The sequence below is a fragment of the Pteronotus mesoamericanus genome, unplaced genomic scaffold (genome assembly GCF_021234165.1).
Source record: "Pteronotus mesoamericanus isolate MK-2021 breed Mesoamerican mustached bat unplaced genomic scaffold, CSHL_Meso_final contig_263, whole genome shotgun sequence".
Classification (NCBI taxonomy): Eukaryota; Metazoa; Chordata; class Mammalia; order Chiroptera; family Mormoopidae; genus Pteronotus; species Pteronotus mesoamericanus.
Genome location: NW_026555112.1, coordinates 7,705,485 through 7,849,663, shown reverse-complemented (window position 1 = coordinate 7,849,663; position 144,179 = coordinate 7,705,485). Strand labels below are relative to the sequence as shown.

Below are 144,179 nucleotides of genomic sequence, written 5' to 3'. Positions count from 1 at the left end.
GCTTGGGGGCAAAAGGACTATACATAAGTTTTTCTCACTTACCACCTCTCTGACATTGTCCTGTAAGGAAGCAGGCAGACTTCCCTATTCAAGTCAACTCAACTGATGGGAGGACTGGTTCTAAGGTAATACTGTCATTTGTTCCCTATGTCCTCCCTCATTGTCAACTTTCCCCTCCCCTATACTGCCCCTATACATAGCCTCCCACTTAGGAAAGAAATGTTACATAGACTTAAAATCTTTTGTCTTCAAGAGAAAACTAACAAAGGACAGAGAAATCATGTTGCTCCGATGGGAATTCTCTACATTGCAGGCGCAGAGGAACTTTGGGCTTGGAGGTTCTGCAGCATCACCTGATCTCATCCTTTCATTGTGTATATGAGAGCATTGGGGTCCCCAGGCCATGCAGGGAGGTACCAGCCTGGTCCATGCCTGAACTTCTAGCTGCCTTCCCCTTGCAGTGACTTGCTCTGGAGCCCACTCCCAAGGCCCTAAGAGATGTTAGGAGCTCATCTCCACAGAGAGAAGACTCACAGCAACAGTCACATCTCACCCTGGCTGCATGATGTGTGGAGCATCTGGTTTTTGACAATCCCATTCTCACCCCATTAAGAAAGGTGGAGAAAATGGACTGTGAGTGGGGCCACTAGGCCAGCAAGCAGGGGAACCTCTCCCCCCTCTCCAAGCTGGGAAGAGCATGGAAGCGGGAAGTGAAGCAGCTTAAGCTCTTCGGAAGTTTCCAGTGCCTTAGGATTCTAGGAAGTGCTGAAACACAGAGTCGCAGAAGAAGAAAAGATTTCTGAGAAAAGATATCTGAGAAAAGAATGAAATGATTTTATAGGGGAGGGCAAAAGTAGGCTTACAGTTGTGAGTACATGAAGCAGTTTCTTCCTGTATTATTATTTATTATTGAATTATTTGTATTATGTAAACTTTTGTTCACCCCTGCATATTGAACTTTCCATATTATGGGGCATACTGTTTTTCAATTTCACACTCTCAGAGGTAGGCCTACTATGATCTTTTTATAGAGAGGGGAATGGATGATCAGAGCGGTTATGGAAATGGACCCAAATCACTGAACTAGTAAGCTAGGGTTTGAACTCAGACTGGTTTTAACTGAGAATTTGAACTCATATTTGTTTTGATTGCTTAAAACCATATACCTTTATTTTTTGTTCTTCTTTTGAAAAAAATATTTATTTATTTATTTTTAGGCAGAGGAGAAAGGAGGGAGAGAAACATCAATTGGCTGCCTCTTACACGCCTCCAACTAGGGACCTGGCCCACAACCCACACAGGTGCCCTGACTGGGAACCGAACAGACAGCCTTTCAGTTCACAGGCTGACGCTCAATCCACTGGCCTACACCAGCCAGGGCCATTACTTTTTGTTCCTACTTCCTGTTTTCTACTACAATGGTGCTCAAGCCATATCCTTCATGTGTGAAAGATTTTTTTCCTATACTTTCTTCAAATTTGCCAGGTAATACTCTACAACCGCAGTTGTGTCTGCCTTTCAAAATCGTTAGAGTAAGCAAGTTCTTCCTGGCATCTACCTTAAATCCCTCCAGATGCCACAGACCCTGCCCTCAGGGAAGGTGGGCAATGGCCATGCCACTGCAGTTAGCAGCAGCTTCCCAGCCCTGGTTCCCAACTGCTTCTGTTAAAAGAGTTGTCAATTCGAAACACATGCGCTGTCAGGAAGCCTCACACCGACTCCGACACTCCACTCTGGGCCCCTTCTTGGGGGAGCCTGAAATGTCCATCACTCAGAATTAAGCCCCATTCTCCATATTGCAGTCAAAATGGATCAAGGCTTTTCTTTTACCCCATTCCTGAGCTGAGGATCCCTTTTCCAAAGTATATTCTAGGGCTAATATTTTATGTGATCAAATACAGGGCCTATCTACATCTGATCTGCCAGGAACCAGAAAACAAGATTTCTTACATAGGGAAATTTGGGCATACTTCTTGATTCTTTACAAAGAGAAAAATGTAGCCTGGCAATTCTTTTGCAAATGTATGGGTGTAGGGCATGATAGAAAAATATTATAGAACACAGCAGTACACCAACTCGAATGTAAGACCAAGTGAAGCTTTTCAAAGTATGTAAAAAATTTGGAGCTAAAAGACCTGGGTGTGAGTCCTATCACAGTCCTTTATTAGGTATGTGATCTTTAGCACATTACTTAAACTCTCTCCCCCTACCTATTTTTTTTTAAGAGAGAGAGGAAGGGAGGGATAAAGGGAGGGAGAGGAACATCTATGTGCAAGAGAAACATAGATTGGTTGCCTCTCACGCACCCCCAACTGGGGACCTGGCCAGCAACCCAGGCGTGTGCCCTGACCAGCAATCGAACCAGTGACCTCTTGGTTCACAGGCCAGCACTCAGTCCACTGAGCCACACCAGCCAGGGCGTAACCTCTTTTTTTTAAGCTTCCATTCTCTTCTCTGTGGAATGCAAATATTAATCCATAACTCAGAGAGTAGTTGAAAAGGTTCTTGCAAAGTGCTCCATAAAAATGTAAAGATACTACTATTAGCACCATTGCTGTTCCTGCAGCACTAAACAAAAAGCCTGCCTCTGAGCTGAGAGAATAACCTTCAATCTTGCTCCTCTTGAGCACACTTTACAAAATTCAAGGTGTTTACTATGTGCCAGGCTTTACATATTTTGAGCTGTATGCATATAGCTCATTCCTCATCCTAGAAGGTTGATGCTACCTTTATTTCCCCCATTTTTCAGCTGAGTCAGAGAAGCGAAGCAAACTACTGATAGCTATGAGCTAATAAGTGATTGAACCTATGCAGTCTAATTGCAAAATCCATACTCGTAAGCACTAGATCAGTTAGGCCTCATTTTGGAGGTAACGTAAATTCGAAATAGCAATGGCTCAAACTAGGTAGAAGTTTATATCTCCTTTATGTAAAATTCCAGAGGTTGACAGTTCAAGACCTGACAAGAGGCATGGCTCCACACAGTGCTCAGAGCTCCAGGCTCCTCCCATTCTAGTGCTACTCACGTGTAGTCTCATCCCCAACAACCGGAAGAGATGCTAGAGCTTTAGCCATTGCATCTGTATAACACCCAGCAGGATGGAGGAAGGGACCGTACAGAAAGGGGATAAAACACATGCCCTTTATTTATTGTGAACTGCTCTTAGATGCGGCCATATGCTATTTGTGTCTACATCCCATTGATCATATACAGTACCGGGGCGGGGTGGGAAATATAGTTGTTATTCTGGATGGCTTTTTGGCCAGCTGAAGTTTAGAGGATTTTATTACCAAAGGAAGGGGAGAAGTAGTCAGGGACTAGGGGGAGGTATGGAGGAGGAGTGGGAGATGAAGCTGGAGAGGTGGGCAGGGCTGGGTGATGAAAACTTAACCAAGACACTGAAGTTCACCACTCTAATTTTTGGGTTCATCTTCCATTTCAGCAGGTACCAAGGGAAGGCAGAGCCGTTCCCTGAACACAAGCAGTTAGAGGCATTGACTGGCTCTCAGGAACCTTGTAATAGCCAGTCCCAGAATACAACACAGGTGTTCACCTTGGTGATAGACTTGAGGGTGGTTCCAGTCTGAGACCCATAATGTCATGTTAAAACTGGGGTTGGGAGGTGGCTTTTGAGTCATGTCCCTAGAGAGTCTGGAGAGAGGATGGGGGGAGGGAGGACACCAGGACAGACCATAGGCTCTGAGTGGCCCTTGGCTGGCTTCTCTGAATCTCCAGAGAGAGACCCTGGATGCCACACACTGGAAGGTAACTCCATGGTTTCCAAAGCCCTTTTCCATATGCTACTTTGCTTGAAATGACACACAGTGAGATAGTGGCAGGGGTTGCTCTGCTCCCTTTTTTGCCAAGAAGGAAAATGAAGTCAGTATGCCCCAGTGACACGCAGTAGAACGAGGCGAGGTTTCTGAAAATGTCTTTTCACAAGAGTGCCAGGTGATTCTTAGGTTGAATTTACTTTGAGAAACACCAAGCTCAGGGTGCTGAGTGATACGGGAGGGTCACATGTAGGGTTGCAGATGAGTCATGAGATTGTAATGCTGTGATGACTTAGAGTTATGTCTTTCATCATCACCGCTGTATCACTACTAGGCACATTGTAGATACTCAATAAATATTCAGTGAAACAGTGAATGAAGACTCAGGTGTCCAGCCTTCTTGGATCCTCCGTCCATAGTGCCATGAAATAAACTTAGAATGGGTTCACACTTCTATGTACTTAGTGCTGACAAGGTAGGACATGCATACTGTTAAAGCCTCCAGCTTAGAGACAGAAACAGGTTAAACGGATTGCTGAAGTTTACACCAATAGTAAGCACCTGAACCAGGATTCAAATTTAGGCTCTTAAAATATTATACTCTCCTGTTTTCTAATAGAGAATCATTATTCATTCCATGTAAGGAGCTTTACCATAGCTCAGATCATTCCTCATGAAACAGAAAAAGTTTATTCTGTAGATATTTAATATAATGATTAACTTAATACACAGGTATGAGTACAGTCACTCGAAGCCAGTGCTATAGAAAAGTTCCACTCTGCTTCGTAGATGATTTGCTCATAATGAAGTGCCAAACTAGATTGGCAGAGAGGAACATATATTGACCTTGAATGTTTACTTGTGAACACACATCTGTTTTTGTTAATGGAGATGAGGGCAATCAGAGTGAGCTCTTAGAAGCAGACATTCTTGACATAGAATTCTCCCCCGTCTGTGAAGTTTTATCATCCCTTAGGCTGGAGAGCAGGTTGTCAGTTTAGACAGTGGCTTGTTTGACCCAGAAGCTTCTGGACTCTTCTGTTCTTTCAAAAGATCCATTTTTTCTTCAGGGCCTTTCGCTGAAGTTGAACTTTAAGGAGATGAGAGATTGTGTGGTGGAGTGACTACATCAAAAGGACCACAAGTAGACTTGGAAGAGTAAAACAGCTCTGTGGGGGAGAGGAAAACCCCTCTCTCTTCCAGCAACAAATTCAAAGCACAAGAGCTGACCCCATTCTTGATCTGCCTTCTCAGAGGCCCCTGCTCCTCCGCTCACTTTGCATTCACTGCTCTGGCTCTGGCCTGTGTGCGGGAAGGGAATCGTTTCCATTTCCTTCTTTTGCTGACATTCTTTTATCATAATACACACAGAATGCATTGCAAATATTGCCTCATAACATGTTAGGCATTAGCAACCTTTGTGTGTTTTCTCACAGGTTCTTCCTTTGTCTTAGATGCACTGCTCACAGTTATACCAGGGAATATAGGCCTCTGGGTAGTCAGTTCATGGGTTTCATTAGGACTTGGCTTTTTCACTCAGCTATTTTACCTGAAAGGGGAGTTGAAGACACATATACATGTTCCTTGGGGATAAACAATTGTGACTGGATTTTGGGATCCACCCTGGAACCCCTAGTGATGGGAACAGTTGTTGATTCATCGACTGACTGAATGTACATCGCAAGACATTTGGAAGAAGTGAAACTTTTTCAAGAGCAGGGTATGGAAAAAAAAAATAGTGGAGGCAGGGGTTTGAATACAGAGAGTCTTGGTAGTAAGTGTCCATGAAGTGGTGTTCATGAGCTGCCTTTATATTTCTGTTCTAACTCAATACAAATATTGTGATTGTTTTCTTGGTTACAGAAGAAATATGATGACTTATGATTCAATATTTCCACGATTTCTTAGACTTTTTCCATTTTTAAATTATATTTTATTGATTTTACGCTATTACAGTTGTCCCAATTTTCTCCCCTTTCCCCCCTTTACCGTACCACCCTCCCACTCCCTCAGGTAATCCGCACACCATTGTTCATGTCCACGGGTCATGCGTGTAAGTTTTTTAGCTACTCCATTTCCTATACTGGACCCTACATCCCCATGGCTATTCTGTAACTACCTGTTTGTACTTCTTAATCCCCTCACCTCTTCACCCATTACCCCTTACCCTCCCCATATGGCAACATTCAAAATGCTCTCTGTGTCCATGATTCTGTCTCTTTTCTTCTTGTTTGCTCAGTTTGTTTTTTCAGTCATTGATAGATATGTATTTGTTGCCATTTTATTGTTTATAGTTTGATTTCTTTTTTTTTTTTAAGTCCCTTTAACATTTCGTACAATAATGATTTGGTGATGATGAACTCCTTTAGTTTATTTTTGTCTGGGAAGCTCTTTATCTGCCCTTTGATTCTAAATAATATCTTTGGTGGGTAGAGCAATCTTGGCTGTAGGTCTTTGCTTCTCATGACTTTGACTATTTCTTGCCAATCCCTCCTGGCCTGCAAAGCTTCTTTTGAGAAATCAGCTGACAGTCTTATGGGAACTTCCCTGTAGGTAACTAACTTCTTTTTTCTTCCTATTTTTAAGATTCCTTCTTTATCTTTAACCTTTGGAATTTTAATTATGATGTGTCTTGGAGTGGACCTCCTTACATGCATCTTATTTGGGACTCTCTCTGCTTTCTGGACTTGTATGTCTCTTACCTTCATTAAATTAGGAACATTTTCTTTCATTATTTTTTCAAATAGATTTTCAATTTCTTGTTCTTTCTCTTCTCCTTCTGGCACCCCTATCATGTGAATATTGGAATGCTTGAAGTTGTCCCAGAGGCTGCTTACACTATCCTCATTTTTTTGGTTTTTCTTTCTTCTTGTTGTTTTGATTGGTTATTTTTTGCTTCCTTATGTTCCATATCATTGGTTTGATTCTTGGCTTCATCCACTCTATTGCTGTTTCCCTGTAATTTGTTCTTTATTTCAATTAGTGTATCCTTCATTACTGAGTCTTTTTTTTAATGCCGCTGAGGTTTTTACTAAATTCCTTGAGCATCCTTAAAACCAGCGATTTGAACTCTGCATCTGATAGATTGCTTATCTCCATTTTATTTAGTTCTTTTTCTGGAGTTTTGACCTGTTTTTTCATTTGGGCCATGTTTATTTTTTTCCCTTACTTTGGAAACCTCTGTGTGTTTGTTTCTATATATTAGATAGAGTTGCTTTGACTCTGTGTCTTGGTAGCATAGCCTCATGTAGAAGGTATCCTGTAAGGTCCAGGGGCACAGCCTCCTCTATCACCCAAGCTAGGTTATTGAGGTGTGCCCTCCATGTGGGCTGAATACACCTTTCTCTTGTAGTTGAGGCTTTATTGCTGTTGGCAGGTCAATGGGAGGGATTTACCCAGGCTGGTCAACTGCAAGGACTGGCTGTGGCCACTGACAACCAACCTCCACCTTCTGTGGAGGCTCAGCTGTGCAGGGGCAGGGTGGTGGTCCTCTGACATGGTCTGTAAATGTCCACTTGATGCGCAGGCTCTGGGACTTCCCAGGTGATGCAAGTCAAGGTCAACCCCTACCTGTGTTCTGTTCTGGGCTACCCTGCCTGAACTATAAAGCAATCTGAGATAGCTGCTACTTGTGCTTGGCTTGTAGATTCCTAGGCAAAGCCAAGCTGTGAATCTAGACTGGGTGCTGCTAGTGCCAAAACTGGGGCCACTTAGTAAGAGGAATGGAAGCTGAGGGCTCACTGAGGCTGGCTGTTGCTTATTTGAAAGGATTTAGGAAGTTGTAAAGCATGAGCCAAGACAAGCCATTTATATGGAAAAGTCACTGGTAACAGCTTGGGTGAGACCATAAGTTGGGTGGGACCATCTTTGGGGACCTACAGGATGGGGCAAACAGTGTCGGGTTGAGGGAGTCTCAGATATGGCACCTGCTTGTCAGCTCTGTGGCTCTGCAGGGGAGGTTTCAGAAAAGAGACAATGGCTTCTGCCTGCCTTTCTGTCTTCTGGGAGAAAGCTGTCCCCCAGCTCTCACCCTGATACTTCAGTTCTTGAGTACTTCAGTGACCAGATACTTCAGTTCTTCCCTGTATGCCACTGGTGAATTTCAAGCTGCTACCCCATTGCTGCAGCTCAGAGGGAGTACATCTGAATAAGTCTGTGTGTGAGTTCTTTCAGAGGAACTGCTTGGGACTCTAGAAGTTTCTTCCGCAAAATCAATCTCTGCTGATTTTTGCATCAAAAGTTATGGTGACTTATCTTCCTGGCATGGGGGGCCTGGTGTGGGGCTTGGATTCTTTTGTTCCCAAGATATCCCTCCTGAATTTTTAAAAAATATTTTATTTATTTACTTTTAGAGAGATGGGAAAGGAGGGAGAAAAAGAGGGAGAGAAACATCAATGTGTGAGAGATACATCAATCATGTTGCCTTTCACAGGCACCCCACTAGAGACCTGGCCCACAATCCAGGCATGTGCTGTGACTGAGAATTGAACCAGTGACCTTTTGGTTTGCATGCTGTCACTCAGTCCACTGAGCTACACCAACCAGGGATCCCTTCTAAATTTTAATCCACCACACATGGTTGTGGGACCAGCCTATTCCATGTCTCCATGCCTCCAGTGTGGATAGATGTGGTTTCTTTAATTCTGTAGTTGTTAGATGTCCATTGAACTTGATTTATGATGGTTCTATAGTTTAGTTGTAATTTTGATGTGGTTATGCGAAGAGGTGAGCCGTGTTTACCTATGCCGCCATCTTGACCAGAAGTCGACTTTTGTCATTTATATCACACTTATAACAGTGACACTGCTTGTCTTCTGAGATATTTGCTCATACCACTGGGAAAAGCACTTTGCATTACACATAACCTCATCTTCCCTGTAGCACCCCTTCATACCCACATTCCCCAATTAAATTTTCCCAAGTTATAACTCTGCCAAGAAAAGGAAACTAAAGGTTTGCATCTTGCCTTCCTGTGATATCACACAACATGATAGTGCCAAGCAACAGAAGGTTAACGATATGAGCCAGAGGGCACCTGTGCCCACTCCAATGCCTCTGAGGTAGACTGATCTGAAGAAGGTATGTCTCTGTGTGAGAAGTGGACCTTCAAGGCTGAGAGAACCCAGCTGGACTTTCCTTTTCATCTAGTTTCCGCTGCGCCAAGCTTGGAGGGAGAGGAGGCACCGGTGCAGAGCCCCACGTTGTCACACTGCCCATCTACGGCTCCAGGCTTTCTCCTGTCTAAGAGAGGGAACAAGAACTGAGAAAGGTAGCTGGTCCTTAGTTTCCTGCCGATGTCCTGTGGGGCACTGGAGTTGGACTTAACTTTATATAGAAAAATATAAAAATAGTTTAATATATTATATTCAGTGATGTGTAAGAATTCGTACCTGTTAACATCTGAAAGACAAAAATCAATCTCATATTTGCAAATAAATTAAAATTTAAATGAAATTTTCCTGTTAGATAAACAAAAGAACTTTAAAAAGCTTACACTCATGGATGGTAAGTGAGAGTGCATAAAATGGGTAGTTATGTACTTTCATTAGGTATGCAAATTGGTACAATCCTTTTGGCTCAAATCTTGGTAATTATAAATAGGCTTAAATTTTGATCCAGTAATTCTTCTTCTACCAATCTATTATAATTAATTAACAGAAACTTGGATAAAAGTCCGTACACAAAGATGTTCATGGTAACAAATTAATCAAACCAGAGGAGGAGGTGGTTGGAACCTCTAATTTGTAGCTGATTGGTTAGAAGTCCAGGTGACAACCTGCACGTGTGACTGGCCTCTAAATCACAAGTGGTGATAGGGGTTGTCTTGTAGGGCTGAACCCTCATCTTGTGAAATCTAATATTATCCCTAGTTCAATGGTGTCAGAATTGCCTGATATGGTAACCCCCTTCCCACATCTGTTGTCAGAAGTGTGGGTGTGAGAGTGACATGAGAATAAAGGGGAGACACACAGGAGGGAGAGCGAGAGCTTCTTACTGATAGGGCCTGGTAGGAGTCACAGCCCACCGTAGCCTCCACAGAGCATGCAGGGGAAATCAGTCATTGCTCTTGTTGTAAGTCTCCAAAACTGGTGTTTGGTTTTTTTTTTTTTTTTGTCTGAGTTTTTTTTTCATTGTTGTTTTTTTGTTAATATAGCAAACTTCCCTAGGAAGAGTCCTTTTTCACTTTACTTCTTTACTGCAAAATATGGCCTTCATTGACTCATAAGTTGCCAAATGCTAAGTCCTGCTCATAACAGATACCGCTTTCTTCTTTATCCCACAGCAGTCTCTCTTTCTCACACCCTTTCACTTCTAAGGTGGAATGTTACAAAATCAGGTTGTCCTGATGGAAATCAGCTCACAGATCCAAATGCTGACCCAGTCCTTTCATAAAGGCCAAGTCCTCATTTTCTGGGGATGTTCCAAGGTTGTCATCAATTTAGACGTAAGCACAGGTGAAAAAAAGGGAGCTCATCTCTTCCTCACTAAGAGATAATTTTAGAACTGGTAGAGAGTATGGATGGTATGCTTCAGAAGTCACCATCCAGCATAGAATCCTTGTCATTCTGAATTAAAATAGAATTATTTCATCCAAAACCTGGCCAGGCAGGTTCATAAACCACAGATAGAGGGGGTTGATCATTTATAAACAATGTGCCTACTTCCTCAAAGAAAATGTATCTTTCTTTCTTATTTTTTATATATTACTTTATCTTCCTTATGAGCCCCACCCTTTTGAGTAACAAGGACACTTACATTTAAGTATCTCAGTATTCCCTCCATGCCTTAGCCTCCAGATGGCCTTTTAGTACTCGGCTTTGCTTATTGTGTCTCTGTGGAGGTGGGCAGGTGGAAACTAGGATGTATGTTCTAGTCCCATGCTGATCTTTGGGTCTCCTCCATCTTTGAAGAGATGATTTGTCTGTGTACTTGGTCACTCCTTGCTACTGGCACCTTGTGGACACCCGTGACTACAATACTTCAGGTTTTCTGTTTCTCAGCTCAGTAATGGTCAGGGTGCCTCTTAATAACCTTGCTCCATCTCAGCTCTCCAGGGCTGTATATTTCTTTAAAGGATGGGGGATATTTATTCGATGCCCAGCTCAGGTGGTCTCCGCTGTGGCCTCACCTGAGGTCTCCACCTCAGCAGCTTGCTGCTGTACCATCGACTACCTTCTGTGTCTTTCACTGGGTCCTTGGGGGACTTCTGGACACTCTCTGTGCCACATGGTAGCCATGGGCAGTTGAGTTTTCCCATACCCAATGTGGTAGCCCAGACTGGTAGAGGGGCTCTCGGTTTGATTCCAACTGCTGCCCTTGTGCATAAGAGAAAGTATGTGAGCTAGACTTCCTGCCCTTGGCTTTGGGTGAAGGTCACGAAAGGAAGTGGGCCACAGCCAAATAGTTGGAAGTGAGGGTTCTGTGGGCTCCTCGAACTGGAACGAGATTCTCTTCTGCTTCTCCCAGAGCCACATTTGGGAGCCTATTTTCCATCTGTTTTTCATTTTTCCAGCATGGAATGTGGGAGGTCAAGATCACACAACATTCCCTTCTTATTCCCAAGATGCCTCTGAACTCTCTTTTTTGAATTTTTGTTCCCATCCATGCTGAATTACTTGAATGGCTCCCAGCACACACCGTGCTATTTCATATTTCTGAGACTTTGCCTGTTCTTTTTTTTTTTGGTTTTTTTTTTTTGCCCAGACAGCCCTTCCAACACCTATTTCTCCTGAAAAACTTTTACCTTTTACCTTTTACTCATCTCCTAGGACACTACCCTGGGCTTTTCCTATAAGATACTCCCTCTTGGCTCTTTGCATGATGAAGCTCACCAAAGAGATTGTGTCTGCCTTCATCATGAGAACATAAGGTACTGAGGGGCCGGGGTGCCAACTGAGGCATCTTTGTTTTCCTGATGCCTGGCACAGAACAAGTGCTCAAAGGATGTTGTTTTAAAAAAATTAAACCTTGGATAAAGGGTATATGGTACCTTTTTGTATTATTTCTTTCAACTGTATGTGAATCTACACTGATCTCGAAATAAAAACATTTAATTAAAAAAACCTTAATGAACAGGGTCAGTTATTTTCTAAAGCTCCTTGGTTGCCCCTAGTACAAGATCAGAGTCCAAGGTAAGTTCAAGGCCTTTATGAAGTTATCAGTTCTAAACGGGGTGCGGGGGGGTTAGATACTTCAAACAGTAGTTGGGTACCCTGTACTCAACATGCCCTCAGAAATATCAAGTCCTGAAAAGCTTCGAGGGAAGTTGAGGTGTTGGGGGCTGTTTTGAGTGATATCAGGACTGTAGTCTTGCGCAAGCTGGGGCCTGGGAGAGGCCCCATAAGACTTGGCCGTAACACTGGTAATGCAGTTGATAGGCAAGACCTGATAATAGCTCTGAGGGCCCTCGGGGGGAAATCCAGCCTAGAAGTAAATTACGCTCCTTAAAGCCTGCTTTGTTTCTCCCTCAAACTCTGTCAATCTCCTACCAGATAACCAGCTCAAGGCTGGGAAGGAAATTTACAAAATTCCAGGACCCTGACCCAAATCCCATCTGGCCCATAATGTTTACTCATCTCGGACCCAAGCAATTCAGTGTGTTCCTGCCATTGTCTTCTTTAAACATCACCAGTTCTCTGTAAGCTTAAATTGCTGATGTAATTGGATTACCTATACATTCCTGTTACCAATCCCCCTGCTGGTAGCCCTCTCAATAAAAGCCATTGAGCACAGGGGCTCAGGGCATTCCCCACTAGAGGGAATCACCTTCCCCTTTCCTTGACGAGCAAACAGGGTCTGGAATGACTCTTCCATCCCTGGCGAATAGGGGGACTTTGTGGGCAGAGTCCCCCATATTGAGGCACCAGCTAGCACAAACAAATATCAATTATAAAAATGCATCCCTGTCCTGCCCCTGCCCCTGCCCCACCCCCCCAGGCAGATGAACTGGGAAAGTGGTCTCCACTAGGCTCTGTGGGTCAACAGTAACTGTATGAGGAAGAAAGCAGGACGTCTCTTCCTCAGGGTGCTTACACCCATGCACACCGGCTAAGCAAGGAGTGTAGGCCAGAGGTCAGTACCCTCTCGCTCATCAGCCCTGCATGCATGTAAAAGCCCAGGCCTCAGTTACTTCCCACGCATGCCCTGTTCCCTTCAGAGGCTCAGCGGTCATGCTTCCATCCACTCGCAGTATCTGCTTATGTGGAAACATTACTTGTGGAGGTAGCAAAAACTTAGCATTTTCTGTTAATTTTCATAAAGAAATCAATGTAGGTGTGGCTCATTCTCCACAAAAATTAGTTTTCCTTTAGTATATATCCCCTCCTTTGGGGTTTGCTCCTCATGGTGGTTCTTGTCAGATACAGTCATCTGTGGGGGCTTTCTTTTTCCTTGGAGAGGGAAAGTGAGGGTCCAGGAACAAGTGTAAGTCCCTTTTATTAGTGACATTACAGGACTTTGCCAACCAGGCAGAAGCATGCATCATAGTTAAGGCTATAACCTGGTGCCTGGAATGGGGTGCAGCAACAGCTTGTCAAAGTCTCTTCTTATCTTTAGTGCCTCTAAGTGTATTTGCATCTACTTCCGCCTTTGCTTTTTTTTTTTTTTTTTTTTTCCCCCCTCACAAGGCTGTGAGCTCCTTGTGGGTAGAGACCTTGAGTTCTTCACACCTGCACGCTGGCTAACTTCCTTGGGTCTGATGCTGTCACACCAAGACAGGGGAGACACACACCAGGAAGTAAACTATGATTTACAGGAGAAGTTTCCATGCAGAGAGGCAGCAGAATGCATGGGTGCCCTGGGCTGCTACCCTCCGACAGAGGGGCGTGTGTTTGACCAACTAGAGCTGGATACATGCCAGAGAGAGCACCAGGGGAAGAACCCTGTCCTGTACCGCTCTACAGATTTATAGGGAAAGATGGCGGGGAACATCTGGTACACTATAATATTGGAAATTTCCTGGTTGAGCACGTGGTCATGTTCAAAGATGAAATGAAACTTCAGAGATCAGCTTCTGGCATCAGCCTGTTCGTTTTCGAGTTAACACAGTTGTGCTAAGCTACCAAGAGGATGGCTGGGGTTTGTCTCCTCTCTGGCACCAAGGTAATTAGGCATTGAATGAGTGTTGGATGTATGGAACTACTAGTATCAGGAGGAAACTCATGTTTATTTCATTTAAGTTTTTCTCCTCCTACACGCAGCACTTAGAGGTAGATGAGCTGGGAGCAGGGTACTTTCTGTGCCTGCCCACTTTGTAGGGAAGGGAGTGGGCAGACATCCATGATGGGTTCTTTTTGCATCTAGATCCCTAGAGTGGAAACAAGGGAACTTTTTTCTCCTGCTGGGTTAAAGCAGTAGCTGCTGGAGAGGCATCGGTGCAAAGGATTGAGGTGGGCACAGCTCTCTGCCCTGCACCACAGTGTGATCAGAGTGGCCTCCACTATGCCCAGGAAAACCTCATGACCACTCTGGGAGAGGTCAGGTATGGTGATCATATTGTCTCCGCCAAATGTTAGGGCCCCCGGCAGCTTTGTGGTGACTGCTGAGTGCTCTTTTGGAGATAAATGTTTGAAATCAGGGCTCCCCCAAGAGGAACACCAATCCAAAATCCATCAGAAAGGTGGGTTTCTTATGAGTCCTGAAGGCCCCAGCATCCTTGAAATTCTAGGTCTGCTGTTCTGGGCTTAACATGGAGCGGGATGAGGCTCTGGCTACAATCGAAAAGGCATAATTTGGGGGAAGAGTCTGTACCATGGGATGGTGGCTTCCACAGCCACTAGTGGCAGGTCTCGGGGTAGGAGGAATGAGGGAGGTGGCATCTTTTGGAATTGGAGATGTCAGGGCTCAGGCAGTGTGAGGGACCCTCACCAGAGTGGGGCTGAAGGCTACACTGTTGGAGAGAAAGGAGCTGCATTTCCTTCCATGGGCAGTAGGAGGCTCTGCAGCTTTAGGAGGCAGAGGATGTGGTTCTGAGCACTGGGGAAACCTCTTTTTCCCCCTCCTTCAAATTGAAGACATTCCCAGGGTGGGAAGATCTGTGACTTCCCGGTGATGATTGGACCCAAGAACTTGCCATGCCAAGGATGAGGAAACAGCCTTCTCTGCCAAGGGTCAGTGTAGCCCATCAACTACTACCACCACTGCTACTACTACCGCTGCTAGCGGCTATTAACCAGGCAGTCTGCTAAAAACTGAACAAGGACTTTTTATACTTAACCCTCAAAATAACCCCACGAACTAAGTTCTGCAATTTGGAAATTTGAAGCTTTGGGAGGCTACATATATTGTTCAAGATGAAGCAGCTTGGAATTGGCATAGCCTTGATCAGAACACAGTTCAGTTGGAACTTTGAGCCCACACGTTTCACCATTACTCTGTTTTACATATGCCTCAAATGTCTCAATAGCAAGTAATCTCTTGCAGCTGAGATATCTTCCTTCAGAAAGTGCCACGTGGCAGGAACTGGGTTTATGCTGTTCATCACTGTGGTTCCAATGCCTAGGCCCGTGCTTGGTCCACAGTTGTTACTAGATACGTATTTGTAGAATAAAAACAGAGATATGTGTGTAGCAGATAACCAGCAGTTTGCACTGAGCCTCTTTCCTGAAGTGAGCCCTGAATCATCTTCCTAGACCAGGTCAGGGAAGGAAGCCACAAACCAGCAGGCTGTTTGTGTATTTTGAATTCAAAACAAGCTTTGTTTTATAATCAGAATGAATTATCCTGACATTCTATCACATCTTATCAGACTCTTCTTTATTCAAAATGTTGTTGGTACTATTACTTAATAAACTGGAGCAAGCCATAAATTCCACTGGTCTACAGAGACTGCGGTTGGGTTCCCAGTACCAAAATGATTTTGATTATTGAGTTGGCATATACCACTACACATTCCTAAATCAGTGGTTGGCAGCGGCAAGATTCTGAGAGAAAAAGAAAAAACAGCGCGCGCACACACACACAAACAAAAACACACACACACATCTAACCGCTTCAAAGCCTCTTACACATTAATGGATTCCTTATGGATTACATGTCTGTAATTGTGAAAGAGGACAAAGAACTAGAAAGAACCTTATTTCTTTAAACAAAAAGATTTTTAATATTCCTTTGAAAAGTCAATTTTTCAGAACAGAGGAGGAAAAAAACTAACATAATGAAACTCTTAAAAATGTGTTTCGGCAACACAATAGGAAACCAGAATAAATGTAGGCAAGGCAACCACATGAGGCCAATCACAGAGTGAGTTCATCTGCACTCTAACGGCAGACGAAGATGGAGAAAACAGCCAGCAGAGAGTAGTGAGAGGGAGAACGCCAGTTCATAGTAATAGGGCGGGGTGTGGGGGTGGGGTGCGGCAGGGGAGGAACATTCTAGAATTCAAAACAACAGACTATTCATATCATATTCCTAAAATCCGTATAATGAAACCTGTTTATATTATCCTTAAATTAATCGTTCAATGTTCAAATTTCAGTGTCCTGGCCAGTGACCCACCAACAATTTTCCTTGTTCATAACATGTTCTTTTCTTGGTCCCTTGAAAGAATAACAAAGGAGTTTCTCCATTTATAAAGCTGCTCTGAAATGTCTTCTTCCATCATGGAGGCTGGGAGGTCATCTTGGGATACTGGATGTAATGGGATGGGAGGGGGCTTGGGCCAGGGACCAGGAGGTTTTGCGATTGCAAGGCAAATTCTGATCGTATTAGCTGATGGTTGACTGGCATTTTGGAATAAGATTTTGCAAGAGACTGGGGAAAGGAAAAGAAGGATCATGGGAAGGAAGCACTTAAGAGGTTGAGAAGGCAGGAATGGGCTGAGTGCTTTCAGATTTGAGGAGGACTTTACTATTGGGCCCAGACCTGTGGTGAGCTTTCCACACAGATCTCAGAAGCCTGGCTTGAGGGGCCTAGGTTTTCTTATCAGCTTTGTGCTAACCTTACCAAGCAAACTGGCTCTGTCAGAGAATGTAAGTTAACTTCTCGCTTACAGATCAAGCAGCCATGTATACAGGCATAAGGGGCCAGTCCTCCTTGGGAGGTTAAAGGCGATATTTCAGGAAAAAATAAATAAATAAATAAGTAAATAAGTAAATAAAAGGAAGCTTTACATGCTTGGAAATGATTTCTCAGAGAAATGACATAAGCTAACTAACTAGTTTCATGTTCCCGGTGCTAGATTTGTAATAATTTATTACTGGGAGTGAAAGACTTTGGGAGATGTCCTTAAGTTTTTCTCAGTATTCCTATCAGAGGCACAATATTGGGTGGGTTGCTTAGGACCCGGATGAGTATGTAATTTCTCATTTAAAGCAGTCACTACAGTTAGAAAACTCTCAGGAAGCCCCTGTGTCCAAAATCCGTGGGAGAGTGAAAGAAAAATGGGCTCTACAGTCAGATAGCCCCCTTTGCAACCCACTTGTATTGCTTTCTGGCTGTGGGACCTTGGGTAAATTACTTAAACTCCCTGAACCTTTACTGAATACTGAGGATAAAAACACCATTTCTGTGTAAAGCAAGCATAATCGTATATGTAAAAACCCAGACTGGCCGCGGCACACAGTAAGTCTCCAATAAATATTAGTTTCATTCATTTTCAATACCCTCCTTTTCTCCCATGTACCTACCACCTCCTGCACTAGTTCTTGAGACTTTTTAATCAGTGACAGAGTCTTTTCTTGAGTGATTAAAAAAAGGATAATTAGCATAATATAGCATAAATAGCCATAACATCACTGAGCACTTACCATACTTTTCATTTCATTTGATCCTCAAAAGTATCTGATGAAATAGGAACATACCATTATGGACCCCATTTTACTGTAGAAGAAACCAAATTGAAGTTGGGTTAAATAGTACTTCAAATGTCTATTGTTGTATAACAAGCCACCCCAAAACTCAGTGGCTTGAAGCAACAAACACGTTACTTTATCTCATGATTCTGAGCTAATTGGGCTCAGCTGAGCAGTTCTTCTGTTCTTTGTGATGCGTCTGTGTCTGCATTCATCTGGAGGACCAACGGGGCTGAAGAAGATGGCTTGCCCCCATGGCTGGCAGTGGGTGCTGGATGTCGCCAGGAAGCACAGCTGGGACCATCCATCAGGGTACATCTGTGCTCCTCCATTGCCTTTTCTGGGATGGCAGCTGGATCCCACAAAGGAGTGTCCTCAGAGGGAAGAAGTGGAACTTTCCAGTTCTCTTAAGTTCTGGGCTCAGAAGTCTCAGAGCATCACTTCTGCCCATGACCTGTTGGTCAAAGCACTTATAGGCCCAGAAAGAGTTAAGAGAAGGAACACACGTTTCATGTCTGAGTGGAGAGAAGGAGTAGATGGCAGCCATGACTGGCCTATCTACCACCAATACTCTGCCCAAAGTCACAGAGCTCATGAGTGGCAGCGTCAAGATTCCAACACATCACTCTGATGTCAGCATCTGCATGCTCAGCCACTAGGTCATATATCTGCATATGACAATACACAATGAAATGCCAATGTCTATGAAAAATACAATAAGCACAATATAATTTCAGAGGAGTGATCAGTACAAAATAAAGAACTCTCGAGACTCTAAACAGAAATTATCCTTTTTTTTCTGCCCCTCCTTTCTATGTAATGTAGAATAAGTGCTATTTTTCTGAAATGTCACAAAGGTTACATATGCTAAGATTAAAACGAATTCTTTCTAGATTTTTCCATTTCAATATTCTGGATACATCCATTAAAGCTGTTTTTTTTTTCCTGTGTGTGTGTGTGTGTGTGTGGTGAGGCAGGGTGGGGGGATTGTGTGGGGTGAGACCCCTGACTTACAAGTGCTCTAAGCACACACTCAGCCTGCCTCTTGGGCAATTCATGCCTGTGTGGCAGAGGCCACAGAGCCTCTGGAGTCAGCAGAAGATGCAGGGAGAGGCAGAACTTAGCCTGGTTCTGAACTCTGATTAGGATTTAAATAAGAGAAAGAGAAGGAGAAAGAGGAGGAGGGAAAATATGAACAAGGCATGGAAGTGGAAATGAACAGAGACTAGTAGCTAAGGGGGTGGAAGAAGGGGTCAGGCTGAAGTAAAAGGGTCAGGATTTGGAAATGGGAGGGCTGCACAGTAACTTTCTTGATGACTGGAACTAAATTGCTTCCCCATCTTCAGAGGTATCCCAAAGTAGCACTGAGAACCAGATCGCAAAGAATGAAGATCCTCATGAAACCCAGGCCCAGCTGTGTAAACTCTGTTTTAGACTTGGCCTTGCTGAAGGCAGATGCCTGGAGAGCGCTGGTGGGGGCTGGGTGGGAAGGGTGCTGCTCCAGGGACCTCCAGGCTCACCCCACTGTCCTACCAGTTTCACTCGGAGGGGGACTGACGAACATAAAGCAAAGCCAGCCTTCATAACCCTTCTTATAACACTCTCCAGGGACTTTATTAACCCACATCTCTCTTATCTTGCCCACCTGTCAGGATTCCTGGTGAAGGCAAGGACGTGGGGACTCTTTGGAGCCGTTCTGAACCAACACCCTCTTCCGATTATTTTCCAAGTAAGGCGGCTTCCATCATTTTCATTTTCAAAACCTTTTCTCTTTCTTCACATTTGAAAGAACCCAGTGTGACAGTTGTAATTTTTTTCATGTAAATTACAAATATTTAGAGTCCCTGTCAAGGGAATGAAATAAAAGCAGATGTTTTCCCTTATGCTGGCCCCAAGTAATACCACATTAGAAAACAGAGAGTATTTTCAAGTCTCGTTAAAAATATTTCAAGGAAATAAACATTTGAAGGCAAACAAGAGCAGAATACGGCATTTTTAGTATTAATATAGAATTCAGAGCTAAGGTGCCTAAGGCCCAGAGAGACTTCGTGACTTGTGTAAGGTCACAGTGAGTTTGCCGCCAACATAGAATCTAAACTTGGTTTTCTCAAGTCCCAGACTGTGTGCTTTCTAGAGACTCTGTGGTAGATTGATTGCAAAGATGGCCACAACTCTCCACACTTCCTGTATCTACGTCCTTTGATATATGACTTAGTGTTTCCTCTCATATGAGGTAGACTATTTCCCTGACTTTTGAATCTGGGCTGCCTTTGTGACTTGCCTTGGTCAATAGAATGTGGTGGAAGGTGTGCCACTTCTAAGCCCTGGTCTCCAGAGGCCTTGTGCGCCACCTACTTGTTCTGTTGGAACCTTACCTCTGTTATGTGGAAAAGCCTAGAATAGCCTGCTAGAGAATGAAAAGTCATATGGGGAAGATCCCACTTCCTTCAGCTGAAGTCAGACTAGCTGACAACCAGTCAATTACCACATATGCCAGAGCCTAGCCCAGACTGTCAGAGTTCATAGTTGATCATGAATGAGCCTAGCTGAGACCAGAAAAACTGCCCAGCTGACTCATGAGCAATAATGTATACTTATTATCTTAAGCAGAATCCAGCAAACTTTTTTTAAAGGACAGATCCTGACTATTAGAGGCTCACAAGGAATATGCTTTGTCATAACTTCCCCATGCTGATTGTAGTGCAAAAAACAGATAGACAGACAATATGTAAATGAAAAGACACAGTTGTGTCCAAATAAAACAATATTTACAAAGACAGACATGTGGCCAACAGGCTGTAATTTGCTGATCTCTAGTTATAAGTCTTTCAGTCTGGGGGTGATTTGTTACACAACAAGAGCTAGCTGATACACCATATGATTCTGAATTGATATACTAAATAAAGAAAAACACCAAATAAAACTGCTAACCACCTAATTTGCAGAGATAAAAGGGAAGAACAGAGAAAAGTGTCTCCATTTTCTTGAAGTTCATGCCTTAACTGCCTTTAATGTTTGTCACAACATTTTCTCATTTGCAGACTGGGTGTCATTGTCCCAAAGCTGTTATTTCCATCCTTATAAATAGGATCTTTTAAGGATAGCTATACTATTAGGGGAAAAACGAACTTATTTTTGTTGCAGATTCAGTTTTTAAACTTCCAAATTTGGATTCCACCCCCCAGCTGAAACAGAATTCAGAGAGCCCTGGAGAACTTTTAAAGCCAAATTTTAAAGCACCTTCTGCTTAGTTCTCTTCATCCTCACTGTCTCTATAGTATTTGGTTCTTCTGACTATGTCCTCCTTGAAATTCTCTCATCCTTTGCTTCCCATAATGCCTCTAGCTCTTTTTCTTTCCATCTCTGTTCTATCAGCAGGAACATCCTATTCAGCATTGTTTTTCCTTTTTTGTTTCCGTCCCAAATAATTTTTTCTTTCTGTTGGAACTCCCCTCTGCTGATTGTAGTGCAAAAATAAAAAAAAAAAAACCCAGACAAACAGACAACATGTAAATGAACAGATAGAGCTATGGCCTTAGCCAGAATTCCTCATGGAACTTATTGAAAGCTTGGAAGCATAATAGCTATAATTTGAAAAATCTTCTTAGGTGACCATAACTTTGATGAACACTCCTTTTGCAGACACTATTTTCCAAATATAACCCCAAAATATTTCCCATTCCACACCCTCTTCTGAAATGTGTCTGGGCCATTTTCTCCCTCATGAGGTAGAGTCTATTTCTCAACCTCTTGAATGTGGTAAAACCCTGTGACATCTTTGACCGATGAAATGTAAAAAGAGTGATTAGATATGCTGAGACCACCATGCCATGAGAACCCCACACCATGTGGAACACCCCAAGAATAAGACCCCATGTGTAGAGCACTGGAGCACCATGTAGGAGTGAAAAGCCATCTTGGAAGCGGATCCTCCAGGCCTAGGCCCTACAGCTAACGACATGTGAAATAAAACTACCCAAGCTAGCCCTTTCCGTATTCCTGACCCAGAAAATCATGAGCAAAATAAATGGTTGTGTTAAACCATTATGTTTTGGGGTCATTTTTAATTCAACAAAAGGTAAACCAGGCCACCCCCACTCCATAAACACACGCAGCCCCTTTAAGAAATATTTCCCTATACCATTGACCTAGCCTATGTGGTTTGAGCCCTCATCCCTAGGCTGAGAGTTCAGACATTATCTCACATCTTTTCTGAGTCAGGGGCCAGAATCTGTAGATGTCTTGCTGGCACCTCAAATACTAAACTGAATATATCATCTCCTTTTTTTTAAATTTCTCTTCTCTTTTGCAATTAATTGCCCCGACTGTCTTCCAACTCAGCCTTGCAGTAATATTTCACTCCTCTCTCACCTGGAAGATCAGTAAGTCACAAAGTCCTTTTCGTTCTCTTCTTTTATCCACTGTGTCATTGACCTACTTAGGTCTTTATCATCTCTCAGATGCATTATGGTAATGGTACCCTTCTTTATTATTAATTCAGAAAAAAAAGAAATTTTCCATGATGGCCAGAATGATCTTCCTAAAACATGAGTTGGCTCACATTTTATCTGCTCTTCAAAAAAGAGAAATAACTCTTGAGTGTTTGCCAAAAAGAATTCACACTTCTCAGTGTGGTGATCAACAATCTTCATTATTGAACAACAAAGTAATTTCACCTTTCATCCACTACCTCCCTGTCTCAGCTCAGGTAACTGGTCCACCAGCTTGCCTTTCCAGGTCTCTGGGCTTCTCCATGGGTTCTTTCCTTAGTTTGGAATGTCTTTTCTCACCTTCTTCGCACGTGGAAATCCTTTGTGTATCTCGAAGTCCAGTTTAATTTTCATGATCTCCCGAATGCATTTTCTGGTTGCTCCTTTCCCAAGAGCTGCTACATACAGCTGAGCTGGCTGTGCACTACACAGTTCTTAGGAGAGCCATTCACACTGTGTACAATATAAACTGTAGCTCCTAGAGTTGTACAGTGCACAACTCATAATAATGCCCAATCATAAGTAATTATTGCATTCTCTGCACTCCTTCCACATGGTTCTTTATTTTGTTTACTTAAAAGAACACTTCTATAATATCTACTATATGCCAGGCACCAAATAAAGACCACAAACACAAAGATGTATTATCAGGTCTTGGTCTTGAAGGGCTTAAAGTGAGGGCAGATAAACATATAAACAAATGTGTGTTACCAAAGGCTTTCACCTTTATTTTATTCTTTTCCAGTTTTGAGTTGGAGCTCTATTTAATGCAAAATTCTTAGGGGAAAAGATAATGTCTTATTTATTATAGCCCACAATTAACACTTGGCTTAGCACCATATAGTTTTTCAGGTAATGGTTATTATACTGTGCTGTCTCATACATAACAATTGTACAAGAGCAATTACTTATTGGTGATTTACATGGAATACTGCTAACCTCATATTGCTGGGTGGGAAGTATACATTTAGAGCTGTGGCAGAGATTCTAGGTGTTCATTCTACCCATTTCCTTTTCTCAGTGGGCACTCAGCTAGACTACTTTTCCTAGTCTTCCTTGCAGTTAGACGTGGCCAGATGACTGAACTCTGGCCAAAGGAATGTGGGCAGGTAGTGATATGTATCTAGGCCTGGCATAAAAGAACTTTTTGCTTAATCTTCCACATTCTCTTTTCACCCTGCATCTTAATGAAGAGGACAATGAAGATCTAGAGTGGGTTGTAGCACTATAAGAAGGAAGGAGCTTGAGTCCTTGAGGTGCTTTTTGGGGGATCATTGGCTGGCCAGGAATACCCACATTGCACTATTGTATGAGTCTGAAATAAATATTTACTGTGTAAAGGTCCTGAAAATTTGAGACTACTTGCTACAGTTTTCAGTTTAACTTGCCTTATACAAGCCCTAAATTTAACACAACTGTCCTAGATTGATTGTAACGACCTATTTTTCAAAAGATTACCCAGTAAAGAAAATTCCAGAAATTGCATTGATTACCCCCATTTAAATGTGAACTCTCTTACATGCATGGTCAGAAATAATGACCTTGTTCAATTTCTCCTGTTTGTAGTCTTCAAAATATATGTGAGTGGTAATAACATTAAAGAACTGATCCACTTCTAAAATATTCTGTAATAGTCCCAGAGGAAATTCTTTGGTGCACAAAATGCGAGGGCCTAGTGATCCCTGATCCTGGTTGGACAGTGTCTGTGCCCTCCACAGCGAGCTGCTCTCTTCAGAAGCTGTGATAAGGTGGGGATACCGACATTCAGTCCCTCTGAATTTTGGGAAAGAAATACAGGAGACGAAGCTTTGACTTCCTTGATACCTTAAAGCCAGTGTGGCACTAGTCACAACTCCATTATTTGTATTCATGTGACTACCTTACCACTTCCTGTTTTGATCCAAAATAAATGAACTCTCAGAGAGAAATGAGGCCACAAAACTGAAGAAGGCCCAATGTTCCCCTTTTTGTCTTCTACTCACTCAAGATAAATTTAATGAACACCTACCCTGTTCACAACACTGCATGTGAATACAGGGAAGAGGGAGTTCAATTTTACACAACATTTATTATTCAGGGAAATGTTTAGATTGCTGAGGTTTGACAAGGCAAATAGCTGTTTGAAAGACAGCATAGTGTAGAAAGGCATTGGTTTTGATGAAACAGGCCTGGGTTCAAATTCTGGCTCCATCAGTTATTGTGGTTTAAATTTGATCACCTACTTAAGCACTTATATTCAGTTTCTTCATGTGTAATTTTTGAGGATTGTTGAAGGAATTAGAATATTCCCAAGATGGTACGTAGCCAAGTAGGTACTTAAGGAGTGATAGTTCTTATATAGGAAAACAAGGCATATACACACAGTTGACCAGCTGGGTGTGTAAGAAATGGCAAGTAATTGGCACAAACAAGTCTAAGACTATACAACTAAGAAACCCAAGTCCAGGCCTTGAATCTTAATCTTTTGATTTCTGGCCCAATGTTCTTACCAAAAACTTTTTTACAGTCCAAGCCTAAGGAGTTAGTTTATCACGCCACTAGATAGAGCTACTTGGGGGTTTTAGTTCCAGGAAATGAAGACTTCCCAAGATTAGAGACATAGGTCAAACTCTGTTAAAGGATTCCACAAAATAGTTTAAAATACTTAATATGGCCCTCATTTATTGAACACTTGCCATGTGCCAGGCACTGTACCAAATACTTCACATGTATATTTCATTTATTCATTCACTTAAAATATTATTCATACCTACTGCATGCCATGCATCTATGTTCTAGAATGCAATAGCAAAAAAGACATACATGGTTCTTGACCTCATGGGACCTCTGGCCTTCCCTATAATAGAAATTCCATAATGTTTGTTTGTTTACTGCGTTCATTTTACAGATGATAGGAAGGACTCAGGATAACAATGATAGCTGCTACCATAAATTGACTACCTGCCTCACACCAGGCACTTTCCCAAGCACTCCCTGAGTTAATTTGCACAACAGGCCACGAGATAGGAAATGAGGGCATGGGAAGCTGAAGAGATTGGTTCTTGGCCACATAGGTAGTAAGTGGCAGAGCGAGGACTGGAACCAAGATTTTAACCATTACATTATACTGACCAGTTGGATTCCTAATCTCATTATCCTCTCTAAATGGTGACGAATATTACGTTAAAAGTTTGGTAGTGAGAGATAAAACCCCAGGAAGCAAAAATTGCTTTGTTTACAGACAAATTCTGTGTTTTCAGCAGGTGTGTGTAGATAATAACAATTACTTGAGTGCTTATAGTATGAATACTGCAGCTGTACACCTGCTGGTCCCTAATAGGCCTTCAAGTGTACTAAGTAAATATTAAGCAGTAGAAATAAATATATGAGACAAGAAGGAATCTAGAAATTGAGAAGGAGGTACTGCTGGTAGCACTATTGCTAGATCTGTATTTGGACAAAAATATGTTTGTGTTTTGTGAGGCTGAGTTTGCTTTATTGAAATATAGAAATAACAAGTATCTACATAACCTTTACATACCTGTTGGAAAGAAGGCAATTTGCGCAGAATTATATTTCAGCCACACAATTTATTGTGTAATGTAATTCACCCATCTATTTAAGCCTTCTTGTTGCAAGGCATGGGCGTACTCCTTGGGAATAAAAAACAGACTTGAACAATTTTCAGTTTCACATAAATTCTATTAAATAAGAATAAAACAGTGCAATCGCAAAATTTCTCCCTTTTCTTCCACCATATGGGTTTCTTTGAGGTTTAATAATATTATAAATAAAGCAGCTTTGAGATGAAATACAAAACAGTGAACAACAATTTAGAAACATTTTGAAGAAATAAGTATTATATCCCAGTGTTGCCAGGCTTTCAACATAAAAGTAAGATAGAAAACAGAGGGAGAACTCTCATTTGTTCTCATTTGTTCTATCAAGAAGGCATAAATACTGGCTGTGTGTTAAGCCAACCTTTTGCAGCTGTACACCAGCTCTCAGCTATTAAAAAGATTCTTAAATTCCCAGGGAAACAAAAATCAATTTCAGCCATATAAGTCTGTACATAAATCTATTGTGCTTTATTCCAAATATTTTCTCATCAAGGAGTTTGGAACAAAAAAATTTATTGAAAGAGAATGTCTCCAGTTTACCCATTCCACTATTATAAATATTTGAATGACTTCCAGTACCTTTGCTTAGAAAATCTCTATGTCTATATAACACGCCAATGATAGCTCAGCAGTATGTCAATACATTTTATTATTTGGCAAGACAACCGCTCATAGCATTAGATTGGAATTCTGATTGCCACTTTCATAAATTATATTTTACTTTTGTCAAAGCACACTGATGGTTACTATTGACCTCTTTTCAAGATACTAATTTCTGGGCTTATATTAAAAATATATTTTATCTGTTACAGCTTAGAATGAGCTCTGTGATCACTGTTTTTGTCTCAAATCAGTGTGTATAGTCAGATCTTGAAAGAATTCCAATCACTGCAACCCTTGTTCATATTTTAAATGGATAATAAATGCTATTGGGTTGTTTTCCTTAAGTCTCATTTTATATACTCTGTTTGTTGGAAATTATGATTGCTGGTATGATAACTACTGTTCACATAGTAGTTCAAATAGAGAAATGGACTGATATTAATTTTCTGGGTTTGTAAAAATCTGCACTAGCCAAATGAAATATACATATTGGCTAAAGTTTGGAGATACAGGGTAGAATAAAGAGTTGGTTAAAGCAGATTCCTAGGTCCCACAACCAGACATTCTGACTCAGCAGGTCTGGGTGGGGATCTAGACTACGGTTTCCAACAAGTTCCCAGTGATGCTGATGTTGTCGGTTCAAGGACCATCTTTTGAGCAGCAGTGAAATAAAATGGAGTGGTCAACAGCAAAGGCTAAATAAAATCTTGCCTTTGCCACGTACAGACCTGTTGATTTGGGATGATTTAATCAGCCTATTTTTAAGCCTTAGTTTCCTCATCTGCTTAATGGGGGTTTTATAAGGATTAGATAAGTCTGTATAGTACTTGACATAGTGCTGGACAGGTATCTGGTACGTGCTCGATAAATGGTAGCCGTGATTATTAGAAATGATATATTCTCCTTTTCCAGGGTCCATCTGGTTGAACATGTCATGCTTTTTCTTCATATCTTAGTGTACTTAGCAAATTGTTAAGTATATCTAGATAAGGAGTTTTCTGATTAGTGCTCAGGTGGGCCCTAAAACACTTAAATATTTTGACCCTTGGGCTTTCCAACTAAACACCATACAAAGACTTTGATTCTCTGTCCTTTGGGTTATTTTTCATTTCAGTTGCTTTAGATTCACAACTCCACAGTTACATCTCTTTATGAGAGATCTTTTTAAGAACAACATCAGTTTAGTTTCAAACTCATACTCAAGTCTTTGGAGACTAATATCCTCCCTCTCCATATTTTAGTATTAAGAGGTCTGCTGTTCTGCCAAGGCAACATATTAATAAATTTAAGATTGAGATTTTCATTGTCATGCAAACGTTGAAATTGGCTCTCAGTTACACCAAGCAGCCAATTCAGCAGGATACGTGTATTGGATCCACAACGAACATGCCTGTGAAAAAATTACTTTAAAATCCCTAGTTTTGTGGTTTGTTTTTAATTTGTTAAAAAGGCATGATCCACCAGCTACAAGAATCTCAGCCAATTCAGGCTAAGTTAATTTTGAGAAATATATGATTTCATTTTAGTCAAATGTTAAATTAATTTGTCTTGCATTCAATCACTTATTCAGTTGTTCATTTAACACCAAGTCCCATTTCTGTGGTAGGTGATGGTCTAGACTCTGGGGAAAACACTCACCCTGACTTCCCAGACTTTACAGTCTAGTGAGAAAGGTAAAAACACAGTTATTAAAACCTCATTTTCACAGGCTGATAAATCTCCAGTCTTTACCAGTTAACAAGCTGTAGAAAGTAAGATCATTATTTGTGTTCATACCCAATTACTCATGAATCTGTCAACAATCACCCAAAGCTTAGACACATCCACAGCACGGGATGCTATCTTCTAGAAGTAGGATTGTTCAGAGCTTCTAACTAAAGGAACACTTTATCCTTTTTATGATTTTATGTGTAAAATGTACTTACAGAAAGCAAATCAAGTCAACTTTGTAGCTTACAACGAGGTAGTGCATAAACTCTAGAAAAAAATAAAATGACATGATTGAAGATAGAGTACCAATCTGTACATCAAACTTGATTTCTTGGGCTTTTCAGAAGATAGAAGGATTTAAATTCACACGACCTATTATGGACTGAATGTTTATGTCCCCACTTCCAATCCCCCTTACCTTCCCCAAATCATTGTGGAAAGGGTGTCCAACCTTTTGATGTCTCTGGGCCACACTGGGAGAAAGAGAGTTGTCTTAGGCTACACATTAAATACAAAACACTAATGAAAGCTGATGAGCAAAAAAAGCTTTTAAATACATTTACGATTTTGTGTTGGGCCACCTTCATAGCCCTCCTGGGCCGTGGGTTGGACACCCTGGAAACCCCAATGTGATGGCATTTGGAGATGGGGTCTTGGGAGGTGACTAGGGTTAGAAGAAGCCATTAAAGTCAGGCTTTATAACGGCATTAGTGTCCTTATAAGCAGTGACAATAGAGAGTTGTTTCTCTCTTCCCCCATGTGAAGATCCAGCAAGAAGGTGTCCGTCTGCAAGACAGGAAGCAGGCTCTCACAAGAAACTGAATCAGGTGCTATCTTGATCTTGGACTTCCAGACTCCAGAACTATGAGAATAAATTTCTGTTGTTTAAGCCATCCAGTATGGTATTTTGCTATGGCAGCCTGAGCAGACTAAGCCATGACCTTAGAAAAATGTCAGAGATTTGTATAAAACTGTGGAAATTTGTATAAAACTTATCTCGCTTATCTCTTATTATTCCCAAGCAGGGCCCCTTAGCCCCAGGCAGCCAACCTGGCTCTTTGCCATTGCCTGAACACGATTTGCTCTTTCTTACCCCCAGAACGCATTCCAATTTGTGCTATTTACTTTACCCAAAATGCCCTCCCCAAATCTTCCACTTCTGGCTCAGTGCCTCATCTCTAAGAAATCTTTGTGATTAGTCGCCAGTCCATTTCCCAAAAAATCCTTCATTGCAAAGTTTGTTTTACTATACACTTATGTCCATTTCACTCTATTGTGTCCTTTAGTTGGTTCAAGGATGGAGGTCACATCTCCTCAGCTAGACCTTAAGCATCTCCAAGACAAGCTCAGGGTACAGATTCTTCAAATTTCTTGTGTCCTCCATTGGTCCTTTTAGAGTATTGTTCAGATAAGGCGGGAATAAAACTTGTTGAATGAAAATCAGACTAGATGCTGAGAGCCAACAAATGTTCTGAGGCAAATGAATCAAGTGATGTAAGGAAGTACAATCAATCTGGCTGCAGAGCCTGTGGGCCGGGGTGAGAGGGAGTCGTTCTGGGTAAGTGAATTTAATAGATGGCTGAGGATTTATCCTTTTAAACACCAAGAGTTTTCATTGTCTTGGATGGAAACATTTACCATACATTAATTGTCCCTGCCTTCTAAAATAGCGCAGTATAAACCCAGTTCAGCTTGATGACTGGGGGTTGTCATTAAAAGCAGTATTGTGCTATAACACTGAGAAGTAGCAGAACTGTCTGTCCCTAGTCTAAATGGCTGCACAATGTTGCGTTTTTATTGTGGTTTTGTTTTATTTTGTTTTTTAGCTTTTTTCAGTCCTCCCTTGCTGTTGGACTCTCAGCCTCATGGCTGCCTGTGGGACTGACTATGTCATTTCTACTCCCTGTTCCTAAGTTTCTGCTTCTCCTCAGAAATGAGTTTGAAAGTCAAATGCCCAAGCTTACTGTGGTTGTTGTCATGATTATTACTGTTAGACATGTGTGTAAACTGAGAGCAAAGGGCTATGTATGAGGGCTTCCCGGGGTCTCCATGGCTAAAGTATGCAATAGACACACACACATATGTTGTGAGCTCCCAGATCAGCTGCTTTGAAGACTTTTTAATTGCCATAGTATGCTTACTGTTTGGAACTGAAAAATAAAAATTTCTGGAAATTTTTTTTTCAGGTGAGTTACGCATTCAGTCATGTGTTGTACCAATAACCATAGAGCGCTAACAAAGTACAAGACACATGCTAGGTGCTGTAGGATTACCCTCTGAAATCAATACTCTATGTCGGGCTTGCTCACTATTTTCAGCATTGCACTAGCACGTGGTAGGTACTCAATAAACATATGTTGAATCAGTGAAATGAACTTTATAATCTGAGCAGAGGTAAGTATTGACACACATATACACCCAAACAAGCTTACAGTGTAAACTATAGTAAGGGTTATAACAGAAATAAAGTATGTACAAAGACCAAAAATTATTTCCCCTGGAGAATCCAGAAGGACTTTGTGGAAGAGGTAGTAGTTTTGACTGGGACTTGAAAGATGGGGTTATATTTCTATCAGCAAGAAGTTAGGGATGTAAGAAGAGAGAAGAATGCCACAGACAAGGGCCATATGATATAATGGGCAGGGTGTATTGGGGAGACAATTAGTACATTTTGGCTGGAGTACATGTAGCAGAGCAGGAGGAAATCCCATTATAATGTTATATTGGGGTCAGAGCCTTGAATGTCAGGCTAAAGAATTTGGACTTCGTTAGATGATGGGGACGAACTGAGGGTTTCTGAGCTGGCAGGTGACATACTTAGAGCTTCATTTTAGGAATCTTCACAAATGAAGGAATTTAGGAGTTGAAGGGAAACAGAGCTGGAGGCAATCCCAAGAGTATGGCGGGAGGCAACCTGGGCCAGAACTCGAGTGTTGGCAGTGGGGGCGGCAGAAAGGGAATGGTTGTCAGAGACACCGCAGTGCTAGACTAAGGGGACCTGGCAACTTGCTTGTTGCCAGGAGTGATGGGGAAGGACATTCAGGGTATGACTCCAAGTGATGACCTTTGCAGAGCTCAGCACGTCCAGAAGAAGAGGTTTAAAGAGATGGTGAGTTGTTTGACTCGGGATTTGCTGAGGTGTGAGAGTGAGTTGTTGATAGCTCTGCTATAAAAAGCATGAATGGAAAACTGTCCTGAAAAACACCAAAAGGGATAAACAAATACAAAATGAGTGCTTATGCGGACTCAGCCACAAAAAGGAGTTAAAGGGTCCACGTCTTACTTGTAGTCCCTTCTTGACGTGACTATGTTAAATATTGTTCCGTTTTATTTTCAAATAGCCTTCAAGGACAACTTTTTAAAAAGGCTTTGACTTGTTTTCCCTGAGAGAATACTCTGGAGAAGGCTGGGGCATTGATGCTATGTGAAGGCTGAGCATTACTGGCATTGCTCATGGTCCCCTTTAAAACAGCACAGCGAGTGAGCAAGAAAATGAACAAACTAAGAAAACTTCCCCCAAACAAAAGATGGATCTCAACTTTTAACATCAGAAACAAATGTGTTTTCAGATTAGCAGCGTCCCCATAGAATAAAGTAGGGAAGCCAGGATATTAAGTTGGATTTTATAAAATGGATGAGTAGGTTTTTGACATGTAAACAAGAGAAAAAGGTACATTCTAGGAAAAGGAAACTGTGTATATAAATGTGGCATAAAAGAGTCATGTGGCAAGAAGCCGCTTGGCTGGAACACGGTGTGGAGAGAGTATGGGGAGGTGCGGTTTTGCCATGGGTGGGCGCCAGGAGGGATGGGCCTCAAATATGCAACAAGGGAGGGTTTATGCTTTCCTAGCAGTGGGGACCATCTCAGAGATCCTTCTGGAAAGCAGATCAATCAGATGTGTTTAAGCAAAGTCTCTGGTGGGTCTACGGAGAGTCACTTGAGGACCGGGGAGTAGAGGCAGAGAGGAGGATGCCACTCCAGTGCTGCTGAAAGCAAGTGAGGACCTGAGCAACTGAGGTTATAACTAAGGCTGTGCTTAGCCTAGACCAGGCACTGAACGTGTGCTGGTCGAGAGGATATTCGGGTTGACATAGGTTTTGGCCCATCAGAATTGCATGAACCTCAGCTTGGATTCAAACCAGTTTTTGCAGTAGGCTGCTGCGCCAGAGGCCTTGAAGTGTAAAGAGCTCTAGAAGATTAATACTGTAGTCAGAAGTCAAGATTCAATTTTGGCTTGGGGCACACTGTTAATACAATGGACACAGGGAAACAAAATACCACCAGGGTCTGGTGGACCTGCTTACTTAGAGCATGCAGAGCGCCCGAGGCATCATTTTGGAAAGAAATTCAAATTCAGTCAGGTCCTGGGGAACCAATGTAACTTCTAAAAAGTCCAAGGGAAACCTGTAGGAATTCATCACTGAAGAGGCTGCATTTCTTTTTCTCTTTCTCTCTTTTTTTTTAAAAAAAACAACACAGTAAACATATATATGACTCTCCAGGATTGCTCTGTCCACCATGGTAGACACTAGCCACATATGTCTACTGAACATTTGAAATGTGACTAGTAAATTTAGATTTTCCATGAGTGTAAAATATACACAAAATTTCAAAGCCTTAGTAAAGAAAAAGAATGTAAAATATTTCATTAATACTTTTTGTATTAGTTACATATTAAAATGATACCAGTTTAGATTTATTGGATTAAATTAAATGTATTGTTAAAATAAATTCGCTTTTAAAATTTGGCTACTGGAAAATATAAAATAATTTATGTAGCCTGTATTATTATTCTGTTGGACAGAACTACTATGAAAAAGTTTGGTGTTATTTTCTATTGCATAAATGAAATTGTTCTATCTCTTCTGATTTATCCTACATTTTCCTTGTAGGGAAGTTGCCAACATGTACACTAAGAACGAATTCAAAATGCAAAAAGCTGGTTAATGCATTCTTGTCTACTGTCCAGAATTGTTTATCTGCCTTTCAGTGTTTCCATGGAGATTAATGCAACTCTAAGCTTGTTCTGTACTGTTGGCATATTATAGAAATTATTTAAATAAAAAATTATAAATGGTTCATTATTTGGGGCCATTAAAAGATAAGAAAGATGGAAGAGCAAATGTTCTCATATTAATAACCTTCATATCAGGGCAAGTGGTAGCCTGACATGTTTAAATAGACTCAGCCCTTCTAAAGAAGAGGTTATTGCAAAATACTCCTCTCCTACAAGAGCTTGGAGCCAAATCCCTAGTAGGACATTGATTAACAATGGTGCAAAATCTAAAAAAACAGAGTACTGGAAGGATCAGTTTCCTTTCCTATTGATGAACAGCAAGTAGCTGTTTAGAAAGGACATTCCTGGATTCACCTACAGGGCTTCCTCTTTTTTTCCCTTATGGGCTAGTGGAAATTCACTGTAACACTTGATCCTACTACTACTGATCTTTAGATTAATTTGCTCTAATTTTGCAGAACCTTCCTGCTTCATACCAATAACCCCCTTTGAGTTGGCAAATTTGGTGCAATAGCATTTACCAGAATGTGAAAGCGCCCCAAGGATTCCCCACCAAATGGAACTGATCGTACAATGAAATGAACTTTGAAAGTATCTGAGAAATCAAGTATTTCACTCTGTTTTGCAAGGCTCTTTGCATTTGAAAGAGGTTTTTCTTTTTTAATAGAAGCGATCTCTTTACAAAGGAAAAATAAAAAGCAAAATCTTATCCACTGTCCTTTGAAGTGTAAGTGAGCAAATCATTTTTTTTTCCCCTAAAAGTTAAATGATGACTATGAAATCCAAAGGGAAAAATTACAACCTGAGGCGTGCGTGAGATGCACGGAGGGTCTGCTGTGCTTCAAAGCAGTTGGCAGCAATTTAACTACGTACATAGACAGTCTGATAGCACTCGGTAGACAGTGAACCTTTTGGATAGAACAGGCAGTTCTTAAATACCTGTCGCCAGCGTTATATAGCAGAGCAAGATGGACCTGAAAGATTCTCATGTCAAGCCTTTAATATCCGTACAACAAAAATGACTTCATCTGTGCAATTAGTGAACAAGCTGTTCCCACTTGTCTAATAGTTCCAGGAGGAGAAGCTTATTTTGACTTTCATTTGTCCCATTTTTCCTGCGTACTGAATGTTGCAATCCTCTGTCAACTAAAATCTCTTGGCCTAACACTTACAGCCAACATTGAAAAACTCTGCCCTGAAATTAATAGTACAAATAAAAGGAGGGAGAAATAAATTAAACTCAGCCCTCCTATTCCCATGTTACATCCCCTTCTTCACCTCAGAATGTCTGTGGTCAAAATGTTTCAGCACTTCGTCATCCATAAAATCAAACTAAGTTTCAGTTTAATAAATTAACTTTACAGAGTTGTGTTTTGTGACAACTATCAGTGCTTTATTTTCCTGTTTGAGCAGTGTATTCCACAAAGTTTAAAACCAATAATTTTACTTAAAGAAAAGAAACTCTAAGAGATCCCTTTCTTTCCCATTCAGTTTTAATTGTCTGAAGGGAGGTGGTCGAAGAAAGTCATGCGCTTGTAGAAATGTATGGATATTACGAGTCCAGTGTATATGAGAAACACATTGTGACTTGAGTATTTCATCTAGAAGAAATCTTCAATTATTAACATATTATGTCCCAGAAAAATCAGAAAATGGATTTTGCGTCTTAACTTTGACGCAATAGCGAGCCTAAATAGGCAGACCCATTGATCCTTTTCCATCAAAATCTGAAAAGAAATATCCCCAAATCTTTCCAAACATACGATTGTCCCAAGTCTCACCTCTCTTGCTAGTAATAAGCCCTAGGAATCTGGGGCTGTCAGCAAAGTTGCTTAAGTGATACTACTTCTCCTAGGACTTAAGGGTCTGGACTCATTATTCCAGAGTGAAAAATAGATGTAGAATTAGGGCAATAAGTGGGGAAATGCTCCTTCTAAAAGCAGGAGTAATAACAAACAAAATAAACTGATGAACAAAATAGAAACAGAGACATGGACACATGGAACAGACTGACTGCTCTCGGCGGCAGGGGCGGGGCGGGGGCGGTGGTGGTGAGCGGACGGAAGAAAGTGAAAGGATTAACCAAAAAAGCACAGACGCGGAACACACAGACACAGACAACAGTGGGGTGGTGGCCAGAGGGAAGGGAGGGCGGGGGTAGATGAGGTGGGCAAAACGGGGTGGGGGGCGGAAGGGGGCCAGAAAGAGACTTTGGGGAGGTGGGCAGAGTGTAGATGATGTTTTCTTGAGTTGTACACTTGAAACCGGTATGGTTTTGCAAACAAATGTTACCCCAATACATTCAATTAAAAATAAAATATAAACTAAAAGCAGCAGTAATAAGCCACTCATGCTGTGGCTTAGTAGGAGGCACTCTTGTCCTACATCATATTCCACTTTAATTGGGGAGACTACGTTACCCAACAAATCATTTTCACGTCAAAGTGTTTCCATTTAATTCCATATCTGATTTGTGAAAAACGAATAAAAGTTTTTTTGCCTCTTAATGCTGATATATGTAAATGGAATGTCATGTCATTCCGTTTTGCAAAAGGCAAACGTGCTGATAGGGATGAAAGAACACCCACTCTAGGGACGGCGGTAGAAACCCAAATGCCCACTGTGGGCTGACGCAGTTACTAGCTTTGAAATGTATTTACTTTTGAAACATATTTATCCTTCTAAAATGGGATCTAATTTAGGAGATGATTTCACTCCAGACATTTTTTAGCACTTAGCTTGGTAGCCTGGAAGTGACAAAATTAATTTCAATGTTAGCGATATCTTATTCTTTCTAGTCTCCAGGCCCTAAACGATAGAGCCAGGCCAGGGCCAGGTTAAACTATTTTGGCTAATGAGTCATACGAAGCCTTTCCTTGGAGGAAAATTTAGAGGATTAGAACACTGTTTGATGGGTACACAACTGGTTAGAGCTTCAGCTCCTGAAGTTATCTAGAGATTTAGTTAACCAGAGGCATCTTCAGTTTATGTAGGTCTTCTCTTAGGATCTTTTTTCCCCTAAATATGTTAGAAATAATATGGGTGAATGTTAATCACACCAAGATGGATACAGAGGACAATAGTCATACTAAAACCCTGGTCAAAATCTCTGAAGCTAATTTTCAGACATTGGAAAGCAGGGAGTGCAGGATCGAGATCTCTGAACAAAAGGGGGAACAACCCAACCAGATGAGCCTGATAAATGCCCTCATGTGCTGCCGGCTGAGTTTCTAGACCACTACACAGGGAAGGAGGACCAGAGTCTGGTGATCTTCTTGAGTTGAGGAGACAGAGTTCAGAGGACAGAGATTCCAAGGCAGCTAGACTTCATGGGGCAGAGCACTGGAGACAAGTGAGCTGCAACCAGTGAGAACTCCAGATATCCCCAGAGGGTCCACTTATTTTTTTATTTATTTCATTTTATTTATTAAAAAGATTTTATTTTTAGAGAGAGGGGAAAGGAGAGAGAAAGAGAAGCAGAGAAACATCGATGTGCAAGAGATATATCAATCAGTTTCTTCTTACATGCCCCGAGCTGGGCACCTGGCCTGCAACCCAGACATGTGCCATGACTGGGAATCGAACCAGAAACCTTTCAGTTCACAGGCTGGCACTCAATGTACTGAGCCACACCAGGCAGGGACAGCCCCCTGAAGTTTTTAGCTGAATAGGAGTCAGTGCATGGGTTTGAGGAAACTATCAAGACCAAAGAAGTAGCCACGGGAAAGGGGCCGGCGGATTAGTCCTTGGAGAACCAAAGGGCTGGGAACAGTTCATATTCCTACTTGCCAGAGCAGAAAGACTTCCTCACATATCAGGAACTGTGAGAGCCGTCAGAAGAGTACTGCTACAATAGTATGGGCCAAATTAGCCCTAGATTAAAGGCTGTTCTGCACCCACCAAAAAAAAAGTTTAAGAGCAAGCCTTGAAAACAGCAAACTGTTTCCAAGTGATTTAACTGCATCCTATTGCAAAACCCCAAATATTGAAAACATTACAAACATATCCGGGACCTCCCAAAATATTAAGCTTACAATGTTTGACAGTAAATTAAAAATTACCACTGAAACTAAGAAAAAATTATATTGAATGTAAACTGTAATTGAAAGGTAAAATTAAAAAAAATATATAGGGTCCAGCACAAATAATGCCCCTTTTTTATTACATAAAAATCTTTTATTACAAAATCATAAGCATGTAATTCTGTAACATAGCAATGTCACACTCAAGCACACCATATGACATTTTAGGCAAAATTTTCAGCTTGCTGTCCATCTTGTGCAAGACATTCACATATCCTACCAGTCACTCTCAATGGCATTATTTCTTCTGGACCCTGTATATTACTGGACATGCAAAGAAGCAGGAACGTAAGATCCAAAATGAGAAGAAAATGTATAGAAATAGGCTCATAAATGACATAGATGATGAAATTAATAACCAAAGACATTAAAACAGCTATTTTAAATATATCCCATATGTTCAAGGAGTTAGAGGAAAGCATGAGCGTGACAAGGAGGGAAATGGAACATATTTAAACAGACTCAAGTCAAACTTCTACAGTTTAAAAATGAGCTGAACAGGGCTGGGATTAACAGCAGATTAGACATGGCAAGAAGAAAAGATGAGTGAATTTGAAGACTACAATAGAAACTATCCAAAATTAAACACAAAAAATGAATAGCGAGCTATAAGATAACACTCAGCAGCCCAACATAAGGGTATTGGGAATTCCAGAAGGTGAGAAGAGACAAGTTGAGACAGAAAAACATGTTGAAAGAAACAATGGCTGAAATTTGTATTTATTCAACAAAATACATACTAAGTATTTGCTGTGTACCTGGAATTGGATGTAGGAATGTAAGAGTTATAAATGCCACCCCAGAGCTTAGGTCTGGCCGGAAAGTCAAATAAGTATGTAATAAGGCGTGAAAAATGCTACTTGGCCTTTGCTGATGATGGCTGCTCCCGCCCACTTGAACCACTCTGATGTTGGTTTCCACGACACCATCCTTTGCAGTCCTATTCTCCTCCTGATTCTGATCATGTCTTGATACCCTTAGTACTGGCCTGTTCTTCCTCCACCTGTGCCAGGAGTTGTGTGTGTTTCCCCTGGTTATCTCCTTGTCCTTCTTCCCAATCTATATCCCAAGTTTTCTTCATGAGCTCATCTATGTCCATGGTCCCATCTCTTGACTCACGGCTGATGTTTCCAAATCTATACCTTCAGCCCAGATTTTTCCCCCTAAATTTCAGACTTGCATTATCTCCTGAACAGCCTCACCTGGATGTCCACCAGTGCTCCAAAATAAACAGTCTCAAATGAAATTATGATTTACCCTAAATCTGTTCTCTTTCTGCACCTAATTTAGTAAATGGTACCTAGTCATCATTGCCTTAAACCTGGGCATCATCCTTGATGTCTCTCTCCTTCAAACCTCGCATCCAGTTGATCACCAAATCTTGTTGATCTATCTGCTCCTTGCCATTTCTCAGGCAGGTCTCCTTGTTATCCCTATTTGATCTTATCATTTCTTTCTGTGGATACATTAGTCATATCTGCCTGCTTCTAATATTGATTTCTTCTAATCCATATAGCAAAAAAGTGACCTTTCTGAAATAGAACCCAATTATGTTACTCTCATGTTTGTCTTTGATAGTTCTGCACAGACTTTCAGATAAAACTCAAGCTCACCGTCATGCTCCATAATGCCCCAACCTGCCAGCCTCATCTCTCTTTTCATATTGAATTACTCAGTTCCCCAGATGACCCCTCGCATCTCATACATCATAGTATTTGCACACGCTCCTCCTGAATCTTGCCCCCTCCTACTAATAACTCCTTGTGACATTCTTTAACACTCAGAGCAGACATTGCCATATCTACACAGCTTCCCTGACATTTGGCTTCACTAAGCTGAGATTAGATGCCCCTCCTTGGAACATCCATAAAATATTCCATACATATTCTTGTGAAACATTCAACTTGATTTTTTAAAAAGATTATATTTATTTATTTTTTTAGAGAGGGGAAGGGAGAGAGAAAAAGAGGGAGAGAAACATCAATGTGTGGTTGTATCTTGCGCGCCCCCTGCTGGGGACCTGGCCTGCAACCCAGACATGTGCTCTACACTGGGAACTGAACCGACGACCTTTTGCTTTGCAGGCCAGTGCTCAATCCACTGAGCCACACTAGCTAGGGCTCATCTTAATTTTTAAACAAGTGTTTGATTTTCCCTATCAGTAGGTTGTAAATACCTCCCAACCCTCTCTATTATCTGTCCTCCTTCCTTGCTTAATTTTTCTTCAAGCACTTATCACTGTCTGGTATACAATGTATTAAACTTGTCTGCTTAATTCTCTCCCACTAAGAATATAAGCTACTTGAAGGTATGCCTCTTCATTCTTTTGGGGTCTTTTTTCATTTTCTTGCTCTTTCTGGGAGCTTTTTTCTACCTTATCCTCCAGCTTGCTGATTTGATCCTTGGCTTCATCTAGCCTGTTTTTGATTCCTTCTACTGTGTTCTTCCATTCAGAAATTGTATTCTTCATTTCCTTGTGTGTCTTACTGATAGTTCCTATGTCCTTTTTCATGCTGATAGAGTTTGCAGTAAATTTCTCGTAGTTTCCCTGTAGTTTTTTGTAATTCTCTCTGAGCTCACTGACCCCATTGAGCTTCCTTAGAACCGTTGTTTGGAACTCTGTATCTGATAGTTTACCTGCCTCTATTTCATTTAGTTCTCTTTCTGGGGATTTACTCTTTCCCTTCGAGTAGGGGGTATTGCTTTGTCTTCCCATTATTTGTGAGGCTCTTCTCTTTGCTTCTTCTTCTTAAATTGATGTGCCTTGATTTCCTGACTTTGTGGTGCGAACTTCTATGGTAGGAAATTGCTGTTTTTACTTTCCGGATCTGCCTCTAATGATGTCAGATGTTGTCCCTGTCTGACCTTTGGCAGTCTGTTTGAGATTTCCAGAAATCTACTGTCTATGGCTGTCTCCTTCAACTGTTATCTAGTCACTCTGCACTCAGCAGGCCAGCTTAGACAGCTCAGGGCAGGATGGAATCCTTCCTGGAGGAAGGGTTATTGGGTCCCTTGTCTGTTTTATGCATTCCAATGTCCTTGACACCTATAAAAGTACCTGACACATAGTAAGCACTTAATAGTCATAGTCATCCATTATATAAACAAATAAATCTTTGTCCTCAGCATTTACAACAATCTAGCACATGGTATTTGTTGTTAAACTCTATTGTAACCTTGTTTACTCATCTGTCTCCCCTTTGAAGGAAGATCTTATGGGAATATTTTCCCCTAATTAAGTTCTCAGGTTCTGGCATGATTTTAATAATTTTGTTAATTGTGGTAAAATATACATAACATAAAATTTAAGTTTAACCATTTTAAAGTATGCAGTTTAGTGGCATTAGGTACATTCACATTGTTGTACAATCACCACCACTGTCCTTCTCCAGAACTTTTTCTTCTTCCTCAACTGAAACTCTACCCACTAAACACTAATTCCTTATTCCCCTCTCCTCCCAGACAGGGGTAACTACTGTTATACTTTCTGTGTCTATGAATTTGACTACTCCGGATATCTCATACAGGGAGAATGATACATTATTTTCCCTTTTGTGTCTGGCTTATCATAATATCTTCAAGGTTCATCCATGTTGTAGTGTTATCTGAATTTCCTTCCTTTTCTAAGGCTAATATTCCATTGTATATTTGTAAGACACTTTGCTTATCCATTCATCCATGGATGGACAACTGAGTTGTTTCCACCCTTGGGTTCTTGTGAATAATGCTATTTGAGGCTCTACTTTCATTCTTTTGGGCATATCCGCAGAAGCAGGTCTGCTGGATCATGTGGTAATTCTGTGCTTGATTTATTTTAGGAACTGTCGTACTAGTTCCACAGCAGCCACACAATTTTACATTCCCACCAGCAATGTACAAGGGTTCCAATTTCTCCACCTCCTTTGCTTTGTTTTATAATAGCCATCTTAATGAATATGAGGTAATACCTAATTGTGTTTTTGATTTCCATTTCACTAATGATTAGTGATATTGGATATTTTTCATGTGCTTATTGGCCATTTGTATGTCATCTTTGGGGAAATGCCCATTCAGTCCTGTGCCCATTTTTACATTCTATTTTTTTATTGAATTTATTGGAGTGATATTTGTTAATAAAATTACATAGGTTTTAGGTGCACAATTCTATAATGATAAATAATCTGTATATTGTATTGTGAGTTCACTACCCCAGGTCAAGTCTCTTTCTATTACTGCTGTGCCCGTTTTTAAATAGTGTTAGTTGTTTTGTTGAGATCTACGATAAATGATTTGATTATATGTTTATACTTGAAGTTTAGTTCAGCTGGATATAAAATATTTAGCACACATTTTCTTTCTTTAGATATCATAAATATGTTACACCATTGCCTTTCAGTATAAACTATTGCTACTAAAAAGTTTGATGACAATCTAATGTTACTTCATTTGGAAGTGACTTTTTTTCTTTTTGATTAGATGCCCAAAGGAGTTTTTTACTTATTGTCCAACAAGCTTAGTAAAATGTCTTGATATTAGCTGATCTGAGTTACTTTTAAGCTATATGTATAGCATGCCTTCATAATACATGTGGTCTGTCTAGAAGGTATCCAGCCATGCCATATGAAAAATAGAGACATTTATTAAAGAAGACACAAGAAACAAGGAACATTGTATATAGGACAAGGATGCCTCAGTCCCCTTCAAAGTAGGTATCTTGGGACCTCACACAGTTCTCCCAATCATCATCAGCTACCCTGTCATATTTTCCTGAATCTCATCGATGGTCTGGCATCTCTTCCCTTTCGAAGGTGATTTTAGTTTTGGGAAAAGCCAGAGATCACAAGGCACCAAACCTGGGCTGTAGGGTGGCTGAGTCACCTGGGTGATTTGATGTTTTGCTAAAAAACTCTGCATGAGACTTGATGTATGAGCGGGTGCATTTTCATGGTGAAGCTGCCAATCACCCGTTGCTCATAGCTGGGGGCTTCTGAATCATCCGAATAGTTTCTGTGGAGGAACGGTCAAGCTTAATGCAAAATTTGAAGCATATTTATTGCTCTACTCGCTCAGTCATTTTCATTGCTACGGCCACACAGTACACATGCTCACTCAATTGACGTCTACTGCTCCCACTGACTAGTACAGTGAAGTTGTCATTGTTCATGCATGTTCATTCCAGGCCACTTTCCTTGGCTGCCAGTTTACATCGATGTCGCACAAACTGTTCTCATTATATTAACAATGGATGGACTTTTTCCAAACAGACCTCATATATCAATGGAACAGAATGGAGAGTCCAGAGTTAAACCAACATATACGTGGTGCTAATTATCAACAAAAATGTAAAAGCAGTTTAGTGAAGAAAAGGCAGCATTTCAACAAATGATGATGGAACAATCAGATATTGATATACAAGGTCCAACATAAATAATGCTCCTTTTTTATGAGCTGGTAATCTATACCAATCTTTTATTACAAAAGCACAAGCATGTAATTCTGTAACATAACAATGTCACACTCAAGCACACCATATGACATTTTAGGTGAAGTATTCAAGTTGCTGTCCTTCTTGTGTGAGACATTCATTTAACCTACCAAACACACTCAATGATTCACATTATTTTTCACAGGACATGGCTGGATACCTTCCGGACAGACCTCTTATTTGGCTATTTTTCACTAATATTATAATTTAATCACTGTAGCTTCATAACTCTTGAAATCAAGTAGTATTAGTCCTTGAACTTTGTTCTTTTTCAAAGTAGTTGCTATTTGAGCTGGGTTCCTTGAATTTCCATATGAATTTTAGAATCAGTTGGTGAATTTCTATAAAGAAAAAGGCTTCTGGAATGTTATTGGATTCCATTTAATCTATATAAAAATTTGACAAGACTTGGCATCTTAAGAAGTTAGAGCCTCTCCCCACTGCCTTAAGAAGGATAACTAATGGCAAGTTTCAGCTGACAGAGAAAATATACTTCTTGATTCGGGAAGAAATAGCTTATTTACTGGAAGAATTTTAGAAACTGGCTAACAAGTAGGTGCCTTTAGTGGCCATCCTTTTGTTTATTGATCTTATCAACAAGAAAGGTAAAAGCAAATGTTTTTGAAAAGACATCTTGGCACTGTTGCAGAAGCTGTTAAAGAATTAAATTGTGGGAATTTAAATTCTCCATGGATCCTGGAAAACAAGCTTGGTTTTTGTGAAGCACTCAATCAGAAACAAAAGCTTTACTGAGCGTTACGCTGTCTGGTCACTCTTCAAGGACAGATGGACACAATTTATTCTCTAACAGGAGCCATGTTCTGGTTCAGATATAAAAGTTTCACAGAAAAACTCTGCAGGGTATGTGTAAAAGGAAACATTTAAAATTGCATTATAATTGCAACAGACTATAAAGATATAGATTTAGTCATTGTTTATCCTTTGGTCATTCTTGGAAGATTTAAAAAACTAAAAAATTTAAGGAAAGAGTTCTGGAAAACTTGAGTGTGGCTTACCATCCAATTTGTCTTTAGATCCAAGATACATTTTAAATCAAAGTAAGTTCAGGTCATTTTGGTACTTTGGAAGCAGCAGTGTCTGTGGCTGATGCCGTGGTTGGGCTTACAATCTATCCTCTGGGCCCACCTTGGACTTCAGCCACAGCTGAGAATTCCACTCAGTCTCAGACTCACCTATTGGTGACAGCAACCCATCTCAAGTAAGTTCCCCATTCCTCCACTTTGTGACAAAGTGTCCTTTCCAAGGCCACGGGAGCCCCCTGGGTCTATATGCACGTATATTGCATAAATGTAGAGGAGCAACACCTTCAACCACAGCGAGTGGACAGATGATTCAGCCGCTGGTCCTTCTGGTAGACAATTCTGGGAAGCACTTGCTCATTTCTGAGGTGGTGCTGGTCCTGGGATCAAGTCCCAAGCTCCCCACTGGCAATCTTGATCATATATCCTTATGTTGCATCTTCTTCCCTATCTCATTTTTCCTGCTCTCTCACTCCTGCTTCCTGGAATGAATTCACAAATAAACTGCTTGCTTCCAAGTATTTGTCTCAAGGTTTGTTTTACAGAGAATATAACAAAGGACTCTGGGATGAGAATGTCCCTGGAAAGCAGACCCTTAGGATGGGGTCCTGGAACCGGATCACTTACCTTACTGTGAGAATCAGCAGGATGGTGGTAATCCCTGCTGTGTCCCTAAGAATCTCTCTTGTGGTGGATTTGGACGAGAGACAATGGGTTATCCAGAAGCTGCGTCACTAGAATTGTTTGGGGTTAAAGGATTGTGGAACTGGCTAGCATCTGTTAATTGCCTTGGAAGACTTGAAAAATAAAGTAACAGACTCAGATCAGCCAACTGTCATCTTAGGGTACGCGGAAAGCCAAAAGGCTACCTTTGGCAATATTTAAAGAGACCATTATTTCCTCATCCATAACACAGCTCTGTGCCCAACAGAAACTGAAAATCTGACCACATATGACATCAAGTGATTAACTGGAGCTGCCCATAGTGAGCTGGGTGTTATCAGTTTCACCAAATCAAAAGGTCAGATCGTCATAGAAGCAATCCATCATCCACTGGAAATAATACATTTGGGGTCAAGCCTGAGCAAGTCCAGAGTGCACATGCAAGTTATAGGGACAAATGGCCTAGGTTCCAAATCACTTGCTTCTCTTGCACTAGTGCATCTTCATCAACATGTTTTTATGATTTCAGAGGGAAATTCCCTATGGTCAGTTCTTTCAGTTATTTATTGCTACACTAATGCTATACAATAAAAAACCAAAAAATCTTTAGGAGAATCAACAATGAACATTTATTACTCATACATCTAGGGCCAGCTGGAAATTTGCTAGACAGATTTTCTGGTCTTGGCTGGACCTGCTCATGTCTTGGGATTGGCTGCTGAGCGACTGAAACAACACGTCTCTCATTCTCCATCAGACTATTCCAATCATGTTCTGTTAGTGGTAGAGGCACAAGAGGAGGAAAGGCCAATCACCCAAGTATTTGCCAAGTCTCTGCTCAGATCACATTTGTTGACTTTCTATTGACCCAGAGCAAATCACATCTTGACTAAGCTCAGAGTCAAAAGGTGAGGCAGAATGTTGTACCCAGGATGGGAAGGCGATGCAAAATTGTATGACAAAGGGCATGGAAACAGGGAGAAGTGAATAACTGAAGGTATTTTTGCAATATTATCACACCAGATGACAGAGAAGGAAAAAAATGGTCCTTGTTCATTGGATGAACCAACTTGCTATATTGGATATGTTGATGTGGGCCAAACATGGCTGGTTTCTACATTATAGCCTCTCTCAGAGGCAGACCTAAGGATTAACAGTGAAGGAAAAACCTTTCTGATGGACAGAGCACTTGGTAAGGGCACACTGGTAAGGGCACACTGACGGAGAAAGAAGTGATCTAAGAATACATGCACTCTTCTCATCATGGCAAAGTGTGCCAACTTTTGTTATCATGGACTGTTGGTATGAGAAGTCACCTGAAGAGGGAAAGATTAGGTGGACAGGATGATCCTCAGATTTGAGCCAGGCTGTCCCTGTCTACTCTAGGCCTAAACAACATGCCCACGAATGGAGCAGTGGTGGTAGCAGAGATGTAGGCTATTTATGGGCCCAACAGTTTGCGCTTTCAGTAGACCTGATCTAGCTATTGCCACTGCTGAACACATGATCAATCAGGAGCAGAGACCAAAGGTTTGGTACCTTTCCTTCAGATTAACCAGCTACTTGGTAGCAAGTTGTTGGCATTACTTCCTTTCACCTTGGAGTAAGAAGCAATTCTTTCCTATTGTAACTAATGTGTACTCTTATGTGGGCTCGCCCTAGTACTCTGCCATCATTACTATCTGACAGTCTACAGAATGTCTATTACTGACATGGTGTCTGGCATTACATTGCCTCAGGTCAAGGAACTATTTTCTCACCAAGTGGAGAATGACATAAATTATTGGATCCATGGTCCCAACATATACAGAATTGTCCAGAAGCAGTCAGTCTAACAGAACAATGAAATGTCCTGTTACAGGGTCAGCTTAGGTACCAGCTCAGAGACAACATCTTGCAGGGCTGGGTTGCTGTTTTCCAGGATGTGATACATGCACTATACCAATGGCCACCATATCATGCCACGTCCCCAACTACTAGAATTTACGGGCCCAGGAACCAAGAGGCTACTGCGGCCAAAGTGTCCCATTGGGCTGTTCATGCCTGTGGGACAACAGGCAAAAAAAAGGCAGTTAATATGTTGGCTAACATGAGCTAGAATTGTGACTACAAAATAAAACATGAAGGATCTGTCTAGAATTCAAGTAATTTGTTCAGGCATGTCTGATGCTTCCATGCTTGGTGTGAACAGCAGACAATTGTGATAATCATAGCCTAAAAAGGGCCAAGTCACCAAGGTTCTAGATCCCTGAAGGGATGAAGGTCTGGGTCACTACACCAGGCAACCAAACTAGAATTTCTGGCAGAGAGCAAGGAAAATTTCAAATGGGTGGTGGCAGAGGTGATGAATATGAGTTCTGGCTTTGGGTTCAGTTGTAGCAACAGGAAATGTAGTTTGTCTCACTAATCCTCCTGTGCAGTTTTGTACACTGTGGCTGGCCATCACCTTAAGGACTTGGTGATGAAGTGGACTTAACATGGGACTCAAGCAATTCTGAATAGACAAGGGTAAACAGCAGCAAATACCTCTGGCTCCATATTACATCCCTTGTCAACTCCTGAGATTAGCCACAGCTGTACTCGACAGTCCTGCGCTCAGATTTTTCCTTCTTTTGCTGGTGAAATCCCTTAAGTGTGGGCCGTACATCTTTCTGTTTTCTGTTCCAAGCCCTTTTTCAACACCGGGGAAGCCTCCGCTTTCCCACACAAAAGCACAGTCTGCAAGTGCTGGGGTAGTTAATGCGTCTGGAGGTCACACTCAACTTAGGGGGCATGGACACTGGGTCAATAAATGACCCACCTCTATTAGATGGACGATGTTGAGAGCATTCTTTAAGCTTCACAGATCTTGAAGCTCTTCAGCCTCAAATGGCAAACTTGGTAATACACCTTTGTGTGGGTTTTCCCCCTTTCTCTCTGTTCTCTCACTTTTGCTTCCTGGGGTCATCTCACAAATGACCTACATCCATCCATGTCCTTTTCTCAGGGCCTACTTTCAGGTACCCTATATTAAAACGAGAACCATTAATCAAATGCATGTATATACCTTTCCATGTAAGTATAGTTGGCTCTCCACATCTGCAGATTCAGCATTTGTGAATTCAACCAACAGCAGACTGAAAATATTTTTAAAAATTATTACACCGTTGCTGAGGTATACTATATAGTTAGGCTTGATAGTTGTCTATAACTGAAGACTTTTTTCCTTGTAATTATTCCCTAAACAGCACAGCGTAACAACTATTTACCTAGCATTTATATTTTATTAGGTATTATAAGTAATTTAGAGATGATTTAAAGTACATGGGCTCTGTTAAATTACATTGAAACTGAAGATATACTTCCTGGAGATTATGTTACCTATGTATGTTATAATGGGGACCTGGTTACTTATCCAGCTCAGCTGAAACATTACCCTGTATCTTCTGGGTGGTGGGGGTGAAATCCCGTAAGTGGGGGTGACAAAAACGGTGTGTATTCTCTTTATCTACGAGTAAATGACTAGAATTGTATATTTTCTTATTATAGGGTTGATATTTTTAAAATTCACAGCCATGAATAACATGGGCTCATTTTTGACACATCTTTTGGGAATCATAATTAGGAGGTTTGAATCTCCTCCTTTATGTACAATCTTCTACTATAATGTTCTAGAGACTTGTTTTTTTCTTTATTGATTTAGGTAAAAAAAAATCATCCACTGGGCATACAAGAAAAAGAACCCCAAATAGTATATAAAAAGATGTGTATAGGTTATTTGCAAATATTATGCCATTTTATATAAAGGACTTGATCATCCATAGATTTTTGGTATCTGCGGGGGTTCCTGTTACCAAGAATCAACTGTACTTTAGAGATTTTCTAGACTGTGTGCAAATAATTATTCATGAAGAATTATTTGCAAGGTGAGGTGAGGACATTTTAAACCTGTGCAAATTGAATATATTTTTTTTATGTTCAGGCAATAAAAGAGCTAACGACAATGATGCTTCTTACTCTGAACTACATTAAAACTACCTTCTCTTCAATTTCTATCTGATAATAAATATCTAACTTTGATAGTATATGATCTAATGACCAAGTGGTAAAAAGCTCTATAAGCTAATAAATACTACCAGTAAGTTCCATATCCTTACTATATATGATATATAAACTTTAAGTTATCATAGAAAATGTCAATCCAATATTATTTTCTGCCAGAAATTTCTTTAACAACTTGTATGATACAAATGCAAATAATACTTTTCTTGCAAAAATTTTCACAAAAGCTGAATAATTCTCTTAGCCAAATTCTCTTTTTTCCCCATTTAGTCTATTTTTGATCACTAACCGCACGTTAACTTTATATTAAATACTCATTGCATCCCTACAATATACTATCTTCTTTAGACTATTTTATGTTTCAGTTCAGGGCTCTTTATTGTGATACAAGACATATTGCGAGGTTATAAATCATTTATTTTATTATTATTATTATTTTAACACAGAGAAAGTTTGGTGGTGAATATTTGGCCATTTGTTGTTCTTGAGAATAAGAGTTCAAGTTCAGGCTTTTTCCGATAGAATGTAAATTTATGCCTGTAAATGTAAATGTAATTGTTATTGTTATCAAAATTAAACTTAGTCACTAAAAGAAGATTCGCTATCTGAACTTTCTTCTGTATTTTTTTCACCTCCTCCATCAGGCACTGGAGCATCTGGCCTCCTGGAAGAGAAGGAAAAAAAATTTAAAGGTTTTTTCCAGCTGAAAAAAGCACTTACTAACTATAAATTAGGTTCATCCTAGAATATTGCTGCTCATGAATCTGCCAAGTCTACATCCTTCACTGAGAGAGACTCCCACTCTCCACCACGGCGTTCTCGCTGGCGTCTCCGGCACCATGGGGATTAAGTGCTATTCCGGTACAGGCCGTGGCACTGCCTTCTCCTGCCAGCCCTCACTCCGTGTGCTACTTCAGCACTTCATGGTTCCCATTACCATGGAGATCCAACTAGAGACAGGGATGCGACCTGGGGAGGCTGGCACGACCAGGGCTATACCCATGCAGCCTCCACGTGTCCTGGGGCACAGAGAAAGAAAAGCTAGCAAACAGCAATGGAAAGAAGAGGAAAATCTTCATGTTCAGGAAAGCTGCAGGGAAGAAATCTCTAATATGGAGGAGTGTCGGAGCGTCCAGGAATGGCTATTAAGAAATACAGGCAGTATGGAAATTTTGTGGGGACAAAGGTTCTTCGTATTTGTTTAATGTTTTCACTTATATGTTTTACCTTCAGAAAATAAATATAAAAAGCATGAGTTGGTAAAAACAGTGTCTCAAAGATTCACTAGGCACAACAAGGAAATATAAGAATGGTTAAACTTCAACTTTGCATGGCTGTGCTATAATTAACCAAAATAAAATTTTAATATTGTCATTAAAGCAGGCAACTAGATAGACACTTGTGAAGGGGTTCTGGATGTGAGTAGTTTGGCAGAAACAACAAATGTGGGAATAAGTGGAGATGAGATTCTGAGTAAAGGAGAAAAAATGGGAATAGTGTGATGCTACATGTGGAAACTCTAGAGTGTAAGGTATATTGTGGTAGAAAAGTAGATGAGATTAGATCACTTGGCAGGAGTAACATGAGAAGGATGGGGAAAAGTTATATAATATACAGTTTTCACTGAAACTGCAGAACTGAGTTAGGGATTCTTAAGTAGTTATTCATTTTACATTTACATTGTGAAGCAGTCACCACCACCATCTCCAGAGCTCTTTTCATCTTGCAAAACTGAAACTTTATACCCATTAAACAATAACTCCCCATCCCCCTTTCCCTCCAGCCTTTGGCAACCACTATTCTACTTTCTGTCTTTAAATTTTACTAAGTGGAATCATATAGTACTTGTCATTTTGTGACTGGCTTATTTATTATAATGAAGGCCTTCAAGGTTCATCTGACTTACATATATTAGAATTTTCTCCCCTTTTGAGGCTGAATAATATCCCATTGTGTGCATAGATTACATTTTATTTAATCGTTCATCTGTAGATGGGCATTTGGGTTGTTTCCACCTTGGGGCTACTGTGACTAATGCTGCTATGAACAAGGGCATATAAATACAGGCAGGGGCAACAGTAGGTTTACAGTTTTTCATATGGGAAATAATATAGTAATTCATAAATAATATACAAGAATAAACTGTTTTGCATACTCATTATTGTAAACCTACTGTAGCCCCCACCTGTACATGTCTGATCCTTGCTTTCACTTTTTTTAGGTATATGCTCAGAAGTGGAATTGCTGGATCACATGGCAGTCCTAGGATTAATGGTTTTGAGGAACTGCCATACAATTTTCCATAGTGGCTAAGTCATTTACGCACAGTACACAAGTGGTCCAATTTCTTCACATCCTTGCTAGTACTTGTTATTGCCTATCTTTATTCATTTTTTAAACCTGAGGTATAATTGACATAATATTGTATTAGTTTTAAACACACCACATGTTTTGGTATTTGTATATATTGTGAAATGATCACGCAATAAGTCTAACTGACATCTATCTATCACCATATACAGATTCAAAAGTTGTTTTCTCCTTGTTATGAGGACTTTTAAGTTCTACCTCTCTTGGCAACTTTCAATTATACACTAGAATATTGTTAACTATAATCACCATGCTATACACTACATTCCCATGATTTATTTGTTTTGTAGCTGGAGGTTTAGTTATTGGCAGACCACAAATGCTTTTTAACACCACTTTTTGATATTTTTATTGTCTCTGTCACTCTTGATGAAGGTTCTTCAACACTGAACCAATCACAAGTTTTTGACACTTTTTTTCCTTGTAGTATACTTTCTAGCAAGTATGCCAGCCAATGGTGGAGGATTGGCAACTAAATTGAATGGAAAATCAGCTCAGCAAGAACTAGAAGAATGGAACCAGTAAAACCCCTGCTTTTAGAATTGTTCAGTTGGGGAATTGAGGCTTATTTTATCCCCAGTCAGTCAAAACCCAACCTTTCATCCATCATGTTGTTGTGTAGCAGGAGGCAGACAAAGATCAGTGGCAGATAGGGAATTCCCTTACAGAGCAGGAAAATCTGCTGGGCATGCCTTGAGTATGATTAACAGAAAGTTTTCTTGCTTTCCAGTATCCTTTTAGTTAACACTAATAAATCCCCTCTTGTCTCAGTGATAAGTAGGCCGAGGTGGTTACTTTTATTTCTGAAAACCAAACGAATGGTTATTCCAGTCTGGGAGAAGGCTACAAAGCTTCTGAATAGATACTCTCAGGACAAATGCCAACTGAGCTGGTTCTGTTCAAAGTCTGCAGAGTAACTTGACCTCAATTACATGCTTTCTTAAGCCAAATCAATATGCTGCAAACTACTTTTCTATTAATATTGAGTGTGGCCAGTTGAATTTCAATCGTCTATTCTTTACTACAATGTTTAAAATATAGAGTTTCCAGTTTGAGAACACAACATAACTCAGAAGGATAACTACTCTGTGTATGTTACATATGTCTTTGTTGAAAACACAAGGGTACACATGAACTACAGGATTATAAACAAGTTGTGATCCAAAAGCCTGATAAATTCAATTGTTTGGAACTTGCTAGATCTTCTTCCATTAAAACATTCATAAATCTCAACTAACATTCACTGTTTGTCCAGAGCTTACGTTATTCTCTTATGTAGTCTGAACAACTCTATGACGGATGAACTCTTCAATTTTCATTATACTGATGAGGAAACTGATACATAGAGAAATTAGGTAATTAGTTCAAGGTCATATAGCTAGAAAGTTGCAGAGCAGAATCTGAACCCCAGCAAGCTGACCATTTCTAAAATATGCCTTAGCCTGAGCCTTAGCCATTATGGATTTCATCTCTTGCTGATGGGAGGCCCAGAGGCTCATCTCTATATCCTAGAGTAGTAAAAATATTAATCACTGTGTAATAATAGTAACCTTAGTTCTGGGACATAAATATAAGCACAGAAAAGGATATGAAAGAAACTTTTTTTTTCTTTCCCCTGGTAAGAAAATCTAGGCATTGATTGAAAGAATTTATAAGGCACAATTAATCTCTTCTATATTTCGGAATACAAAAGCAAAACAGATTAACCTTAAAATTTTCCATCTGCTTTCCCTTTATACTCTTTTGAGTATAATGGTGACAATGGTACTCTTTCACATATCACGTATCTTTTTATGTCAGTGGCACTGAAAACTAATTTTTACAAGCTAAACAGGACTAATTCTTGGTTATATAGAACTATTTTCAAAAACTTGGATTTTTAAAAAATAAATAATTACTTAGAAGTAGCAAACAAATACGATTTATTTGATAACCATCAAGCCATTTTCTTCAGTTTCACAGACTTCCTAAAATTCAATGATAGTCCTTTTTTATAGGAAAATAGCCAGGCTCTCTTCTCCTTTAGTATGTAAACTGTTTTAGTTTAAAACCATGTACTCTTAGCTACTAAAATTTTATATATAATCAAATTACAGTGTATTTTCTGATTAGTATTTACTTCTGTATTAATCGCAGCTTTGCTCTTTGCTCAGTACAGACAGATTTAGACTATTTTTTCTAACAGTTATATGAGCCTGTCTTACTATTTAAGACTAATAAAAAAAGTGTAGTTTATATTTTAAAAGAAAAAAGAAAACAGAACAATCTTTTACTGAAAGTTCTTGGCTGAGGCTTAATGTGTACCTAAGATTCTAAATAAAAGTACACTTTTCACTTGGGTGGCACATTTTCTTCTCCTTCATCAGCTGAGACCTTTCTCCCAAAGTGCAGCTCCTTAACTTTTAAGTAAACATGATTCCCCAGGTGCCAGAATCCCTCTTTAGCAAGGCAGTTGATACCACTCGTATCTTGCTAAATGCAGTTGGAGCTGGCCTGCTAGGGGTAGTGCTGACAGGTTACGGTGAGTCACCCCCACTCTAACCAGTGCCCCCTGTGACCAATGGCCTGGACTTATGAGGTCATGGAATGGGTCAGAATTCCGGCTCCAGGCTGTGGTTGAGGAGCAGGTTCGTGTAAGACAGTGTTTTTACTGTTACTGGAATTCTACCCTAAAACTTGGCACCGCCTTGGAACCAAATGTTTCTTAACATTTACAGACAATGACATACCCTCCAACTTGCTAAGTGAGATATATCAAGGAAGTACTGGGGGTGCAGGGAGTTCTCCCCTCGTAGTCATCCATGGACTTCTTAGGGTGGTGATACCTAAATGAAGTCTTGAGGAATATGCAATTAGCCAGGCCAATGAGGTAGAGGAAGGAAGCTCCATGCAGAAGAAAGAGAACATTCAAAGACACCAGAAGGGGATAGGAAAATGATCCATTCAGAGAAGTGCCAGCAGTTTGCGAAGCTGCACGGGAGAGGCGGTATGGGCGAGCGGCAGGGTGTGTGAAGCTTGACGACGTGGGTCTGGATGAGAAAAGCATTTCTGTGCGATTCTAATATGTTAGACTCCATGCAGAAGGTAGCGAAGAGTCACAGAAAGATTTAAAGCAAGAATGAGGTATGAACAGAAACACTCGGGCTTTAGCGACACAGTAAGAGAGAACAGGAACCCAATCAGGAGCTCATACTAATTCAGGTGAGAAATGATGAGAGTTTGAACTAAACAGCAATGAGCACGGAGGCGTGCGGTCAGATAGAAGGGATTTTAAAAATCAGACAATCACAGTGGCTGGCATAGTGGGAGGAAGGGAAGGGGCACAATCACGGGTGACTTCCGAGCTGCCAGCGTGGGTGGCTGGTTAAGTAAAGGGTCATGAAGTAGGTATAGTCTGGGGCCGGACACTCAGCATACGCTGTTGCTTATAGGGCTGCTAGTGTTCCATTTGTTACATTTTCTCTAGAGGAAAGAAAAAATCAGCATTTTAAAGGTCACTTTAGCTTTCTGTTATTTTAGAGGTCTACTGTGTATTTCCAGAAGCAAAAAAGACATGGTCAATGTTAAATATATTTATAACATATATTATTACAATGAGTACCAAAATGGATTGGGCCCATATGTTCAATTCACATTAAAATACACGTCACAGTTCATCTGCTTTTAAAGTTTGTGTCAGAAGAAATTTCCAGAACAAATGTCTAATATCCTAGAGGTGCTTTAGTTCAAATTACCAATCTATGCCATTGGACTTTAACTGTTTGCTACTTGGACATACCTCGAATACTAAATGTAGATACATGTTGGAAACCTGTTCTTGCAGAGTTTTGAAAAATTCTTAAATTTCATATTTTAGAAGATAACATATGAGAAAAAGACTGTTTGATGGTGTTTTACCTCCAAAACACACACATTTTCTTGAAGGGCTGAGAGCCAAGAAAAATTCCAAAGTAGTATACTGCTAGTAGAATATGAATGCCTGGATAACATAGCTAAATACATTGGGGTGAACTAAAACCCCAAAATGGAAAGACTCTTTACAAGTTTCTAGATACTTGCAAAACAGATGAATTCTGAATAATCCTTTATGATATATATTTATCCAAGATGAACTATGTAGGCAGGTTTGCTTGGATGGAATAAATTACTGTCAAATTTCTGAGCCACAAATTTTCAACATTTCTCAAAAAATATTTTATAAAACTCACAAAAACTGTTATCTAGCTCCATAATGACCATTAATGTGTACCTAGAGTGACTTTGCCCTATTTATTTCTTATTCTGGCTCAACTTAGATCTTGGTAAATTTCCTGTATACTAAGGTAGTAAACAAAAATCTGGTAGATAATTGAAAAAAAAAAGAAAGGAAAAAAGCCACTGCTTCTTGAGGACGCTACTGGTGTGCGACAAAACTACCATCAAATTCCATCTTTTTTACAGCCCAAGGGGACTGGGGGCGAGGGCTGGGAGGGCTGGGCAAAGGGGGAAAAATGGGGACAACTGTAATAGTGCCAACAATAAAAATAAAGTTAAAAACATTCAACCTCTTTGGGATATATGGGCTCATCCCTGACCTATTATAACTTCCCTTAAATGTGTAAAGGCTGGTTTTAGTAGCACAGGACAGACTGTTTTAGATTTTGTCATTTTTGTAACACAGCAGAGACACTGTTTATGAAGGTGGTTCACTCAGCTGTAAAACACTATATAGGAAAAACAGAGAGTACGAAATCTTTTTATACTGATCAATTCAACATCTTGGCAGTTATATTATTAGAATAATTACTTACTCAAGAAGATTTGGGTCTAGTCCTTCTGATATCATTTTGTTTCTTATTGCCATCAATGGAACACCCTAAGCAAAAACACAATATAATAATTCAATTATTAAAAGTGCCTTCTTCATAAAAATAGAAAAATAGATAAATGGAACAGAATAGATAGAGTGCCCCAAAATAAAACCCAAGCATACACTGTTGACTTATACTTGACAAGGGAGCCAAGAATACTCTTCAATAAATAGTGCTGGGAAAGTATTGAATATTAACATGTAAAAGAATGAAACTAGACCCTATCTTTCACCACTCACAAAAGTTACCTTGAAATGGATTAAAGACTAAAATGTAAGACATGAAACCATGAAACTCCTACAGAAAACACAGGAAAAAAGCTTCTTGACATGGATCTCAGGAATGATTTTATAGAAATCACACCTAAAGCACAAGCAACAAAATAGAAAACAAACAAGTGGGACTACATTAATCTTAAAAGGTTCTGCAAAGCAAAAGAATGCATCAACAAAGTGAAAGACAACCTACAGAATGGAAACAATATTTGTAAATCATATATCTGATAAAGGGTTACTATATTGTGTAAGGAACTCACGTAACTCAATAACAAGGAAACAAATAATCCAATTTAAAAAGGACAAAGGACCTGACAGACATTTTTCCAAAGAAGATATATAAATGGTCAGCAATTTATATGAAAAGATGCTTGCCCTCACTAGTCACCGGGAAATACAAATTAAAACCACAACAAGGTATCATCTAGCACCTTCCAGAATGGCCATCATCAAGAAGACAAGAAATAAGAAATGCTGGAGTAGAAGTGGAGAAAAGAGATGTCTTGTGCACTGTTGGTGAAACTGTAAATTGGTGTAGCCACTAGGGAGGGTTCCTCAAAGAATTAAAAATAGAATTATCATATGATCCAGTAATTCCACTTCTGGGAAAAGAAGCGAAAACACTAACTTGAACAGCTGTCTGCACCCCCACGTTCAAAGCTGCATTATTTGTAATAGCCAAGACATGAAAACAATCTAAGTGTCCCTTGATGCATGAATGAATAAAGAAGTTGTCATACGTATACATTTATAGATATAGATATATTATTCATCCATTAAAAAATGGTAAGACCCTACCATTTGTGACAATATGGATAGACCTTGAAGGCATTTATGCTAAGAGAAATAAGTCAAAATAAGATAAATACAGTGTGATCTAACTTATATATGAAATTAAACAAAACCAACCAACCATATCAAACTCACAGATTTGTGGTTATCAGAGGTGGTATGGGAACTGGAGGAAAGTTGTCAAAAGGTACAAACTTTCATTTACAAAAAACATATCGTCAGTACTAGAGATGTACCATACAGCATGATGATGATATTTAACACTGCTTTTGAAATACAGGAAAGTTGTTAAGAGAGGAGATCCTAAGCATTCTCACCACAAGGAGAAATTTTTGTCTTTCTACTGTATCTATATGAGATGATGGATGTTAACACAACCTACCGTGGTGATCATTTCACAGCGTGTGTAAATCAAGCCATCGTGCTGTACACTTTAAACTTATACAGCGATACATTTCATTTACTTCTCAATAAAACTGGAAAAAAATTTTAAAAAATGGAAGCTACAAAACACCTCCTTTATATGTCTCCACGCATCACCTGAAACAAGACCTTATTATTTAAAATAGCTCTTATTTTGTTTTTATATTACTATTTGCATAGCACTTTAGTAATCTAATAAGGTACATATCTTAATTGACTTAATGGAATCAGTGTTATCCAGTCCACAGAAGCCCAAATTAAATATTTGTGCTTATCTATTACTGCTGTACTTTGCTGTGTATCCTGTGCTCCCATGTGTAATGCGCACCCACATTTTTGTGCGTATTATACATGGGAGTATTATACCCATGATAGGTAATCATTATACCCGTGTATAATGTGCATCCCTATTTTTCTCTCAGAAATTTGGGCAAAAAAGTGGGCATTATACATGGCAAAATATGGTAACTGTGCTGTACATAAGCAACCAGGTATCATCTTCTTGCTCTTCTTATATCACCAAGAGAAAATATTGATAACTTAAATGATACTTAACAATATAAACTAACTTCAAATAAAGGTTTCAAAGCTTTCTACTCTTAAGTATAGCTATGTTTATGTTCTTTTCATAAGCAAATGGTCTAATTCCATGCACAAGATCAAAGAGAATTCAAAAACTGTACTACGCTAATACCAATACTGAATAATGATAACTTTAGAAGTGTATAGTCATAAAAAGGTTGAGAATATGCAAATTTTAAAGTTTAGGATAAGAACATCTAAACAGGAAGAATGGCTATGTCAGAAATAAATACAAATTTACTGGAATTTGGGAACGGATTTGATAAATAAAACATTTATTAAAAACTCATTTATAAAGTCCGAAAGGGAGAAGATGTATGCCAACTCCCTATTCACATCATCCCAAAAGTTGAGGAGACACTAATATGATGAGTTAAATTTGAGGACTTTGATTATATCACTTTCAAAAGTAAGTTGGGTCATTGTGCTTTTTTTTCTTAAAAAGAAAGATTTTATTTTTATTTATTTTTAGAGAGAAGGAATGGGAGGGAGAAAGGAAGAGAATCATTAATGTGTGAGAGAAATATCAATCTGTTGCCTCTTACGTTGCCCCCAAATGAGGAGCAGGCTTGCAACCCACGCTTGTGCCCTGATCAGGAATCGAACCAGCAGCCTTTTGATTCACTGGCCGGTGCTCAATCCACTGACCCAAACCAGTGAGGCTGGGTCACTGTGTTTTAAAAGGTTGCACAAGTGGTTGGGACCCTCTCCCTTTTATCTTTTTATTCCATGTGGTAGAAGGAAGGGGTAAGCTGAGCCTGGACTCACGTGGGAAAAAACTCAATCACCTCTCTACTGATGTTGCATGTTCTTTCTGTTGCTGGTGCATGGTCTTCCCATGCCACTAACTAGTTGTTACATTCAGTTTTGACCCTAAGATACAGAAGAGGCTTAGGAGCTCTGATGCTCCCGTCCAATTTCTCAGGAGCCTACCCTGACGTTTCTGGGCACCAGCCCAGCTAAGGTTCCCCTGCTTTCTTCTGCAGTTGTCTGTCCCTTGGTCTTAGGGATGTTAGTTTCCTGTTTCAGGGTTCTTAACAGGGTAGTGAGGAGTCAATTTACTGGCGTCAGCAGTAGGATTCTGATATGAAGATCCCACATATCTCAATGTTCAACAATACTATAGTAGCACAGTGCTTTATGCTGAGAAAACAGACATAGTCAGCCCCTGCCTTCAAGGGGTACAGTTTAATAGGTTAAATATGTGATCACAATACAACCATGAAATTTATAACAGAAGCTTGCATAATGGGCAACGTTAGACCCAGCAAAAGATTTGCTGAGGTGAGTCTTCAAGATGGGATAGGAGTTTAAAAACAAAGATTTAAAAAAGTCTTCAGTCATTTTTATATAGATATAGATAAAAGAAAAATGCATATAATTTATAATATCTTACCCCATTAGAGCTTGATACAAAAATAATTTGGCCTGTTAGAAAGGATGAATTCCAAATGGATTTGCTATGTTTCTGGTGATGTTGCTTAGAAAATTTGTTTTGCTGTATTCATCCTTAGAGGTTAAGGAGTAGTCTGGTTTGTTAAACATCAAAAAGAAGTGTCCACTTTCTGATCTCCAAGAAACAAGGCTACTGGTGGTCTAAGGAGGACACGAGAGGCCGCAAAACTAAAGTCTACTGAACTGTGGGATTATTTTTGGCAAGTGATAATGGCAGTTTGTCCAACATAAGTAATGAAGAAGAGAGAAGGCAGCCATAAGTTTGATGTTCCAAAAAATCATGTCTGTATTTGCGTCACTGGAGAAAGTGTGTAAAGAAGCCACAGTAATGAAATTATGATGGCAATACTAATAGTTAAATACTAGTTTCTCACATCACAAAAACTGAAGGTTACAGGACTGCCAATATTTACATTTATTTGTTATTGTGTTAATGAAATCCAAGCTACTAAATCCCTTTATAAACCATGTTGAAATTTTCCTAAAGTTTTAAATCAGAAGGAGGAAAATCCCTCTTAATCTAACAGAGATGATTTTCCTTTTTAAAAATAACAAAAAACTCCTTATATTTGAGTTTTTCCTCTCAGTTTATGAGCTTGAATCAGAACAGTTCAGTTGTGAAAAATGGAAAATAGGAAGTTTATGAAGTTTTTTTCCCACTAGGTCAACATAAAGAAAAGAACTACTGAATTGACAGGTGGATAGTACACTTTTTATTTTCAGGGAGACAGAATGAGTAAGAGTTGAAAAGATGCTATGGGTTGAAAAAAAGGCAGGCAGCCCTCTAATCAGCCGTTTACTTAAATTTTAATATAGTGAAATGGACTCAATCATTTCTTTGCTTTCTGATATTCAATAATGCTCTCTTTAAAATATTTATACTGCATTTTATGAAATATGTTAGTGGGGTGTTATATTTAGGAAAAAATTTCAGATAAGTATTCTATATAACAGAAAATACCTGTTTATTGAGCAAACCAGAACACAAAAGCAAGTGTAATGTTTAATAATTTTTTCTCCTTCTAGATGCTTTCTATGAAGGGATACAAAATTAATTTAAACAAATTTCTTAATCATTGTAGAATGAATATGGCCATGTAAAAAATGGAAGCTTTATTTCTAATGACCACAGATTTAAAAAATGATAGGTTCTAAAATTATCCCTGATACCGCCAAGGGTCATTAATTTGAAACTAAATATGTGGACACAAAGGCAGCTCACAAATCTTGACTGGTTCTATTCACAATGGCTTCTATGGAACTAACAATAAATTATTCTTTTTTCAATGATCATTTCAACGTATCAGTTCCATAGGGAGAAAGTATTCTTCACTGACTGCACATCAGATATCTTTAAAGACGAGAGAACAAATCATGTGATAAAATAGATAAAAATTATACCGGCCATGACCAGGGTCCCCAGGCAGTCACTGCTACTTATTCATAAAATAAGCACATGGTAGCGGCTCCCTTGTACCTTTTAGGCATGGGAACTAAGGCGGTTAACCTAAATGCCTAATGAGAAAACCTTTAAAAATTACTTCAAAAAGTTAAGGGACCTATTGTTATGAGACTTAAAATATACCTGCATCAGTTTCCCCATGTGATGTTTTTTCCCCTGGATATTCTTGTAACATGGTAAATATTACATGTTAATGACCAAAACAGTGCATGGTGCGTTCTTGGCATTTTGTATCTACTCAAGTTTTTTTAAAATTTCAGAGTAATTAGGTGCCTTTGAAGACCCATTTCCCTTCACTATAAAACAACATCTAAAATTTAAAGACTTGCTTTGATAGTCCAAGTCATGCTGTAACTCCATTATGAGTACTCCAACTACATTATAGCTTTGCTTAAGCCTCATTTCATTCCAGTGATTATTTGTTCTTGAAAACATGCATTGATTAGTATTTTCTAAATTTAATTACACATTTACTTTATAGAAATAAAAACTTTAAGAATTTTTACAGCAAATCATTTTGGAATCTGCTACTTGACTTAAAGGTGTAAGTTCAGATGGTCTCTTACTCAAGGTTTTGGAAACTCATTACTATATGTACTTATTCAAGAGGATTTAAAGAAGTATCTGAATATAGCAATAAAAGAATGGGATTCTTAGTAATTATAAAAATAATTCTACTGACTGAAACCAACAAATATTCACTTTCAAATTAATTTTTCAATAGAGGTAATATGTGTGAACTGGAGTATTATGAATTACTCATTCAATGTTCTTAGAGATCCATAGGTACCTATTTAAGGAGAGATAGCCAGAATTAGGTATTCCGTGTGGCTACAGAACCACAATGAAGGGCCCTGAATCTGATATTAATGTGTCATCAGTACATCATCTGACCAACTAACTGAATAAAAGTTGATTGTGAACTTGGACTAGGAAAAGAATATGTAAGGTTGAGATGCTGATTATTATATTATGAAAGCTCTGGTCAATTGTACTTAGGTCTGGAGATATTTATTTAAATTGCAGTATTAAGATAAATACAAAAAAAATGTAGATATCTTCTGGTAGAGTAATATATAATTTTCATTCATTTTTACCAATAAAATATTTTGAAATCTATTTTCTTTTAAAACATACAGTAAACATATTAGTGTTTTCTCCAAATTGTAAAATAATCCTTACCCCAAAAATTAACTTAAAAATGAATTATGTTTTATCTCACATTGCTGTAGTCAGTTTAAGGCACATTAGTGGCGCCCCATTCTGAATGCTTCTCCTACCTGAGACCCTTGTCCACAGTTGGTTCTAAAATGCCTTCCTCAAGCTGATGGGCTCTAAAACCTCTAAATATGGCTTTCCCACCTGAAGTTAAGTCCACTTCCTTTATTATAGCTCTCTGGTCTTCACATTTTCTTCCATTTATTAATCACAATCGTAGACAGACAAATTTATATTCAAGGTGAGATTCACAATATTTCTAATATGAGCAAATGTAACTACTTAATTTATATCACTATTATTTCCTTCTCACCAATTCAGAAAACTTCTATGTGACATTCCTTATATAAATGAGGCAGAGGCAGCCAGTAGGAGAGAAAGAACAGCACTGAGAAATCAAGGTTGGGTGACTAAAACATTGTAATAGAAGAGGATTACACCACACATTTCAGAAAAGTATAAAAACTCCCATTGTTAGTATGTATCTTCAAAAGCTTCCTTATGAACCTTAACAGTGATGTTCCATTTGTCACAACTTCTAAAGGGCTGAGTTGTTTAAAGGAGTTGGAGTGAAAAATGCAAGTCCAAAGTTAAAAATATTTTTTTGCTAAATGCCCGATTTTGTTGCTTCTCATTTTATATATTATTTAAAGGAAATTCCTATGAAATTTAAAACTACTGTCAGCTTATCCTCTAAAAGTTCCTTCTGTGTTTGCCTGTTTGTTTATATTCCTTTTTTTTTTCCTTTTGTGGGGAGAGATGAACAGAGATATGGTGTTACCGTGAATTTAAAGCAGATGAAGTAAATTTGACAAATATTTAACAAAACAAATAAACTGAAATAAAGAATCACATGTTTTGGCTTGATTGTTTCAGAGAAGCTGCCCTATATATATTATCTCAATTATTTTAATTACGCCAATGATGTACAAATGATATAGAGAATATATTCTGGGAGATATATATTCTCTTCACACATAAGGGCAAAAAAATTGTATTTAAAGTAATTTTTAATTATCTAACATATTATTTAAAAGCATAGAATTCGAGTGCACAGTAGCCAAGTATCCTTCTATAACTCAACACAGAAGACTGACATCTGTGTGTACACCATCTTGTTGGTATGTGACAATTCTTTTTTTAAAAATTTACTGGGATGATATTGGTTAATAAAATTATACAGGTTTCTGGTATACAATTGTATAATAAATCATCTGTATGATGAGGGGGGACCCCTGAAAAAAGGAATTATCTTTTGAGGGCGAGCCCCTTGTAGTACAGGCTTCCCTCTGCTAGGTGAGTGCTCTAGGAACCCATCTGTATCAGTGCACCAGCTGGCGATGTAAGAGGCTGTGTTCGGTCTCAGTGAGTTTTTTTTTGAAGACTCTTTCAACGTGTTTGCCAATTTTATGATGGGCGATTTACAAGTGCACCTGCCCACATCATGCTCAGTGTTCAGCAGTTTTTGACCAAAATGGCATGACCCCCATGCCCCAACCTCCTTATTCACTGGATCTCAATCTACCTAGAATGACTTTTTTTGTTTCCCTGGATGAAAAAAGTCCTCAAAGGGAAATGTTTTGCCGATGTGGAAGAGATGAAACAAAAAACAGCAGAAGCATCAAAATCAATGAATTCAAAATCTGTTTTGAACAGTGGAAAAAAGTCTTGATAGGTGTATTGCATCAAATAGAGAGTACTTTGAACGTGGCTGGACTTTAAACATGTAAGAATAAATAAATATACAATTTTTAATAAATAAGTTTAGTTTTGGGGGTCCCCCATGTACATTGTATTGTGATCACCACCCCAAGTCAAGTCTCCTTCCATCACCATTGATCCCCGCTATATCCTCTTCTACCTCCCCTACCCCTTTTTCCCTCTGGTAATCACCATACTGTTGTCTCTGTCTATGAGGGTTTTTTGGTGGTTGTTTTTTATTTTTACTTTTTGCTTAATCCCTTCACCTTTTCCACTCAGACCTGCACCCCACCCTCCTCTCTGACAGCTGTCAGTCTGTACTTTATGTATACAGAGTCTCTTTCTATTTTGTTCGTTAGATTCACATACGAGTGAAATCACATGGTACTTGTCTTTCTCTGACTGGCTTATTTCACTTAGCATAACACATTCCAGGTCCATCCATGCTGTTACAAAGGGTAAGAGTTCCTTCTTCCTTTATGGCTGAGTAGTATGCCACTGTATAAATGTACCACAGCTTTTTTATCCACTCATCTGCTGATGGATACTTGGGCGGCTTCAAATCTTGCCTATTGTAAATAACGCTGCAATGAATATAGGGGTGCATATATTTTTTTCAAATTAGTGTTTTGGGTTTCTTTGGATAAATTCCCAGAAGTGGAAACACTGGGTCATAAGGCAGTTCCATTTTTGGCCTTTTGAGGGAACTCCATACTGCTTTCCACAGTGGCTGCATCCCCACCAACGGCACACAGAGTTCCCTTTTTTTCACATTCCTCACCAGCACTTGTTTGTTGATTTATTGATGACAGCCATTCTGAGAGGTGTATGGTGTTAGCTCCTTGGTATCTCAATGAGCATCATTTCATAGGTGTATTGGCTATCTGCACATCCTCTTTGAAAAAGTGTCAATTCAGGTCCTTGGCCCATTGTTTAATTGGGTTGTTTGGGGATTTTTTTTGGTGTTGAGTTTTATAAGTTCTTTGTAAATTTTGGATATTAGGCCCTTATCAGATGTACCAGCAAATACGTTCTCCCATTCAGTGGGCTGTCTTTTCATTTTGTTGATGGTTTCCTTTGCTATGCAAAAACTTTTTAGTTTGATGTAGTCCTATTTGTTTATGTATTTTTTTTTTTTTTTGGTTTTCATTGCCTGAAGAGATATATCATAAAAAATATTTCTATGAGAAATATCTGAGATTTTACTGTCTATGTTTTCTTTTGGGATTTTTATGGTTTCAAGTCTAACATTTAAGTCTTTAATCCATTTTGAGTTTATTCTCATGTATGGTATAAGAAGGTAGTATAGTTTCATTTTTTTTGGACATATCGTGTCTAATATTCCCAACACCATTTATTAAATAGACTATCTTTATCCCATTGTGTGTTTCTGCCTCCCTTGTCAAGTATAAATTGACTTTAAAGGTGTGGGTTTATTTCTGGGATTTCTATTTTATTCCATTGATCTATGTGTCTGTTTTTATGCCAGTACCATGCTGTTTTGATTACGATGGCTTTGCAGTATAGTTTATATCAGGTAGCATGATTGCTCCAACCTTGTTCTTTTTTTCAAGATTCCTGTTGTTATTTGAGGTCTTTTGTGGTTCTATATAAATTTTTGGAATATTTGTTATAGTTCTGTGGAATATGCTATTGTTATCTTGATAGGAATTGCATACAATCTATGGATTGCTTTGGGTGGTATGGGCATTTTAATGATTTTAATTCTTCCTATCCATGAACATGGTATATGCTTCCACTTATTTGTACCTTCCTCAATTTCTTTCTTCAGTGTCTTATAATTTCCTGAGTACAAGGTCTTTTAAATTCTTGCTTAAATTTATTCCTAGGTATTTTATTATTTTTGAAGTAACTGTAAATTGAATTGTTTTCTTAGTTTCCCTTTCTGGTAGTTCAATATTGGTATATAAAAATGCAACTGATTTCTGGATACTTATTGTGTATCCTGCTACTTTACTGAATTTATCAGTTCTAGTAGCTTTTTGGTGGAATCTTTAGGGTTCTCTATATGCAGTATCATGGGTACGTGACAATTCTTCAACTAGGATTGAGAATTCCAAACCCTCTTGAGTGAGGTTCACCATTCAAAATATATTTTCCCAGGTACCATAAACACCATAAATAAATATGGTTATGGCTAAATAATTAGTTCCTGGAAATGGATTATTCACAAACCACACCTTTCATGGTAATTGAATGCCACCTGAGGATAACTGTAATGAAAAATATGTGATATTAGTATTAAATATTCTGAGCTGTATGATTATGGCAACAGTGGTAGGAATAGATAAGTCTCAAAGCAGGGACATACACTATCACCAAATGGATATTGATAACCATCTAACACAGTAGAACCTGCCCACCACATGTTTTTCCTTCAGTGTTCTAACTTCATCACACATCAGGAATTAAAACCTGAACTTAGCAATATCACTGTTTACTGGTCTCTAACAAACACAAGAAAAATAAAATAGTAAGAATAAACAGAAGGGCAAGTACATCATTTAAGAGCAATACTTGTCAACATTAAATGTGTACACAGTACTGGTTCTGAGCTCCCCAACTTTCAAGGCAACTTGGGAAGGGTTCAAAAGGCAACTAGAATATTGAAAGATCACAACCTGTAAAACTGTCATAATTCTTCACACACGGTTTTCTTAGAAGCTAGTTTATTATCTTTGGCAGAGATAAGTAGTTTTGGTAATTCTTTGCCAAGAACACTAGAAAAAGTCACCTGTTTCTAGATTCTTCTCCAGACACTTAGGTCATGGCAAAGCATAGGTAACACCTCAGGAGCACCCAACTGGTGGCTAACTGTCCCAGTTTTCTGTTGCAGGAGAAATCTCTATCTAATCCTTCTTGAATTTGATATAAGATAAAAATGTGGAAAAAAGAGGATAACTGTGGTCATCTGAGTTCCATTTAACGCAACTCAAAGTTACTACTCATATAGTATATCATTCTGCTAAGCTTTGCTTCTTTCTTTTAGTTGTGGTCACATGGACCTAACTGACCATTTAGTTGATAGGAATAAGAAAATATTTTCTTTTCAATTTTCAGAGTTGACTAAATTATGCAATTAATTAATCAGACAAGTGTTCATTTGCATCTTTTCTTTATCTACATTCATATTGGGGGGAAAGCAATCCTTTTACACACGGCTTTTATCTTGACTGTGAAACACCACAAAATGTTGTCCTCCATGACCAAACCTGTGTGTACTCAAAAAATACTGACCTTGATATCGATTAGTAAATCTATGGTATTACTGGAAACAAAACACGTATTAATACTATTATACCTACAGAGTTAAACAATACAAAAAGAAATGACATAGTTGTCAAACTAAATCCATACCAGTGTTTTCCAAAGCTATGACTGTAAATGAATCACTTTTGACTACACTATGGATCAGTCATGAGGGACTTACCGTGGAGCTCTCTAGACTATGGAAAGTCATGCTGGGGTCTTATCTCAAATAAGGTTTTAAACACTTTACTACTTTTACAAAAACTATACCTTATCTAAAGTGCACTCTACTTCATGCTTGATTAGTTTTACAAGGTCCAAGGTATATAACTTTTTGGTGAACACCTTTAATAATCAGTTGGAGGCTCTTCATCCTTAGGAAATGGAAGTCACATTTCCCCAGGCCAACATCCACTGCTGGCAACAGATGCATCAGAACCACCAGAACCAAGGAGATTATTCAATTCACATTTTAAGCCAGCCAAAGAAAATAGAGCTTTAAAAAAGCCCAAGTGTCCGAAGGGACTGTTTTGGCAAATTTGGTTACAAAAAATACAAGTCATTAGCTTCTTAATGTAGAAGTCGGACGTTCCCAATGCACAATTTATTACTGGCAAAGGATTCACCAAGCTCTGCCAGTAAAATGGGGAGAATTGTTGGAAAAGTGACCTATGTACACAATTCCAGTTAAGTTATAAAAGCAATATGTAATGTAGTAAAGGCTTGTGCTGCACTATTATGACAACAAACATTAAATCAGAATCAATTATCTGCCACATTTGGAACACAACAGTATTACTCACTGAAAAATCTTGTGTAAAACTTGCTTAAAAAGGAAAAAAAAAATCAGCAAATGCCAGCAGGTGTTCCAGGAACACTCATTAACAATGAGATCCAAATCTGGGGATCAATTAAATAGATCATAAATCTAGAGAGAACTTCAGATTTCATTTTATGTATGAAGAAACCGAAGCCTTAAAAGGTGACATGACCTGAGCACATACTGCTCACACAGGATAGTATGACAAAGCTCCGAAACTATATCAAGCTGTATCCCAGAATTACAGAGTAAAGATCTGGGTGTACTCTTAGGCATTCAGAAGTCTTACAAAAACAACTCCTTTCTGGAACTATAATCATTCTTATATTTCCCAGAGGGTAGGAATCCAGGAGTAGACAGAAAAAAGTATGGAGACCAAAAATCAAGGTGCTGCATATTTCTCTATGAACTGGTGGTACTTGTGACATTTGAAAAATTCTGCTGGCTTATGTTCAAATGAGTTTATATTTTAAGCAGTTTTAACTACCTAGGTTCTAAAACTGATTTGTAGGTTATGTGACAATGAGGCAAAGCAAATATAAAGGCAGTACATTCCAGGAAATAGCTAGCTCCAGGAAAAGGCAGTTTTGGGAGATCTTATATTAATAAAAATATTATTTGGGGGATCTTAGAGTAGATTTTTATACAGTTGGTATATAGTGATTTTTTTCAGAAATACAGTTTTTTGTGGCAGCTTAGGAAGCCAAAAAGGTTATAGTTCATTGATACTTAGGAAACCTGAAAGTTTTGAAAAATCTGTATTTATAATTTGTAGGACCTCCTATCTGAAGTGAGTGATCACTACATGGGTGGTCAGCAAACTTATATTAGGAGAAAAATTAAAATGGCTTGGGAAACATCTGTCTACTGTCTATCTTACTAGAGAGAATAAGACGGTTCTAAGCAATAACTCAGAAAGGAAGCAAGAGAAGTGATCACAAGAGGGCTGAAGGCCTAGTAAGTGTTAAGATGCTGAGTGAAGGAGTATTACATTTTGGTAAAAGATAAATTCAGTTAAGTGGAATTATAGATTTAAGAGTCTGGTTACGGAACAACAACTCATTTTTATTTATTTACTTAGATTTTACATTCTTTTCTTTAAAAAAAGATTTTATTCATTTTTAGGGAGAGGGAAAGGGAGGGAGAAAGAGAGGGAGAGAAACATCACTGTGTGTCTGCCTCTCGTGTGCCCCCAACTGGGGACCTGGCCTGCAACCAGGCATATACGCTGACTGGGAATCAAACAAACGGCCCTTTGGTTTGCAGGCCAGCACTCAGTCCACTGAGCCACACCAGCCAGGGCAACAACTCATTTTTAAATGATGAAAATATAAAGACAATGAAAAAAAATGAAAGAAATCCTATTATTGTCTTTAGGAGCTAAGAAGACTTCTGACACTGTTAATTCCCTTTTGAGGGTATAGAAATATTATTTTGGGGATCTTAGAGTAGATTTTTATACAGTTGGTATATAGTGATTTTTTTCAGAAATACAGTTTTTTGTTTGTTTTTCTGTTTTTGAGACCATGCTATCTTCCTTTTTTGTTAATACAAGCAATTCCCTATCTAGAATGTAGGCTTTTAAAACTCAGCTTTGGTAACACGCAGTAAAGTGTACAATGGGTGATAGACTACTCAAGACCATTCAATAGTCGGAGTACAACTAATTTGATGAATTATGCTGATACTGGTCTTTCTCTACATTAATAACTAAAACTAAATTTTGAGTAGCGGGTAAGCTACAAAATCCTTAGGTGCCTGCTGGGGTGAAGAAATATTGGGTATTTTAATAAAAATCTACATCTTATTAGGAGAGTGAAACACTTTCCAGGGTTGATAAGGCAATTTGTAATGAAGCTACCCTCTAGAACTAACTAGGATTAGGTTCCTCCTTACAGGAAGTGTTTAAACTTGTTTTTCTTTTCTTCTATATCTCTTTGAACCCTGTTTGTTCTCAGTCATACTCAAGGAACTGAACCACCCTATCAGAATCAACATCTGATTAGAACACTAATACAGAAAACAGCATTTTACCATCCTGAAGTATAGAGATACACAGCTATCTAGATTCTCCCCATGTCAATGGCAGAAATTGAAGGATTCAATGACACAGATTGTAATGGGTATCTATTGACTTTTCTGTGAGGCACTTTCTAAAACAGGGTGATATTGTCATCTGTTCTAGTTAGAGCTGTAGTTCTGTGAAGATATGGAGACAGAAAACACTACCAGCTATGCAGATGCTGCTGAAGAACAGTATTTTTGGTGATGTCTTATGACACTAAAAGGATTATACTCCTGAAAAAGCGCTAAATGATTCAGAAGAACCAACCGATTATGTTTAGCAAAACCCACAGGTATGATCAAGGGGCTTTAAACTGAGATCACAGGGTAGAAAAAGTCCTTGGGGCAGAAAATCTGAATAGACATTTTTCCAAGGAAGATATACAGATGACCAACAGGCACATGGAAATATGTTAAATATCACTAATTATTAGGGAAATGCAAATCCAAACCACAATGAGATATTGCCTCACAGCTGTTAGAATGGTTATTATCAAAAAGACAAGAATTAAGTGTTGGAGAGGATGGAGAAAGAAAACCTCATACACTGCTAGTGAGATTGTATACTGTGGAAAACAGTATGAAGGTTCTTCAAAAAATTAAGAATAGAACTACCATACGACCCAGATTTTCTTTTCTGGGTATTTATCTAGAAAAATATGAAAATACCAATTTGAAAATATATATGTTCTATGTTCAATGCAGGATTATTTACGATAGCCAACATATAGAAACAAGCTAAGTGTCTATCAACAGATGACTAAATAAAGATGTGATACATATGAGATGAAATACTATTCAGTCATAAAGAAAGGAAACGCTGCCATTTTTGACAACATGGAAAGATTTTGAGGGTATAATGCTAAGTGACATAAATTAGATGGAAAAGAACAAAAACCATATGATTTCACTTATATGTGGAATATATATCTAAAAAGTAACATGAACTAACATAACAAAAATAAACCCATAGATACAGACAAAAGAAAGGTGACTACCAGTGGCAAGGGCTGTGGGGGAAGGGCAAAGAATATATGGTAATGGATGGAAACTAGACTTTTGGGGTGAGCATGCAATAGAGTATAGATAGTGAACGATAATGTCGCATACCTGAAATGTATTAACCAATGTTACCTCAATAAAAAAATTAATTTTAAAAATCCTCAATGACAAGAGAAAAAAGATTAGTGAAAGAACTAGCAGGAAATTGAGAGGAGAGATATTTAATAAAAAATAGAGAACAAGTCCAGTAGCCTGAAATGAAAGTGTGTGTGTATGTGTGTGTGTATTTGCAGAGAGCAAACATGAAATTTCAAAGTAGTAAATCTCAGGAATCATTAACACTTAATTGGAAGAAATGAATGAGTGGGAACTGACATTTGAAAGGCATGTCTTATGTTTTACAATGGAAGAAGAGAGATACCTATAAGTCAACACATACACAGGTACATGGAAATTCTTGAACATGGAATAAGGGAACACCTAAGTGAAGCTAATAATAAAAGGCAACAGCTGTATTTTCAGATGGAGCATTCTTTTTGGCAACCTGACAAGATGCAGGATCTAGATGAGGTTTTCTATAACATGTTGCAAACAAGCACAAGGATTAAAATACAAACACGATGTAATGGCAGCTTAATTTTTCCCAAATCAGAGTATCTGATAAATTCCTATATGTTGAGAATTGTACCCTTCAACAGATAAAGGAAGCATTGAGGGGAACAGGTTTAACCCTTTCATACGTATATTTGAACAAAGAGAAGTGAATGATGATGCAGAAGTGATAGGAACTCTGGTAGTGACCATGCCCAGGAAAGACAATCAAGGACATTGTCAAACATGTAGCCTACACCAGTGGTTGGACATTTTCACAGTCACTCATAATATACTTAGGAAACAGGAGATATGTTGGATTTATAGATGGCTCAAGCAGAGTAATGACTAGCTGATTCATGTCAACCATGATAAAGTCTATTACTTGGTCTATTCCTGGTTTGGCTCTACAAAACATTTTAGATCAATAATTTGAAGAAATGGGAGCACTTCTATACATTTCCAGGTGACACAAAGCTAGGAAGGAGAGTTAAAAATCAGGGTAAAATAGTTCATTCAGTAAATACTGATTGAGCACCTTTATGGTCAAGGTGTTTAAGTGAATACAAAGATGAATTAAGACACAGCTCTTCCTCTCATGATTTCCTTTTCAATAGGGGAGACAAAATATGTATAAATAATCATTGAAGAAGGTATGAAGCTCTAAGTTTCATAAAAAAACACAGGTAATGTGGTCAGATAGGTCAATGACAAGAGAGACTACTTTAGTTTTATGTCTTGGTGGGTTCAGGGTCTGTGATGACTTAGTGGGAGTATTCATAGGAACTTGTCAGATGAGTAGAATCTGGGCACGCAGTAATTAAGAGAATGGGGATCTAGATTCAGAGATGGAAAAGCGTATCGGGAAGAATTTGTGGTTTGGTATGAAGAATGGAATTCAGGACAGGCAGCAGTAGGAAACAAAAGTTGGGTAATAAGATTCTGGGATCCAGGCTGGCACAATAAACTGAAAACAATAAAATTAAATTCAACTTGGATGAACTTGCAGTTTTAAGATGGCAGCGTAAAGATGTTGCTCCCCTTAAAATTACCTCCAAACAGTAAGGCCTAAACTCCAATTTTAATGACTAAGAGGCATATATGAACAACAATAACATGGAAATTAAAAGCAGATAAAAGAATGATTGATGACTTAGCACAGACAAGCCAAGTCCGTGTGCCTGACGAGGGACATACCACAAAGTAAGAGCACCTCCAGAACACTGGAAACACTGAGGAATTAGAAATACCCATACCAAAGGCAGAGGGAGGTAATGGACTGAAATCAGGAAAACTGGGCTAAAAGGAAGAAAAGCCTGAGGCAGAAGAAACTGAATCCCTGCTCATACCCAGTGATACCAAGCAAAAAGAATGGGCTGAAGCTCAAGTACTTCCACAGAATTAAAAAAATAATAATAATTTATTCTTTCTTAAATGTTTCTAAATAAAACTTCTTTTAATGATGTTATAATAGAGGTTGAAATATTTTTCAGCACTTTTTAATTGGAAGGGCTTTTTTTAAAAAAAAAATACATATCATCTAGCTCAAAGTTCCAACTTCAGAGATTTAAATTCAGTAGAGTAGGGACCAGGAACTTATATTTTGCCAGGGCTTATCAACCCAAAACCACTGAGTTAGTGTAAAAAATTCATTACCAAAACCCAGCAAAAGGTAAATGGCATAGAGAAAAATACAGGCATGTTCATTCATCGGCAAATACTATATGTCAGGCATTGTTCCAGGAACTGGGAATGCAACAGTGCCCAAAATAATCCTCTACCCTCACGGAGTTTCTATTCCAGTAGAGGGAGAGAAACACAGTATGTCAGGTAAGTAGCATTTTACACATTATGGAAGGTTATATGAAGATAAATAAAGCAGGTAAGGGGTAAAAGGAATGGGGCCAGAGAGCAGGTAATATTTGAGTAAAGATCTGAGGGAAGTGAAGGAGTATACCATGAAGATATCTGGGAGAAAGTGTTGGAGGCAAAAGAGAAGAGCTGATGCAAAGGCCTCGAGAGAGGAGACTGTCCATAAATTTATTCAAGGGACATCAAGAAGGCCAGCAGAGCCAAGCTGAGTGAGCAAAGATAGAAGATCAAAATGGTAATGGGGGGGAGCTAAATTGTACAGGATCTCATGGGCCTGTGAAGGACTTTGGCTTTTACTGTGGTGAGACAGAAAGCTGTACGAATAGAGGAATATTAAAAGGGTAATTCAAATATATGTGTATATATATATGTATACACACAAATGATGTATGTAATTCTGAAATACAATGGAATCATTCTAATTAATTAATAACAAAAATTAAGGTTTCCAGGTGGTGTCTGGAAACCTTAGCTGGCTAAATAGATCTAAACAATACCTAATATTAGTAACTTAAAGTAAGTGTTTAATAAGTATCTGTGGAATAAATGGACAATGGATTTATACAGAAAAGAAAAAAAATAAGAGTTTTTAAAGTTCTTGTAAAATCAGAGGTAATGAATACATCAAGAATGTAACAGTTATCCTAAGATACAGTCTTTTATCAAAGATGTCAGGGCATTCGTATATAAATCATTAAGTCAATTTTCCTATTTCATACATTATATATGTTAGGCAAGAAAAGACTAAATAAAAAGGATTCCAGAGTCTCTTTGAAACCCTTCTTCTTTTGTTTGAAAGAGTCAAGTACAGTTTTTAACAGCTCAAGCTTTCCTGGGCTCTGGCTTTAAAAACTTACTTACCATGATTCATATCAAACTAGCTCTACTTCATTCTTTTCAAAAGAGAACTTCATATAACTTCATCTCAAAGTCTGGTTCAGTTTTTTTCTACAGACTAAATAGAGCTCTGCATTTTGATTGTCCACAGGGAATTCTGGAAGTGACAAACCCACTGCTCTGACACCTTCGCCTCCCGCTGTCACTACTGCAGCTTCTAAATGAGCCAATGCATTCTTTCTGGTTGTCAGATACTTCTTGTTTAAATTACTTTGCTGGTAAAGAATGCATCGACAGCAAAATAGAACTGTTCTTCTTTAGTATTAGCACTTCCTTTGCCTGATAGTGGAATGGTACAAAAACATTACTTTTCTCATTAACAGAAACAGGATGGGCTGTTAGCTCCTTCAACCACTGCAACAGGACTTTTACAAGAATAGAAAGAAATTAGATTCTGCTGTTATATATAACTGCAGATATTTCTGGCATCATACCATGTAATGATTTCCTAGAAAAAACATAAATTCTAAAATCATATAATAAATTAAGATCATTACCCTACATGGCCAAGAAATTTATGCTTAGACATGCTTGTTGATTTTAGAGAGAGGGGAAGGGAGTGAGAGAAAGAAGGAGAGAAATAACGATGTGAGAGAAACATCAGTTGCCTCTTGCATATGCCCTGACCAGGAACTGAACCCTCAACCAAGGCATGTGCCCTGGCAGGGAATCAAACCTGTGACTTTTCAGTTTATGGGACAACACTCCAACCAACTGAGCCACACTGGCCATAAAGGGCAACTTACGCTCTTTTCTAAGAACCAAACCAATGACCAATAAAATTCATAGTAAAAATATACAAAAAGCTTTTTGCACTAGCATATGGGAATTAAGCTAAAGCCAAATGAATAGTTTACTTTCATTCCTCCATCACTACATCCAAGATTTGCAATAACTTTGTGTAAAGCAAAAAAAAAAAAAAAAAAAAATTATGTCAATCTATATTAAGTTGTTAGTCTGAAGTGTGAGATCAATTTTCATTAGAAAGATTTGACTTTTGGTTACTTTTTTCCAGGGCATTAAGTGAACATAGGAAAGAAGTAAGTAAGAGAGTAGAAAACTTGGTCACTCGGTTTAGCAGTTCTTCAGGTTGAAAAGTAACAACGAAATCTTCCAGAGTTAAGAATTTCAAATTAGGCTGCTAGACAGAGAAGACAGACCAAATTAGCTTACCACTTGAACCATTTTGAGATATCTGGCATATCTTGGATCCTTGGCTACAGTTAAGATATTTTCTGCTGTTACTTCACTTTCCTGTGGTCCAGAGTCTTGTAAACTGTTCTGCTGTAGAGAGTATTGCGTGTAAATCTTTAGACAATTCACAAAAGGGGTCCATCATGTTACTTAAAAGGGATGTTTCTTTTTATAATTCTAAAGCAATCAAATTCAGAAAAGAAGTCATATTTCTAAATTTAAGTACCAATAATTTAATTGTAAGATATAAGTTTTCAAATATTTACAAATATTTAAATATGATTTTAGAGAAAGCTACACTTAATAACACTATTTGGTTCCTTAAAAAAGCAAATATATTTATGGAATTAAAAAATGTTAGAATTCTGCTTTACTTTCCCTGGGGTACTTATAAAAAAAGATGAATTATAGGTGGACATATTATTTTAATAAAACTTCTAATAAAGCTAATAAAACTATTCCAATTTGTCTATTGTTTGACTGCAATGGACAATGAATTGATTTTCTAGGTATGTATCTTCTACACAATTGAATTCCTAATTTACTAAATAATCTTCTTCTAAATCAATATGGCCATTCTAATATTTCAGAAAGCAATGCCTAGAGAATCTGTGGAAGAAAATACTCATTTTTCAAACAAAATGATCTGGTTTTGTGTATTTCAGCTACTGATGAAACTATTAATAGTAGCATTCTCCACAGAGTGGTTAAGATTAAATACTAAATACTACTTACAGTGAAGAATACTGGGGAATGTTTTTTTAGTCAAAAATGCTTTTATCAGGCAGGCAGTTCTCATGGTACTGCATTAACTGAAACTTGTCCATACTGCAACTCTGTCTTCACTTAAGTGCAAAGTTAGGACTGTCTTTATATAGTTCTTGACTTTTCTATCAACCTAAACATTTAGAGTAAGTCTACTTTCGTGAATTCTCACTCATTACCTGTATATTAACATTAATTTCCTTAACATAATGAAATCAATTTCATGTCCACATGTCTTTGCTAAAATGTAAACAAATCAAGAAATATCTTTAAATATTCAGTTTTAAAAATATGAATGTGAATTATATATTACGGTTTTTCCTCATAATTCAATATAAATTAATTCAAATATAAATTAAATCTCTCAAAAACTCTGAAGCAAATAAAACATCTAAAAATCCTTCATGTTTCTACTGTCACATTAAATGCACAAAAAGGAATGTGTGTGTATGTGTGTATTTATTCATCTGTAAAATAAATACAAAAAATCCAAGACATTTAATTAAATAAAAAATGCAAACAAGATCCAAGTACGTTTTTTTAAAAAAGTATAATAAATTCATACAAAAGTAAATCAGACTAAATGATAATTACATACAGGCCCTCTGGATCTCAAAACTTAGCCATTAACTTTTACCTAATAATCAAGACCTCAACAAGTTTTAATTATGTCAGGTCTTACACCTTTGTTATTTGAATGACCCAATAAATTCCATATCATATCTCTCAACTGTCCTTCATTTTATTTCCAATCTGCACAATTGGAGGTTCTACTGTGAGTAATGATGAAATCTGAACCATGAAATTAAAGTTGCAGAAAAATCAGTATGCAAAGCTTGGACCTTTGACTCATATATAGAGACTGCAATGAACGGATGATTAAGAAAAAGTGCATGACTATCATTTATCTGATAAGTGAGTTGACTGTAATGCCAATGGAAATGCTGTATTAAGCAATACTTAAGTCCATATCAAAATATTTTACAAAAATGTACCAACTAATAACAATCAAGAAGAAGTAAGTTGATTTGAATATTAAGAACATGATAAAGTTATTTTATTAAACTAATCAATACACAACTTTACCACAAGTTTAAACTCAGGAAGCCAACAGAAATTCATAAATCTTCCAAATGAATTAATATACAATTTTAAAATAAAATTGCCAGAGATATATCAGGTTATTCTGAATTTTAGAAAATTTTGCTGTGATTACTTATAATCAATATTTTGAGACCTTAAATAGGCAGAACAAATACAACTGTGTAAGTTTTAAAAGGCATATTATAGATGGCATTCATAACACCTGGAAAAATTAATATTCAAAGTTATACAGATATATATAAAAATGTATAGAAACATATGACAGCTAGTATCCACTCTGCTAGGTAGAGTACAAACACTTTTTAAATATTTTTTACATGTCTTGTTTTAGAAAAAGGGTGGTCCATATTTAATGGAAATGACCTATAAAGTTAAACTCAACATCATCTGGATTTCCTCTTACACATCATATATATTCCAATGGCCATCATAATGGAATTTCCTATACTAATTAAACGGATGTTAAATTTTCTAGTATCTAATTGTGAAGTAAATGGTGATCTTATTCATTACAGAAATCTGTACTATATCTAAGTATATGGCTCCTCCTACAGTGCCTCATACCCCATGGGCTCAATACGTTGAACGAATTCAACACAGGTGACAGGGGGAGTGCAGTGCAGCAGGTAAGAGCTATGACTCTTGGAACCAGATTGCCCGAGTTAAAATTCTAGCTCTTATGCTTATTATTTGACCTTAGCAAGTTCCTCATCCTCTGTGTACCTTAACTGACACATCTGTAAAGTAGAAATGATGACAGTATTTACTTTGCAGGGCTGTAATGAGGATTAAATGAGTTAATTTATGGAAAGCACTTAGACGTGTGCCTGGTTCACATAAGCGCCCTTTACATGTTAAGTCATTCTCCCCATGGTCGCCACAATAATGATCTAAAAAATATCCTGTGAAAAGTACCTCCTGGTACAAATGCAGAATTCCATACAGATAGGAAGTCTACTTGTTCAGTATTACTTGGTAGAACCCTATTTCCGGGATGATTTCATTTTGAATTTTAATACCTCAGTGAGATGCACTAGAGATTATTCTGAATCAATTTTTATTTCTTGGAATATGAAGTAATATGTAATTTAAACGTACACAGAGAATAAGTGGATATTAAGGCGTAAGAACAAAAGGTGAAATCCAAAACCCACTTTCTAGACAACTGGTATTTCTGAGATCAGTATCTCTCAAAATTCAAGAACCTACAAATCACCTAGGGAACTTTAAAGTATAGATTCTGATTCAGTGAGCCTGGGGTGGAACCCGAGACTTCTAACAAGCCCCCAGTGATGATTGTGCTGCTGGTTTGGAACGCCCCTTGAGCAAAAAGAGGTTAGATTATACCAGGGAATTACTGTCAATTATATTATGCATGGCGGAGGTATTGTCGTTATGCAGGAAAAGGCCGGAACTTTTCAGATGCACCGTGAATTATACAGGCGTGAAATGACATGATGCCTGCGAGTCACTACAGCGAGTGATAAAATAGAGATGAAGACAATGGCCACGAAATCTTAACTGGTGAATCTGGGTAATGGGCACTTGGATATTCATTGTACTATTTTATTTTTGGGTATGTCTGGAAGTTTTTATAATAAAACATTTAAAAAGTACATTTCCTGTAAGAACTTAGAAAAAATTTCCATAGTGAACTTGAAAGGAAATAATAATATTTAAGATTTTTCCTAGTCCTGTATAAATCAAGTTGCTTTTTTATAGGCAAAGAAAGTATGAACACCTTCCAAATAACAAACAAAATAGCTAATTTTTTTCGAACTTCATTTTCTACCTTAAGGCTTTAAAATGTTACTATTCAAAGTTTTACATTTTTATTTAACTTCTTCCATCAAATATGCCACGTAGATCTACCTGGTGCTACCAGAAGATCTGCTCATATTTCTTGGAACTTAAATACTTACTTGTGACTGCTCTGAAGTGGTTTCAGAACGTGATTCATTTGTGACACTAGTGACACTTACGGGACACACTTCAAATGTGACCTCATCTAGGCCTGGGATAGATGACAACTGAGAAAATAAAATCAACATTGGTATATGAGGATAATATTAGGTATTTAAACACTGTATGTTTCCAGGTGTGTATTTTAAATAGCTCTCTTATGTTTTTAAGCCCGTAGAAACAAGTTTATAAAATCTCACTTTTGGTGTTTGAAATTCTCCATGCCACCAACTATTTAAAAAGGGAAAGTCATTCATAAATAAAACATTTTTGAACAATTTCTTACAAGTCTAATTTAGCTTATAACCTTTCTTTTACCAGGAATTACTTTGAAAATATAAGAAATCCTAGTGTAAGGTACAGGAGCGTGGGCTTTGGAGTCAAAGGGCCTGGGCTTATGTCACAAGCCATGTGACCTTGTGTAAATCTCCATATGCCTTGATTTTCTCACCTGTTGAGTGGGGATTAAAAAAACAAACAAACCTTACTTCACAAAGATGTAAAAAGATTATTACTAAACATACTCTGTAAAAAAGAAAGTGCTGTGTAGCACATTTTACGTTTCAATTACTGAGAAATGACAAAACTTTTGTCTTCACATTTTAATGTCTGACATAACTCACTCTTCTTTTTTTAAACATTTATCATCGAATATTACTAAAACATGTTATTTTTCATGCAAAAAAACAGGCGTGTTGTCAGTGCTCAAGCATTTCATGCTGGAGGTGCAAGATCCATGAAAACTCTCTTTTCTGATTTCATCTTGGTATCAATGGTAAACATTTGTCAAATATTTAGCTAATTTTGGAGATTAACTCTATGACCATGGAAATAATTAAGGTTAACTTAATTAAGGTCCATAATTAAGGTCCCTGTAGTCACTTTACTTGTGACCTTGGGCTCTGACTCAAGAATTCCTCAAACATGAAAACAAGACACATAACCATAATAAAGAATAATGAAAAAACCACTGGTCATAAGAACCGACGCAGTGGCTTTCATTGAGAACTGCTGACTGATGACAGGGCTTCGTGTAGTGGCTATGGCCCGAACAGTTTCAAGCAGGTATGGCAGCTAGAATTTCCTGAACATGGTCAAGGCCAGATACCCTAAATTTTCCTAGTTAGAGAAATGTTCTGAGAGAAATATACTGGCTGAAGTCTGCAAAAAATGTAAAAAGTACAAATTAGATATCTCGATCCTTATGCTAAAGATATTAGTCATTTTACTTCCTCATAAATATTAGTATCTTTTCAGGTTAATTTTTTTGATAAAGACAAGGTCACAAAAATATACTACCGTCTTTATTACTTTACAGACAAAAAAAAAAAAACCACCCCCATATCTGCAAGCTTTTAAATCAAAACAACTTTCTATTTTTACTAGCTATCTTTTGTAATTTCTGACATCAAAATGGGTACTTTTCATTAGTATTTAATGTATCTGCAAGTAGAAAATAGTGGATATTTTCTCCAAATTTTGCTCTGGAGACATATCAAGTTATATAATTTTTACTGTGTTATCAAGTGATTAAATTAACTGTAAATTTTCCATCAAATGAAGTAAACTATATAATAGCTCAATTTGTAAACATGTTACTCATATTATGTTTTTGACTAGTATAATGAAGGAAATCTCATCCCACTGTACATTTAAACAGACTCAGGTTCATAAGTAATGTTTCCTTTTCTAATTATAATGAATTTTTTAAAAAACAGGTAAAAAATACTGTATTATCTCAGGATATAGGAGCTGAGTTTATTTCATTCCCAAATGCAACTGAAGTATAACTGAGAAAGTTGATAAGCATACAGCAAAGTTGATATTCTAAATTATCCAAGATACAAACCTTTGCATCTAAAATATTGAGAGTTGTTTCAATTTGTTGGATACGAAGAGAAAGGTCTGCCAGTTTCTGGAAAAAAATAGAAACAGAATAAAGTCTGATTAAAATAAACTTATGGATAAAAAGTACAGATTTGAAAATAGTAAAAACTATGGTTTAAGTATTTGTCATTTTCTAATATACTACTTTCTTATTTATGTGAACAGGAATAGGAATTCAAATATTCTATTATTTTCATTAGCATGCTTCACACTTATTTTATAAAATTTAATTCACAGAAAGAAGTACATTTCCAGCCTTATCAAACTCATTATTACAGCCATAATCAATACTGGGATCAGAATGAAAACTTATCCCAGGACAGAGTTTCTGCTCACTGCTTTACCCCCGGTGCCCAGAACAGTACTTGATATTTAATAGGAGCCTAATAATTATTTGTTGATGAATGAAGAAATTCATCACAGAAAACAAGAATAAAAATTAACACATGATAGCCTAGAATAGTATCTGCCTTTATAAATTACATGAACACATAAGTATATATGATTAGTTCTAAACTCAAACTTTTCAAGTTTGAAAAGTAAAAGGAGATGAAACCGAAAAGTGAGCAGTTCATGTTGGAAAGAAATAAAACAAAGAAAAAGTCAGAGTTCTAATTAAGCAAAAGGAATCAATTTACCATCAAAATCTCAGACAAACTAGACCAAGGGCTTACTATGCTCTAGTTACTCAGTACAATGAAATTTATCTATCTATCTATGATTGCCACAGTAAAGTAACATCATAAAATATCATCCATGAGAATATTTATTTAAAGCTCCTAAATCCTAAACATTATATTTAGTGACACAGTGAAAGAGCAGTTGGCCAGTTTACTAACTGGCAGATAAGCAGCACTTTGACTGCTTTCTGGGATATTATCAAGATCCTGACTAACTCAGAAGTAGATTTTAACACGCCAAGAAATTATCATTTTGTCCAAATTTAGAAAGAAAAAAAAATTGGAAAGCTGGCACAGAGTAATTATTGCTTCTGCACAAAACACTTATTTTTAAGATATGCATCTTGATATCTACAAAGTTGTAATTTAGAAATAAAACATCAGAATCTAGTTTTAATAGCATTCAAAGCTAAGTTTAACTTTAATTTCTAGGGTTTGTTCATACAAGGCTCTTATATAAATGTAACACAGGTTTATAAAACATCACATAGATGAATTCCTCTCCAAACGATAGGTGTTTTCCTGAAAATCATGAAAATTAAAGTTTGCCCAGTCGAATCAATCTTTCAATTCACTAGAGGAGCTTATTAATTGGAGAAATCCTACCACGAATTTGTAAACTGAATAAACTTTCTAACTGATTTAAAAATGCATACATTGGTTTTAAGACTGTAAATGAACACGAAAAAAGAAACAAAAAGATGAATTACAAATTAATCTTTGTGTTCTAATGTATTTTATGTATTTGAAGCCATAATCATCATTGTAAACATTTGAGCATTTACTTTATATATCATTTGAAATCTCACACCAAATGTATGAAGTAGGAACTATTACTATGACAATTCTCAAGCTGAGAAAACTTAAGTCTTCAAACAAGTAAAATATTCTGACTCAAATACTGTAACTTCGGATCCTATTTTTGAGAGAATTTACGTTGTTTTGAAAGAATTTTGCACGGTTAAAACACGATGCTGTAGTTGATGATGTGTTCGTGTAGACTGTAACAAATCAATTTTAATAAATGCACCCTGCTGACGGCAGACGTTGGCAGCAGCAAAGGGGGTCAGGGGATGTAACGGGAACTCAGTGCTTTCTGCTCAGTGTTGCTGGAAACCTGAAACAGCTCTCTAAAACAAAGCTTATTAATGAAAAAAGATGGAAATTCCCAAGTATTTCATAGGTAACATTTTTGTTATTCAAAGCTAATAAATTATCGATCCCTTTCTATGATGAAGATGCTACTGTGCTAAACACAGGGAATCAAATTTTTCTGATCAAGTTTCCTAAAACATTTTCTGTTTTTCTGGTATTATTTAAAAATTGGTGTTACATTCTTTTCAGGGTTAGAACATAAAACTAAACTGTTCTTCAATGAGTAGTCAATGATTCATATTTAAAAATCGATATTAAATTTTTTTTAGGGTTAGATCATAAAACTAAATAGTCCTTCCTTCAATGAGTACTCAATGATTCATACAGGATAGGCTAAGGATTGAAATACAAGTCTTAGTAAATAGGAAATAAGAATGAAAATGTTTATTTGGAAAATTACTTGTTGATAAGGAAGATTAAAGAGGCTTGGGCAAAAATGTTATACAGTCGGCCTTCCATATCTGTTGGTTCTGCATCCTTACTTTCAAACAACCAACAATCAAAAATATTAAGGAAGAAAAAAGTTATGCTGTTGCTGACATTTACTAAGTATTAGGGCTACAATGGTTTTGTCTGTATTAAATATGTACCAATTGTCTTCTTGTCTTTATTCCCTAAAAAATACAGTATAACAACTACCTACATAGCATGTCCATTGTATTAGGTACTTAAACTAATCTAGAGATGATTTAAAGTATACAGGAAGATGTGTGCAGGTTACATGCAAATACAATACCATTTTATTATATAAGGGACTTGAGCATCCCCAGATATTGGTGTCTGTGCAGGCCCTGAAATGAATCCCCTGTGGATACTGAGAAATGACTGTACTTTCTGGAGGAATAATTCTCAAATTTTTTTGGATGCAGTTTCATGTAGTATGTCAATCTTTGGCTCTGGTACTCATTTTACCTACTCGCATCTACTTAATCAAAAACTCACCAAAATGAAATAACCTTTTTTAAAAAAATAGAACAAGATTATACAAATGATTTATTCATGCAAGATAATGGAAGACATTGATCTAAATGCCAATGTATTTTAATTTATAATAATTTATCTAAACGTCCTTGATATCTAACCTAATAACCACCGCAATTGTGAAGTACAGTAGCCCCTCCTTATCTGTGGTTTTAGTTACCCATGGTGAACTGTGGTCTGAAAATTTTAAATGGAAAATTCCAGAAACAAACAATTCATAAGTTTTAAACTGCACACCATTCTGAGTAGCATGATGAAACCTTGGGCTGTCCTTCTCAGGACGTGAATCATTCCTTTACCCAGCGTATCCATGCTGGATATGCTACCTGCCCACTATGCAATTAGTGGCCGTCTTGCTTATCATATTGACTGTCACAATATCTCAGTGCTTACGCTTGAGTCATCATTATTTTAGTTAAAATGGCTCCAAAAGGCAAGAGTAGTGCCCTTGGCTATTTGCATGTGAAGGAGGAGCTATAAACTGCTTCTTTTAAGTGCAAAAGTGTGCATGTACAGAGGAAAAAAAGTAAGGTTCAGCACTATTCATGATTTTAGATATCCACTGGGGTCTTAGAAGGTATTTTCCATGGTCAATGGGGGACCACTGTATAAACAAATCTGAAAAAAATTTAATAAAAAATTTGTAATTTCTCATAAAAATGGTCCACATCACTAATTAGGGAAATGAAAATCAAAACCACAATAAGATAACACCTCATACCTGTGAGAATGGACATCATCAAAAAGACAAATAACAAGTGTTGGAAAGGAGGGGGAGAAATGGGAATCTTCATACACTGTTGGTGGGAATGTAAACTAGTGCAACTTTGAAAAATTAAGACTAGAACTACTCATATGATCCAGCAATTAGACTTCTGGGTATTTATCCAAAGAATATGAAAACAGTAACTTGAAAAGATATATGCACCCCTCTGTTAACTGCAGTATTATTTAAAACAGCCCAGACATGGAAACAACCTATAGTCTATCAGTGGATAAATGGATAAAGACAGACAGACAGACAGACAGACACACACACACACACACACACACACACACACACACACACCCCAATCAGTGGATAAATGGATAAAGACACACACACACACACACACCCATCAGTGGATAAATGGATAAAGACACACACACACACACACACACACACACACCGCCCCCCCCCAATTAGTGGATAAATGGATAAAGACACACACACACACCGCCCCCCCCATCAGTGGATAAATGGATAAAGACAGACACACACACACACACACACACACACACACACACACACCCCATCAGTGGATAAATGGATAAAGACACACACACACAATACTACTCGGCCATAAAAAAGATGAAATATTGCCAAATGTAACAACAGGGATGGGCCTAGAAGCCAGAAAGGGAAGCAATTGCTTTTTTCATTAAGCTTCATCTGACATGAAAGCCCAGACATTGTAAAAGTGTAAAAGCAGCTGTAAACATGTGGCAGTAAATAGGATTTGAAGCAAAACATTATTTGAACATTAAACCCAATGGTGAGCTTAAATTTGGATATAGAAGATAAGCAATGTAAAGTTTTTTAGATTCTGTGAGAATTCTAAGCACTTTTTCCTGGACTTAAGATTTTAGAAATAAAGAAGCATTTTAGAATATTTAAAAAATTTATTAAAAACCCAATATTCTAGATCTGTTGCAAGTCTGAGTCAAAATAACACATCTGACTGCCCTGTTTGCGTACCTTTGACTTTAAAATTCACCATAAGGTTAAATTTCTGCTGAGTTTTCTCTGCAATACACATAGAACTTGTACTGTGCCCCTCTCCCCCATTTAAATTTGCAGTCTCAATAAGATTTTGCTGATTAGGGTCAGAAGAGAAATGCTTACTGTGGATTTGTGAAGGAAGAAGAGATGACCCTAAGTAACTCTGTAAGCTGGGTCTGATTCAACTGCTTTCCTTTCTGTGTTCTAAATTCTCTCCCATCCTGGTTCCAGTCATTAAAGTTACAAAGCAGCCTGGTATCCAGAAAGCTTTTAAAAAGTCAAATTCTTCATTTTTCTCTTTACTTTTAGAGTACTCTTGAGAGAATTCTAAAAACCAGTATTAGTGATGAAGAGAGCTCCAACAATTTGTTTGAAATTTAATGTCAGGTTGGGTTTAGCAGTGACTGAAGTTTTTACAGTTTCAGTTAAGTTCAAACCAGATTATGTGATAAACAAAAACAACAACAATAAAAAAAAGGACAGGTCCCCCTCCCTGCCCAGTTCACTTCCCCTTAAATATAACAGCATACTGATGCATATTTGCTTTTCCCAGTTAATAGATCAGAGTTAGAATCCTAGTTTTGCTACTTTCCAGCTGTGTATGGGAAAATTAGAGCAGCCACTGCAACTATAAATACTACGCACTCCAATATATGTTGAATGAATGAATGAATGACTAAGCAAATGATTTAAACCTCTCTACATCTTGGTTCTGTATTTCTAAAAGAGAGAAAACTGGACCTCTACCAAAAGGCTGGGCTGTGATGATTAAATACATGTAAAGCACTTAGAACAATGCCTAGCGCAGAAAAAGCACACAATAAATATTAGTTATTGCCGTTACACCAAGCAAACAGCCCACAGCTATATCTAAACTGCTGAAATATGGGTTGTAAAAAATGAGTTACAGTCAACCTAGATTATCATTAAGGAGAAAAAAGGCAGTAAATATTTAAATTTCATGACTTTTTGCTCCAGTTTTGTATCTATAGAGTTCAAGGAAGAACTAGGGAATTGTGAAACAATTAAAACAGTTGAGGGGGAAGTTGAAGAGGAACCAGAAGGAGAGACAAGAAATGAATCATGAGGCTTTGATAATTCATAGGCAATCATTAAATAAGAGATGATTATTGTAAATAGCACTCACTCCTCAGGCAGTGAAAACTGTCAGGCACTACAGTGGTGAGGGACTTTCCTTGGCCCAGAGGAGCTCAATTAAGTTGCTTTCATAGGTGTGTTTGCTGGTTGTTCTTGGTTTTATTTTTTAACTGGTAATGAGAAGTACAGGGATGGAGTATTTCCCTGCTCCTCTCTGCTAACAATCCTGGAATAGTCTCTCTCCAGATACTTTTCCACCCTAACCTGATATAAAAAATGAAGGACTCAATTCTTGGCTAACTGCTTTTTAGTCAGCCAGTGCCGAGTTCCCCTCAGAAAGGCAGCACTGCAAGGAAGGAAGCACCTAGAGTCTGGGCCTGTTAGATAAAAGATAATGAATTGAGCATCTCACTCCATCAATTACCATTTTACTTTTCTCTTAGAAGACAGAAGAGATTTGATAACTTGACAAAAACAGCAGCTGGAATCTCCAAGTGTAAATAGTTTTTCTTGTTTCCATGCAACTTTTATTAATAATAACACATTTAACAAATAACACATCTTAACACTTGCTAAGGTTATACTTATATTAAATACAAGGCAGAATGAACAGAATAATGTTTATTTAATTGGCTCACCTGTGAATTACCTAATCTTACCCCTTTCTCCTTTCTTAAATCCAATTTCAGCCCATTTTTCTCCCCATTCTCCTTTTGCCTTTATTTTTTAAAGACAGGGATCCCTGGATCTGGCACTTAATCCTTAATTGGGTGCTTAATCCTTAGTTCGCAAGTCATTTATTTGCAAATAGTATTTTTATTTCCATAGGGATATTTGATGCCAAAGTACTGTTTCTAGGCTATCTTCTTAACCATTTTTTTAAATCAAGGAATGCAAAATAATTTTAAGGTAAACGGAAATAATGTGTACCTAGAAATGTAAATCTATGCGGTAAGAGAAACAGCCCATTTGAAAATTTAAAAATGCTTTCCACTGTGATATTTTGGACTTCCTTTTGTTCTCTTTAATCACAATAAGGCTTCCTGAAGTACTTCACAAAGGCCTGTAGAAAATTCAGCAGAGGTGGGGTACAGGATTGATGGAACAGAATCAAGGAGGATTTAAAGTTTGTTAACATAATAACCGAGGGACGAGGTCAGGGTTGTGGGAGTAGACTGTAATTCTTATTTTACTATTTTGCTGCCTTCAAAAGTGCAGTGATTTCTAGGCTGCTCATTAAACCAATATCACAGGACCTACCTCCTCACAAACTGTAGAAAAGCGGTTGAGGAACTGTACAGTGTGCACCACAAACTGGTTTAGAAATGCCACCGTTCTTTTCTGTTGAATAGCTGGCACCTGTGTTACGTAAAAGAAATACATAATTCGTACAGAAGGAACATACACTGTGCAAGCCCTCTGATATTAATAACGACGGGTGTTTGCAGTGTGATATGAGTCCCTTGAAGTACTTTGAATGGCCCTTAACTTGTTTTCCTAAACCGTGCAGGTTGGGGGTCCGAAGGTGAGGGAGGTTGCAGAAGTTCCAGCATGGGCTCTGGATTCACAAGTCTGAACTTGCCGGGAAAGACAACGCACATAAACATACAAAAAACTTCCGGGCCGAATAAAAGAGGTAGTGTTAGAGAAAGCTACCGGCCCCTGTCGCCGGTGAGTCACCATTGAGAGGCAGATTCGTGACACGGGAAGCGAAGGCTGGGAGAGGCACACTGACCCCTTACACAGCTCGGGAGGGACCCATTTTTACGGTGAACTGTGAGGCGCTCCACCCACGGCCGGCAGAAGAGAAGCCCGGGGTCAAGGACAGGGTAGCGCATGGGAGATGGGGTCTCCCTGGGAATCGGGCGTCCCTTCACCATCCTCCTCCCATTTCACCGGAAGTCCAACTCCTCCTTTTACAAACCTTGGTCAGGTCTATGCCTGACCCCATGAGAGGAAGCCCGTCCTCATCCATCTCCTCAGCGGGCGGGGGACCCAAGGATCACCCACAAATCCCTCCCCAACGTAGCCCATCCAACTCCGTAACTACGTTTGACTGTCTCCCCAAGTCCCCGCCTCTTGGGCCTTCCTGCCGGAAGGAAACGCCTCCACTCGCCGATCACTCAGCGGTTATTGGAGAGCCGGTCCCGTCGCATAGCATTCTGGGGCTGGTAGTTCTAGGTCCAGATTGTAAGGTCCGACAAAGGGGCGCAAGGGGGAGCGGTGCTGCGGTTCTAGCAGTGAAATCTTTAAAATGTGGCGAAAAGGAAAAGTAAAAAACTGCGTCCGTTTCAGGTTATCCCTGCTTAGTCCTGTTATATAAATAGCTCATGTGTTAATCAAATAGGTCATTTGTTAATCAAATAGATAATATATTTTTCCTTACTGCTAAATACCAGATCCTCTGCTGGGCCCTGTGGGGAATACAAAGATTGAATCACGCTAAGCCTTCCGTGCTTTATGTCCTGAAGAAGAAAATAAGACTTGTTTCCAAAAGACTTTACCAGGGCAGATGTGGAGCCTGGAAGTGCTGCATCTAGGCAGACGTGCAAACAATACTGAGAAAATTGTGTAAGCGCGTACAAATGTGAGTGCACGCTCACGCAGATGCAAAGTGAACTAGCACTGTAGGTAAAAGGTGCTCCTAAATCTGATGAGAAAACCAGAGAAGGAAGCTTTTTAGCAGGCACTTGAGTGCAATTAGCCAGGCAGACAATTTCGGTGGAACTTTGTACAAAGGTACAGCGTTATGGGGGAGTATGGTAAGCTGGGGAAATGGTTAACCATTAGGTTCTGTTGAAGCAAAAAATCCTAGAATTGGTGAATGGTTGCAAAGGAGGCAGAAGTAGACAGAATAGCTCATTAAGGCCCTTTGATGCCAGATTTGATACTCTAAGTCCATATTTATCTAAAGTGTGGGAAATTATTTGGGAGTACAATGCACATTCCAGGAAATTACCCTTAGATCACCAATCAGGACCTGTGGGAATGAGTCTAGAAATCTGCATTTTAATTAATTTCCCCTCCCACTTCCAGTTATTCTGAAACAAAAGGTTAAAAATGTAATCCTATAGGTGATGGGAGCCATTAAAAAAATTCTGAGAAGAGTGACATGGTTCACATTTGTAAAAAGGCTAGCACATAGATGTGGAAACAGAAAAGTCGACAGTATTTGTACACGTAGAAATGGGAAGTAGGAGTAAAGAATGATAGGAATCCATTTAAACACACATCTCTTCATGTCTATAATTGTATCTATGTTATCTCTTCATATCTATAATTGAATATTTCATTTTTACTTTTATCTATTGAGCACCTTCCATGTTCTAAATACTGTATTAGTTCCACAACTATAAAAAAGATAAACACTGTGACAATTCCAGGCGACTGTATTTTATGTTTTATTTTTTTCCTCCTTAAATGGACCTGGATAAACTCCACATGAGGAGGGAATTTTCTATTAGGCTATAAATTCCTTGGGACAAGGATTATCTTCTTATGATTCCTCAGTTAGTACCAGCCACTCTGATTTTCAATGGATAATCATTAATAATTTTAATACACAGTTTGAGGGCTTATTATGATCTAAGATGGTGCCAGGCATTGAAGAGCTATGCATCCCTAGATATTCCCCGCTATCTGCCAAACACTGTCATATGAATCTGGGATACAGCAGTAAACAGAACAGACAAAAATTCTGCCTTCATTAAGGTAAACAGATAATTAGTGAGCAAACAGGTATTAAGTAGCTCACAGTCAGGGTAGGCAGGGAGAAAAATGAAAAGAGATTAATAGCTAAGATATAAAGAGACAAAGCCTAGGCTAAAGTTTGCCCCAAATAAGAGCACCTAGCTCAGATTGATGAGATTAGGCCTGGCTTCTTGGAGGAACCGATGTCTCAACTGAATTTTGAAGAGGAAAGGTGGCAAGGTGAAAAATGGGGAGGAGCACTTCACAAAGAGGAACAGCACGTACAAAGGTACTAGCATTTGCAGCCCAGAGATCTACAACATGCTCCAGACAAGAGCACCCTTTCCCTGGCCTACACGCCACCTATGGTGGGAGTGAGGGCTACCACTTGCTCTTTTGCAAACCTGCCTGCTTCTGTCCAGCTTCTCGCCTCCTCTCTACTACCACTCTGTGCCTTTAGACCTTCACAATTACTCCCAAACTCCCAAGTCACCCCTCATCCTTCAGGCTCCTTATGACTTACTACATCACCTTTTCTGACCACTCCCCAAATCCTAGACCCTTCGTCTAGGGGTCGAGAATTGGGTCATTAGCAAAAATCCTCATTTCTCAACCTCTTTGATCACTTTCCTCTTCCAACTGAAGTGTGACTGTTCCTTGAGGACATGGCATCCCATTCAGCCTGGGCTGCCTTTCTCTCCCACACTCCTACATTATTAGGCCAGGAGGAGGGGTAGGTGTTTTCTTTGCTTCTCCTTGCTTCCCGGTCGTTGTCCCTCCTTTTTCCATAAAAGCACCCCATACCTCTGAGTGTGTTACCTGTTATAAGATGATCTCTCGTAGCAGTCACCTCCAGCCTCCTGGGTTACTACTACTCATTCCTAGAAGTTCTTCGTTTTGAGCTTACTGCCACTGTTTCTAACACTACTATTATAATTCTTGGGATTTGGGTATGTAGAGATCATCTTTCCGGCACCCTGATCTCTCGATTCCTTCAACTCTTCTCCAGTGATCTAGTCCTCTACCCTCATTGTTTCAGGCTACTTTTTAATTGTTCTGATTTTTGGAACTTCACTCAGAAAGTTGGATTGTAGGCTTATATCCTCTAGGCTGGAAACTGGATTCATCTCTAGAAAGCTGACTGACTACTTCAAGAGAAGAAATTCAAAGGTATTTAGTTTGGGGGGCTCAACAAAACAGCAGGTAGCCTAAAGAGGGGCGTGGGAAAAGGCCTGTTGCATTTATACCCATGGGTTTTATTTTTTTTAATTTAAATTATATTTTATTGTTTATGCTATTACAGTTGTCCCAATTTTTCCCCCTTTGTCCCCCCTCCACTCAGAACCGCCCCCGCCCCCAGGCAATCCCCACGCCTTTGTCCATGGCCATGGGCCATGCATATGTATTCTTTGGCTACTGTATTCCCTACGTTGTCCTTCACATCCCTAGGACTACTCTGTACCAACCAACTTGTACTTCTTAATCCCTTCATCTTTTTCACCACTCCCCTCACCCTCCTCCCATCTGACAACCGTTGTACCCATGGGTTTTAATGTCTGCCAGTGACTAAGTGAGAACACAGAGAGGCTAATGCCATTGCAAGAATTTATTGCTTGTATTTCCCAAGAGAAGGGGGCAAGCCATGCCACACATGCCACACACACACGTAAGGGCACATAAGGGCACCACTAGACTTCGATTCAGAGGTAGACAGAAGCAGGAGCCATGAAGGCCTAGGCCAGAGTCTAATGGAATTTTTTGTGGGAAAGGCAAGGCGAGGCAGGGCCAGACAAACAGTTGAAGACTGGCTCGCATGAATGATTCTAGAGGTCTCTGGAGCATATGGGCTGTCCCTAGCTATCTGTACCTTGCTCTGGGTTTACTTAGGGCAAGGGGACATAGTCGCTTGGTGTATGAAGTTACATAAGCTAGTGGGGTTACAGATACCCCCGCTTTTCAGAAGTTCTTGTTATGCTACTTTACTAACCGAAAGAAATCCAAAGAAGATTTTAGCTTTTGTGGAAAAAGGCAAAAAAGGAAAATAGTGTTGTTTGTTTTGCAAGGAGCCAGTAGAGAGGCAATGTGCAACCCGGCACCCAAGAGTGGCCCCGCCAAGCTCCTTCTCTGGGGAACTACACTCGGCATCTCAGCATCAACCAGCCATAGCTTCGAGCTGTCTGTGCCCATTTGCGCTTTATCTCACGTATTCTGTGCATCCCTTAGCAGGAGATGTCCTAAGGTATCAAAAATAAACAAACACCAGAAAGACCTGAGAGAGCTCATAGGGTGTCACACAAAACTGGACATAATCAAGCATTTGGGCCAATGTAAACAAAATAAAGACATTGTGTGTGCATTGAACTTTGGGTCCGAGAATGCTCAAAAATTTTTCCATATAAATTAATGGTAATTACTTCTTCATTTCACACCATTTCAGCCTATGAAAGGTTTATAGGAATAGTCTTTCAGATAGAGGAGGAAACCTATAATGGGCTAGGGGCTGGCTGGTTTGCATATAAAAACGTGCTTACAAGGACGTTGTGTTATTATCTTTAGGAATTAGCTGGGAGAGGTAATCTCCCTCTCCCAGGCTCTACAAGGCCACACATGCCAGATATTCAAGAGTACAGAAAATTAAAAAATATAGTTAATATAATGGGTCCTGTAATGAATGGATGTTTAAAGGACAAATATAAAACCTAAGAAAACACACTTGCATATGTGAACTTTTAGGTAATGTATTCAGAAAGGCTCCTCTCTCCTGAGCCAAGGGTCTCATTCAATTTCTCAAGAAGTGATCACAAGGGAAGGAGTAGCTGGGGAACCTAATCATTCTTCATCCAGGCTCTCCATCAAATCTGTGTCAGTAACCCCTGAAACACTCCACCCTGTCTCTCTTCAGAGGAACTGATGCCCCAAGAAGTCCAAGTGTCTCAACTTTCCTGCCTTAGAAGGTGATGCCATCTCTTCTTTCAATCCTTACACCACTCCTTGCCTTCATCACTCATTTAATATCTGGCACATGTGTATCCTTACCTTTTTGTGACCATGTGGTATCGCCAAACTCTTTGTGGTCAGAGGTCAGTTTCCATTTCTTTAAATTCCCTTACAACATCATAGAGCTGTGCACATCATAGACAGTTAATAGCCACATATTTTTAAGTTAAGAATTTATTATAAAGGTAAAATATTTACCATGGAAAACAGAGTAAAGAAGAGGGAAAAAAATGTCACTCTTCTTAGAAGTAACCATTACCATCTTTATGGAGCCACATTATTTTATCTTAAATCCATGAAGTCAGATTTCTACCCCATTGGTGGGGGTATAAAGAGGTAGGTCTCAGTCATAAGCATTTGCTTAGCTTTGAATATACTCTATAGCACTCTGTCCTGCTCACAGAATAACCTTCTCCATTATTAAAAAAAAAAAAAATTGCAGCAAATGATGCCACTATCAGCTGCTTCTAATTAACCTCCTCTGGCTGTTTCAGTAAATGACTCAGCACCTGGACTTCTTAAAGCGGTCAGGTTTTTTTGAATCACAACCACATAAAACCACTTAACACTATTCTGAAAGTTCAACATCAACATTTGGTCCTGTAGCCTTGTTTCTAGAGTCCAAAATGATCATGTTAGAACCTTTGCTATTACCCTTTAAAAAAAATGGGCCAGGAGGTGTGAGCCAGTCAGTCTAGGAAAGTGATTCACAATATTTTCCAGTATGAGAAGCCCTTAGCAGAAAAAAATTTTGAGGATCCCCAGATGATTGTGGCTGGATATTGAATATTCATTGAACGAGCACATACACATTGCTGAGGATTTAAAATGGGAATATTAAATGGAAATGGTGAACTATATTGGGAAACCCATCTTAAAACCCCACATTTTTAATTCAAAGATTGTACTTCATACCCTTTTATTTTCCAGGCTGGGGTCTATTAGTTTTCCTGCATTAGATCCTGCCTTAGAACGTCTTGCCTTTTATATATCACATAGGCAGGAATGATTCAAGTATTCTGGTTTTCATCTGAACTTGAGCCAAACCTGGGGTCACGTAACAGATATCAAGATGACAGGCACACCTTGATATATCTGGGAACTTTTTAACCCTCTAAGGATTTATGAATGAGAGCTTCAAAATCCACTCCCTCTGAAGTGGAGGGAAGGGTTCTTTGGCAGATTCATTCTTCGTACCTGCTGATGGTATTCAGGGTGGGGAGGAAGAGACAGATGGCAGGACACCTGAGGTCAATGTCTGCTAGGATTTATGTGGGTAAATTTGATTTTGGAGCTGTCTATGTATATCTTAGGACTCCAGGAAGTAATGGCTTCAAAGGAAAAAAAGGATTTGGGTAGTGGGAAGACATATATAATATTCAGAAATCCTTGCAATAATCCCACATTCTCCCAGTTATTTGCCATGAATAGGTGGGACACAATGACCCTGGGTCTTGTAAAGATTATATCCACACATGTATACATCTTAGTTATTGTGGCAGGTGAGGGGAACGCTGGTCAAAAACAATGAAAGAATTCCAGAATGGCTCCATGGGCTTGGAGGTTAAAGTATTTGTGGGGTAAGACCTCTGATACAGCTGTATATATGACCAGGCCCTACACTTGCTCAAAATCAAGTGCCAGGGAAATCTTACTAGAGCTCCACAGATTTCAATGAGGGATACACACACAGATGTTCTCCTTGGTTCAGGCATTTTGGAGAGCAATGCATCATTAGCTGTTCGCAACACAGCTTGAGGCTCCAATGTCCAGCTCTCAGGAGAACCAGCCCTACAGAACATTTGGCAAAGTATTTAAAATTCCAGAGAATATAAATCTTAATTTAAAAAAATGTTGTAAGCTGGAAACCAAAGTGAGCTATTATATGATAACTATAATAAAATACATCTGAGTGATTTTATTTGTAATAAATACATATCTAGTTTTCATTAGTATTAGTAGATGAAGGAACTATCAATTAGCCAAGGAAACATTAAATTAAGAAAACAGGTAGAAAGTTCTTTAAAAAATAACATATTGGTCTGGTGTAAACTTAATATTAACTAAGAAAGTCATTTTTTTTACAGTTACAGTCTAAGTAAAAATGAACCAAAATGAACTAATTTGTTTAGACAGTCTATCTTCTTTTATCACTGTGGTGTAATTTGTCACTAGTTGCTTACTTCAGGGGTTACCTCTGGCTAACTTCAGGGGTTAGCTGTCTGGGGCTCATTTCCTTTATACACTGTCTCAAAAAGAGACTTCCTAAAACAATATTAGAAAGCTCTTATTTGAGATGGTTGCAGAAATTAACTTTCATTTCGGCCAGAGTCTAATCTTCTCTGAATTTAACTCAATGACAGGACAACAGTTGTGTTCATAAAAAAAGATCAAAGTTTCTTGTTTAACCACCATTAGGAGCAAAGATACCAGCAACACGTACTGCATTTTATTACAGAAGAAGGAAATAGGTACTCATCTCAATACAGCACTAAAAACGCAGTTGGTGGAAATGCTGATTTCATATATTTTTAAATAAGTTGGGCTACTCAAATTGCTTGCAAAGGCTGAGAGACCTGGTGGCGCCCCCTTTAACTTACCATTGTTTATATGAATTTTATAAGTTTATATAAGTGCTGTAAGCTCCTAGGTAGAGTATTCTGTCAAAAATTAGTTGAGAAGGCAAATAGCTCTATAACAAAGGCGTAAGTTAAACAGAAATAAGCTGATCCAAGGAAATTTCCAAGTAAATGAAACCTGATCCTACATAAGGGCCACAATTGTTTTTACTAAGGTAGTTCAAAGAACACTGAAAAGGGCAGAAAGTAGATTCAATGCTTTTGTATTTCCCATGAATACTGTGTCCACGCATGCAAAAAAAAATTGGTTACATTGAGTCTGAGTAATGGATATGTCATCCAATGTGTATTCATTTTTCCTTTTGTGAAGTAAGGTCATCAAAGCTGATATCCTAATTATTTGTTGTGTTACTGTGATTAGTTAATAAATAGTTGCTATACATTTCTTTTTAAAGATTTTATTTATTTTAGAGAGGAGGGAAGGAAGGGAGAAACTGAGGGAGAGAAACATCTATGTGCAAGAGATACATAGATTGGTTGCCTCTCACACACCCCCAACTGGGGGACTTGGCCCACAACCCAGGCATGTGCCCTGACCAGGAATCGAACCAGTGACCTCTTGGTTCACAGAGCAGCACTCAGTCCACTGAGCCACACGAGCCAGGGTGGTTGCTATACATTTTAAAGTCATGTTAATTATAACAACAAAAGGACCTATGTTTTAAAGGGCATATTTCTTTAAATGTATAATTAGAAACGCATGTTAGCTATTTTGAAAACTTTTTCCAATGCCTGTTAAAATAAATATTTTTAAATCAGCAAGGTGTTAGATTAAAGAAACAGAGTGTTCTCTCTTGTCCCTGTTACTGAGCATACTGACAACTTGCAAACAATACACTGGAAGAAAATGTTGTTTCTGAGGACTTGACCAGCTTCTCATGAGGAATATGTGGAAATGGACCATCATAATGGTAACTTTTACTTCGAAAATTTTATTTGGGTTCAGAACTAAGGCTATTACTGGTATGGCATAAAGTTGGATTAAACTGAGTTTAACTTTTTGAGCTACAGAAAAACATGGGGAATAATCTGGAGCAAATACATACTTTTTCTCTCCTCAGAAATTAGTCCTGGGCACAGTACTGTCTCATAACTTCCCAATCAGCATTTCTGGGATAATGTCAGATTTTGGACAATTACAAAAAACCAGACACAAATGTGCAAACCAGATTTCAATTTCTTCTCCACTGACATGAGATTTAAAACAGCAACAGGAACATTTCTAAGTCAGTGTCAATATGTAGTCACAAATTACCAAAGTAAGAAACAAATTGGAGTGCATGGGTGTGCGATTTTGTGTTTTGGCCTGGGACAGACAGCGAAATATTCGCAATGTACAAGCCCAGTCATAAAAATAAAATGGGACTTATGATCCCATCATTTTGAAAAAGTAGGATTTAGTTCTGACATCTTGCAGATTTGTGATATCCTGACTTTTGTTTCAACAGTCCTAAATAATACAAGTTTTAGAACATAAGTACAACTTATTCTTTTCACAATGTTTGTGAGTGAAGCAATCCTGAGGAAAACTTAATTTCAACAAAAGAGAAACCATCTCAGACATATTTATAAACATGGAAAAACTAAAACTTACTGGGACACACACACACATACAGATCTCATGTTATTTATCAGGAAGATGTGATGAACAATAACTAATTGCCAATCAAACATTTCTTACTGACCTAGTCTAACTTAAATGTAGTTTGCTGAGAACAATACTAAGGAAAAGGAATATCATTACACCATTTAAAGAAACTGAATATACTAAAGTTTTACAACAAAGTAGAAATTGGAAAATTGTTGCAGAGCCTGTATGTTACAGATGTTACATATGTCAATAGAGGTTACAGATGTCAATGCTTACTCGGATACAATGTATACCATTTCTGAAACTAAGAGGTAAAGATATTTTTCTCATTTCTTAAGAATGTCTTACCTCAGAGTCACTGTGTTAGTTTACAAATGGAACACTGCCTACCTCTCTTTGGCATACTATGTCTATTAAACGACCACCATGAGTTATTTTTCCTCTCACAGTGAGCTGTCCAACTGGGTGATTTCATCAGAAAACTTTTATATTTAGGTAAACTCTTATGCTGGATAATCCATACCCTAGATAACTAAGCCCAACATACTCATATCTCCAATCTCCATCCCTGAATACAACCCACAGAATTCCTAAGTCAACTTTTCTAAGTATAAGGCAATTTTCAAATAGATTGGCCAAAGTTGTCATTTCAAGATGTGTCCCTTATTTTTGAAATATATCCTGAAATGACAAATTCTTACAGATTCTTTGGCGTATCCTGAGGCTAGGGCTCTCTGTCCCATGGGCTCTCTGTCCCATGCGCTCTCTGTCCCATCACAGAGACTGTTGCTGGGAATTAGGTCAAAATTCTCTGCCCTGTGCCTTTTTAAGTTCAAAGTCCGCTTAGGAAGGGGTAAATGAAACAATTTCTTATTATTTGGTAGTAATATTTTATTGTATCAAATAATTGATATGGAAATTGCTGTGCTATATAATTTTTCATTTGTACTTTAGGGCATATAACAGCTGATACCAAACATAAATGATTATAAAACTTTACTAAAATTTTTTAAATACCTGTAACATTTCCCTATATCTTCAAGATAATTTTCTTGATTTTGTAAGATACTTATTATAAGACATCTTATGAATATAGAACTTGAGTAAAAATATTTATTTGCATTATTAATTAGAATAAAATTCCAATTCCTCAAAAATGAGAACTATATATTCCTGTAATGTAACTTAATACCTAAAAATCCCTGCACTGTGTGGCAGACACTTGTTAGGTATTTTTATTCACCTTTACTTGATTCTCAGAGTAACTCCATGAGACCCTGATTACTATCTCTATTTTAGAGGAGGAAATGCAGCTTTGGTGAGGGCATTAACCCACAAGTATGCAGAGTTTGTAAGAATTTATTTAATTCTCTACCTGACAAGCAGAACCCTAAACTTCCACTCTTCTGATTATATCACATGTCACAAAAACATGGTAACTGCCTTATATAATATTGATTTCAATGAGCTTTGAGATGGTGAATACAGTTCTTTTGCCACTAGATGTCATCTCAAAAACATTTAAATTTCTTGATAAGAATGGAGAAAATTCATAAAAGGCAAAGGCTGTTAAAAGGTATTACATGATAAGTCATTTTCAAGTTAAGCTTTATCCCATAAACCAGGTGTTTTAAGAATGTGGAGAAGTATAGTCAAAAGTAATTTGCATGTAGTAAATAGGGTTGAGTAAAATAATCAGTCATTTTTAAGAAATTAAAAATTTCTTTATATTAAATTGAATAACCTTTAATAATTCCTGAAAAAGTTCTAAAATCCCTGCATGTAATAGATTTGTTAAAAAAATGCGCACACACACACACACACACATTCAACAACTTCCAGAGTAACACTAAAAGGCCTTTTCATTCTTTGGTAAATATTCATCCCTGAGAATTAAGAAAACAGCATATATTTAAAGCACAGAGGACAGGATATACTTTGGATAATCCTGTGATAAAATCAAGAGCATTATGTTTCCCTAGTCATCTCTTTTCTGGAGCTGCTGAGTCAATTATAGTCTTAAAAGACAATTAAAAAACGTACATACACACACATATGCACATTTAAACAAAGTAGAAAAATAACTTTTCAAACCATCAACATTTTATTTAACAAAAACAACTGGGACACGTCTAGAGCTTATAGTGTATTTGATATAAAAATATGGAATTCTCCAGAATATATGCTAAAAATACAAAACTTACGGATCTAAACTAGACAGAAAATTTATTTTACATTTCAGTTACCCAAAACGACAGCTTATGGTCTCCTCCAACTACACATAGTGGGAGAGTTCTATGCCAGGAAAGGCCGGATCCAACAGCTACAGAACCAATGAGGATGGGCTATAAAATAAGTAAAAAATTAAAGACACTCAATAAATCACCAAAGTTAATAAACAAAAACTACCCTTCAAAAATAAAAAAAGGCGTTAATACACTGTCTTTATTTATGGTGGAATTAGAAAATATGCTCCCTCATAGGTAAAATATGCATTATTTGTTTGCAGCTGGCTGGAGTGAAGGATACAAATAATCCATGAATAATTGCTGCAGCCCAGACTCAAATATTTTTGCAGCCTAAATGAACCAAGCAAGCAAAATTATTATATTTAAGTGAAGGAGAAAATACAACAGGAGAAATAAAATGTTTCTTATATGAGTATTGACAAAAAGTCTATTGCCACTGGTGATATAAACATCGAAAAATGCCTTCTCTTTCCAATTTGATCAAGTAACAGAAATTCATAAATATCTCTAGTTACACATTACAACTTTGGGGGCTATCAGCAGAAAAGTAAAAAATACAAATTTAAAAACATATGCCACAAAACATCTCCCTGTTACCTGAGGGTGTCCTAAATGATGGATTTGGAACTGGCTTGCCATTTTGCCAGGATAACCAGTAGTTGCAAACAAGTATTCGTTAATTGTGGACCACCTACAAAAAAAATGGGTAAAAATAAGTATAGTATCTTACAGATAACTGCAAACTTTTCTGAAACAGGTTACCTTTTTTTTTTTTTTGCACAAAACAATACTTTTCTAACCCTAAATTTGTTAATATGGCTTTAAAGTTGGACTGGGAATTCCAGGGAAGTTAACTATATTTTTTCATTCTGTGACTATTTATTGAGTGCTTATTGCGTGCCACTTAGTTAAGTTCCAAAGTTACCCAAGCTTAGCAGTTCCTTTTTTATAACCAAAGGGTTGACAGCAGGGTAGGATATACAAACAAGCCATCAGATATGAAATATCTCACAGTACACTACGCTAAGAAAACACATTTACTGTGGGATGAGGCTATGATGCCTGGAGCGCTGGAAGTCATCTTGTCACTGTGAAGCAACAAGCCCAAAGCCTCGCCACTGACCATGGCAGAGGGCAAGGTCTGAGCCCTTGATGACACTGGGGAGCTACTAAACCATCCCTGAGACTGCCTCCTCCAGACCTCTTGTTGAGTGCCACAGTTCATTGATTTTAAAATGTATATTTGCTCACATCTCTGAAATCAGGACGCATCTGACATTCTATGGCATTCTTACATTTAATTGAATATAATATTAGGTTTGAGGTATTATAGCATATAATAAATGTTCTACTGGTTTTCGTCTCTATTAGTAAGTTTTCCTGTTATGTGAAGCTGAAAGCACCCTCAGACTATACTGTACAATGGAATATTATGCAAAAATGAATGAAAAACAAGGTAGACAGGTATGTTAATTTAAGCGAAAAAAAGAACAAGTTGCAGGAATATAATATCTAGCATGTTCTCACTTAGCACAAAAAAGTTTATATGTATAAATATGGGTCCACCTACATTTTATATCTTGATCAGGACAGCAATAAGAAAGCATATGCTCCAGATTGTGGGGGTGGTATTCATACAGTGGCAACATATTTTGTGTTTTTAAAAAACCATTGAAAAACAAATCACTCCCTTGCCTAAGCCAAAAGACAAAAGCAAAAACGTAGGGAAGCAAAATAGCTATTTATAAAAATATCAGAGAAAAAAAGACAACTCCCAAACATTCAAACAAACAAAATCCCAGAGCAAAGAAGAGGTTTGGGAAAGTATTCCAGGTGGTGGCACAGCATGAACAAAGTAACCAGACTTAAAATATCAAGTTGCAACTCCAACATTACCTAAAAACGCAGGCTCGATCCATGTGGGCAGGTCTCTTAACTTGAGGGTAACTAAAAGATAATATTTTGGATTTTAGGAATTGTGTGCTAATCTCAAGTAGAAGAACTTAAATTAAGGTTTAAAAGGTATTTTCTTTTTAAAGGACACAATATCCAATATACATAAACTGTGACAAAAATTCCAAATAAGCACTGGATTAAAACAGATGAAATATGATAAAGACACAAGCATGATGGAGAACCACTATAAAACATGATCATTTAACAGGGTCAGTGTTTTTCTTCTTTTTTTTAACATTAGTAAACACTGCTCAGATCAAAGACTTCCTCTGCATTGCTCTTTCTGGGTTATACTCAAAGTAAAGCTGCAAAGCACAGATACCCATCTCTGTTATATAAAAACCATAGCTCTGGCCCTTCTACAGGAGAAGCTTGCTTTGCCCTACAGTGAGGGCCCAGTATACAAGAGTGGCTCAATGAGTCATTCAACAGTGACTGATGTTTGGTAAGCAATAAATGTACTATGAAAGTACCTGGATCGAGTAATATCCCAAATTAACCAGTCATTTCCTGCAACAGCTCCAACTTTGAAGGTGTTTTTTAAGCACCAGTGTGCTGACATTAAGGGCATCTGTTCTGATTCAAGAGATAAAATAGCCTGTTGGGCCGTAAGATCATAAAATCGGATTGTTCCATTCTTCTCTGCAACCATCAGCTGTAAGACAGAAAAATAAAGAAACTTCAACCACCTAATTCACCTAATTTGAGAAGTAGCAGAGATCCAATTTACATAGTAAAGTTTAAACATTTGCATACATTATAAATGGAAGATCAAATGCAGAGGAAGTAAAAAAGATTATGTAAAACTTTTTATCAAATATATAAAAAGAACCTTACAGAAAATTGGCAAAAGAAAGACTCAAGAAAATTTGGTACAGTTTTAAATTATGCATGGTCCTCAGAAATAAGTCAGTCTAAGCATTCATTCTGGGGAAAGTTACCCTTAGGTTATATTGTCTAGAAAGGATAGAGCAGTGTGTGTCCAGCAAAAGAGCTCTATCTACATGTTACATATTGTTATGCATCATAAGTTTATTTCCAGAATGGAAGGCAGCATGGCCCAGTTAAAGAGCAGAGACAGGCCAAGTGAGCAAGACTATCTCCTCCATTTAAAAGGTGAATGACCTGGCCAAGTTATAAGGCTTGACTGGAGGCCTCCTCATTTCTAAAGCGGGTATGTGAGGATGAGAAGAGCTACAGCATTGCTGTGGTGATTCAATGAGTAATGTACTTAAAGCATCCAGTACAATCCTTGACACATAGCAGCCACTCAATCAATAGTAGTTGCTATTACTTCCATATTCCCTTCACTTTAAAATACTGATTTAAGACTTCCAATAAATTAATCAGTTTCTTTTCTCTTTCCCTCTCCTTATTTAAGAAATACTTTATCAAATGCACAAAATAATTATTAGGTGTTATGAATTAATACATTTCATTTAGAACTGTTTTGGCACGGAGCAGGTACTCAAAACACACGAGCTATTATTACAGGTTGAAGTCAGAGTGAAAACAGCTCTAGCAAAAAAACAATTTTTTTTTTTGTTATTTACTATTTCTAAAACCGTGCTCGATTGTGATAACAGAATTTTGTTGTTGTTAGAACAGACAGATTTGAAAAGTTAAGCTTGGAAACTGCTGGATTTGCAAATGTTATGGGGAGTTTTTTCCGTTAGGACTTCTCAGAACCATAAACAATAATACACACTGAATTTCATGGGTGAAGTACCTTAACTAGTACAAAACCAGACTGAGGTCAAATCTGTGTGATCTTGTGGAAATTATTTAAAAACCTGTTGGTGTTTCAGTTTTCTTATCTGCATAATGGATAGGATACTATTACCAACTTCAGAGTGTTTTGTGATAATTACATGAGAGAACACATGTGAAGTACTCAGCACAGTTCCTGGCACTGAGAAAGCATTCAACAACTGTTGATCGTTACGCCTCATTTCATTTAGTGGCTCTCTAACCTCTTTTCTCTTAAGGTCAGAAACTGAAAGGTCCTCAGTCCCAATTCTCTAATCCCATGACATCCTAAACTCCTGGTTCTCTATCACTGCCTCCTGAAATCCAAGCTCCAACTGTGGTTTATTGACTTTAAATGCTTAGTTTCTGGAGGTCTTTTGATTTTTGTATCTTTTAAATGCCTGCATGTGCTTTGTGTTTTCCAGAGTACATGACTCTTTTATATCTCATAGGATTTTCATAAGAATTCTATGAGATAGGTAATCACAGACCTGTCTCTTTCTTCTTTAGCTGCCTCGTTTTCATCAAGACCAAGCATAACAGAACACAAATTCTGGTGAAACAGAACACTGAGAACCACTAGATCATATTAGTAGTAATGAGAACATCAACAATGACAGGCAGCTAAAATTGATTGCTTATTATGTGACAGGTTCTTTTAAAGATTTGAGAAATGTTCACTCATTCATCTTCATGAGCTTCCTTCCATTTTACGAGATGAGAAAGTGAAAGCAGTGATTGAGAGAACTTTCGTAACTTTGCAGAGGTCACAGAGCTAGTAAGTGGTGAACTGGAGCTTGACGCCAGGCAGCTACCTCAAGAGTCCATACTCAACCACTTCTGTGTCATCTTCCTATATTTTAGGTTTTTGAATTTAGTCGTGATGTGCGACACTGGTATTTTAAGATTAGTCTAACTATAGGAGGCAAGAAGAATCAACAGTGGAGAGCCAAAGACTTTAGAAACAAGCTAAGGCTTAGCAAGAGGTACTTGTGAGAACAGAAAGGTGAAGAATGCACTTTAATGCCAGAGGAATGTATTCTAGTGACATGAAGGAAAAATTAACAGACCTAAAATGTTTGTGTGATAGAGAAGAAAGATATCAAAAGTAATTTATGGATATTTATTACTGATTTAGAGAAGGAGCTTCCAAACATTCTGAAGTCATGGAAACAGTTAAAAAGAGATGGGTGGGTGGAATTTTAATGCTATACAGGGGTGGGCAAACATAGGTTTACAGTTCAGAGTACACAAAACACAGAGTTCATTATTGCATTATTATTAATTATTGTTATTTTCCATATGAGCAGCTGTAAACCTACTTTTGCCCATATAGAAGAAAAACAGAAATTAACTTTAAAGCATATAGAAAAAATGGATCTGAAATAATCATAAATTAAGCATTAAAATATGTTTTGGGATAGAGGTAATAAACATTCTCATTTGTCATCTAGGTCACAGTTTTTTTTTAAAGTAGCCTATTTTATTTGAAAATGGTGATATGAGCATTTTGGTAGAATCACTGATTATCTTTCAAGGAGACTCACTCCTACCAGGGAGAAATCTAGGTATAAAATTTAGGACCTGGATTCAGAAGTTATACATAGAAATAACTCCTACATATGTAAAGTGAATAAATTAAAAAATTTCACTCATGCACACAGAGCATAATTCGACTGATGAAAGATCCAACAGGCCTGAAATAAGTGTTCATGGAATCCCAGGGCTCAGAGAACACATTTCCATAGTCTGCTGCATCTGAGCTCAGGATTACCTCCTCTGCGGAGGCTGTGAGCAGATCTGATTAATCCTTATGTTATCATTGCACTTACTAGATTTTTTTTTTATTCCAAAACTTAAAATCTGTGTTGCTATATTTAAATATTTTTCTTCCTCTAAGTCACTGTGTAACTTAAGGGCTAGGACTTTATTCATTCCTTTAGCCTCAATTACAATTAAAGGTACAGCGTTCATGAGAACTAACCCTTGCGACAACTCACAAATACAGGGTGAAAGAAGAACTGGCAGAGGAGAAAGAAAAAGGGAAGATACATGGAAACATGCTCAAGAGAATTAGAATAATGAAGCTTAAAGATAAGTGAGTGGGTTTCAGGACATAAGTCAGTAACAGTGTGAAAAGCTGCCTTGAGATTCAGAAAGGGAAGCTCGCTGGATTTGTTAAAAACATCACTGATGACTTCTAAGAGAGTAGTGGAGACTGAATGAGATTATAGAACTAGACAAAAAAAATGGGGAAAGGGGAATTGAAGTTAAGGGTTCAGACATTTAGAAATAAAATGTGTGAAGTAGACAGACTGAAATCAAATGCGGAGACAGAAAATTGTAATGGTTAAGAGTAGGAACTATAGAGCAGGCTGCTTGGGTTCAAATACCAGTTCTTCCAGTTAGTAGCTGTGTGACCTTGGCCAAGCTACTTAACATCTGTGAGCTTTGATTTCTCTAGCTCTCATCACAATACCTATCTCATAAGGTTGCCATGAGGATTAAATGAGCTGCTAACATACATGAAATGTTACAAAGGGCCAAACATATGTATTACGTATTTGTTATGACCAACCAAGCCTATCATTTGATGCAAGTATGAGGAAAGGGTCAATGAAGAGAAAATACATTAGAGAGCTATGAATGCAGGGTGTTTAGAACTAGAATCAGCTCTAAACAACTGAAGGATAAACTTTAAGAAGATGAACAATCCTAGGAAAAGATAAAATAAAGTGATGCCCAAGGAAAGATACTGGCAAATGAGAGAACTCTTGTTGAATGGCTCCCATCTTCTCAATGAAATAAGGGTTAAGGCCAAGTGATATTTTTAGAATTTAGAAAGCTCTACTTTGAACAGGAACTGAATATGACTGTAGTTAGGTCAAATTTGCCCTTATGCCATTGATGCTTTCTGTTTATACACCATGGCTCATGAGCAAGAGTTTAACTTTTTTTTTTTAAAGAAATACTGCTATACAACTTCGTAAGTTTGAAAATTTCCTTACTATTAATTTTGAAAAGAAAAAATTAAAACAATAAAACTCAACTATTACTAGAAATGACGAAATGATATCAATAAATGTAATGATATATATATTGTTTAGTTGTATCCTATAGTTTAGCTTCCTGAAAATACCATTTTCCAAAAATTAAAGAATATATATTCATAAAAAAAGAGAAATATTTCTACTAGATAGTCTGGGCATCAGTTTTTAGGCTGTAATTTACCAAAGAGCGAGAAGTATACTCTGAGTAAATGTCATTTACAGATAATGGTTGTCAAAAATTATATAGAACTTTCAAGGTACAGTTTCTACAGTAAATGCATTTGCAACAATTAGAATCTCTGAGGTGGAAAAAAGTCATTGGTTTTTCTCCTATACATATGGCATGTATTACACATGTGTATCCTTTCAGCTTCATAAAGAAAGCTAAGTTATAAACAATAACCTTAAAAGTTTCCTCAGGATGCCAGCACACACTCATTCCAGGGGAATTAAGAACAAAATGAGATGTCTGCATTCCTTCCAAGTTCCAAATCCTAAGAAAAGAAAAGAAATATAATTTTAAATATTTTTGATATATCACTACTAAAAAAATAAAATTTCCATAAATTTATTCAAAGCTATAACTAAAGATTTTAAGGTAGACATTTGTATTTAAAGTACATTTTTTAAAAATTATTATTATTTTAGAAATTGTGAAAGTAGTATGAACAATTTAACTTTTGCCATACTGAATGATGGACTATATACTGTACTAGTCACACTGTATGACTTCACACTGTACTAGTCAGTGGGGACGGTAGATGCCATTGAGCATGTGTACTGTGTGGCCATCACATTCAAAATGACTGAGTAGATCAATGAATCTGCATCAAATTTTGCATTAAGCTTGAACATTCCTTCACAGAAACTATTTGAATGATTCGGAAGGTCGCAGCTGTGGGCAACTGGTGATTGGCAGCTTAATCATGACAACGCACCTGCTTACTCATCACATCTCATGCAGAAATTTTTGGCAAAACATCAAATCACCCAGGCGACTCAGCCTGTCCAGAGCTCACATTTGGCGCCCTGCGACTTCTGACTTTTGATGAGATTAAGGAAAATACAATGGGGCAGCTGATGGCAATTGGGAGAACTGTGTGAGGTTACAACGTGCCTACTTTGAAGGGGACTGAGGTGTCATTGTCCTCCTACGTACAATGTTTCTTGCATCCTGTATGTTTTTTGATAGATGTCTCTATAGTTCATAGTGCATGGCTGGATACTTTCTGGACAGACCTCGTATCTTTTTAGTCTAGGCAAAAATTTATTTCAATGAAACTAGACATAATTATTGAACAATGCTACTATTTTGTACCAAAGCAGTGTATTGCAAATATTTTTCCTTCCTTGGAGAAATTATAGAGTCTCCAATCTTGAAATATTATAGTAACATACAAACATAAATGTTTTGCAAAATGATTATTTACTTAATTTGATAATTTAGAAGCATACTTTTCTCTTGCCAAATCAACACTTTTTATCTGCATGTACTACACAAGGGAGAGAATTACAATTTGATTGAAGAGGTAAATCACATTTACCAACAGTTTACGCAATTGTATTTTACGTCCCACAATGAAGAAGAAAATTAATTAGGTCAATTGAATATTTCTTTCTTCTCCATTGCCTTTTGTATAATAAAGGGCTGGGCTAGCATGTATTTTACCATGATTTAAATAGTAGGAATTTGTCTTTCAAATTTAGTGAGTCCCATGAGGGAATGGTTGAAAGGCTCCATTCTTTTGATCTTATTCTAATATGTACTTGATTTTCGTTTGCAATTATATAAATTGAATAAATACATACCAGAGTACTTTCATATTTTTTCCTTTCGAATGAAGGAAACCAAAGAGGTAGAAAATATTAATACAGATATTCTATAAAAACAGGTCAATTAATGAAGTGTACTCCTGTCCAATGAACCATTTTTGTTCCACAGTGTTTTATCCTGAATAGAACCTGATACTTTTAAAATAAAAACCAACTTAAAATGAGGAGGGTGATCCAGATTACTTTACAGGACTAGGATAAAATGATTTATGGTTTATAATTATATGCTTGTTAAATAATTCTCACCGGTTGCATAATCCAAGTACCAAGAATGCAAAATACAACAAATCAGTCTGAAATGAGTTGATAACTAAATTGGCTACAGGTGGTACACTTTAAGATGTTAAGCCCTATTTCCTTTTTTGATAAATTCCATAATTAAGCTCTTCTCAAACCTTTTTGTGGAGTTCAACTCATTTTTCTGTGTCTTTAGTACACAGCTCATCTAGTTAATACTCGTTCTATCAGTCACATCTTTTATTAAATAATTTTTTACAGTACAGCATATATAATAAAAATATACAAATCTTAAGCATAACACTCAAAGAGAACAGTACCCAATTTAAGAAACAGTATTACCATAACTCCAAAAGTTGTCTTGTGCTTCCTTCCAGTCATACTTTCTTGCCCTCTAACAAAAGGGACCCGCTATTCTGACATCTAACACTGTAGCTTACTTATGCCTGTTTCTAAGACCATAAAGATAGAATCCTACGGTACATACTTTCTTGGTCTGGTTATCTTTCACTCATCATTAGGCTTTGTGAGATTTAACAACATTGCTGCATGTTGCCGTATTTTGTTCATTCTCATTGCTGTACGCAGTACTCCATTAGTTAAGTAAACTGCAATGTATTTATCCATACTACTGTTGATAAACATTTAAGTTCTTTCCAATTTGGGGTCATTGCCTACAATGCTTTGATGAACCTTCTTGCACACCTTGTAGTGAATAGACAACCACACCCCCTCTTACACACACACACACACAGATACCCATTTACCTCCTGGGTATATACTTAGGTGTGGAATTGCTGGAGAGTAGCTTTCAAATACGTTCATCTTTAGCAGGTATTGTCAAATAGGTTTCCAAATTGATTGTACCTCATTTTTTCCCCTTTCATATTTAAATTACTGATTAAAAACAGTTTAAACTTTAAGATATTTTCTGATAAAAAACAATCTTAAAACAATCATTTGCCCGACTGGTAAAAGGTATAGCTTTTTAGTTGGTCTTATTTGTAAGGTACATTTCTCAAATCATCCATTTTTTTCTTGCATTTTATGTTATTTTAATGTATCTATATGTGTGGATAAATTTGCATCAGCATTAAAATATACTGAACACAATTTCCATAGTAGAGACTCTCTTAATTTAACTCCTGACATTCTTCTTTTGTCCCTCGGTAGAACTGGTAAGAAAAAGAAGGCCATTTTCTAATATTCTTACACATGCATTTTGTAGGTTTACCAAGAGGGAATATGGGTTCTTTGCTGGCAAACCGCTGTTTGTAAGTGATGTAAATCCATGCTTATTAATGTAATTAAATAATATTATATGGATGTGAAATGGTTGTTTAACTTTTTAAAATCTTCACCCAAAGATATGTATATTGATTTTAGGGAGGAAGGAAGGAAGGAAAAGTGGGGGGAGAGAGGGAGAGAGAGAGAGAAAGAAACATCGATGTGAGAGAGAAACATTGATCAGTTGCCTCCTGTATGTGCTCCAACCTGGGATCAAGTCTGCAACATAGGTATATGCCCTGACCAGAATTCCAACCCACAACCTTTTGGTGTACGGGATGATGCTCCAACCAAGAGCTACCTGGCCAGGGCTGAAAAAGCTGTTTATTTGTTTATTTATTAATATATTTTATTGATAATGCTATTACAGCTGTCGCTTTTTTTTCTCTTTTACTCCCCTCTGCCCTGCATTCCCATCCCACCAGCATTCCCAGCCCCCTTAGTTCATGTCCATGAGTCGTACATGTTAAGTTCTTTGGCTTCTCTATTTCCTATACTATTCTTAACTTCCCCCTCTCTATTTTGTACCACTATGCTTCTTATTCCCTGTACCTTTACTCCATTCTCCCTGCACCTACCCCCGCCATCTTAATTTCTGATTCTGTCCTTGTTCTAGTTGTTTGCTTAGTTTTTTTTTTTTTTAAATTTAGGTTCCATTGTTGATAGTTGTTTGTTATCATTTTACTGTTCATAGTTTCTGATCTTCACCTTTTTCTTAGATAGGTCTCTTTAACATTTCATGTAATATGGGCTTGGTGATGATGAACTCCTTTAACTTTAGCTTATCTGGGATGCCCTTTTTCTGTCCTTCCATTCTAAATGGTAGCTTTGCTGGATAGAGTAAGCTTGGATGTAGGTCCATGGCTTTCATGACTTTGAATACTTCTTTCCAGCCCCTTCTTGCCTGCAAGGTTTGAGAAAGAAATCAGTTGAGTCTTATGGAAACTCCTTTGTAGGTAGTTGTCTCCTTTTCTCTTGCTGCTTTTAAGATTCTCTCTTTATCTTTAATCTTGGGTAAGGTAATTATGATGTGCCTTGATGTGTGATTTCTTGGTTCCAGCTTCTTTGGGACTCTCTAAGCTTCCTGAATCTCCTGGAAGTCTATTTCCTTGGCCAGATTGGGAAAGTTCTCCCTCATCGTTTTTTCAAGTTTTCAATTTCTTGCTCTTCCTCTTCTCCTTCTGGCACCCCTATGATTCGGATGTTGGAATATTTTAAAGTTGTGCCAGAGGTACCTAAGTCTCTCCTCATTTTTTTGAATTCTTGTTTCTTCATTCTGTCCTGGTTGAATGTTTATCTCTTCCTTCCGCTCCCAATCGTGGATTTGAGTCCCGGTTTCCTTCCCTTCACTGTTGGTTTCCTGTAAATTTTCCTTTATTTCACTTTGCATAGTCTTCATTTTTTTCCCCCATTTTGCGACCATACTCAGCCATTTCTATGAGCATACTGATTGCCACTGTTTTGAACTGTGCATCTGACAGGTTGGCTATCTCTTCATTGCTTAGTTCTATTTTTGGAGCTTTGATCTGTTCTTTCCTTTGGGCCATATTTCTTTGTCTCAGAGCACCTGTTACATTGGAAGGGGCAGAGCCTTAGGTATTCGCCAGGGCAGGGCAACCCAGGTCACTGTTTTGTGATGCTGTATGTGGAGGAGGGGTCCGAAAGGGAACAATGTTGCTTGCTTGGCTCCCTGCTGGTGTTCAGTCACTTCCTCCACTAACTGGGCCCTTCTGGTGCTGATTCCTGGATGGGTGGGTTTGTGCATGTTGAGTCTCTCCAAAGGACTCTCCTGTGAGGCTACAAGTTTCTCCCGCTGTCGCAACCCCCACCGCTTTTTTCAGCCATAGGTTTCGAGGCTTTCTTTTCATGAGCTGGAACCCTGGATTGCTCAGTCTCTCACTCCCCAGCTGTTCCTTTTGGTTTATCCACATGCAAATGTGGGACCACCTGGACTGCCAGCCGCCACCTTGCTGCGTGTCCTTTTGCCCCGGCTACCCACCTCTACCTCTCCTACGGGTCTGGATGAATATTTCTTCTTTAGCTCCTTGGTTGTCAGATTTCCATACAGTTTGATTTTCTGGTAGTCTGGTTATATTTTGTTTTTAAATTTGGTGTTGTCCTTCTTTTGGTTTTGTGAGGAGGCAAAGTGTATCTACCTATGCCTCCATCTTGGCTGGAAGTGAAAAAGCTGTTTAAATGGAACTACATTGATGGCAACTAAATTTACAAAAGACTGCTTAGCAAGCTTTTTCATTGTAGACACTGTTTTATGGGTGTGGTTCATGCAAAAAAAGGTCTCCAACACTAATCAGTGGACTCATAACTTAAGAAAAAAAGACAGCCTTGGCATCGTGTCAAAAGGTTTGCAAATGGCAAGTTGCCAAATTTTCACATGTATGTTGTATATGAAAATAAGGTAGTTAGACATTCCTTTAAAGTGCTTTCATGAGTTTACTGACTTTTTGCTTATCTAAGGAACTATAGGTTTAGACATGTCAGATAAGAGTATCTACTGTAATGCAGAAAAATCCATATATTTGGAAATTCATATTTAGTATTTCCAAATTTGTTAATACATTTGTTTATAATAAATAAAATTACCTACAAGTTCATTATAACCGCAGAAACATAACTTTCAGAAAAGGGGTATATCACAGAAAGAGAAAAGCCGTAGTGCTCATAGCCGTCTTAACACACATAATCAAACATGGAAAGATAACAGACCATTTATAAAAGTATAAAAACATAACATTATCAAGTTAAATTACCTTGATCAAAAATCCAGAGCTACATGAAAGACAGACAGACAGACAGACACACACACACACACACACACACACACACACACACACACTTAAATGTTTGCAAGGGAAATTCAAAGTAAAAGCTTTTGAGGTAAGGTTAATCTGCTGATATATGAAGGAACCAATAATATAGATTGAATCAAAGGGCATGACTCTTCAAGTAAAATGACAGTTTTGACCCAATTTGACTATAATTATAACAAACATCTCCAACTCCTCTCAACTTTGTAGTCCTAAGTGCAGCTCTTAAATTTAGCTGTAAAATGTATGGATGAAGAGCTATCTAAATCTAAGATTAAGAAGGATAATTAGTTTACTTTTGGTAGTTTATTGTTAAATTATTTCTGGCTTAGTGCGTTTCAGCAGAACATTAAGTACTGCTATCATATATTATTTAAATGTAGTCGCCCCATTTAATTCATTAAAAAATCCCCGTTGGGTATTGGCATATTAAGGATATCCTAGATATTCTCAAGGGTCTTTTAAATTGAAAATTAGTAGAAAAAGATGTTCCCTCTAAGAATTCAAAAGGAAACTTCCTGGGTAATACTCTGTTATTTTTATTTGTTCTCTATTTTTAATTGGCAGCTCATTCTTTGCTAGGGAGTTCATTGCGTAAGAAAATTTCTGCTACCAAATGTTTTTGACAACACAAAGAAGTTATGGATGACATTAAATGACATTCTATATCCATTTGGCCCTGCATAACTGGCAAAGCAAAAAATACAAACCAGAATCTAAAAGACATGACTGGATCATATGAGTCACTGTATTAATTAAATATGAAAGGAAGAACAAAATACTGAGATGTAGTTATAAGGATGAAAAGGTGCTTTACAACGTTATTGGGTATAGGAAAGGGGCCTCCAACATTTATAGACATGAAACATTTTTCACTACATTTGTGATAACAAAATGAAGATTTTCCTGTCGCATTTCCAAATAATCACTTAGTTACTCATCATGTTATAAATGATTAAAAAAAGCAACAGGTATGGTGTGTTTCCTTAGTAAGTGAACAATTAGAAAAGTAAAAAAAAAAAAATACAAAATAATTTAGTGTTAAAATATCTAATTTTAAGTGCAAAAGAAGTTCAGAAGTGGGGGACCATGTAACTGGAAGCATAAATCTAGGCTTTCAATGGACAAATCTTGACGGTGGATGTGGCAGGCCAGAGTGGTAAATAAACTTTGTCAGCCTGTGACTTAGACTACGAAGAACTTTGGTAGCCAGGCAAAAAGCCTTACTGGTGGAGGCAGCAAAATGGCATAATAGTATAAAATAAGAATTGTGTAAAGAGTGTCTTCAGTATGTGTCAGTGGTTAAAATATATTCAGAAATAAGGTTAGACTGCTTCTGCTTCTTTTAATACTCCATACTACTAAAAAAAATTAATATATTAGTAGAATTAATTGTAAAAGAAATGGATTACCAAAAATTTTACTGATTTAAGATTAAGATGAATTTTAAGAGTGAAAATGAGAGACAACTACATAATTTATATTACCCTTCAATAATTAAAAATAATGAGTCAAAAATGCAGGTGATAATCAAAGGCTGTGCATGTTTTGGAGGTGAGAGAAGTGCCCTGTTTCAAATATAACACAAATAAACCAACTATACCATCCAAAAAAATAACCTACCACTGTATATATTCCTGAAGCCTTGGAGAGCTTAAAAAATCTTACAGCTTATACGCTGTTGCTTCATTTGTTTTCTTGAAATTATAAACAAAGTCATCAGCAACTACAACTCATCACAGAGGAGAAACCACCTGAGGCCACCCCAGAGAATAACATCGTACTTAACTTACATAGATAAACAGATTTTTAAAAAATGTTATTTTTCAATTACAGTTTACATTCAAATTTATTTTGTATTAGTTTCAGGTGTACAGCATAGTGGTTAGATAATCATACGCTTTACAAAGTACTCCCCCCCTTGATATTTCCAGTACCCACCTGGCACCATACTTACTCATTACAATATTATTGACTATATCCCATATGCTGTACTTTACATCCCTATGACTATTTTGTAACCACCAATTTATACTTCTTAATCTTGTCATCTTTTCCACCCAGCCTCCCAGATCCCCTCCCCTCTGGCAACCATCAGTCCTCTGTATCTATGAGTTGAACAGATAAATTTTTGAAGGATAGGAATTGTGGGAAATTTTGTCACATTTAAAAATAAACCTTAAAATTAAACTCCCAACTGCAAAAAAAAATACCATATGGTAGTTTCCAAATAGATCATATGTAATAATTTCATCTTTAAGGAATTCAGAGTAAAAGGGCTTTTCCTTTAACTAACATAAACCTTAAGACAAACACCAGTGATACAAACCAGGACATATTAGCATTTTATTATTTTTAAGAAAAATTTTGACATGCTTTACAACTGCAAATTTGATTATATGCCGTAAATGAGGGAAAGTATTCTTATCAGTCACATAACTGGACTTTCAAACTAAACATAAAAAATGTGTATGGATATTATTCTCATGTATACAATTCACTTAGTGCAACCACAGGAGGGCCCCATAAAGCAGGCTTAAATTACTGTGCTCACTGATACGGTAATACACTTCACGGAGTACTGGTTTTCTACTTCACCTTCATGGGCACATGAGAGAGAACAAAGAGTACTGTCACACAAAATTTTAGAAAATTCTTTTTTCACTTTATTAGTTTTACTCTAGTAAAATCTTTCATTAACATATGATTTCACTTCATTGAATTAAAATGTCTTCAAATGTGATCAACAGGTTTTAGTATAAGTCTTGGATAGCTCTTATGAAGACACAGAATCCTTACATTCCATTCGCTAGGGGTAGGCTATTACCCAACTCAACATAAACTATTTTATCTAATTCTTACAAAAATTAGAGGGAATTTTAGAAGACAAGCAGGGAGCTTTATTTCGGGAATTGTTTAACCATAACATTATAACGAATAATGTAAATTCTCCTGATTTCACTTTGTTCCTGGAATTATTTAGGCATGGTTCATTTGCATCTAAGTAGGGATTCACCTCTGATCCTTAGGAGGCCCTCCTTCCCCTTCTGTTTCCCACAGGAACCATCTGTAAAGAGGTCACATATTTTGTGATCCCAACTGGGTTGAGGGTGGGGAAGGAACACTCCATCTTAACTATGGATCTGGAAGACTCTGCAATTTATATAAACAGAGGTAATGGGGAAAGAACTCAGCCAGCATGGGGTACACAAAAGACATTCGATAAACATCCTTTTCCTCTTATAAAATTTTTCAAAAAACAGTATTATTGGCTTTGTGAATACTTAGGTAATTGAGTATTCCCTTATCTAGTGATTTGGTTATATTCCTAAAAAATAATATTACTCTTTATTTTTTATATCCCATCCCTTCTCCCATTCTTTTTAAAAATGATGACAGCTAAAACATGACAACTACTAATATCCCACATTTTATAGTCAAAGTGAATGGCACATTACTTGCCTCTATTATTTTTGTCTTGAACTAAGAATTCCTTAGTTTCTAGAAGCCAATTTTCTTTCACCATAAATTTATGTAATATTTTAAAAGATCATTGGTGGGGAGGAGAAGGAGGAAAGGAATTTACTTCTGACATCCTTTGTAGTTACAGTGAGTACTGGATCTTCTATTTCGTTTGTATCCCCCAAAGTACTAAATGTTGGCTATACTAAACATGTTTAATAATTACTTGTTGATCTGACTTGCTCTTACAGAACGGTACTGTTTTTAATATACAAGAACATCTGTTATTTGGCACTGACTGGGAATGAGATGTTCTGTATTAGTGAGTTTTCAAAGTAATAAGCTTAACCCATTAAATACGTAAAACACCATTTTTACCTTCTTTGTAGTAGGGGATAATAAATCTTTCTAAATGAAAATGCACTTATTTGCTTTTCAAATAGTATAACAACTTTAACTTTCTTTGGATGATGCTAGGTCAAATTATAAACACTAGTATTTACATTTTCCTGTGCATATGCATGCATACAAACAGGTATTTATGTAGATATGTGCGCATGTATATAAATGTATTTGTATGTGGTAGACATGATAAGGGACCATAAAGGAAATGGTGTATAACATGAGGCTGAAAGGCTAGCAATCCTGTGACTTACTGGAATTTCTTTCTTAAACACATCTCCTGTCAGATGCTTTGTTTAGTAACAGCATCTTTTTTCTATAGATGTGGTGACAGACACAGAGCTGGATTCATTCCTTCACCCACTCACTGAGCTCCTACCACAAAAGCACTCTTCTAGGTGCTGCGATGACTCTAAGGTGGTAAAGCACAGCTGACTCTGCAAAACGCCTTCATTAGTGAAAAGGCTAGAGCAGTCTACTCTAGAATGATTTTCCTTATCCTCGGGAAAAGCCTGTTCCTCTTTTCTTTCTCATCTGAAAACTGAGTTAAATGAAGTATGATAAAGAACATGATGGCTTCATTTCAAGAACTGTGATTAGCAAAGGGATCTTTCAAGAATTACAGATTCTTCACAAATGGAAGATAACACTTCTGCTGACATGACTCTACCATCCTATCAATCTTAGTAAGCCCTACGTGTTTGATTTTGATTAGAACACACAGGTAATATGAACATCTGCTTTTTCAGTAATAGGAAAAGACTAAAGCTTCTTAAAGAACCTTCAAGTAGAAACAGCACAGTACAGTGCTCCAGAACCAGATTGCCTGGGATCCTCACTTGTAAAAAGGGAATAATAAAGAAAACCCACCATACAAGATTTCTGAGCATTAAATCATTTCATATAAAGCACTTAGGAGAGTGCCTGGTCACATGTTATTATTTAAATCAATGATTCTCAACCGGTGGTGGTTCCAATACGTAGGGGGCATTTTTACTGTTCTGATAATTGGGGTACTACAGGAAATAACTGGATGAGAAACTGGGGTGGTAGACATTGTACATGGCTTTTGACTGCGGTGAAATTTACAAATACCTCAAAAGGGAGGCACATTTCAAGATAGGAGATATTTTCTCTTTTTTTGCAATCCTTGTTAGTACTCCATCCTATGGCATAACAGTGAATTTTTTTGATAGTATCACATAAAACTGGCTGATCTGTAGGACTATTAGCCTTCCTTATTTTCTCAACTTGATATCCTAAAATTTGTTTTGCCATGTTATCTCTCTTTTGGTTAACATTATTTCCCTCTTTCACTTAACACATTTAATCTTTTTTCTGTTATTATGGACGTGAGTTTTTATCCTAATAACAAGTTTTACTCATGGCTATGACATTGCAGAACTCCAGATGGCACTATTTACATTGTCTTTTATGCAAACCATAGCCCTGGAGTTGTGCGACTTGGCAAGCTTTTCAAGCCTTACATTTTTCTGTTTATCTTATGTTACTGACACTCAAATTTATCCATTGTAAAACAGGACAAAAGACTTCCTTACTATGTCTTCTTGTGTAGTCATATTTGGGCACACACACATATATACACATACACACACATATGAACTGTTTTGTTTTCTCTTTATAGAAATGTCTAATTCAACTAAGGTACTATAATTTTTATAACATTTTGATAAGTCACATTTTCTATGAGTTTCACTTAAGATTATATAGTGGGAATTATAAAATGTTTGTTAAAAATGGGGGTATTGGGACCGATAAAGAACCACTGACTTAAATGAGAACTCACTTTTTTTAAGAACTTGCAGATTACACAATACTAAAACTAGATGAAATCTTACATAAAATTTAATCTATCATCTTCTGTAATTACATTTCACTTGATAAGTAGCACCCTGGTTCATAGTTTTAATAGCTATATTACAGAATGTAGAGAAGTAAGAAAGATCTAAAATATTCTTAGATAAAAATACCATCTTCTCAAGATGAAGTTGAAAATTGTCACTCAGCAGAAGAGTGATTTAAGAGTGCAGGTGAGCCAGATGGCCTGACAGTCTTGTTCCTCTACTTGGCAGCTATGTCATTTTCCATAAGTTACTTAGCCTCTCTATCCCTTGTATCCTTCTCTGTAAAATAAGGATAAAAATAGTACCTATCTCAAAGTTATAAAAAATACATTTACACAGATAAAAGCACTTAGAGTGGTGAGCATATAGTAAAGCACTCAGTAAAATATTTAATAATATCTGCTTATTAACATTGCAATTTATACATAGACAATAAATACCTTTGGCAGTGTTGGAAAAGCCTAAAATGGTTCTGAAACCGTTGTTCAATAAATTAGTGATTACCAAGTGCGTAGCATAGTGACTGGACTCTGGATACTTTCTGACTGAATGAAGTCATCTATACATTAGTTTATTTTCTATACATTCACTTGTTCTCCGCAACAAAAGGTAAACAAGTGACAACTTTTTATTGGATAGACTGACACACGAGTGCAAACGAGACCTAGTTTCATTCTGTTTGATTCAGAATTTGGCAATTTTCAATACAATACATAAATTTTATCAACCCGTTCAGGGGATAGATTGTTTTGAGATGCTGTTCCTAAGGCCGAAGATCTCCTAGCTGATTATAATATTGTGTCTCTCTTAGAGATGCCAAAGTCAAATATCAGACAATATGTATAGATCAAAACACTTTATTTAGAAAATTGTTTTTAAAAAATTCGTACTGATTCAGAGAGAAATATTCCTTCTGCTCTTTATAGTACAAAATGTTAAGAATCTACATTGCAGGACTGCTCATATATTACATATATGTGATAATGTAATGTTCCTTAGCATAGGCTATAATGTTTTACATAGTAACTTACTATGTAAGAAATTTTATGCACTTTACTCACGTATCTTACTCACCATTAAAACCATTTTAAAGTGTATAATTCAGGTGCACTTAGTACATTCACAATTCTATCCAATGATCACTACTGTCTCGTTCCAGAACATTCCTATCCTTTCCTTCTATCTGGTCCTGGCACCACTATCCATTTTGTCTCTATGGATTTGCTTAATCCGCAGATTTCATATTAATATAAACGGAACCACAGAATATTTCATGTCTAGCTTCTTTCACTTAACATATCTTTAGATTTTATCTGTGCTGTAATACATATATCTGTATTCTTCAATTCTTTTTATAGCTGAATAATATTTCAATGACATACCACATTTTGTTCATTCATTTATTCACTGATGGACATTTGGGTTGTTTCTACCTTTTGTGAGTAGTACCTCTTGGCACATTTCTTCACAAGTTTTTGTTTGAATACCTGTTTTTAATCCTTTTGGGTATATACCTATACCTAATAGTGGAATTGCTGGATCACATGCTGAACTTTTTGAGGAACTGCCAAACTGTTTACCGCAGCTGCTTCCCCATTTTACAATCCCAACAGCAGAGTATGCACAGTATGAGGGTTTCAATGTCTTCACATTCTTGACAACACTTGTTACTTTGTGCTTTCTAAAAAAACATTTATTTTTATATTTATTTAACTATCCCAGTGAGTGTGAAGTGGTATTTCTTTGTGCTTTTGATTTGCATTTCCCTAATGACAGTCACCATTTTATCATGTGCTTGTTTGTTTTTAATCTCCTTTGTAGAACTGTCTATTCAAGTCCTTTGCCCATTTTTTCAAACTGGGCTGTCATTTTATTGTTGAATTATAAGAGTTCTTTATATATTTTGGATATGAGAACCTTAATAGACATATGACCAAAAGTTTTAAATTTTGATGAAGTTCAATTTATCTTTTTTTGTTGTTGTTTTTGTTATTATATATGCTTTTGGTGTCACATCTAAGAAGCCACTGCTAAATCCAAGGTCAGGAAGATTTTCCCCTATGTTTTCTTCTTAGTTTTCTAGCTAGGTAGCGTTGAAGATTTTTGTATGTATAATTGTAAGGGATATTGGTCTATAATTTTCTTGTGATGTCTCTGTCTATCCTTTGTATCAGGGTAATGCTAGCCTTAGAGAATCAGTAAGAAAGTATCCCCTCCTCTACTCTTTTCTGGAAGCATTTAAGAGATTGGTGTTCATTCTTTTTTAAATGGTTGACAGAATTCACCAGGGAAGCATCTTGTCCTTGGTCTTCTTTGTCAGGAAGAATCTCTTTATTTGTTGTAAGTCTATTCACATTTTGTATTTTTTTTCTTGAGTTTTGGCAGTTTTGTGTTTCTGGGTATTTGTTCATTTCATCTAGGTTATCTAATTTGTTGGTGTATAACTGCTCACAGCATTCTCTTATTAGCCTTTTTATTTCTGTAATGTCGGTAGTAATGTCCTCACTTTTTCTGATTTTACTAATTGGAGTGTTCTTTGTTTGTGTATCTAAAGGTTTGTCAATTATGTTAAATCTTTTCAAAGAACCATTTTTTAATATCATTGTTTTCTATTTTTTTTTTTGTTATCTCTGTTCTAATTGTTATTTTCCCTCTTTTTTCTGCTAGCTTTGGGTTTCCTTTGTTCTTTTTCTAGCTCCTTAACATGTAAACTCCTAGGTTATTGATTTGAGCACTGCTTTGTAGCATCTGATATTTAGCATATTGTGTTTTCATTTTCAATCATCTCAAAGTATTTTATAATTTCCCTTGTGGTTTCTTCTTTGACCCACTGGCTGCTTAAGAGTGTGATGTTTAATTATCATATATTTTCCTGTTTTCCTTCTGTTACTGATTTCTAGTACATTCCACTGTGGTCAAAGAGATGCTTTCTGTAATTTTGATCTTTTAAAATTTATTTAGATTTATTTTGAGGACTAACATATGGTTTATTCTGAAGAATGAATGTTTTCTATATGTCTGCTTATACTGTTGTTCAAATCTTCTTTTTCCTTACTGACCTTCAGTCTAGTTATTATATTAAACATGTCATTATTTGCATGTAGAACTACTTCCATGTTGACAGAGGCTTTGACTATGACTGGACAAGGATTTCACCCCCAACAACATGCAGCCTGAGACTACAGGGGGCATTGCGTTAGTACAGTGATAGGAATGATTTCTGGGATACAAATGGCTTTTTCCTCTGCCCAAATTGCATAGCTGTCATTTAGCTAGTGTCTTTACTTGAAACTTGGCAATTCTACACTTTGAGTTAATGAAGACAGCTGTACTGAAATATTTTTTTATTGCAGTCTGTCCCCTCAGAATTCCTTCTTTCCTTTGTTACTATGAGGGTGTTTGACATTTACTTCTCTTCCTTTCTTTAGACTTCTTGACTTACTTATATCTTCTGTTTCTTTTAAAAATCTCATTTGTATTACTTACCCTTTGGCACAACAAGTTTGACTTTAATAGCCAATCAGAATTGTCCTCTGCTTCTAGCTGGCAAACTAAGCCCGATGATTTCTAAATTCAGCTCCTCAGCTATTTCTACAATGACATTATCAATCCTCACATCTTAATGGCTTATAAAAATTAGCATAAATTTTTTCCTCATGGGTCTGTGGGAGGCTTTATTTCATAATACCAGGTGGGACCCTATCTGCTTCATGCATTGCTCATTCTGGGGCCAGTAGCTATTTAGGACATGCTCAACTTACGGCAAAGACAGAGGACAGTAGTTCAAAATAAAACAAGTAAAACATTTAAAGTGACTACTTGTGTCAGACCTGCTAATATTACATTGGCCTAAAGAAGTCACATGGGTAAGCCCAACAGAGTGGGGAAATCTCCTTCTTCCATGGTAGGGGGCAGGGAGAAAGGAAAGCAATTATTTGCTGAACAATAACACCATCAACCACATTCTAGCAAAATAAGACAATTAGGGGCAACAGTGAGTTTTTCAAAATGTTAAATTTATTAAGCTTAACTTCACTTTGAAGTGAGGTTAAGCCTTTTGTCGTTTTTAAAGTAATAATGTTCTTTCTTTTACAAAATTATGGTAATAATGGAAGGCAGTAGAAATTTTAAAATTCTTATTATTTAACCAAATAAAAAGTTGAAAACACTCTGTCAGTCCCCAAAAGTTTAGGACAATTTTACTGGTCTACAAAAATCCCAAAGTCTACTACAAGAAAATAAAAATAATCACAGCCCACTAAATGTAATTCCAGGTCTCTCTGGCTCTTATTCACTATTCAGAGGCTATTCCTTGGCTTGCAAATGCACTCATTTTCCCCCTTCTCAGGTTTCATCATTCTAAATGCGTGTGATTAGGAAAGTCCATGTTTTAGAGAACTAAAATGTCATTATTTATTTCGAGAGATCTAACCTAACTTTTATAAAAATGGTCCCATTTACTCTTCAGGTCTATATATAAACTTGGTTTTGTAATACTTGGGGCCCTAGAATCTTAATGTCGTGTAAATCTTTCATGTCCCTGACATGAAAATTTTAACAGGCAGTACATAAAGAATAATGGCCTATGATTCTATAACTTTAAAAAGATGAGCTATTATGAAGATTAAAATTTAAAAAGTAGCTAGTGGCTTTACTTCCAATGTGAAAAGACACACACAATAGTTTCATATGTGTACAAGAGTGTATAAATACTAATGATTTTGTATCGCCTCATTAAATATTAAAACTATGCAAAACAGCATAGCAGTGTTTCTTTCTTCCTTTTTCTCACAGTACCGTTAAAACAAATGAAGGCACTCCTATAATGACTGATTAACTCATTTCACTCCTGACTCTACAGCTTATTTCCACCTCCTACTCTGGCTCTTCATCTTGCTTTTTACTTGTGATATTCTCCAGCTTTGGGCACTATTAAAATGCTATAGCTACCTCATCTGTTGCAAACTGAAGGTGAGGTGGAAGAATGTGATATTAAAATGTATTTTATATACAGAACACCTTATACAGAGACTTTCAAAGTTGTCAGAACGCTAAGTTTCCTGTGAATCTTGCTTTAGCAAATGAGATTTGCAATTCATTATTAAACGCTAACTAACCAGACAGGATCTGTGAAATAACTTCACAATATGGAAATATCTTTTATTATCCTGCTGATCTTACCCAGTATTGAAGAATTTGACCCAATATATATTTAGGTTTCATAAATGTTCAAGTATAAAATAAGAGACAGAGAGGCACCCATGAATCAGCAAGGGAAATTTCCAAAACTGGGATAAGAACTTAACTCACCCATTTTGAAACTCATATTTGTGTCAAATAATTTATATGAAGTATCAGTGCATGGAGTATTTATAGAAGTTACATTTCCTCTAATTTTTAAAATGTAATTCTTATTAAAGGAAAATGGAAGTTTAAAAATGTGCTTGTATCATAAGCAACATACCTGCAGGTATGATCATCACTCACACTTGCAATTCCTTGGCCTTCTTTGGGATCAAACACCAAACCATTAATGAAATCTGTATGGCCCTCTAAAACCTGACATAAGGGGAAAAATTAATAAGAACACAGGAAAAAAAATCTACAATATTCATACCTAATATTTTTACTTCACTGCCTTAAAAGCTTTCACTGCATGCTTTTCTTTTCCATAAATATTTCTTAAGCAATCTGCTATTTTTAAAGCATGATTTATACACCCACTTTTCTGGAAGGTTTATCTTGGAAAGAAGCTGATTATTCAACACTCTGCTATTAGCTTGATCTTTCTTTTCTAGTATGCATTTCTTACAAAAACACACACACTTTTTTTTTAATGTACCTGTCCTCATATCACCTCCTTTTTCACTTATTATATAAAGCTTAAATAAAAATTAAAGCTGGAACTTTCTAGGGGCCCTGAGATAGAGTGTCCCTCAACTATTTACCTCATACCCACTACTGTGCATACTTGCTGCTGCCTAATAAACACATAGTATGAACTTCACCTTCTAAGGTCTTTATTCACTTGTTCAATGTGACTGCAGGTACTGGGACAGCTAGTATTAAAAGCCCATAATCACAACCACCCACAGATCCACTTCTGGCCACAGAAAGAACACAGGGGAAGGTGCAAGGGGGATGATTATATGAGCAGGCAAGGCTCAGTTAGTTTAAGTCTTCACAATTGAAATCCTTAAGAGCCCTGTCAAATGTCAGGTATTTAAATATTTTAACGAATATTGTTCTTGCTTCCTCTGATCATTCCAAAGTCTCAAATTTAATCTCAGTTTCAAGATTAACAGTTCTACTATTTAGAACTGCAACTATTTAGAAATATATCATGAGGAACAAAATTTGATTTAAACATTCCTGGGTAACTTTAACAAGCTCAAATCCTCCAAATCATTCTTCAAAGCTTATGCTACAGTCTGTAAGGCAAACTAAATTAATATTAAATATTTAATGTGATTAACACTGGGCCATTAGTTGTTTTTTTAAAAGATTTTATTTATGTTTGTTTGTTCATTTATTTTTAGAGAGAGGGGAAGGAGGGAGGAAGAAAGGGAGAGAAACATCAATATGTGGTTGCCTCTCACGCACCCTACACTGGGGACCTGGTCTGCAACCCAGGCAAGTGCCCTGACTGAGAATCGAACTGGCGACCCTTTGGTTTGAAGGTCAGTGCTCAATCCACTGAGCCACACCAGTCAGGGTTGGCCCATTAGCTTTTGATGGGTCAAAATTTTATGTCATTTGTACACTTGGGCTATCACTGGTACATCCTATACGTTGACTAATATATATAATATACTTTATACCTGTATATAGTTAATTGTACATAGCTTAGGGCATTTTTTTTTTACTATTTTCTAAATGATTGAAAAAGTTTATAGTTTATCTTTGTTTTATAACCTATTCATGCTTTTGATTTGCCAGAAAGTCAAGAAGGTGGTACTGTTCTTTTAAAAAGCATGATGAAATTTCAACTCAGACTGAGAGCTATTTACTTAATTTTTTTCCAACTTTACTGAGATATAATTGACATACAACACTGAAAGTTTAAGGTGTACTACGGATGATTTGATACACATATATTACAAAATGGTTCCCACCATACAGTTAGTTAATTCCTCCATCACCTGACATAATTACCATTTTTATTTTGTGGTGAGAACATGTGAGATCTACTCTCTTAGCAACTTTCAAGTATATAATACAGCACTGTTAGCTATACTCACCATGCTATCTATACCTTACTCTCCAGAACTTACTCATTTTATGAGTTGAAGTTTGTACCTTTTGACGAACATCTTCCTGTTTCTCCTACTCACTGATAACCAACATTCTATTCTGTTTCTGTGAGTTTAGCTTTTTAAAACCCCACATACAGTACAGTTGACCCTTGAACAATGTGGAGGTTAGGGGTGCTGACCCCTGTGCGGTCAAAAATCTGTGTATGACTTTTGACTCCCCCCAAACTTAACTATCCTCAGTATCTGCTGGGCACTGGTTCCAGGAACACCCCCCCCCCCCTGCCCCGTGGATAACAAAATCCCAAGGATGCTCAAGTCTTCTCTATAAAATGGTGGCGAGTAATGCATGTGGCTGGCCCTCCACATCACTGCACTCCCAACTGTGGACCAAAAATGATACACGTACTTAACTGAAAAAAATTATGTATAAGTGGACCCACGCAATTCAAACCTGTATTGTTCAAAGGTCAACTATATTTGTCTTTCTCTGCGTTGTTTTACAGAAAACTATTTCTTATACCAATAGAAAACACATATACAGGGCTTACTGTGTACAAAACATTGTTCTAAGTGTTTTATACAAATTAGCTCAGTTAATGCCCATAATTCTATGAGGCAGATGTTATGATTACATCCATTTTACAGATAAGGAGATGAGCAAAAAGAGATTGGGAAGGCGACCAAAGTCGTGCTGTTATTGAAGTGCTAGAGTTGGGCTTCAAACCCGGGCGGTTTGACCCCTGTGTCTACTCCTAACCAACCTGTATTCCTGCCTCGCACTGGGCTGTGCTGACCATCTGTTTCCTTGAAGAGCGACTCGTCTTCTATGTGTGTTCATGTCTATTATACTCCTACTGTACCAACTGTGACTTTTTAACTCTCCTTCATTTGCTGTGCCAACCTAATATTTTAATTAAATAAATGTATCAGATTTATAATCTCCAGTCCTTTCTAAAAACTTAGATACTATAGCTTAAAATAGAGTTAATGACACCCTAAATAACATACTTTAAAGATGAGCAAAAAGTCTTCTTAAATTAAGGTAAACCTAGCTTTTAAAAGCAAAAAATAGTGTTTTAAGATAAGCTATAAATTTAGAAATTATACTTGTCAGGCATACCTTGTATTCAGTTTTATCTTTAAGATCTGAAGTAAACAATCTAATTTTCCTATCCGCAGCTGAAGTACAAAATCTGGAAGTAAAAGAAACAAAAACAAACCCACTTTTAGCCTCTGTAAATGGAAGTTCTCTACCCTGTCCCTTCCAATCCCCCAGTCACCAAAGCTATTTCATAACTCATAATCATGCTTTTTTGGGGGCAGAGGGGTGCGTTGTAACCCTATTGTAAAAAATATCATATAGCCATTACTAAATGACATTTTTTTAAAAAACACAAAAATCAGTATATTCTGGATTTGTCTCTTCAGTAACAAAAGTATACAATTTTATTATAAATTATCATATGAATTTAACTTTTACTTCCAAATATAAAAAGCTGTGATTTTAAAAGTATCTGTATTTTAGTTAGGTCAACATTAGATATTAAAAATACCATTAAACATTGACCTTAGTCTTTGGCACCTTCAGTTATCCATAAACCTCTTACTTGTTTTCTGCTTCCCTAAATAAATTAGATGAAAGAAGATAATATTTTTATACCTATAAAATTGAGAGTATTTATATCTATTAGCTGGAGTATTATTTGTGCTGACCCTAAACCTGAAGATATTTTTTAGTAGTTTGTCAATGTATAGTACACTTAAAAAAAAAAATTTAGGTAATCATTATTTTTTAACTAGTTTGCCTTGAATCCTAAAATTTTTAGATTCTCAGCATGTCAGATTATGGCTAAGGTGAGGAAGGAATAAAAATTTTTATTTACATATTGATAAAGTTAATTTCTAATTGTTTTAGGTGAATGATTATCAAAAAGATCTAAATTTCTTTAGTTCTCATTACATTAAAGTTAACCATTTTTCCCTCAACTAATAAACTTATTTAATAACATTTAAATTAAACAAAAGCAAGGCTCCTAATCAACAGACCAGGGCGTGATGGTAGATCTCTGGGACCACGCTTGCTTTCAGTGACTGGGGAGAGGTACATGGAGGACCTCAGTGATATGCAGGATGGGGCAAAAGTAGATTTAAAGTTGTGAGTATGTGAAAGTTTATTCTTGTAGTATTCTTTATTAATTACTGCATTATTTTCCATATTGTATTATTTTCATAATATTGTATTATTAATTATTGTAGTATTACTTATTAATTATTGTATTATTTTCCAAACAACCGTAAACCTACTTTGGTCTCCCCTGTATATAAGCTCTTTTTGGCACATATGCTGTATTTCATATGTACAAATATAAGGTAAGAAAAACTAAAAAACAAAACTTATTCTACCTAATTGTTCTCCTTTGTATTTGACCCATTATTGTTTTGGGTATTCATTATTTTCCCACTTAGAGGAAACTCTAGAATAAATGTGCTACAACATTATGCAGATTTCCTCATAGTTATGTCATAAAGAAATCACTGAAAAATCTGATCAAAAAATCTCATCTGGAAAATTGATAAAGGCGCTGGTAAGGATGTGGAGAAAGAGGAACCTTTTTGCACTTTTGATGGGAATGCAGACTGGTGCAGCCACTGTGGAAAGCACTAAAGAGATACCTCAAAAAATTACAAATGGATCTGCCTTTTGGCCCAGAGATCCCACTTCTGGGAATATATCCGAAGGAACCCAAAATACTAATTTGAAAGAACATAAGCACCCTTATGTTCATTTCAGCATTATTTACAATCACCAAGATATGGAAGCAGCCCAAGTATCCATCAGTAAATGAGTGGATAAAACAACCACGGGACATCATTTACATGACGGAATTTTACACTTGGCTGTAAAAAAGAATATTTTACCCTTTGCGACAGTACGGATGGACCTGGGGAACAGTTTGCTAAATGAAATAAGCCACTCAGAGAAAGACATACCATGTGATTTCACTCTTGTGGAATCTAGTGAATAAAATGAACTAACAAGCAAAATAAAGACAGACGCACAGAGAGCGGGATGAGAGCTGGGGTGCGGGAGGTTAGAGGGCGGAGGGACTGAGCCCAGAGGGGAAAGGGCTCATGGACACGGACGGGAGTGCGGTGACTGCGGGGGGCGGGGGGTGTAAGGGGGCTAAATGGTGATGGGAAAAAACCAATAAGATATTTAAAAATAGATAAAGGCTATTTTAGAAGTTTTTTAAAAGAAAATTTCAAGCAAAAGTGTTTGTAAAGAAGGTATTACTAGAAAATGAGGCCAACTTCATAAAGCATCAGAGAACAAGAGAGTTACAGGAGTCAAAAAATTTTACTTAAAAAATTAATGAAAGAATTTTATTAGGATTAAAAAAAATAAATCATAAAACTTTATGACCAACCTTGTATTGTTCCACTTTTCTCTAAATCTTTGCTACTTTAGTTTAAACATGTTAAGAGCATTTAAGCTGTCCTTTAATTAAACCACAAAACCTCAGGGAGCAGAAGTAAAATGAAGAGTTTACTCTCCATCAAGTGGGTATAGAAAGAGAGGAGATGGGGAGAGGGAGAGAGCAGAATTTAAAGTAACTGAATTCTAAAGATAAAAAATAAAATATACACTATTAGGAAGAGCTTCTCTCTAACCATAACATAAAAGCTAATGATGGTAAAGAGATACAAAATTATACCTAAGTCATCTTGATAGACCACTATTCAGTCATGAAAAAAAAAAAATGCTATTTACCATGAAATACTATTAAAAAAATTTAAAGTAAAATAAAAAGTACGAAAACTTACATATACAGTTTAATCAAAATTGTATAAAATTATGAAAATAATGGAAAGGTATTAGGTGTATAGATGGCATTTTAAAAATTTCTGTATGTTCTAACCCTGATATAGTAAGTATGATTTTTTATAATAAAAATATATAATTTATTTGAAAACAACAAAACTGTGCTGTCAGCTTGCTCTAAAAATACTGTTTTTAAAATTAATCGCTGGTTCATGTTTTGAATTTATAATTTATATTGGTACAGTTCCAAAAAGGATTTGAGGCAGTTAATCAAAAAGCTACAACAACAAAAAAGATGAAACAATACAGCAAAGCCATTAAAAAGAGGACAGGAAAACAGGTGCCAAGCAAAACCATGGGAAGAAGACAGTTTCTATAGTTTTCAAAATCTATTAGAGAATGGAAAGAGACTGTTGACTGACCCTTCTTTAACTCCAAAGTCTCTGAACACTTCCTTTTAATATAAAAGGAAATGAACAGCACACTGGCTATTAGCAATGACATATGTATGTTGACAAGAGCTATCATATAGATTATTCAAAATTCAGTTAGCTAACGTTTGCAAAAATTTCTAGATCAAGTCATGGAATATCTTCACTGTTTTGTTGTAGGTGAAAATTTCTTAGGTAGGAAATAGAATGCACATAAAAGTGCTCACCAGCACTAGTCGTCAGGAAATGTCATTGCGTACTAACCACCATGGCTAAAATTAAAGATTGCCAACAATAAATGCTGGAGAGTAGGTAGAGCAAGTTGAACACCCTTAGGTTGCTGGTGGGAATATAAAATGGCAGAACCATTGTGGAAACTGGTACTTTCTTAAAATGTTGAATACATGTCTACCCTCTAATTCAGTAATTCCACTCCTAAGATAAATGAAACCATATAGCCACTAAAAGCTGTATACAGAGATGCTCAAGGCAGCTTTAGTCCTAATAGCTAAAAAAATGCAAACTGCCCAATGATCATTTGTAGGAGAAAGGATATAAATTGCAGGATATGTACACAATGTAATGGAATATTCCTCAAAAGTAAAAACAAATGAACAATTGATATACACACCATGGATGAATCTCAGAAACATTAAGCCAGACACAAAAAATATATTCTGTATGATTCAATTCATATAAAGTTCTAGAATAGGCAAAATTAACTTCTGGTAATAGAAACTGGATCAATGGTTGCTTTGGAAGGGGATGGGGTAGAGAAGTTGACTGGGAAGGAGGGCAAGAATCTTTTGGGGTGACAGAAACAGTAAGTATTACCAGTGGGTGGGTTATACAAGTGTATGCATTTGTTAACACTGGTGAAACTGTACCCTTAAGAGTTGAGAATTTCACTGTATGTAAATTAGCCCTTAATTTAAAAAAAGTGAGGATAGCTCATAACAGCCAACTTGTGGTTGGCTAAGTACTGTTTATTAAAAGACATATCTTTTATAGAGATGGTATTTGTGGAAGCAAAGTTAACGTTTTGTTTTTTCCCTAATCCTCACCTGAGGACACGCTTATTGATTTTTCGGGAGGGGGAAGGGAGGGAGAAAGAAGTAGAGAAACATACAGGTGAGAAACATCGATTCATACATGCCCTGACTGGGACCAAACCCACAACTCAGGCATGTGCCCCAACTGGGAATTGAACCTGCGAAGTTAGTGTTTTGTAATGAACCTTAAATAATCTGACATAGTATGTTCTTTGTGAAGAAGGTCTTAGCAGGTAGTGTTATAGTTTTTTGCAAAAAGCAATCATTCTTTTCAAATACTTTTATAAAAACTAAAGCCCAAAGATTAGATTAGTTTTATGTACTGTCAAACATAAAATGTAACCCTGGCCTATGTATAGGGCAAAAGGGTGGATTGATGACTCCATCAAATTTAGTTCTTTTAAGAGAGTTATACTTTCAATAAGTGGTAAACTCAGTGAAGACAAAATATTCGGATAAATCCCAGGTAGAGAGCTTCCCTGTTAGGCCCAAACATGCGATCAAGGTATCATTGCCATGGCTGCATATTTAAACCACAAATTCAGACAATAAGCCTAAATTATGAAATAATATAGCAAACGTTAAAATATCTACTACCTAGAGTTGGAGAAAATGGAAATAGAGGGGAAAAAAGTCCTTAATGATAAAAGGCTTCAGATCGCTTAACACAAACATTAATAAATACTGCACTTAAAAATTTTTAACTTACTTGATTACTGGAGGCAACGAATCAAGTCTAGTCTCTGGGCTCCAAGCTATGCCATCAACCCTCACTCCATGGTGAATTGTTCGTAGTGTTTTATACTGAAGTCCTTCAATGTCTGCTTCTTCCTCCTAAGAATACACAGTAAATGTTATAACTTATGGGAGCAAACAATATAATACTCTGTATAGCATTATAATAAAGAATTTACCAGGAAACCATGTACAGTTAAGTCCTCTCTTAATGTCATTGATAGGTTCTTAAAATTTTTTTAACTCTTTCAAAATGGCAACTTCAAGCAAGATAAAGAAACCAATTTTATCAGAGGCTAGTTGATATAAACCAGGAAGTTCCTATGGCATATTTTGCCTCGTCACAAAAACACCACCAATCTTCTAAGTAGAGACCAAAAAAACTTCTAATATTAAACACTGAAATGTGAGCTATGCCTACATGTAAGAAAGATTAATAAAAACAAGTAAGATAATGATTTTCCAACCGACTTCTTCCAGTCAAGGGTGGTGGGTGGCTAGAGCCTCTCCCAGCCACACAGGGTACAAGGCAGGAAGCCACCTTCGACAGGACGCCCTTCTGTTGCAGGGTACATTTAACACACACCACACTCAGTCACACTGAACCATTTAGACACACCGGTTCACCTCACACGCACAGCTTTAGGACGTGGGAGGAAACTGGGTACCCAGAAGAAAGAGACTTGGGGAAAATGTGCAAACTGCACAAAGAATCTGTTTTTTTTCTTCATCAACATTGTAACAAAATGACATTCAACTAAAAAGACATTATTCAAAGACCTCCTGTAGAGTCTTCTGAAAAGTTCAAGAGCAGATTGGATATAGAGATTTACTTGGTTCATTGAATAACAGCAAAAATGCCTAAAGCTGCCTAAGACTCACAAAATAACTCTTGAAGGCAAGTAAAAACAAACAGTAAACATGTTATACTTTACCTTACTCAGGAGACATTTTATGCCTAATAGTAAACACTCCTCACAGAGAACAATGAAAATGGAATGCTCTACCAATCAGAATATTATAAGTAAATGAATTAACATACATGTATTAGCAACTAACAGTGTAAAAAAATACATACCAAACATAAAATTTTGATTATGTACCAGATACTTTGAAACCTTAGGTTGTAAATTCATTATAATAAGTACTAATGATTGTCACATAGTATTATATATAGTACTATATATGGCAATACATGTGTAAGATGTTACAAATTGTTCATCTATACTGTTACAGTTTATGAATAATGAATGTGCACATAACAATGTGCTAATTTAGTCTATTGGATATCTGATTCTGGGTAAGATGTTTAATGAAGTGAGTTTATTTTCCTGGCTCAGTATTGCTGAAAAGATTTCAGTTTATTCTCATGTGCAGATGAGGAAAAATAATGAAGTTTCAAAAGTCAAGTAATCTGTGTCTGGCAATTAGGACAATGACCTAAAAAGCTTTCTCACTACAAAAATAATGCCAATGCAAAAATTCAAATCAGAAAAGCAACTGAGTATTGAGGCATCTGCCCGTATCCAATAACAAATAACAGTTTCCGTTTGCAGGGGACAGAAGACAAAGCCCAGTGACTGCCCAAGAAGGATGATGATGAGACCTCTGGAACCTGTAATGGGGAAATCGGGAAGAAATAAAAATACCCTAAAACTAAAATTGCCATGTGAAATACCTACTGTGGTAAAGCCCAAATAACAGAAGAAATAATTTTTGAGAAATATCAACCATTGGATGGCCCTTTGGGGCTTGAATTCACATTAACTATGGGCTCCAGAAGATGACAACTGATTTCAAAATGGTCATCTGCTGGGTGTGGCCCTAAGCACTTGACAAAGGCATGTGCTCTTTGGGTGAACTAACTCTACCCAGGTCTCAGTAAGTTCCCATAGATAGGTTAATCAAATATGATTTTATATGCATGCACTCCTACACAAATACAAACAGAAAAATCAAACTTGTGAAGATATTAAATTATAAAATTAAATAAAAAGATATAGTTAAGGAAATAGAAGAGGTAATCAAAAGTATGAATTATCACGAAGAGATTATAAAAAGTGAACAAGCAGATTTTAAAAAGAACTAAACAAAACCAATACTTAGAGTAGCTAGAACACAGACTTGAAAAAAATGACACAAAATGTAGCAAAGAGAAGACAAAAAGATGTTAGGAGGGATTCAGTGAAAAGTTCCACCATATATATAATTTGGGCTGTAAGAGCAAAGAGAGGGAATGGAGGAAGAGGCAATATTTGAAAAGATAATGGCAATGGATTTCCATACTTGATGAGAGGCACCTTTATGCATATTTAGGAAGAGCAATAAATCCTAGGCAGCTTAAATGAAAAGAGATTTGCAGTTAGATACAACATAGTGCAATTTTAGAACACAAAGGAATTCTCATGATATATATACAGAGGAAGGGGGGTGAAAGGGAGGAGAAAAGTAGGGGAAGAGAGAAGAGGGGAGGGGGAATGGGAAGGGGAGGGGGACTGAGGGATAGGGAGAGAGAGAAAGGGAGGAAAGAGAGGGAGGAGAAGGGAGAGGGGAGAAGGGGGGGTATCTCAGCAACAGAAGACAGAGTAAAGACAGGTTTCCTATAACAAAATGATAATTAGAATAATCATCAACTTCTCAGCAGAAAAAACAAAATTATGCAGGAAGATAGTGGAATAGTATCTTCAAAATGATGAGAGAAAATGTTTTAAAATTGTAGGCAACAAAACTCTTTTTTTCCCCAAGAATCAAACTGTATTAAAGATATTTTTAGAAAAACAAAAATCCAAGAGTTAGTGTCAATAAATAATCACTAATCTCCTAAAGCAGCCTGTAAAACTATGGGTCATAGGCCAAATTTGGCCTATGGTGTAATTTTGTATAGCTGATGAGATGAGAATCGTTTTTATATTTTTAATGAGCTGTAAGAAATAAAGAATAATTTGCAGGAGGTACCTTAAGTCACTGGCAGAGCTTAAAGCATTTACTATCTGGCCTTTTATAAACAACGTTTATTAATCAACACTTTCCTGTAGTAAAGGATGTGCTTTTTTTTTTAAAAGATATTATTTATTTATTTTCAGAGAGAGGGAATGGGAGGGAGAAAGGAGGAAGAGAAATGTGGATGTGCGAGAGAAACATTGACTGGTTGCTTTTTGCAAGCCCCCAACTAGGGACCTGGCCCACAACCCAGATACGTGCCCTGACTGGGAATCGAACCAGTGGCCTTTTAGTTCACAGGCTGGTGTTCAATCCACTGAACCACAACAGCCAGGGTAGGCTGTGCTTTTTAGTGAAGAAAAATGACCCCAGAAGGATGACTTAGATATAAGAACATGATAAAAAAAACACAAAGGCAAATAGATGGGTAAATTAAACAAAACGTTAGCCATATAAAACAACATTGAATTTGTGGGTTAAAATGATAAGAGAAATAAAATACGTTAATAATGGAAGTCTGGATGGGGTGATAGCAGTTCATGCATCAAAGGTCATTGTTTTGTTCATGAAGAAGTTAAAAGATATTATTTTGACTTTGTTTAATTAAACATGTGTGTTGAAGTGTCTCTGGTAATCACTAAAAGAAGAAATATAGCATGTATAACTTCCAAACTATCAGGGAGGAAAAAAAATGAAAGGAGGAGGGCAGCAAAAAAGACGACAAAAAATATGCATATTGCAATGTTTTCGATAGTAAAAAACTAAAAGTAACCCAAATACCCAATAGAGGAATAGATTATTATAGTATATTCATATTATAAAACACCATACAACAGTGAAAAATAAATGATATTGGACATGGAGAAATCTAGCATATACAATGTCAACAGGAACAAACTGGAGAACATGTTACATCTATAATATCATTGCTATAAAGTTTAAAAAATAAAAATCAATACATTGATTTGCAACACCTATACATACGGTAACTCTAGATAAGAAAAACCAGGAATCATCAACACGAAAATTCAGATATAGCTACTTTCTGAGAGTGGGAAGGAAAGGCAGTAAGGGAAGAATACCCAAGGGGCTTCAACAGAATTGCTAACATTCCCTTTCTTTTTTATATTTTTAATCTTAATCTTAGAAAATTTAAAAATATTTTCATCATTCCAGAGATAACTGATTTATTTCTTTTTAATTTTTTAAATTTAATTTATTGGGGTGACACTGGTTGACAAAGTTATACAGATTGCAGGTGTGTGTTTCTACAGGGATCTGTTTTTATCCTTTATACCTTATATGATAACATATATTTTAAAATACTTTATATAAACTTAAAATTTTGTGATTTTTAAAATAAATAAACCATGGTTTTATTATTTTAATCAATACCCTAACTGGGTCTAGAGACTAAAGCAAAATTTTTAATGACAAATTTATCCAAGGAATTATTAAATGTATTAAATGACTATAGTTATCTTTTATAAAAGTTTATAGGATTATAAAATATCAGGGAAAATCTAGAACAGGTAAAACTTATATTTAGTGGAATACATATGTCTATATGAAATGATATTATCTGAAGGCTTGTGCTAAGAATTCCATTCATCCTGAATCTAAATGCTAAGTTTTATAACATCTTCTTTAATTGAATCCTAGTGGATGTGTTGATTTTTCCAGGACAGCCTTTGTGACCTTAACAAAGTCATTTCACAAATATATTACATATCTCTTTCTCTACATAATTCAGATGCCCCTTGAAAATAAATTTGAATTTCAGGTGAACTTAGAGTTAACAATAAAGTTTTTCCATAAATGAAAAAAGGATAAAAATGCATTTATCAAGGAAAGAAAAACACTGTCAAATTTATTACTTCATAATTTGTGTGTATAACTGTATGGCTAACAGCCAGATATGCCAAGGCAGCAACCACTAAGCAATTTTAAAATAAGGTTAGAAGCCTAATCATAGCTGACTTCATAGTTTGGGTTACATCTATTTTTCTACACTCGACAAATCAATCTTCTAAAAATGAAGTTTTTACTATCAAAACACAGAGTATTTTGCTACTGTAAGTGTTGACAATTAGGTCCCGTAATTTGTTATCCAAAGTATATATGGAGTTATTGGGTGGTCGTAGGGATAAAGAAATTCCGGCAACGGTATAGCCTGAGCTTTATGTATTACCAGTGAAACCTTTTTTCCTGGCAGCAACGTCTGCCATTGAGCCAACTAAAAGGCCAGGGTGTGTGTGTGGTATAGGCAGAGACAAATGCTATTTTGGGTGTAGGCAGTATTGTATAGGCAGGAAATTAAGATACTTTGGAAAACTTGCTATAATACAAATGATTATACAAGGCTCCAGCATATTTGAGGTCGGAGCAAAGCCAGGTTGATGAAAGGGCTATTCTAAGGATTTGAAAGGGGCAGGCCTTTCCACCACACCCATTTAAGGCCAAATACAGAATTTTAGCTAGAAGAGACCAAAAAGTTTACCTAGGTTACGTCTTTCCTTGAATGTTTGAATCTCTAGAACATCTGAGAAAGAGTTTGCACAACCCTTCCCCAAACACTTTCAGTGAGAAGGAACTAGCTACCATTTGGGGGAGCTTATTCCATTTACGGTAGACCTAATTATTAAAAGAGTTCTCTTTAATATTAAACCAAAGTCTTTTTTTCATGTAAATTCTACTCCTCACTCCAAATTCTGCTCTCTGGAAACATAAAGAGTTAAGTCTAATTCAGTGATGGCAAATACCTGGCCATAGCTCATTCCCCATTAGGGGAACAGACTTAACGAAGGAGCTTTGGCATCTGCCTTCAAGAACTATAAGCAACAACTCCATTCAAATAGAACTGACAAGTAACACAAAATACATTCTGAGTCTAGTACCTCTTTTATGTGACAGTTTAAAACATTTTAATGCCATTCTGAAATGCCTTCAAATACATTATCTCATTTGAATCAGAATACACTGCTGAGAACTGAAGTAAACATTAAACATTACTGTCAATTAATAGAGAATAAAGAGCTGTGCTGTCCAATATGGTAGCTACTAGCCACATGGGGCTTTTAAGTACTTGATATATGGCTAGTTCAAGCTGAGACATGTACACTTTATAAAGTGCAAAATTCACACCAGATTTCAAAGACTAAGTATAAAAAATATAAAATTTCTCATTAATAATTTTTATATTGGGTTATACATAAAGTATTTTGGATATGCTAGGTAAAAAAATAATTTCATCTGCTTTTCGCTTTTCATAATGTGGTTACTTTTTACCACATTTAAATTTATTAAATTTATTAAAAAACATTTAAATTTATATTCATGGCTCACATTATATTTCTATTGGACAGCACTGAATTAGCTCCCTTTGGCAGTTTAATCACTGCTCGGATTCATGGCGAACATCCAGGTGATTAAAAGCCGGAAGTCACAATATGTTAAGACTTCATATTCATCTTTATTAAATTTTAGCTTGCTCAACTTGACCCACTAATTCAATCTATTATACAGTATTTGGAATCTGAGCAGTCTGACATACAATATGTGCACAAAAAGTATTTGTTAGATGAAGTCTGCCATCCAAAACATTAGGGACCCTCAACTTCATGTTCTGTATAAAATGAATGTGCTCGCCTAAGTCAAGTGTTCTCATCCAAGTCACAGTAGAAGCCTTCATTTCATTATTGATGACCTTTGCCTAGAATTGGAAACTTTCATTGCTCCCTCTCCCCTCTACACACAGGACTTTTATAGAAGTTTTCTTATTGTACTGGTTTACATTTAAACCTTTCCTTAAGGGTAGGGTCCTTGTTTTTAACATGTATCATCAGTTCCTGCGCCAGATCTGCACTTCACGAATGTTTGACAAGTACATGACACCAGTGAATACGACTATCGTTCAGCTTAAATTTCCATCTTATTCAAAAGAACAATATGAGAGTCTGAAAAATGCTTTGTTTAAGTTCAAATTCACTATATTGACAGTGTTTTCCTACCAGTCTTAGACTGAGGATTGCCTTTCTGACAGGAATGTTGCAATCTTTCAATTCAATTTGCCTTTACTTAGTTTTCTCTCAAGACAAAGGAGGCATGAAATCGGGTGTTATAGAACTTGAAGGTTCTAACATGAAAGATTCAGGACAAGGCTAAATAGTGTTTAATTAGATAAAAAAAATGACTTCAAAGAGAAGCAATAATTTATTGTGAAACCCCAAGGGCAAATTACTGGAATGCAATTCTCTGTAACTGTCTGAACCATGGCTTCGACCTATCTGAACAGCAGCACAGAAGGAAAAGTACAGGGGTTTAAAAGTGGGGTCTACATCTTGTTTTTTCATTTACTAGTCATAGAAATCCCTGCACTTCTTTGAAGCAGAATGGAGACTCTCTGAGGACAGAAAAGTTGTTTAACCACATTTCCAGTACTTGGCACATAGTATAATTTGTGTTCACTACTTGCCAAATTAATAAAAATCTAATTCTTTCCTTAGGTTATTTGGGGATAAGACCTACATTGCCAATCTCACAGGTATGAGGACAAACAGGGACAATGCACATGATCACAACTGTAACAGATCAATACGGATGTTTTTGCTAGTTTTTTTTTTTCTCATTTTATCATTTTCCCTTTTTTGCTCCATTTCTCACTCTGCCACCCACAGCTCTGCCTTTCCCTCTTTCCTCTTTCTTCTTCCTTTTTGACTTTTTCCCTCAGTATTTGTAGCTGAACATAACTCTAGAAATAAAGGTAATCTTTTTTTCTGTATTTTTGAATACTATTCTATGTATTAATTTTAAAATAAAGTAAAAAGTTAGTTTCAACTGTAGGGGGCTGATTTATTCTCTTGTAAATTGATAGTTTGCATTGGAAAAATGATTTTACCTCAGTCTTGGCCGAGAGTACGTTATTATATTAGTTTTCCTAATCATGTGACTTTTTATTATTCTAACCAGTAGTCCTGCTGAAGTCAGCCTGAGGGTCAGTCACATTTAGCTCAAAAGCTAGAAATTCCTACACCAACCCTAAAAGAAAATGTGGAATAATTTAAGAGCTCTTGCATTCTGTTCGGAAACCAACGAATTGAAGCCTTTAATTCATATTTTCCCCTTAGGATAAATATGCATGCAGTATAATTTTTTATAAATTTATACATTTATTGCACTGTAGAGTGCTAAATTACATTTATGATGTCAAAACATTCTAAGATACTAAGCTGCCTCCTGAGTAAAAAAAGGAAATACTATTTATGATGTGTATAATAAAGCTATATTAAACCTTTGAAAATTAATGACTGACAAATTACTTCATTGATTAACCTTGAGATATACTGTTCTATGAATAATAGTCTGGTAAACAAAACATTAACCAGAGATTGCTGATAGTTGAACCCTCATTGTTCATTACATGTTGCACTAGCTTTCTTGTGAGAAAACATGGGCTTTGTGCTCACCACAAAGCAATTTTAAATTTGGGGATTAAATAGGGGTTATGCCTGAATGTCACCACTGACCACATCAATGACAGCTAAAACATGTGTAGGCATTAAATGTGCCAGATGCCTTCCAGGAACTTCATATGTACTAACTCATTAAACTCTCAAAAAACCCTATTAATTATATGCTAACCTGACTGTTCAATAATATGATCCCAGACACTGTATACTCTAGATGTATGCTTCAGATGTATAAAAAGTATGAGGGCATATGAATAGAAAGCAGAAAATCCTGACAGCTATAAAACCTTCTGGAGGATCATTTTTTTAGGCTTTCCACATTAGTTTGTTTCCTGTTCGAAAGTGGAATGTAGGAAAACTGTGTTAATTAGGTCTCATTTAATTATTTTCCCTGCACAAACTAATGGTCAGTTAATCATAATCTTTGATAACGAACATATTTCATTTGTAATCATGAGGCAAAAGAGAAGTCTTATATTCTCCTTTTTCGTTATTTAGTGTTTCTACAAATTCCAGGCATAAATCACTGGGAAGGTCTCTCTGTAACTTTTCACATCATTTTTTAAATAATTCAAACAGTATTCTTTCAAAGTTTAGCTAAAGTTTACCAAAGTTTGCATATGCTTTCTTACCAGTGAAAACACCTTCACTGTCATTCACTGCAGTTCAGTACACTAACCTGAAACATACATGTTCCAATGACCACGTAATTATTGCCGCCATATGCAATTAGGTTTCCAGAATCCCCACTGTCAAAGGGATTAAATTCTACCACATGCACATAATCTTCACAATCCACAGTGTAGGCAGCATTTCTTGTGGCATCTTGCTTCATCTTGTATGTCAAAGCTTGAGAAGTTGTAAAAACAGCCTTCTATTGGACAAGGTCACAAAACTGTGAATCATAGTACAGACACAGAGAGAAACGGTCAAAAAGTTATTCATTTGCAGGAAATGATCAAAATAAAAATACGGTATTGCAAATGCCACAGATGGCTCAAAAAAATTAAAGTATTTGTTTAAACACTTTGTGAATGACACCTGCAGCATAAATCACCATAATTTTGTTTAGATTATTTAAAAGATACATTGAGTACTTGAAGAGGAAATCACTTCAATATATTTATAAAAAATTAATGATACTTAACATTTACAGAGCACTTTTTGCAGGTGTCATGTTAAGCATTTTACTGATATTATCACATCAAATTTTTGCATAAATCTAAGAGCAAGGTACTACCCATGGTTCCCATTTTTACTGATGAGGAAATCAAGACTTCAGGATGTTAATTAGCTTGCTAAGGTCATACAGTGAGCCAGAATTTGAGAACATTACTATGTGTTGGACACAAGTGCTAGAGAAAAACACAGCTCTTGGCCTCAAGGAGCTCACAGTCCAGGGATACTTTTGGTTCAGTGTGAAAAGTGCTATATATAAGCAGACACAAAACAAAGGATGTGCAAAAAGTGCCAAAATGTGTGGTATGAAATATTCATAAAACCAGGCACAGAACTTCAGCTAACTTGTCTTGGCCTGGTGTGTACTCTGAAAAGTAGCATTCCCAGATGACACTTACGAATTCTAGAGGTCTCGCTCTCTTTTTTTTAAACTGGACACAGTTGTCCTGAAAACAGTTGGGGCTCAGTACCAAACACATCAAACACCCGATGAGGATGTATTGAGAATCAGATGAGTCCCACCTGAGGGAGCTAATAAACTGGTAACCTTATAAGCGGGCATCAGAGTCTGGGCATCTATCTTAAGGTGACCAGCATCTGAGATGCCTTCAGAGGCACAACATCGCGGGAAGTGCAAAAGATTCGCGGTTAGGCTACTCGGCTTCCTATGGCTCAGGAAAGTAGTGCCCAGTCTCACTACATTATCGGGAGTGCACAGTACACGGGCTGGGAGGATACGGGGAGGGAGGGAATAAGAGAAGTTCCTGCTAAGAGACTCAACGCCTCTCCCCGTCTCAGGCAGGTCCGGGGAGACCCTGCTACCACCTCCCCGAGCCCGAGGTCCGGAGGAAGTGGGGTAAAGAGCTGCCAGTGGAGGTCGGGGCCTTCCGTAGCGAAGCAGCACAGCCCCCTAGGATCCCTGATACGCACCCGAGGGCGCCGGGATTCAGCCAAAGATGAACGGGTCTCAGCCAGGGGTTGCTGCGGCTCGCTGAGATTCTGCTTCCAGGTCAGAGAGCACGAGCGGCGATTGGTTCTCAGGCCCTCCCGCGAGATTTAAAATGTAACCCGCGACAACTCAAACAGAAATTGCCATTGGGAAGGACTTCACTTCTGTGGGGTCTGCATCTCCCGGATTACCTCCCCCCGCCCAACTCCCTGAGATAGGTGAGTCTTGCCTCTTCTTCACCCACCTGTTAAGTAGAGATTCAAGCCGCGGGTTTTTCGATGACAGTAGAGTGCTGTGTGATCGATTAAGGTGGTGTTGCTCTGGAGCCAGGTTGGGTTTGGGTCTGGGTATGTTGAACAGAGATCATAGTATCTAGGTGGAACTGGAAGGCTGAGGTCCACTGAGGACTCCTTAGGTTCATTAGGCGAGAAACCAGGGTTCTGTCCCAAAACGTGCGTGGACTCCAGTTCTGCTACTTTCGCCCTCTCTCTCGATTATATCCTTCCTTACAAGGGACATTTTGGAAGTGCAGTTTGACAATGATACCATTTGTCAACAACGACTGCCGTTTTTTTGTTTTTGTTTTTTGTTTTTTTAAACTGAGCATCTACTAAGTGCCTGGCACAAGGTGGATTATTGTCTCCCCATCTCCTCAATTTTATGGGTAGGAGATAGTCTTCCTATTTTACAGATGAAGAAATATATGCTTATCAAAGATTTTAAATACAGAAGGGCATTTAATAAGCAGGAGAGTCTGGATGTGAATCCTGGTCTGTCTGACTTAAAAATGTAGTTTTTTTAATCACCTCACACTGCGTCCCCAGTGACAGTTTCCTGTCTCACAAGTGTTGCTCCAGTGCAGCTTGGAATCCAATTTTTTAAAAACAAGTGTTTATTATCGCTGCTGCCTCCTACTGTCTTTGTATAGTGCATCCTGACATTCACAGGGCTTGCATATTTGTTGTCTCCTTGACTTCTCATAACTGGCTGGAAGGTATTATTCCTATTATTTGTTTGATGATCCTTCTACCCAGGCAGTCCGGTGTAAAGCTTATTGCCTAGGCTCACCCAGCCGGTGAGCAACTGGAACAGTTGAGACTGACTAGATTAGGGTTGGCAAACCCAAGGATGTGCCTGTTTTTGCGCAGCCAGTTTGCAAGTTAGGAATGGATTTTACATGTTTAAACGGTTGGAAAAAAAAAAATCAAAAGAAGGATATTATTTTGTGATGTGTGAAAATTATAAGAAATTCAAATTTTAGTTTTTAGTAAGTTCTTTTTTGAAGTTCATTTGTTTATTTATTGTTAGTGGCTATTTTTACACTGTAAGGTCAAGTTGAGTAGTTGTGATGCAGACTGCATGGCTGCAATCGTCAAATATTTACTGTTTGTCCTTTTCCAAAAAGTGTGCTAACCCCTAGGTATGGCTGTTGGTTCTTATATGTGCCAGACACTGTTCTAAAAGCTTAACTTATATTTGTGTCATTGTGTCAAAACCCCATGATATTATTTTAACTTTTTAGTACAAGGAAACTGAGGCAGGGAGAGGTTAACATAACTTGGCAAATATCTCACAGCTAGGAATGGGTGAAGCCAGGATTCAGGACAGTCTAATTTCAGATTTGTCTTTATTCTTAGCAGTCTGAGCTAACACCTTTAAATAATACTAGCAATAGTAAGTAATTTACTACGAAAGGTTTATTTCAGGCAAACTGACCATATTACTGGTGTGTTACTTAACTTTTTTTTTATTTCTTATAAGAGAGGAGGGCGATATTTTTAAGAGGACTATAACTCTTAGCTATGTATTCGAATTTGTATTTATGTAGATATTTTAATTTATAGTCATGTCTGTAAATTTAAGTGGCATCACTGATTGTGTCTTTATGTTATTATTTTGTAAATGACATATACCCATTTTCTTGATTTAAGAAACCCAAGATACATATTTAACATCCGGGATTTTTGTTTATGCCACATTAAAAAAAGAAAAGAGAAGATCATCGAAG

At 37.4% G+C, this 144,179-nt stretch overlaps 2 protein-coding genes across 3 annotated transcripts; both read right to left on the bottom strand.

Moving 5' to 3' along the window:
* Nucleotides 1-48,654: 48,654 nt before the first annotated feature.
* WASHC3 (WASH complex subunit 3) lies at nt 48,655-88,576 on the bottom strand. 2 transcript variants are annotated; one of them, XM_054574626.1, is made up of 7 exons: nt 88,431-88,576; nt 87,767-87,865; nt 80,793-80,858; nt 78,904-79,011; nt 75,092-75,199; nt 55,435-55,499; nt 48,655-48,938 (listed from the first exon to the last, which is right to left on the bottom strand). In XM_054574626.1, exons 1-7 carry the CDS (start codon nt 88,479-88,481, stop codon nt 48,854-48,856), a joined length of 582 nt encoding a protein of 193 aa, XP_054430601.1. In that variant the 5' UTR covers nt 88,482-88,576; the 3' UTR covers nt 48,655-48,853. The 2 variants fall into 2 exon arrangements, with proteins under 2 accessions (XP_054430601.1, XP_054430600.1); XM_054574625.1 differs by having other exon boundaries at nt 48,656-48,938; nt 75,092-75,202.
* A 10,976-nt stretch (nt 88,577-99,552) lies between these two features.
* NUP37 (nucleoporin 37) lies at nt 99,553-142,212 on the bottom strand. The gene is made up of 10 exons (XM_054574468.1): nt 142,153-142,212; nt 140,723-140,938; nt 131,610-131,734; nt 126,715-126,787; nt 123,803-123,897; nt 106,831-106,921; nt 102,102-102,283; nt 101,569-101,619; nt 100,270-100,363; nt 99,553-99,768 (listed from the first exon to the last, which is right to left on the bottom strand). Exons 2-10 carry the CDS (start codon nt 140,876-140,878, stop codon nt 99,655-99,657), a joined length of 981 nt encoding a protein of 326 aa, XP_054430443.1. The 5' UTR covers nt 140,879-140,938; nt 142,153-142,212; the 3' UTR covers nt 99,553-99,654.
* Nucleotides 142,213-144,179: the final 1,967 nt, after the last annotated feature.

Coding starts and splice junctions, on each gene's coding strand:
- WASHC3 (XM_054574625.1), bottom strand. CDS start 88,481: ATGGATGAGGACGGGCTTCCTCTCATGGGGTCAGGCATAGACCTGACC. Junction 55,500..75,091: donor ATCTCAAAATGGTTCAAGTG/GTAAGCTAATTT, acceptor GTTTTTGCTTAG/GGTGTTCCATTGATGGCAAT. Junction 48,939..55,434: donor CTAGACCCAAATCTTCTTGA/GTAAGTAATTAT, acceptor CTTCTCTTCCAG/GAGGCCAGATGCTCCAGTGC.
- NUP37 (XM_054574468.1), bottom strand. CDS start 140,878: ATGAAGCAAGATGCCACAAGAAATGCTGCCTACACTGTGGATTGTGAA. Junction 106,922..123,802: donor AGTGATGATCATACCTGCAG/GTATGTTGCTTA, acceptor TTCTTTTCTTAG/GATTTGGAACTTGGAAGGAA. Junction 99,769..100,269: donor ATCATTTAGGACACCCTCAG/GTAACAGGGAGA, acceptor CTTATTTTATAG/CCCATCCTCATTGGTTCTGT.